Raw genomic sequence first — 144,179 nt, 5'->3', positions numbered from 1 at the left:
ATATAATTTCCATGTTTAATAGGAGTACCTGATGAAGTCAGAAACCCCCTTTGCATCCAGAGTTTGCCTAAATCATGCACAATTCCATAGCCATACTGGCTATCAGTATAAATGGTCACTTTTAAATTCTTTCTAATTTTACAAGCCTTTGCCAACGCAATTAATTCAGCTACTTGTGCAGACTTGATTCCAGGTAAATATGATGCTTTAACTGGACCCCATAGAGTACATTCAGCGTAAGCAGCACTCAAACCTCCTTCCTCATGTCGCAAGCATGAACCATCTACACATAGTTCATGTTCTGACTTTATTAATGGCTCTTCTCTTATATCTGGACGAGGTTTAGTACAGTAATCTGTAAGATCAATACAATTATGTTCAACTTCATTTTTGACTTCTGCAAATTGTGAATCAGGCAATAACGTTGCTGGATTCAGAATATTACACCTAGCAATAGTCAAATTTTCTGCACTTACAAGAATTTGTTCATACTTAGACAGCCAACTAGGAGTTAGGTACTGAGTTTTAGTTCTGGTCAACAAATTCACAACTGCATGTGGGACATACGGTTACTGGATGTCCCATAATAACGGACTCACTTTGGTCAAGACTCATGCAAGTTGCTGCTACTGCTGTCAGGCATCCTGGCAATGCAGCTGCCACTGGATCCAGTGTAGAAGAAAAATATGCAACGGGACGTCTCATCAGACCATGGGTCTGAGTCAGAACTTAAAGTGCACAATTGTCTTGTGTATCCCAAAACAATGCAAAATCTTTTGAATAGTCAGGCATCCCTAATGCTGGAGCTGTACACAGACAATCTTGTAATTTTAGGAAAGATGACATGCTTTCATCATCCCATTCTACTGGATCTTTTGCTCTTTTATTTGTCATTTGTATCAATGGTTTTGCTAGGACTGCAAATCCCACAATCCATTGCCTGCAGTAGCCTACAACTCCAAGAAACATTCTGATTTCTTTCTGTGCTTGAGGTAGATCCATGTTTTGAATTATTCTGATTCTTTCAGAAGTAACCCTTCTGACACCTCTATCTATCTGGTGCCCCAGATATTTCACTGATGTAGAACAAAATTGCAGTTTCTCAGGTGATACTTTGTGTTCTCCTTTACCTAAATAATTCAGTAGAGCAATGGATTCAACAACATTGTCATTTAGATTTTTAGACGCCACCAGTAGGTCGTCTATATGCTGCACCAGGACTGATTGTCCGGGCAATATTAGTGATTCAAGGCACTTTTTCAAAATTTGATCAAAAATTGACGGGCTTTCTGTGTATCCCTGAGGGACACGATTCCAAGCATAGATATTGTTGTAAAATTTGAATGAGAAAAGATATTTACTATCTGGATGTAATGGTATGGAGAAAAATGCATGGAACAGATCTATTACAGTAAACCAGCCTGCTGCCCACGGCATTTGATACAAAATTACAGCAGGGTTTGGCACAACTGGACAACATGGGACAACAATTTTATTAATTTTGCGGAGGTCTTGTACCACCCTGTACTTTCTGCTCGGTTTCTTTATGCCAATTATGGGTGAACTACATGGACTGCTCATTATCTCATTGCAAAATATGGGATTGCTCACCTGTTGCTCATTTTATTTTTCTTGCTGAAGGCGTCCTGGACTGCGAGCGTGAAGGACTCGCTCTTCCTGGTGCTGTTGTGCTTTTGACTTGCTTTTAGCTTTCAGCCTTTACGCCTCGCGGAACCCGCTCCGCGGGTCCCGCATCGTCAGCGGTCTTTTGAACGGCGCTTCACAGCTTTGGCGCTTGAGCTTCTGAGGCGGTGGTAAAAGCAGGGCTGCGAGCAAGGGGAGGCGCAGGACTACCTGTCCCAGGAGCGCCTTACCCTCGGCATCTACACCAGCTGACCCGCTCTCCCTGCTGGCTCCTCCCCCACCTCAGCGCAGCTAAAGGCCAGCGAGTCAGTTCCTTTGGCGGATTGCTCACCTGTTGCTCATTTTATTTTTCTTGCTGAAGGCGTCCTGGACTGCGAGCGTGAAGGACTCGCTCTTCCTGGTGCTGTTGTGCTTTTGACTTGCTTTTAGCTTTCAGCCTTTACGCCTCGCGGAACCCGCTCCGCGGGTCCCGCATCGTCAGCGGTCTTTTGAACGGCGCTTCACAGCTTTGGCGCTTGAGCTTCTGAGGCGGTGGTAAAAGCAGGGCTGCGAGCGAGGGGAGGCGCAGGACTACCTGTCCCAGGAGCGCCTTACCCTCGGCATCTACACCAGCTGACCCGCTCTCCCTGCTGGCTCCTCCCCCACCTCAGCACAGCTATATATCTCCCACTCGGTACCGCAACGCGGGAGCGTGCGGGAGCGTGCCGGGAGAAGCCCGGGACAAGGGCGGGACCGTCTGAGGCCGTCAGAGGCTGAAGTAGGCTGGGCTGGGCCCCCTCCCTTAGTTTTTGTTAAATTTTTGTTTTGTTGTTCTATACACTGGTTTGTTGTATATTTTAGAGAACTTGATTAAATTTATCTTATTTTGTTCCCATGACGGCTAAAAAACTCCGTTCTGGCCGTGTTTTAGTAGGGAAATCCGGTTCTAAAACGAAATCTAACCCTTTACGCAACAAAATTACGTCTTCAATGCAACTTAAAGGCCAGTGTCAGCTTTTTAATTTATGGGATAAAGGGAAAGACAATTTGTTAGAGTCACAGACCCTAAGCGAAGCTCCAGATTTGAACGCTCCGGAGTCCGTTAATATGGTTATTAATGTGTCTTCTACCTTGAGTGTGGCTCCTAGTCCATCTTTCTTGATACCTTCTAGCCCCACTTTAATAAGGGGTTTGTCTTTGATGTCACATGAGTTGCAATTAAGTCCGAACGCTACTTCAGAATCATTGGGTAATAAGGCTTTGAAAACTGATAGTTCTGTTTTTTTTCAAGCGCCTATTTTGGAAATTCCTAAAGTTATAGTGAACCCTAGTCCTTCGTTAGTTTTACCAGTTAATCCGCCCATTTTAGAAAGGGATTTTACTCTACCTGATATCGATTTAACAGCACACAAGGACAGGATGTTAGCCTGTCAGGGGAAATCTAGGAGTATCCCAAATTCAAATGAAATTATATCCATTTCAAGTGCGGGCCCATTAAGTAGTACACCGTCTAATAAATTAGATTTTTCCCTTGCTCAACTAAACTTTACCTCTTGCTCTGGTCCTATTTTGAATAATTTAGCTGAGGGGTCCCCAAGTAATGATGGGAAGTTAATCTCTAACTCATTATTTTCTTTGGAAACCATTTTATCCTCGATTTTGAGCCTACTTGAAAAATTTGTGGGAGGCTCTGAGTGTATGTTTGACACGGTAACTCAAATATTGCAAGTTCTTTTGCAAAATAAGAATGGAGCAGTGTCTGATTGCCAGCCAACGCTTGTTCCTTCGTTGGAGATCCCTAAAATAATTGCTCCAGGTATTCAAATTGCACGGGAGTCTGTCCAAACTCCTCTCTTTGTGGATAGTCAAAAAATAATGAACCCAGCAGTACTTCCAGCTGATCTTAAAACTGAGCTTAAAATTGTTAAAGCAGTTTCATCTGGGGCTAATTGTGTAGCTTCCAATTGTGATAAAATAGAGGAAGTTTCTTTGTCCCCAGTCAATCATAAGACGGAAACTCCCTCTCTCTTCCCTATATTTTCCGTACAATCAAAAAATGAGGAGATTTGTATAGTAAATACGGGAATAGCTGACAATTTGCTCCCTCCAAAACAAAAAAAGAACAGATTAAAAAAGAGAAAACTTATTCGAAGAATCTCTAAAAAAAGACAGAGGAAACTGCTATTTGAAAAAAGTTTGGAACCGATTTCGGAAGTTCCCCCTCAGGCTGAGCATTCTTTTGTTTCTCAGGAAAATATGATTGTTCCCCCTAGGGTGGAACCTGCGTGTACAGGACCAGGTCTTACTTCTTCCACTAATCCCTTTCTTTTTAAGGCTATTTCTCCATCCTGTAATCCTTTCTCTTCCCATTTGAACCCTTCAGCAAGGTCTCTCCAAGATGTTTCTAAGGCACTTTCTCCTTCTGTTAATCCTTCTTCCTTCCCCCTTAATCCCTTAGCAAGGCCCTTCCAAGAAGTGCCTTTAATTGTATCCATACCTCCTAAAGAAAAAATACATGTGGATACTTTGTTTCTTGATTTTTTTCCCTTATTTGAAACAGACTTGATCTTAAATAGATCTGCCTTACTTACTTGTTTCAAAGAGATTGAGAGTTTAAAATTAGTTCAAACATCTGATTTGGATGTAGTATATCTTTTAAACTCTTTGATAGGGAGATCTACAAGGGTGAAATTTCAATCAAAAATAGTGTCTAATCTTATTTTACAGTGGGCGGAGGAATTGCAAATCAGAGGTATAGATGTTGTGCCTTTCTTTGGGGAAAAAAGAAATCAAAATGCTGTGGCCAATCTGTCATCTTCCCCCAGTATAGGTTTGCTTTCATCTGATTGTTCTAGTACTAGATCGGAGGATTTAAAAATATGCATATCTAGGAATGAAAGGCGAGTGTTATATAAAAACCCTCCTCTTAAACAAACTGTGAATGATGATCAGTCTAAGTGGAGTTGGTTACCTGGAGTTTTAGCAAGTACATCTGGTTCCTGTAACAAACTGCATTCAAATTTTTAACAAAGAGTTGAAGCTTATGTCGTGGAATACTTCAGGCTTTAAAGACCATAAGGAGAAATTAGGCTTTTTAGATTCCAATGAGGCAGATATAATCTGTTTACAAGAAACATGGGTGGAAGGTAGATTAGCGCTTGAAAAGGATTATTTTGTGTTGGAAAACGGTGCAATTGCTTCTAGAAGAGGCCATGCAAAGGGAGGAATAGCATGTTTATTAACAAATAGAATAAAATGGAACTATTCACACTATCTCGATCCAGGGAAGTTGTTCCAGGCAGTAACCTTAAAAGATGTATTTGAGGATTCCCCGAATTCATCGTTGGTAGTAATAAACATCTATATTCCCCCAAATTGTTGCTATAATGATAGTTTAAAAACACTGTTCTCCTTTTTAACTAAAATTATGGATGCTTCTCCACCTCCTCATGTACTAATGTTTGGGGATTTGAATTGTAACATATCCAACTGTGGATTGGATGTATTCAGAAACATTCTCAGGGAGGAGTCTTTGAATATACCTCCGGCCCAGTTTCCAGTCAAAATTAAAACCAACAAAAGAGGTAAACTTGTCCTAGAAGGTCTACATAAAGTTGACTGTTTAATAGTAAATGGGAGGCTCCCTTCTGACATCCCAGCTGCTTTCACGCATAAGTCAAACATGGGAAAATCTATTATAGATTATGTTATGGCAGATTACGCCTTATTTTCCCGGTTGAAAAATATGAAGGTCATAGAGTCTAATCTTAGTGACCATAATGCGTTGATGCTTTTAGTCTCTGTCAGTCTTCCAAAAGTAGATTCTTGGAGTATGGATACGGACCTGGTGAATTTTGACTCCAATTCTGGGAAATGTTTCTGGAATTTCCGCACTTTTGAAAGTTTGGAGGCTCTGTTGAACCAAACAGTCAAGAGTTTATCTCTTTGGGAAGGGAGAGAGCTGTTAGGTTTTGCTAATTTTTTAGAATCGATAATTTCCATAGCGGAAAAGAAACCCTCTGTGAAAAAACTTTCTACAGTCCCTTGTCCTTTGCGGGCTTTAAACAGAGAAATAAATAAAGTAATAAGGGGGCAATATTTATCATTTTCCCAAGTAGCCAAGCAAAGGTTGTTAATTTTAAAAAGAAGAAGAGTTAGGCTTAAAGCCCGTTTAAAGCGTAATAAGGAAGACTCTCTCTGGATACAACTGAGAGAAGCTTCGTATAATGGCCGAGCTAAGACTTTCTGGTCTTTAATTGGCAAGGGATGTGGGACCAGAGCTAGCGCCACCCCTATTGCCATTGAGGAACGGATTTGGGTCCAATATATTGAGAATTTGTACAGTAATAATAATTCTCAATCTTCTACTGTGGAATTTAATTACGTCTCCCATATATTTGATTGCCCATCGATAAAGGATATTGAATTTGCTATTAAGAACATGCGTTCCTCTGGTGCCATGGGTCCTGATAAAATCCCCATCTCTGTTTTAAAACACCAGAGTGAACTTTGGAGCAAAATTCTCTTTCCTGTATTTAAATTTTGCTTTTTGAATGGAATAGTCCCCCCCTCCTGGAAAGGAAGTATCATTGTTCCATTATATAAAAAAGGGGCAAGAAATCTTCCTCAAAATTATCGCCAAATCGCTTTGCTTGACGCCATTGGTAAAGTTTTCGCAAAATGTGTTCTTATTTTAATGAACCAATGGGTAACTGAGTTTAAAATCTTGCCTGTTGAACAAACAGGCTTTAGACAAAGTCACGGAACCTTAGACAACCTGACCGCTCTTCATGTTATTACGGAAAAATATGTGAAAGTCCGTGGTGGTCAGGTTTACGGCGCCTTTATCGACTTCTCCACCGCTTTTGACAAAGTGGATAGAATATTGCTTTGGAGAAAGTTATTTGATTTAGGTATGCCCCCTTTTCTTATTAAATTAATTCGTGCACTTTACTCCGATACCTGGTGTAGAGTTTATCTAAAATAATTTTCACTTCTAACGGGTTAAAGCAAGGTTGCCTGCTGGCTCCTTTGCTGTTTTCCCTTTATACAGTTAATTTACCTGCGGCCCTCTCAGCATGCGCTGGTATTGCCCCGTCTTTGGGTGGAGTTCCGATCGCATGCCTTATGTATGCAGATGATATCTTGATTTTGGATCTTACCCCGAAGGGCTTGAATAATCGTTTGCAAGCGCTGTCTGAATACGCCAAAAACCATTACCTATTGATAAATACGGCAAAAAGTAAAGTGATGTGTTTCTCCGGTAAAAAGAAACCTAAATTTCTTAATTTTCCTTGGAGGGTGGGGGAGCAAAAATTAGAAATTGTGAAAGTTTATACCTTTTTGGGCAAAATTGTCACAAGTAATCTAAGTGACAAAGCACATTTGGATAATAATTCCCGGAAGGCTATTTCACAGGGAAAGAGCTTAGTATCATTATACAAAGCAACAGGGAGAAGGCATTTTTCTATTCTTCTTGATGTTTTTAGAGCAAAAGTCCCTGCTTCCCTATTATATGCCATAGAGTTAACAGATTTAAAGAAATGGAGTTTTTTAAACTGCGCAGAAGGGAAAATTCTGCGTAGTTTGCTATCTGTTAGCACAGCAAATTCTACTGTTTCCTTAAGACAGGAATTGGGATTACGCAGCAGTTGGGTACAAGGTTTGGCCAGTGTTATACGTTGGGTAGTAGGTATAGCAAAAAGTGAGTCCAATACCTTAAGAGAGCTTTTAAAAAATGAATTGCTGGGAAACTTTAATGACTACTCTTTACTTGTAAAAAACTTCAGATTCGCAGTGGTGCAATTGAAATTGGATGAAGAGACATTGTTTTCTTTATCATCTTATCAATTAAAAATTATTTTGAAAGCTTCCACATGGGAACTGGGGTTTCGTCAGGATAGAGATTCCCGGTTGTTAAAAAAAGGTAGTACTCCTGTTATAGAGTCCTGTATTTTGCGGAAAGCTCAACCTTATATGTACTGGAACATCTCTCATGGCGTTCGTCGCTTAGTGTACTTATTAAGACAAAATCTGCTTCCGTTGAAAGATCTGTGTGCTAGATGGTATGGTCATTCAGCACTTTGTGATCTTTGTCAGATGTATGACCAGGACTTAAATCATGTTATTTTTGTTTGTCCTGCCCTGATGCCTTTTAGGCGTAGATGGTTACGACCAATTTGCCTTCAACTCAACATTCTTTCAGCTTCATCATTGCAGGCGGCCTTGATTAACCCACCGAATGAAATGTTTTGTTTTAAATTATATGGTTTTTTTAAATGTTTTTTGGATCTGTATTAAGTTGTTCATATTGTTTTTCTTTGATGGAGTGTTGGTAAGATAATTTTTATGTGCTTTGCTTGGTATGTATACTTTGATTTTTATGTGGACCTCCAAGGAGTTCCTTTATCATAATAAAAAAATAAACTGAAACATTGCAAAATACCTGCTTCAACTAGACGTTTTATTTCTAATGCAACTTCTGCTTTTATTTCATTTCCTTCAACCTTTCCCTCAATGTATGGACCTGACTGATGTACCTGCAAGGATGCGCCAAGTACGCACTCCTCGTCCTTCCCTCTCAGGCACCGTCAGAAACTGTATTCATCAAAATATATGTCAGAAATTGTGGTGTCACTGTGTCCCTTTTACCATTTCTCACCCAATTTGTCGTATCCACACTATGGGGCCGATTATGATCGCGGATTTCCCGCATCCACCGGGCCGGCGGAAGCCACCGCCGGCCCGGAGGATGCGGGAAATCCACTGGGGAGCCTTGCAAGACCCACCGCCATATTAGGATGGCTGGTGGGTCTTACTATCTGTCCGCCGCTTTTCCGCAGCGGGCGGATTCCGCCCGCGGCGGAAAAGCATTAACATGGCTGGCGGTGTCTATCAGACACTGCCAGCCATATTAGGATGACTGCGGAAAGATGCCTTTACACTGCGGCATTTCCGCCGTGTAAAGGCATACGAATTTGTGTTTGGGGGCCCGTTGCAGGCCCCCAGGGGTGAAGGGGGGGTGGGGGGTGCACATGGGGGGTACCTATGGTACCCCCCTGCATTTGCCTGCACAAAGCGGCAGGCACCGCGAGGTGCCTGCCGCTTTGTGCATGCAAATGCACAACTTACTTTTTTATCATTGCGGCGGGTGCTGCTTCAAGCAGCACCCGCCGCAATGATAAAAATACAGGATGTGACCGCCAGGGTGGCGGTCACATCCTAATTTGCACGGAGGGACCGCCGCTGCCCCTGCGGACGGTCCCTCCTTCTCTATGGTGGCGGACGGACTCAGGTCCGTCCGCCATCATAATCGGCCCCTATATGTGGTTTGACTCCCAGGATTTGGCATAGGCGCCAATGGTAACTGGTTTTGTATTACCTGTTGTTGCTGTTTTTTTGATACCTCATTCTGCATCTGTGAATTCAAATTGTTAGTGTGCATGTTATTATTTAATACAGCCTTACACTCGCTTTTCCAATGCCCCAATTTGCTGCACCATGACAAGGAAATTTCTTTTTAGCTTCATCTCGGTTAAACTTTCCCCTAGGTGCACCCCCGTTTTCATCTCCTTGGGTCTGAATATTTTTCATTTGGAGTTCTTGTTGCTCCGCTAGTTTTACTTGTGCCCACATTATTTTTTCGTCTAATTTCGTTCGTTTATTTTTTAACTCATCTCCACAGTATTTTGCATATTTTAACATTTCATCTATCGGTTTAGCCTGCCAACAGATCTTATGATCTTTAATCATTTGCAAAATTTCTGGTTTTAATCCTGACACAAACTGATCAATAAAATGTGTCATGTCTTTTGTATCAATGCTTTCCAAGCCACTGTACTGCTTAAATACCTTTAGAAGGCACTCGTAGTATGCATGTACTGATTCATCCTTATTTTGGGTAGTTCTGTCTATTCTTGTCCAATCTGTTTCTTTTGGGGGTACCTTTCCTTTTAAGTACAGTATTACTTTATTATACTTCTTCATCACTTCATCTGATGGGGCACCTGTTTTTGGATCTCTAGGGTAATTAGGCCAATCAACTGCTATTTTGCACTCAGTCCATAAATCTACAGGAACAACAATGTCAAATAACTCATCCAAATCCTTTAGCAACACTTTCGAGACCTTTACAAATCTGTCGACCTGCCTGTACCACTCTACAGGTTTCTCTCTGAGTTTTGGGAAATCATTCGTAAATGATAGAATATCCTGTCGGGACCATGGAACATGTACATAACCTCCTCCTGGCACTTCTCTCATCGGGCACAATTTCTCTACTTTCTCTGATTCTTTCAATACATATTCAGATACAGTGCTCTTCGCTTGAGCTTCTTCCTTTTTCTTTATCCATCTAGCTTTCCATCTGTCTAAATCACCCCACTTTTGCAATAGTGATGACAATTCTTTTATCTGTAATTTATGTCCTGACACATTCATATTTTCTAAATCTTTGTCAGAAAATTCAGCTTGATATGGTTTCTGTAACAATTTAGATTTACCAATATCAATTCCCATTTCATTTGCCAAACTCGTTAACTTTTCATGAAATGTTTTTGTATTTCGAGTGATACTTCGACATATAAACAACAATTCATCTTCATTTAATGCATTTAATCGGTCTAACCCTACATTTCCAGCAAGCAGTTCTTCCAATTCAACTCTTAATTTAAAAATATCCAATGTCTTTGGCTGTGATTTTGGTTTTTCTATTTCTCGAGACCATCTTTCAATTTCCTCTGGGGTAACTACTGTAGCACTTCTCGTACCTGAGGAGGTTTCTATTTGTACCTCTCTAGAATGTACAGGTGCAGTTTTCCTAGGTGAACTATTTACTTGTTCTCTTACAGGTAAATCCATCAGAGAAATTTCTGACTTCACTTGCTTGATCATCCACTGTTAATGTTTCTTTTCTTGGCTGCACTACAGGTCTAGTTCGAAAAAGAGGTCTAGGACTGGTTTACATATCTCCATATAAAGGAACAATAGGACCTATAGTCACTGGAATCGTTAAGGTTGCAGGGCTTGTATTTAACTGTGTAATTTTCTGTATTAACTAATTTCTTTGTTTATTTATTGCTTCTCGTTCCTTTTCCTGTAACACTTTTTCTAATGATGTCTCATGTATTACTTGCAGAACTAAAGGTGGCTTTAAGAACGGAGCACTAAGATTAATTTGATTTGGCTCCTCATTATAAGGTGGGGGGGTTTCATTAGCAAATCCTCTAGGTAATCATCTTATGGATCAACACTTGTCATAACATTTTTAGTTTTCTCTGTACTTTTACTTTGTTTGTTCTTCTAAAGCTCGGACAGGGTATAACCCTTCCACTAACATGGACTGCTTCCATTGTTTCATCTGTTTATCTCTTGTCTCTTTAGGAAATCTGGGATAGAATTTACTCCAAGTTCTGTCGCTTCTAGGTCTATCTTGCTCAAAAGCCTTTGTTTGCCTTTCTTCTAATGCCTCGTATTGGGTTAATCTAGGTCTAGGATCTAATTCATTCATGCATGTAGTTTTCTAACCATACGCAAGTGTGATAGCCCCTTTCAACCATCATGTATGAGGCGGGCGTATTCGGTGGTGGAATAATAATCCCTTCTCTGGTTTTTTATCGGTTTATCCTTTATAAAGAATTGTTTGACTTTCTTGACAAATGACATTTTTCTTTTATCTCCGCACATGATATAAGGTCTCCCTCTAATCATCTGTTCTTTAGCAAAACCTAGATATTTTCTATCTGGTCTATTTCCTATGAATCCTTGATCTAAATGCCACATATATTTTATGCCGTTTTTACTTTTGTGATGACACTCGGTTGTTTACGAAAAACCCCAATAGCAATGCGTTTCTTATTTTCAATGACCAATCAACAATTAGAACTCAAATAAATCCAACCAATTATTGCGCGGCTTTCCTCGTGAGACTAGTTCTCACGCTCCTGTACTCACCCCTCCTTTACAATATTACCTCAGCTACACACTCGCTGTCTCAACCAATACCAGCGCGGCTCTAAGTGATGTCAGCGCAGCTCCTCAACCGACTCCCTCCTTTGCAAGGTAATATGAGAACGTATTTCTATTCACTTTAAATGTTCATGTCATTAACTAACAATGTAAAAATATTCGCCACTGTCCCTGAGTGACTACTTTAAAGAAAATAATGATTTATATTCACTGCGAGTAACTCCCTTCCGTTTACTCTTCATACACTACACTACAAGTAGATCCCTTCCGTCTACCTTTCACGCAAGCATCGGAGAACCTGTTACTCCCTTGGGCTTACCCTTTCTAGGTGATATAAGGCCAAAGTTTCACTAGCGAACTCTTTGCTATCAATTATTCACACATTTATACAGAAAGTCCCTAAAATAGTGCTTCCGGTTTTACCTAACCATGCACTTACTTCCACAGGCAAGTGACCTAACTACAGAGTGGCTTCCATTTACCACCTGTTATTCTGCCCCCGGGGATTCCAAAGACAAACATATAACAGGTACAAACAAGTTTTAGCTAATACATAAAAACAATGTAATTTAAATACACAATGCAATTCAATTTAACCAGCTAACTACAACTAAATACCTAGCTTAACTAAACCCTAACCACTACTCTGCTACCAAATAAACTGATAGAGCGCAGGCTCACCTGCTCAGTTTACCATACTCACCTGGGCCCATAAAACTATATACACATCGAACAGGTAAACCTACACTCAATTAATTTTAATTTAATTATTCAGGACCTATACCATTTGACTTACCAATCCAGGATCAAGGGAGTTAGCAAGAAAATAGGAAGTAGGATAACATTAGCGTTTCATAAATAACTGCAAACTCTGAGAGGTTTAAGTTCTTTTCTCTAAGGAAAATAATTAAATGTTTGAAACCATGTTAAAATCAATAGTTTCTTGTTTCTATTAGAACGATAACATTGAAACGTAATGTGCAATAATTTGGAAATATCATTCAAGCATTAAACCCGGGGTGGGAAGAAAAGGGGAAACAGTACAATGACAAAACCCACACTTTATAGTTATCTAGAATGGTGTGAAGACCAACCCTGGCCACGGGCTGGGATAAAGGGTATGAACTCCAAAGTGAAGGTGCAGACCAGAATGAGGACAGGTTACGGACCAAAGTGGATCAGCACTGGACCACCGCAGGCTAAAATTGGCACCACAGCTAAAGTTCAGAACGCCAGCGTTGTAAACCCTCTCTGCAGCTAACAGTCGAACCCCGATTAGTTTATCGAACTCCTTTCCAGTACTCCGATTGGGTTATCAAATCTTCTGACAGAGTGCTCCGCCACCACCTCCGCTCCCTATCACCTATTGAGTGCGTTGGGTCAGTGACAGGTCAGCTATTCGGATAAGTCAGACAATCTAACTAGCTAAGCCGACCCTAGTTATACTTTTTTCCAGGTCAGTGTACCACCCTCCAATGTTGCAAAAATGTATATATATATCCCACAATTTTATTGGTCAAAAGAAGAGGAGAGGTCTTCACACCATATTTATATGAGGTAACTGTCATTCAGTATTCAAATTACGTTCCCTTCCATAACTTTATCTTCCCATGCAACAAATTGTACAATTCAGCTTCCTCTGGCAGGGTTAGGAGGTCATGTTCTCATAGTTTTCACAGTTCATGTCTGATGCTGGCAATGGTTCAATGCCATGGCTTCAATAGCTTGAGTTTCTTTGCGCAGGCGCAGTTCCTCCAAAGATGGAGTTCAGAAGTACATTTCAGTCCCAAATGTGATACATGTAAAAATAGAAGATAAACTGTTTTAGAAACACAGAATAAATGAATGCACTGAATACCACTTATCTCTATTCTATTCCCATTATTTTATTTAAACTATTGCATTAAGGATTAGGCAGAACGAACAGCTTAGCAAAAGCAGCAATGCAAGCTTCTTGCACGTTACGACACAGAACAGCCATCTTAGTTCTAGTGCGCAGAAGCAAAAATTTCCCACCAAGCGAAGTAATACGTCATGTCACGTGAGTGTGACAGACACATGCGCAGTAGAAAATCCTGCATAGAAGCAGTCATTTTAATGCAAGCGAATTACAGTTAGTAAAAGCACATTAACGAGCTTCCCCTGGATACTAGAAATGTCGTGAAATGCAATATTATTATGACAAAACATGTTAGTACATTAATATTATTTTGAGAGGTCTTAATCCAAGCAAGTCGCTTTAAGTGTGCAACCTTGCTCCATCACCACCATGGGGAAATATAAAGAAAAAGGTATCCCAATGTTTGTTTTTTCGGCAGTCCTGTGTTACTCATATGGGATTGTGACACAGATTTTGTTTTCTTCATTTTGGTCCCATGGACATCCCACCACAAGAGCTATGTGGTCAAGGTATCCCTACTCTGCCCCTCTATATATTTGTGCTTATTTATTCTTCAGGACACATGGGCTGAGTCTCCAAGTCCTCAAAATTTCCTTAATGTTGAGATTAGAGGAGGTGTAATTTGTGTAATTCTGTGTAGCATAATCAAGGGGAATTACATTAGTATTCCGCAAGATTACACAGAGTTGCATGAGAAGAAGAATTTTGTGTTTAGCTCTATTTCTTAACACCTACATGCCACCTCATGCCCAAATGGATTTGAGGATGCATTATGCACTAAGAAATAGCACTTAATGCTACAGAAAATGAATTGCAAATGCGAGTAGCTGCTCACATTTGTTAAATGTGGTCTTGAGGTAGGATTTGGCCCCAACATACTCACGACATTTAGCACTATTTCCTTGGTGTAAATGCACCCTCAGATCCAAAATGGATGTGAAGGTGAATTGATGTTCTAAGAAATAGCACTAAATGCAAAATAATAAGAAAGTTTGTCTAGCCGCAGGAGACTTTCCTCCAAAGTTCGCAAGCAGGAATAATTGCATAACTATAGGTAATTCCGGGTGTAAGAGTAATGCAGAATTACTGTAATTACTCTAATTAGTCCTGCATAATTGAAATTCCACCCAGGCCTAGTTGACACCAAGTAATAGGATCATTATCTTTTAAGCTTGTGGTCCCATGGGAGTCTCATGGGAGTCCCACAGAACTAGATATTGCTATTTTTTAAACTTAATTTGTCAAAAATAGCTGAAAAGAATTACACCAAATTACAAAAAGCACACTGCTAGTATTGAGGGTCTCTAGTTGTTAGAGGTATTTACTTTGTCCAGGTACGGACCCTTCCTTCGAGTCAGGATAAGGGGATTACACACTTAAATCACCCCTGCTCACCTCCTTGGTAGCTTGGCACGGGCAGACACGCTCATCTCGGAGGCAATGTGTGAAGTATTTGTACCCAGACACACACAGTAACACAGTGAAAACACTACCAAATGGGCACCTCACCACGTTAGAAAAATTAAATAAAGTATCTTTATCTAAACCAAATAAGACCAAAACAACAAAGATCCAACATAAACATATCAAAATATCACTTTTAAAAGGTTTCAGGCAATTCTGTCCATAGAAATCTATGGATGCGTGATGTACCTTCAGATCTGTCAAAGTTCATATGGCGAAACATCCACAGTGAAGGAAAGCATTGAAATATATAACACTGTGTCGCTTCTTGAGCCCCCGGGAAGGTGATGCGTCAATACTTCTGCATGCAGAAGAAGTGTTGCATTGAATTCAGAGTGTAAGGGAAAGTGAGGCAAGGATTCCAAGATGTTTCTGAACTACTGGTAATGCAGCAGAAAAATTTCCGCAAAGAAGCGATACATGGAAATCTGGATGATCTGAAGGGCAATGCGGCAGGGGCAAAACAGGCTCTGCATCAATTTCTTTTGCCAAAGTCCCACAATGCATCAATTCTTTCAGCCTCACGGCTGGGCCTGCATCGGAGTCTGTGCAATGAACTCTGACTTCGGAGGTCGGTGCACTTGACTCGGCATACAATGGGTTTTTCAGCGGGTGACAGCTACTTCACTGATTCTTTAGCCGCATGGCTGCGGTGTGTGGAGATTCTTCCCGGACAGCGGGGCATCTCTTTTCTGGTTTCTTTGGTTCTTTGCCGCTAGAACAACCTTCAAGAGCCCAGGACTTGAAGTGGCACCACATGGCAGGTCAGAACTCCCAGCAATGGAGCTCGAGGATGCTGCAGGTGAAGTCTTTGTGTCCCCGAGACTTCAAAACAGGAGGCAAGCTCTACATCAAGTCCTTGGAGATCTTTAATGAGGATACCACAGAAGGGCAAAGTTTTCAGGCCTTTCCTCTGCCCACAGACAGAAGCAGCAACTGCTGACCAACCCAACAAAGCACACACAGCAGAGAGGCAGTACTCCTCCTGGCAGCTCTTCTTCTTGGCATGGTTCCAGAAGTGATCTAAAGTTCTGTGGTTTTAGGTCTAATACTTATACCCCATTTTCTCTCTGTAGTCTTTGTTTCCAGAGTCTCTGAGCTCAGAAAAACCGGATCCTGTCCTCCCTTGGCCAGCTTCACTACAGGTGTTGGAGACAGCATTGTGCAGAGCAGACACAGCCTATTCAGGTGATAGTAAAAACTCTGCCCACCACTCAAAATGAAGAAAGGTCCATTCAGCCTGGCTATGAGCCATCCAGGAAAGGCAGGACACATCTGAATCCCCCTTTGACTGTCTAGAGTAAATGCACACCCAAGCTCCTGTCACTTCAAAACCAGACAGTGAATACACAGACAACAGAGGTACACAGGATGATTAAACAAGAAAATGCCAGGTTTCTAAAAGTGCCATTTTCAAACACACAATTTAAAAACCACCTTTACTTGCCTAATCTCCAAAGCTCTAGCTATTCTCAAATGAAACTTACACTAGTAAAATGTTAAAAGGCAGCTCCAATGTTAGCCTCTGGGAGAGATGTTGTATTCTGAGTTCAGAGAGCCTAAACTCTAAATATCTAGTTAATCCCAACTGAAAATGACACTTGTAAAATGTTACAAGGCAGCTCTAATGTTAGCCTAGGGGAGAGCTTGCCCTTGCAAAAGAGAAAAACGAAATACTCAGTATTTCACTATCAGGGCATGCCAAACACACCAGCACATGTCCTACCTTTCACATACACTGCACCCTGCCCAGGGGGGTACCTGGGGCCTTCCTTAGGATTAGGTCTGAGTAACATTTGAAAAAGGCTACTTGAGTGGATGGCACAACCAGTGCTGCAGGCCCACTAGTAGCTTTTGAGTTACAGGGCCTGGCACCCTCAACTTTACTAGGACTTACCAGTAAATCAGATATGCTAATCATGGATACCAGTGATAATTACATTTTACACAGGTAGCACTTGCACTTTGACACTGATCAGTAGTGGCAAAGTACCCAAAGCATCTAAGCTGGCAAAAACGAAATCCAGCACCCAGTCAAAAATGCAGGAGGTAGAGCCAAAAAGTCAGCAGAAACCACGCCAAGGATGTCAAGTCTAATACACATTTTCTGAGTAGAATTCTAGCTTTCTGCCATATTTTGTGTACTTCTGTTCAGATATTGTTTCTGTATCTTTGTCTAATTTTCCCTATGGAAATTGCCTGGGGAAAAATTATCTTGGAAGCCCTCTTTTTCTCATCTCCCACTTGACGGATGACTCCGAAACTTTCCAGGAAGGAGGTGAGGTGGATTAACCTTTTTTAGGAAAGTTTCATGAAGACTTGTCAAATTACACCAAAGTTATAAGAGAAACAAAAATGCTCTCTCTATAGAAACTGAGAACTAACCATTACTACTTAGGCTGCCCAACCCCCACATGCCCCCACGTGTGCCCAACCTAAGCTGCACACAACATTTAGCCATGTGCATCAGGGTTTTCTGCAGGGCCTAGCTTTTGGCCAAGCCCTGAGCCCCACTCCTCTTGTGCAGCCAACCTATGCTTTTTACAGCCTCCGGCCGACCTTCCCTTCGGTGACATTTTTTTGGGGAGTACTGTGATACTCTTGTGTTAACCATGCCACAAATTTCCACCTCAGTGCTGAAGTTCCCACGCAAAGCTTGCATGGTACTACTGTACCATGGGGTGGCAGCTTGTGACATGGGTACTACAAGAGTACTACAGTACGTCACAAGTGACCTGCACTGGCTCCTGTGGGAGTATTGTGGTACCCCACCCTAAATTTCTTTTTTAATTTGATGTGCTATTGTGGTCCAGGGCTCTCTACCCTGCCCACCATACCCTTTTCTGAGCACCTTTTTCAGAACACAGGGGCTGAGGCCTGTAATAGGAACCACAACGTTTTTTTTTGCTGTTGATGCTGGCTAATTAGATTGTGAGATACTGTGATATTGTGCGAGGTACCCCAGTACCAAATTGGCTGATGGAAGAAAGGCCTTCTTAGTCAATGGGATTCGAGCATTTATTGATTGTTTGGGCCCACATGAGTCCCATGGAGTCCCACAGGAGTCCCACAGTAGTGATAGTGCAAAGGTGCACCTGCCCAGAATTTTACCATACTCACCTGGGCCCATAAACACATACACAGTTTGAACTGTAACCTACGCTATACCAGTGATTTTAATGAACCTTTTAGGACCTATACCATTTGTCTTACCAAACCTTGTCACCGGTACCTAGAGTCCTAAGGTTTCAAGGGAGTTATAATAATAGGCAGTATATACGCATTCACATGCATAAATAACCACAGACTCGGGAAAGATTTAAACATTTTATCTAAGTCATTTCTTAAATGTTAGAGTCCATACTAAATTAATCAGAGCTTGATCAATTAGGGATAACATTAAAGTAAAATGATGCAGAAATATTTTGAGACTTTCTTTAAGCATTGAAACATAGGAAGGGTAAGAAGAGGGAAACAGCACAATGACATATCTCACTCAGCTTTATATTTACCTAGAATGGTGTGAAGACCAACCCTGGCCACGGGCTGGGTAAAAGACAGGAACCCAAAAGTGCAGGTGCCAACAAGATAGAACAGGTGCAGACCAGAATCAGGATTAGTACGGACCAAATTGGATCAGGACAGGACCACCGCAGGTCAAGACCGGCACCCACAGCTAAAGTGCAAAGCCAGCGTCACACCCCTCTCTGCAGCTAACAGTCGGAACCCGATTGGGTTATCGAACTCCTTCCCAGAACCCAGATTGGGTATCGATTCTTCTGACAGAGTGTTCCGCCAGCCCCTCTGCTCCCGAATCTTCTAACAGAGTCCTTCGCCAGCACCTCTGTTATCAATCACCTATGTAGTGCGTTGGGTCAGTGACAGGTCAGCTATTCGGACAAGTCAGACAATCTCACTAGCTAAGCCTACCTTAGTTATACCATTTTCCAGGGCAGTGTACCACCCCCCAATGTTGCAAATGTGTCCATTCCCGCAATTTGATGGGTCAAAAGACGAGGAGAGGTCAGCACACCACACCAGTTATGAAGTCATGCTCTTCAATATTCAGAATTAGGTTTTCGACCAATAATTTTGTTTTCCCATGCTCTTTTACTCCACCCGGCAGTGAATGTATCAATAAGAACTACAATGTAATATAACCATTCGGTTGAGCTTCCTCTCCAAGGGTCAAGAGGTAAGGTACCCAAGAACATCTTCTAGCAATTCAGCACTTGGCCGGGTTTCAATGTCATGGCTTCTGGACTCTTGAGCTCTTCTGCGCAGTCGCAGGATTTGCAAGATGGAGTGCAGCAAAATTACATCAGGCCCAAAGTACCATACATGCAAAGTAGAAGAGAAACAGTTTTAGAACAAGAAATAAATGAATGCACTGTATACCACTTATCTCTACTCTATTCCCATTACTTTATTTTTACTGCAGCGTTAAGGATTAAGCAGAACAAACAACTTAGTAAAAGCAACAATGCAAGCTTTAGCACATGAGAACATAGAGCAGCCATCTTTAGTTCTAGTGCGCAGAAGCAAAGTTTTCCAACCAAAGCAGTAAGTACGTCATGTCACGTGAGTATGACAGACGCATGCGCAGTAAAGTTCCCACGTTGCGGCGACCATTTTAATGCATTCGAGTTACTGTTGGTAAAAGCACATAGAAAAGCTTCCCCTAGATACTAGAAATGTTGTGTTTTGCATTGTTAATAAGACGAAATGTGTTTATTAGTATATTACAGATTATTTCGAGAGGGCTGAGTCCAAGCAAGGAGCTTTACAAGCGAAACCTTGCTCCATCAGTAGTAGTGGTCCAAATATCACTGGAATATATCTTTTTCACAAGACTAACCTCTTCATGACCATGCGGAGCACCTCCTTAAATATAACTTTCTCCAAAACTACTGAACACATTTAAAACAAATAAGAAATATCACATCCTCTGAGTAAAGTTCTATCTTTCTAGCAAATGTAGTGCATTTTAATTCTGTCGGTTCTCCTGTATCCTTGAGCCTAGTTCCATAAGGCAAATAACATGGAAACTCAATGGTTTGGGACTCCCCTTTTTACTTATCTCCCTCTTGATGAAGGAGCCTCACTGAGTGAACTTTTTTGTTAGAAATTCTACTGCAGATTTGTCAAATGGTGCAAAATTGATTCAAAGAACAGAAGTGCTTTTCCTATTAAAAGTCAAACCTAACTTTACCTACACCGGTGCTCGTGCTACCAGTGTAATATATATACGTATGCATGTACATATGCATGTACACAGCAGATACGTTTTAAGGCATGGGCAAAGTAGGCTCTGGCCAAGGGCCCCAGCCTTTCAGGGGTCCCCTGACATCCTTCTCAAATGTCTGCCTTAGGCAACTGTGTTGTCATGACAAACCTGTCCTGATGCCCTTGAATGGTTCTTAAAGGTTGATTGTTTATATACCATGATTTTTCATTTATTTTTAGTAAGGGTGATGTGTGGGAGTTCCTTACAGAAGTTGTGTAGTGAAATGTTGTGCTTTAAAAAAAATAAAAAACATGGAACAACCATGAACAAGTTTTGTTTAGATCGAAACAGTGCCTCCCTTATGAGAAATGGAAGGGGGTCACAAAGATTATTTTTAAGAACATTAGTGAGTTACAGCTGCATCACAGTATTGACAAAATACCGCACTGTGCTGCCTTCTGATGCACGCATTCTGAATGTTAGATGTGAAAGCTTGCAGAACATGCAATTAAACCTAATGAGTGGCACATATTGATTTGGTTTAATTGCATATTACATCTCACCTACTTTATTTTTCAGCACATTTTAACAATAATAAAGCAAGCATATTGTCTCTACTACCACAAAAGCCGCCTAAAAAGAATATTTTCCAAGAGCACCTTTCTCTACAAGGTTAAATTGTTCAGTAATATATTCCTACAAGGAAAGACAAAGACATTCAATCCTGTTGACACCCATATTCTACTTACAAGCACAGTGCGCACCTGTTCTGCTCTGTTTCCTGAGACTCTGACGTGTGAGAGAAGCTTGCTTGGTGTCTGCCAATGTGGGGAGCCAGCTGTATGTGTGTGTGTGAAGACAGTTGCCGTGCTGCTACCCTTTCTGTACTTGTGAAAGTTAGGCCTGCTTCTACCTGTTCTGTGTTGGTAATGTGGGAACTCTTTGTCCATCTTCATTGTTTTATTGACATGTGCTCACGCTGCTCACCATATTGGTCTGTTTGTTTGTTTGTTTGTAGATTTATATAGCACTTCTTATCACTCATGAGGGTATCTAGGTGGTATTTATGGGCACTGGGAGATTTTGTGATCTTTTGAGAGTCACAGGATATTGTGCCGATGCCGAGACTCCAACCCGTATCCCCAGCTTCTGAGTTGGCAGCTCTGGCTGCTACGCCACATCCTCTCCCTGGTCTATTGCTCATGTGGAGGGACTCCACAAACGCAATCCTTTATTTGCTTGCTCAGTTCAGTCTCTGAGATAAGCTTTCACTGGTGATGCCTGTTTGGTGCCTGAAGGAAGCTTACATTGTTGTTGCTGTTCTTTTTGTGAGTGTCTTTTGCACTAATGCTGTCTGGGCTGTCCAAGGGATGTTAGCTCTGATGTTTTGTTTCCACTGTGACTGCTCTGTTTCTCAGGCAGGCTTGCACTGTTGCTGTGTAAGTGTGTCCCTTGTGTAAAGGTTTTGTGTTCAGCATTCTACCAATGCTTGAACGTGCCAGATGTGTATATCCCTTAAAGCTATTTGAAACATGCTAGCCACTTATTTTGAGGTTCTTTTTACTTATTTTGCGGTTATTGAAATGGATTTATTGCAATGCGAAAATTTGTTACTGGCTTTCAATTTTGACATCTATAATAGTCTGTTATAATATAGTCTTCAGAGCGCTGTATACAAGTGAAAGCATTCATCTACGCACTTGCTAGACATTTTACCACATTAGTACTTAAAAGATAGCTTTATAAATGCTTACATTTCCTGTATGATACGTAAGCATGCAATCACTCTGCAGGATAGTTCGTCTCTCTCATTTTGAGACTGTTATCTGTAAGAAATCTGTACCTTGCCGAATACTTTATCTGTAAGAAGCCTGAGCTTGGTAGAACTGGCTAAGCGGTACTCCTGTTTGATGGCTTAAGTGGTACGTTTTATGTAAACTAACTTACAGGTTGTGTGTCTGATATCTCAGCCAGAAAGATTTCTTTAACATAGGGGTTACCTTTGCTCGTAGATAACTGAGCCTGTACATTATGGCCCATCATTTATGGGTAACCTGAAGGATAGATTTGCATTCAGATGCTTCAGCATGTAAAGTTGATGTAGCCTAAGTGTAGCCAAGTCTTTAGAGGACTGCATCTGTAAGATCTGTGTTGTTAGAGGGATCCATTGCTGTGAGATGTCTAAGTGATAGAACTGCTGTATAAAACTGGGGTATATGAAATTTGTTTAAAAAGTGTAGGAGACCTATCTGAGGTCTGAACTTGTACAAACTGTGTAACAAGAGGGATAGCTCAAAAACTTTGGAAGACCTCTACAACTCATGGTGTTGATATCTGAGCATGTAAAGCATATACACCCTTGGGTGTGACAGCTTTCCTGTGTGATGCCTGAGCCTATGATAAGATATATGAAACCTGAGACAATGCTTTCCTATTGAAAACATGTCAGATTTGTGTTATAGGAATGTATAAAAAACTGCTTACAGTTAGCATTAAATGACCCTGAAAAGGCTGCAATGCAGCCCACAATTTTCTTAATCTAGGTATTTAAAAAAAAATCTTTTAAAATGTACTGATGTTCAAATCTGTCTCCTATGTTTTTTTTTAATTATTTGTATTTATGCTTTTGGCATAGAATAGAAGCAAAAACATTTTGTGACACACATCATGACATGTCATATAGCATAGGCCTTCATGACTCATATACAGTTGCTATGTATGTGTCCTCGGTTGCCTTCCCAGTCCCCCCTCCACTCCCGCATCAAATGTCTGGTCAGTGATGACCAGTCCTCCAAGTTATCGGCTAAATACTCATCTGTGTGCACCATTTCATCCATATTTCCTCTGCAAATCCCGTGAATGCAAACAATTCACTGAAGTTCCCTGTGTGTTCTGATCGTGCCGCACGAAGCCCGCTCCTGCTGCCGTATCCGCAGCCGCATTCCTTCCGTTTCCGTTTCCGCTCACCCCAGAGTCAGCCACGCCTGACCTAGAGCCTGAGAGCGGGCAGAGAGGACGCTGAGAGGACGCCGAAAAGAGATTGGGATATCGAGAGCCGAGAGCTAAACGGCGTAACGGCCAGGGGGAGTAATCAGCCTGCAACATGAAGTAAGAAGGAACAGGAAAACCCATATTTAGAAACACGGCAAAACTGATTTAAAACTGATTTAAAAAGTGGTGCAAACTAAATCTTGAAAGAGGAGGACAGCAAACGCTGTGGGGCAAGGTGCTCCCTGCATTAAGCAGACAGAGGGTCCGGGCACGGGGCACGAGGTGCACTTGGAAGGCCAGACACACAAAGGTAAGTGGGGAGGCTGTAAGGAGTGGAGGAGTGCGTTTCTTTACTTACAGCTGCTGCTCTTTGAGCCTGCGAGTTCGGGGGCGCAGGCGATAAATATTACATTACTGAACTAAACCATACCCCCATTGAAGCTATCCTGAGAGCGTATAGCCCAGCCGGGGAGATAAAAATCAATATCAAGGGCTAGGTATTAGGACAACTGGAAATACCCTATAACACTACCCCCTTCTAATAACCGGGAGAGATATCAGATAAAGCGGCTCCGGCAAATATTAACAAGGGGAGCACCAGGGGAAGCACCAGGATGGTCTCAAAAAAGGGGGAAAAGCTGACAGAATATAACCTGAGGCCACAATTGAATGCAGCGAACGCTGAGAGCATGGGCTCCCTGGAAGGCGCCAGTGGGAGCGTAGAGCTATCACCTGTGAAAAGAAAAGGGAAAGGAAAAGGTGCAAAAAAAACAAAAGCACCGGCTAAACCCCCTGGTAGAGCCATAGCAAACCCAATAAAGGAATTTATGGAGAGACATTTCAAAAAAGGAGTTACGTCAGCACAAGTGCACAACCAAGAATAGAACTAGAATTAGAACTAGAGCAAGAGCAAGAGCAAGCAAAGTCCATAACCAAACCAGCATCTCTGAATGGGAGCCTAGAAAGGGGAGAGATTGTATGTGCCTCTTTAACAGTGGAGGCACATAGGTCTGATTCCCTAATCATGATCAATCACTCTTTACAGTTATTACTGGATCAGAGGGGCCTGCCATCACCCCGGCTGTCGTCATCACCGCACAACCGCTTTTCCTATGACCTGGAGAGAGGCTGCCTAAATAGCCAGATTCCACTGGACAGTCCTGTGCTTGTGGTAGGGATGGAGAGAGGAACTGAAACACCCTCAAGCAGTAGGACAAGCCGGAAAAGAGATGGAAATAAAAGCTCGCTGGAAACTCTAGATACCAGCTTGAACTAGGAAGATGAATTAAACAAGACTCCGGAGTTAAAAACAGAATTAAATGGCGACCTCTCTCCGCTGTCTACCGCGTCTATGTTGGACTTAATGCTGATACTACAAAAAACTTTGAAAGGACTGCTTGAAGAAACTCTGTCTAATAATGCCGTACTAAAAAATCAGAAAATGTATTTAGCAAAAATAGAGGGGGAACTGCAGGGGATAAGATCCCATATGCCAGATATGGTAAGGCAAGTGCCGGACTGTGAGTCCCAACTACAGGCACAGGGGGAGGACATTGAAGCTCTAACAGAAAGAGATCTCATGGTAAAGATGGTAGAGAAAACCCCAAACCTAGACCCGGATATTCGGGGAAAAGGGCAGTCCCTAATAGATCCAAAGAGAGCTATCAGGTATACATATCAAAGTGGCATATGAGGGTAATAAGGAGAGTAGAGCAAACTAGACATAGTCAAACAAGTAGAGCAAGAGACGTAGGGAAAAAAGCAGTAAGGAAAGAGAGGCAAGTCACCGTGGAGGAACCGGGGGTGGAAAAGGAAAAAAGTACGAAAGATAAGGAAATAAAAGAACCCAACCCCACAAGGAGCATATTAAGGGAAAAAACTCTAAAACGCCAGGTAAAATCTGCACCCCCACCCAAGATCTTGACAACCCAGAGGAACTTAGATAGTAATAAACCTACAGTACAGCCCAATGGGGGGGAGACTACTGGGAGGAAATCTGCAGTCCTGGGTTACAAGGGAAGCACAACCTACTAGCCTAAACAAACAAGCAGAGAAGGCCAAAATAAATGAACCCCCGTTAGTAAGTAGGACAAGGAAAGAGAAGAACGAGAACATGGGGCTGTACTTTGAACAAATCCCAATAAAAATAGGGGGGAAGAAGTTAGGAAAAAGGCCTCCCTTAAATAGATCACAATTGCTGCAAGGATTTGCTAAATGCCATAACCTGAAAGCAATAGGAACAAACGACCTAAGGGTAGTGGGCTTCAGACAAGCAAGAGAAGGGAAGGAGGTCACAAGAATCACACTATACTCCAATTTGGTAAAAGATATGATCGAGAAAGCAGTGAAGGAACTCCAGAAGGAGGGATTTAGACTTCTAGATGAGAATGAGGTACTTGCAGAGGTAGATGAGAAAGGCGGGCAGGGAAGAAATTTCCTAAAATATCACGCAGGGTTAGGAAAGAGACAGGTCAGGCTCTGCGATCTCGAGGAAGAGGATGGAGTACCATTAGGAAACATCCAAATAGTAGCAAACAACTCAAATATTGACCATTGGTGGGGAAATTGGAGTATTGAGTCTGGACAGGCAGACCCCTCAGTGAAAGTCATGGAAGAACAGGGGGAGGAAGGCTGGCTAGATGACATCGAATAGGAAAAAGGTAAACCACATAGCATAAGATTAGTCTCCTGAAACGTAAATGGGATAGGAAATGAGGAGAAACAAAACAGCATAAGGGAGCTGGGGGAAAATACAGAAATCATATGTATCCAGGAGACCTGGCTACGTGGTAAGACCCCACCTTTCGATGGATTCTGCCAACAAAAGCGATTAGCCAAGAAGTGTAGATTTGGGCGACCTGCGGGTGGAATAATAACCCTTGTCTCAACAAAAATAATGAAAAAAGTAATTGAACTACCCGTGAAATGTAAATGGTTGCTGGTCTGCAGAATATTGCTATCAGGATGCATAAATATTAATACAATTTCGACTATAAATGTGTATATGCAATGGGCCACCACGGAGCAATATGTGGAGGAAATGGCTCTGTTTAAAGAGGATATGGACTTCTTGTGCGAGACATATGGTGAGGACATAATTATACCACTTGGTCATAAATTGCACCCTAAGAATGTAGATTGTTGTTTCCAAGATATACTAGAGGCCTATGAAATACCACATGCTATGTTCGCATCATGCATATTAGGAGCAAAGGACAAGCAGTTGATGAATTACTTGGGTGCTAAAAATCTCTTCTGCTTAAACGGAAGAAGTGAGTTTGACTGCCCCACGAAAAGAACCTTTAAACTGGGTGCTCAAACTTGCCCCATTGACTATGTCTATTTGACTCCTTGGAACTTCTATCGATCTACTGGGTTTAGGATTATAAATAGAGAAGGAAGTGATCACAAAATGTTGGCTTTAGAGGTTCCTGGTGTTAAATTTGCACCCCGCTCACAAGTTATGGAACAACAGATGGATTACCCCAGACGTTGTACAACCAGGCTAACGGCAGAATATGTCTCAAGATTAATAAATTTACAACAAAATCTAGACCTTGGGACTGTGAGTGGACAAACTCTTGAGTGGTACATAAGTAAAATCAAGGCGGTAGTCCAAATACTCCGTAAGGGATTAAAAGATAGAAACTGTGGAAATAATAAAACTAAACAGAGTAATAGAAAGATAGGGAAAGTAACTGGTTGGTTTACAAGGGAATGCCAGGAGAAGAAAAGAGAAATCAGGAGGATAGCACAACGTAACCCCCGAAGCAGGGACAAGGATAGTCGAAAAGCGCTAGAGGTCCTAAAAAGAGAGTATAATATGCTAACCAGGAGGGTTAAAAGAGAATTTAAAGAAGGGTGCTGGTTAAAGCTACTCGAGGCGGTAGAAACAAAGAATCTACGCCAGTTTTGGAAACCAGTGCATTCAGCAGCAGACTGCCAGCCAGGGGTAATGAATTGCATAGTGGAGGAAGCCGCTTGGGAGGAACATCTACATGACTTGTATAGCCCGGGGACAGAGCGGGAAGAGAATCTGTACACAGATTGGAGCGGTATGGTATTAGATATGAAACCCGACTTCTCAGTCACTGAGGTAAAAAAAACGATAATGGGCTTGAACCTTACAAGAGCAGCAGACCCTGATAACCTCCCAGCACAGATAATAAAAACACAACCAGACTGGTGGGCTACATTCTTCACAAACATGTTCCAAATTATTCTAGATGCTGGGAAATTCCCTGACACCTGGAAAGGGGCAATAATCTGGCCCATTCACAAGAAAGGGGACATGTATAGTCCAAAAAACTATAGATTAATTAATCTACTGGACATTGGGGAGAAGATCTTTGCTAAAATAGTGCTTGGAAAACTAAAAAACTAGGTAGAAGCCAACCAATTCATCACGGTGGAACAAGGGGGTTTTAAGGAAGGACACTCCACGGTGGACCATTGCCATGCATGCATGTAAGTTGATAGAACAAAGGGGGAATATGTGGTGCTGCTTTGTCGACTTCCGTGCAGCCTTCGACTCTGTTGACCGGGGGAAACTCTGGGAGTGCCTGATTAAATACGATATCCCACGGAATTTACTAGAAATATTAAAAGAACTACATAGAGGGAACTGGGCCCAAGTAATAAAAGACACCCAGGGGGGACTCACAAAGAAAATAGACATAGGAAACGGGCTAAGACAGGGCTGCGTCCTGGCCCCACTTCTCTTTTCTATCTTCTTAGCAGATTTACCAACAGTATTGGAGGTGGAAAAAAGTGCCAGCCCCAGAATGAGTGGCAGAAAGATCTCATGCCTGCTGTATGCAGATGATTTGATTATTACTTACCAGACCGAGTTATCGTTACAGAGGAAACTGATTGCTTTTAATGAATACTGCAAGAATAAACTGCTCACTGTAAACATGGGAAAAACAAAGGTTATGTGCTTCGGGAAAGGGTCAAAGAGCTTCTGTTGGTATCTTGATAAAACTAAACTAAAAATAGTAAAAGAATATAAATACCTGAGCCTACTGTTCGAGTCTTGCTTAAAATGGAATAAACATATGGAAAATCAGAATGCAAAAGCTTTAGCCTCCATCTGTGGTTTGAAAAAATGTAATAAAAACTTTGGTGATATGTCACCAAATTCATGCTGGAAGCCTTTACAGCCATGGTCCCCCCACAAGTATTATACGGAGCAGAGGTGCTCCTTTTTAGTGGTAAAGGTGACTGGGATTGGGAAGAAAGTAAGGCTTTAAAAATGCTTCTGTCCCTACCAAAGTCGGCAATGGTGCAGGCAATAAGACTTGAAACAGGAATGATAGGGTGGAATACCCAGGCCAAAGGGGAAGACCAAAAGGTCTCATATTGGTGTAGCGAGGAGATCCGACAAAGCAGCCTAAGATGGGCAACCGAGGCAAAAAAGAAAATAAAGGAGATAATGTGCGGCCTAAAGGTGTGGGTAACCCAAAATTCCTTAGAGGTTAGTTTACAAAAAGCTCACTAAGAGCACAAGGAAGGGAATTTTCCAGAACACAAGACCTAGAATATGTAAGAAATAAAAAATCTGTCCAAAACATGATAGAGGTATGGGAAGCCAACGTGGGGTATCCTTACCTGGAAACCCTGCTGAACCACGGATTCAGGTGGGACATCTTAAAAATGAGAATTGGCATTCTCCCCTGGCAATTGGAGGGGAGAGTGATGACTGAAATGATGCACCCCGATGGTATATGTAAATGTGGGCTAGGGATTAAGTGCGGAATAGTGCACATATTACTGGATTGTTTTACAAGTATAGAAATGAGGAAACGGTTTCTATGACCCTCATTTATAAAGTATGGTATTAGAGTAAGAGCACAAGCGGTTGATTTATTGTTAAGAATGGAACATCTAGAAATAGCAATTGCTCTTGGGTATTATTTGAAAGGGGTGAATGCACTGGCTAGGGAAAAGCTCAAGTAAGCATAGTAAACTTCCCTGTAGACTATATCTAGCAATACCTGAAGGATAAATCAGGGGTGACGCAAATCCAAAAGGACCTAATATTGTACAGCAAATGGATAATGTATAATGAAAAGAACCTTCCTCTACTATAAATTTTTATAAAGACTTGATTTTCTGTTTTAGAATGTACATAAGTTTTTACACTTTTAAAGATTTTAATGACTTTCACACTGATGAAACTAAATGCCAAATAGAAGTAACAAGGCGGAGTGCATAGAATGAATGGATAGATTTGAATAAGTTTTGTATTTCTCTCTTATTAGCTGATTTTGTACAGGGCTTTGAATTTTATCCGATTGTTTAAAGACTAAGGTCTAAATAAACAGAGTTCTTCTCTCTCTCTCCTCTGCAATGGCCCATTCCATCATGTTTCTCCCACAGGATTTGATATCTGAGGTGTCACCATCAGCAGTCTGATTGCTATTCGCCTTTTAGCCAGAGCCACCAATGTGAACCTGTACTGTATTCTCTTCCCCTGTCTCCTATGTTTGACACACTGTAATTGTAGTCCTTCTGCCTTAGCCAGGAATTCATAAGGAGAATTGGATCTTGGAGGCATGTAATTTGTACCACTTAATAAGTCTAAATCTTCCAAACATAGGTCCACAATGTTTGCCTAGTCCCAGTGCCCCTGTCAGTGTACTGCCAGTGAACTGGCCTAAGTGGGTATGAAAGAGCTGAAATTGTACAGTAGCGGCTGGCGTTAGGGAAGAGTGGCGGGGTGGGAGAAGGGGTAAAGTGGTGGGGGGGAAAGAAAGAAAGAAGAAAAGGAAGAAGAAAAAATAACTTACCTGCTGCCTGAAGCCTGACGCCTTGCTGGTCTTCTACTCCACACTTGGCTCAATTACTGGCAGAGGTTCCCAGCCTGCCCTGTGGGCAATCCTAGGGACTCAGGCTAATCCTGAAGCAGCTCTCATGAATGAGAGCAGCTTCAGGATTTGCCTGGGTCCCTCGATTGCACTCCCAGGTATATTAGGATCCTCTGCCTGCTGTCTCCAACCCAGCAACGCAACTCGGGCCGGAGACATCCAGTATGCATGTGCGTTTGGCCGGCCTAAGATGGCTGCCTAAACCCACATGCACACTGACAGCAGTGCCTTCTACTCCCCTTTGTGACTGCCCCTGCAATGACCCTGCCCCGGGACGCGGCACTTAGTAGTTGAAAAATAAAACAATAATAAACCTGTTTGAACCTGCTGGGGAGGGGAGGGGGTCGGAAATTGCATATTAAATAAAAAAATATTCTGAACAGGGGTCCTCAAAATATGTTTGGCCCGGGGCCCCCAAAATCCTCTGACACCTTCGGGTAATGTCCGCGCTTTATAAAAATGCACTAAATAAAATAAAAAAAATGATGGTATGTTGGTTTACATTTCGCTGTGGTAGGCATTCCCTGGTTTAGTAATGAATGTGGGATTGAGTTGAAATGGTGCACCTACCACAGACAGACATAACGAGGAGAAATATGTTTATTTTTCCTTGTTACTGCCTCCTTCTATGCGTGATGCATCACGCATAGAAAGAGGAAATTGCATCTTATGCTTGATGCATCACCCATTGAATGAGGAAATTGCACTTTATGATTGTTTTTGTGTTGAAGGTAAGTTTTTGTGCAGGAAGGCATCATTTACTGCAAAAAAAACAATACGTTTACAGCATGGAGAAAAGCCTGAGGTGATGCAAGCCACCTCAAGAGCGCCAGCACAGGATGAGAGCTGCAGAGAACCACATCTTAGACATGGCGCTCTTCAGCTCTCTCCAATTCACACAACGCAGTGCAGCAACTTAGCTTGCTGCCCTCCATACCGTGAACATTTAGTAAATATGACCGGGACTGATTGTCTCCACAATCACGTGTTTATTGAAGCTCCAAAGTATGGGTTGCCTTTTCGTCTATATTCCATTCTTCCAGCCTCCTTTTCACACAATTGACGATATGAAATTGAAAATGTCAAATTAGTGGACACAAATCACACTTCCATTTCGATGCATCTTTTACAACCTGGAGGTTGTATTTCTATCGACAACTAATCTCGCATGAAAGCACTGAAGGTGATTGGATATATCTGTTCTCAACACATACAAAACGAAACTATAGATTTTTGCCCCCAAGGCCCTTATCAAACTGTCACTTTTTCCTTTCTGCTGGACACGTTGCGCGCTCATCTGGATCCTGAAAACAGTTAAGACTCTTCTAACAGTGGTGCTATGGAAAAGATTGAACATCAGTCACTTTATTACCACAGCAAAAAAAAACATAGCTTAGCAGAATATGAACACGATTTGTCAAAGGATTTTTCTTTCTTATTTTCAAAACCTTTGATAAATAGAGGGCAGTGCTTATGTTGCGCGAAAAAAAGTAAGTTCATGCTACAATTTTGTGCGTTGATTTACTCATTTCTTAGGCAGTGATTTTACGCTAACTCATGACTAGAGAAAGTTTTTTGGTTTGGAATGGCATAATATTTCTACCCTGTCCAACTGGTCAATTTAAAAGCAACACCTTAGATAAACTGCTTTTTAGAAAAATGTACATTTGCAATAAAAATGAGTAGTATAGTTTAAATATGAAAGCAAACAATCTGACAAAAACCCCAATGACTGGATAAAAGCAAATTAGTTTAGGTGTGAGGTACATGTTGTGGTCAGTGATAAGGTCATGATTTTAGAACGTTTGGCATTTTCGGACAGTATTTCCAACTTACTTTTACGCAGTAAATTTACACAGAAGCAAGAGGCCATTCTGAACAATCACACTCCAAGTGAATGGACTCAATTCAACAAAATAATGCTGATAAGTGTAGTCATTTTTATAGCAATACCCTTTGATATCTCGTTTTGTGTCAAAACGTGATTGCATTCTTGGAGGAATGTCAAAGCGCATTGACCTAACAGTACATCTCTTTTCAGGCCTTTCATTCACACCTGTCTCATGTTATTTGAAGCGTTTTATATTGCTTTGGAATGGTCTAGCTTTTGTATGTCTAACATAAATCACGCGTTGTCTTCTATTGGTTGAGGTATTGACTCTCAGCGTGCATATAGCCGTATCATCACATTAAATTGTTTCTTGAAGCTGTATAATTTATACTTGTGGATAAATTCTTTGAAAGTATAACAGGTATGATTTGGCCTGACGGCTACAGCGGATTACCAAAGGTGGATAACCGGGTTCAAGTCTCGGCAGCGTTGTAAATCACCCTGTTCTTTTAGGCAAATCACTGAATCTCCCTGTGCCTAACGAAAATAAACGTGTATGTCTGTATTGCAACTGGTGCTCATGTAGAACACTCTGATACCTTCGGATCCAGTCCCCACTATTTAAAACTCAAAGAATAACAAGCATTGGTAATACATCGGTTTCGCCTATGTAATTAATAAAGAGTTGTTTTTATCAATCATCGCCCAGGAGAAGGAAAGAGCTCACTGACAGATAACATAGGAGTGGAGAGGATGTGGTGCAGTGTCCAGAGCTGCTGACTGGAGAGCTGGGGATCCCAGTTGGAGGCATTGCACAACATCCTGTAATTCTAGGCAAATTACCTACGGCCCGATTATGATGCGGCCCGGAAAGGTTCCAACTGACGGTCAGAGCCTTCCGGGCCACTTCATAATCAGCCCCTCGATTTACTTTCCGACAGCCGCATAACATTGCTGCCTGTTGGTCTATAATTCTGGCTGGCTTCTGACGGGCTCAAGGAGCCCGTCAGCCAGTCAGAACTGGCTCATAATCCCAAAGGGCAGGCCTTTCTGCCCTTGGGATTACGATGCGTGGTTTACAATATGGTTTCCATGCCCGTCTGCCCGACTTGGAAACCATGTTAGAAAGCGTGTTTAGGGGCCCTCAGCCGGACCCCCTTGTGTGTGCCTCTCATTTAGGGCCGAGAGGGCACCTATGGTGCCCCCTGTTGATCCCTGCACCCCGATCAAAGGCACCTTGAGGTGCCTGCCACGGGTGCAGGGGTGAACAGCACCTCCGATTTCCCTATGGGAGCATGTATTACGACTGTAACGCATGCTCCCATAGTGAAATGTAGGAATGTGACTGAACAGTGTTTGGTCGCATTAGGCGGTCGGGACAACCAGAGTCAGTCCGAGATCGTAATTTGGCCCCTAATCTGTCCAGGTGATAAATTGTTATATTGATATGATGCAAGTTTAAAAGGCAAAACTTTATGTATATATAGTTCCACTAAAGCCAATGTTAACAGTATTTGGGCTGGGGGATACTGATAAGAGAAGCAGATGAGGAAAAGCATTGGTAAATGCAGGAAAATATGCTACAGGCAATAGAAATGGAGGAGAGTTAAGAGGCACGCTCAGGAACCAATGAGAAGCCAGGAATGAGAGGAGGTGGGATGCAAGTCCCTTTTAAGTTTATATTAAACACAATAGATTTCTCAAGCACAGTGCAAGCGCTATGCAAGCAAAACCTAAAAATTACTGCATGTAATAAGTATTTTACTGAGCATTTTAGCATTGATTTACAGGGGAAACATCCTTTACAACGCAACTTTTACCACGCAGTGCCTTTACGATGCAACTTTTACAACGCAAACCATTACAACGCATTGCACTGGGGGGCGCTCTAGGATAGGGAATAGATTTAATTTACTATCCAACACCTTCCCTAGTGTCCACGGGTACTGGAGTTGGAATAGTAAATAAAAATATTCACTATCCAGCACCCCAAAGCGCTATGCGTTGTAAAGGCATGCGTTGTAAAAACCGCGTTGTAAAGGCATGCATGGTAAAAGCATGCGTTGTAATGTCATACATCCGATTTGCAGTAATACGTAAATACAGTACTACTACTGCTGTAGAAATTGAACTAAGAACTCTCTGATGTTTTTTACTTTGATTTTCCTAACGTGCCTTTTGTTATTGGAATTAGGATGCACAAAGTTTTGTTTATTTTTTCATAATTTTTGGGATTGGGAAAGAATGGCTACAGGGTTTGGCCCACATTTACTGCATAGCTGTTTGTACATTGTTCTCCCACTTTAACAGCAGTTTGTAATCACTCAAACTGGCAGACTACAGCCCTCCATATTTAGAGTTCTCTCTGCGGTCAAAAAGTATTGAAACTTTGTAGTGCAGGTACCAGGTTCAATGTGCCAAAGTTTTTTTGTTTTTAAGAACCAGACCCCACAGAGGCAGTTTGGTTTTGAAAAACAAAAATGAAATGCCCATGACAAGCTAGGAGTTTTATCTTAGCGTTTGGGATAATTTATTTGTTTCTCTGTTTGGGTCCATTAGGATTTTCCTGGCAAGAAAAAATACATTGCAAAGGATGCCCTAAATGGGGGAAATGGTCTGAGATCAGACACACATTTGTGGTGCTGTCAGGGAAGCCCCGCCATCCAGACCATCACACAAGATTACAGCCGGTCTCATCACCAGAATCAGTGGGGACCAATATATGGCGTCCCCTCTACCTGCCTGAGGCCCATTACGAGCCAGCTTGCCAGGTTCTGGGAAGAATTGTGGAGGAGACACCCCGGTGCACCACGAGGATGAGCTCCAAGAGGCACAGAGAGGCTGTCAGAGAGAAGACTGCTGAGATCTGGCTCCATAGGACCCGATCCATATGTTGGGGCATCCCTCAAGAGACACAATCTGAAGCAGTGAGCACTGAGGGACCCCTTGGCTCCATTAGTGGGGGCCTGGATTTGGAGGGCAGTGTGCAGCTGAGGGGGCCTAGGACCCTGACGGCATGATGCTGTGGGGGATGTTGCATTGGCTCCCTTCCCTAGACGCTGGAGCAGACTATTACCAGGTGCTTCCCATGTGGCTGCAGAGAACTGAACAGAGAATCCAGAACCAACCCTCTCCCGGCCAGAGCTTGCTGCGGTCATTGTCAGTGGGGGCGGGGTCTTCAGAGATCGTTTACCTGAGGACCCTGCTTAACTAGAGATGAGTGGAGGCTATGTGGGCACCCCCCAGAGAGGACATTAGAGGAGGCACAGCAGAACCCTGGTGAGTATAGCTGGGGCAAGCGTGCTGCCCCCTGGCAGAGTTGGGCCACAGTCCTGAGGGCTCCTGTGATGGAGCCTGGGACCCGCCTACAATCCACCAGCACTGGCCTTGCCTGCTGAAAGGGAGCCTGTGGTTGCCACCCTGGTGGGTCCCACTGGGTGCTACCGAGGGCTGACAAGCACAGAAGAGAGCAGGCTTTTTGCGCTGGCAGCAGGGGACTCCTACATCCCTCTCTTCCTATTAATTGGTTGTTTCACCGCTGCACACGGCTGGAGCCGTAGTGGCACCCCAAGAACTCCATATTCTACACCTGGCTGATTCTTAAACTTGGCACATCACCTGGCTGCATCTCTGGGGGACCATCCCCTAATTGGGGTGTGTGAATTGACTTGGCCTAGGGCCCTGGAGCGTGTTTCTTGATCCTGGCAGTGAGCATGGTTGCAGCTGTATGGGAGGACTAGGAATAAAAGTACTGCACTACCTGCAAGCTGCATTCCATCATTCGAATGAGGGGTGCCCCCCTCGCGTAAACCTGTGCTAGCCTTTGACACTATAGGACAGATGGGGTGGCATGCCCAGGGACTGGGGCCAATGACCCTGAGACTCACCGGTGCAGGGTCTTAGACAGGCGGCATCCACTAAAGGCTACCGTCAAATGGATTCAAGTGACACAGAACCCTTATCAAACAAGTGTCTGAGGGCCACGCAGAGATGTGCAAAATTACCAGGAAGAGAGACACGGCCGGGTCCTAGATGCTGCGTTGGGGTCATCGGTGGGTGTTGAGGGACTATCGCTGAACAGCTGTGGTAGCAAAGCAGTGGACACTATGCTAGAGGTAATAAAAGAATAAAAAAATAACATGTTGGTCACAGAACAGGGCCCGCTCAGGGATGATCCTAGGTGACTGTTCGAGAGGGTCACCACCACAGAGCGGACCCTGGAGGATATATACCCCATTGGTGGTGTGAAATGGCAGTAATGTGGAACAGAGTAAAGGTGCTTGAATTATGGCCAGAAGAGTCCAAGAATAGGGCAAGAAGAAATCATTTACAGATTTTTGGCTTACCAGGGTGCATTGAGGGCCAGGGCATAGACATGATTACTTTTCTTGAAAAATGGCTCTGCACCGAGATAGCACCAGAGGGGTTGTCCTCATTCTTTGCAATAAAAAGAGCCCATCGATTGCCCTTATGGCCCCTGCTGCCTGGGACGGATCCTCAGCTGATGGTCATCAGGTGCTACATTTCAAGGATAGAGATCACATACTGACCCAAGCTCATACTTAAGGAGAGATAGCTGTAGAGAACAAGAGAGTCATGATCTTTCCTGATTTCACCACAGCAGTGAAATAGCAGCAGGTTTCATGTACAGAGGATTAACAACACCTATGACAAATGGGCATTGCACATGTCATGTTATTCTCAGTCATGAAGATTCCACGCCGTTTTGCACCTTCCCACGCCAGCTCTGGGACTGGATTGAGCAGCTCACTCGACAGCGGAATGGGCCTTCCCTGAACAGATGGAGAAGAAGACAGCAGCACCAGTGATTAAAGGAGAACCTAGTGCAGGAACAATGCTGACGTGTTTTCAGGCTATGGGGAATGCCAGAGAGTTGTGGAGGTCTATAAGCGGAACAGGATTCACCCACGTTATAGCTGGGGGATGAGGGAGTTGGAGAACTCTGACCTAATTTTTATCCTGTATTATGGAAGCTTCCCTCCAGAGTACCCCCACGAACAGCGGATGAACTCATTTAACAGTGTGGACTAGAAATAAGACAGACTGCACTGGGGGAAGGACAGAGAAATGATCACAAGGAGTACTTTAAAAAAATGATATTGAAAGTGGATTACTGAAGTGAGATTGGCTTATTAACACCATGCCTATAACCTTTTTTCTTTCTCTGGATGGAGTGAGGCAAAACCAGGATGCACCTGCCTTAAAACACACCATCAAACTTTACGTTATGTGTAAGATGCTGGAGCAGAAGTTGACATATTGCCTGATAGCTTGGATGGGTGTGAGTTCACTTCTCATCCTTGGGTCGGGGAGTTGGGGAGTTTTTGTTGATTATCCACTAAGGGTATTATGGTAAACTAACCCTACCTCTCTTACCCTGCCTACTACAGTTGGAGCTGAGAGCACTGATTACCTCCAGGCCCCCCCTGGCAGGTTGATAACTCTCCACTAATTTATGTTCCTAACATAAATCCCTTAACCTATACATTTATTAGTTGAAACTTTAGGGGGCTAAATAGCATGATAAAAAGGTATACGATTGCCTACCTGAAAAGAAGAGGGGCCCATATCGCCATACTAGAGGAGACCCACTTGATAGGTCTGGAGTGGGATGCGCTTCGCATGCTTTGGAGAGGACAGATTTATGCTATGACATACTCCGCCTTCGCTCGGGCAGCCTTGATATAGGTTCAACCTGGAGTCCCATTTCCAAAAACAAGGGAAATCATTGATACACATGGTAATGGCCGTCAGAAAACACAATGTTCATCGCCTGTTCTCTGAAGATTTAAAACAAAAAAAACTTGCCTTTCGTCATGCCGAAGGCAACTGGAGACAAAACTATTCTTTAGAAAAAAGAGATTGATACCTAACCCTACTCAAACAGTAAATAAAAAAATGCCAATTTACAAACAAAGGAAACTTATTTTTCCAATAAAATACTGAGCTCCACCAATAAATCAAAGAACATCTTCTCTATTGTTGACGAGCTATACAATCCAGATAGAGTCAGGGCGAATCTCGTCCCCACTCAAGCACTATGTGACTTAATCAACATTATTTCATTGATAAAATTATCACCATCAAGACCAGTATTCCTGCTACCTCTCCCCTTAAATCTCAGCCACCCCTACTCAGGAACTCTCACTCCTAGGAGCAGTTTCCTCCCATCACCAGATATGCCTTCTCGAGCCTACAATTGAAAATCAGATCAGGCTGGACTGTTACCCCCGCACATCTTAAGGGAAGTTTTCCTCTCATGTCCTGACACTTCCGTCGCACTATTGAATAACTCCCTTACTCAGGGGACAGTCCCCAAGGCATTTAAAGAAGCAGAAATTGTGCCCATCCTGAAGAAGGTAGGGGCAGATGCTCTAGCCGTCACAAACTATTGTCCCATCTCCTTACTTCCCTTCTTAGCCAAGATCCTGGAAGAATACATTGCAAACTGCCTCTGCTCTTTTATTGAACAATCCCACTTTCTTCAGCCCCATCAGGTGGGTTTCTGACCTTCTCACTCCTCTGAGGCTGTTATCTTGATGTTCCTAGATGAATTAAGGAATGGAGCAGACAAGGGCATCACACAGGCCCTGGCGCTTCTTGATCTCCCTGACGCTTTTGACATGGTTGACCATGAACTCCTGGTAGACCGCGCCAGCGACGCAGGGATACAGGGCCTGGCCCTCAAGTGTCTCATGTCCTTTCTTGAGGATCGCTTGCAAGTGGTTCGCATCACTCAATACCATTCCTCTAAAGTGAAATTGACATGTGGGGTGCCGCAGGGCTCCTCCATTTCGCCGCACCTTTTCAATCCCTGAATGAAAAGAAGGCATGCACCTTCAACTACACTGATGATCTTCAACTGATCTTTGATATTGACAACTCTCCCGCCTCTGTCTCTAACTTTCAAACAATGAGATATATTAGTAACTGGATGAATGGTATAAAACTGTATTAATCCTAATTGGAGGGCCCTCAAACCCCTGGAACTCCAACTTCTGGCAGCCAGAGTTGTGAAACCCCCCTGTTGTATAGCATTTTAGGACCCTAGTGTAATTTTCCCGATTCATGCGCTTATATAGGTATATTTCACCTTGTCCTTATATAGGCATAGAAACCATAACCATATTTAGACATAGCTCATGCAGTCCAAATACGGCAGGGCTACTTCCACTAGTTCCAATAATTCACAGCGATTTCTTGGAAAACTCAGCTTCAGCAGTTAGGGACTTCCCCTTGCTTGAATATTGATTTGTCCAAGAACTCATTGAGTTTTCAAAGAACTAAGACTCTTTGATGTTGGATGTTATTCTGTCCACCTTTACGTCAAACTCGGCACCTTCAATGTATAAATATGCCCACACTTGCCCAAGCAAACACACGGTGGTTTCTTGCAGTTCGACTATCTACTTGCCCGACGCATCTCGCTACAGCAAGTGCTGAAGGAAGCCTACCCTCCAGCAGACGCACTGAGAGAGACGCTGTCTTTTCTCTTGCCGAGAAATCCAGCTCCAGTGTTTCCAAGCTCCCCTTGTGGGTTGTTGGGAAATCGAGTCCTGAGACTGACCTCCTTCATTCTAAACCATGGTACGGAGATGATTAGACCCTAAGAGAAATCTTGGATAGATTCTTGGCAAAAAAGAATACTAAACTTATGCTACACCACACTTACTTCTTCCCTCGTACTAGACTTAGGTTAGGTACATCGGAGTAGGCGTATTTTAGAAGCACCAGTTGAGTACTTTTAGTCTTTATTAGTTATGTATGTATTTTATGGCTTAGAAACCATACCGAGCTTTTACAGTATTATTTTATAATACTCTTCTTGCTGAATACATTATACTTTACAGCCTGTATTACTGATTAGTTCATTTCTTCTGCATGAGAAAGAAGACTGTTCAATAAATAATTTTATTGAAAACGCCTGTCTCTCTATTTCTCTTCACCTCTGATGAAACAAAGCATGCACGAATGACTGAGTAAAATATCTATCTATTGTTTCCACGACTCTGAAGATTAGTTTTATCTTGGGGAAACAAAGTTGTCATGTTTATGCGGTTGTCAGAAACTAATCCCTTCTTGTGAATTCCAGAAAGTTTCTAATGACCTCTGAGCTAGCTGGCACTCACAATTAAGTTTAATATATTCGATAGAGACCTAGTAGATATAAGTCCTACGTCACATCTGTAGGATATGTTATTCCAATGCGCAGAGCCTATTGGGAATATAGGAACTACACTACACCCCCTTCTGTCTAGATCTATTAAAAGCCTCGGCATCAATATTGACAGCGGACTGTTGATGTAATCCGAGATTGGGACAGTGGTCTCTACCTGCTTCTTTCAACTCCAGAGGATCAGGAAGATTAGCAGATTTCTTACCACCAAAGCCCTGACCCAAGTAGTAATGACCTTAGTCATTTCTCATATTGGCTATGCCAATTCTCTCTACTTTGGTATACCAGCAAGTCAATCCAAAAGACTGCAACTGCTGCAAAATCAGAAAGCTAGATTATTTTATCACCAGTCGAGAATGCACCATTTCACCCCGATTATGAAAAAGTTACACAGGCTCTCAGTTGCTGAACGCAGTGCATTCAAGTTGGGATGCCTCATATTTGTGGAGAGGTGTGGCTCACTGGTTAGAGGCGGCAGACTCGTAAGCAGAGAACGGCCCGGGACCAGGGTTCAATTCCCGATGCGGCAGTGTCTTGGACCAGGGTCAACGGACTCGATAATTCTCACCTCACCAGGGAACACACTCGGTAACTCTGGGCATTAAGCTTGCCTCATCTCTACAACGGCCCCCCACAAACGCCGGGGATGCCTGGTTTCACCCTGGAGATACCCAGAAAGGGACCATCTCACAGGGAAAACCAGGACGGGTTCCCCAGTGGTCTACAGCGCCAGGACACTCGGGTAGAGTAACAGTGCGCTTTACAAGTATCCCACATTTACATTTTTATTTACATTTTAAAGCTCCCTATGGCAAATATCTAGTGTTTATTTTTTCTCGGGTACAGAGATCCCCCCTACTTGGAATCTTAGGTCTTCCCACCTCAACCTCTGAGTTATTCCATCTTTCAAATGTAAGAAACTGGAGGGTCTAAGATTCGCGGTCCTGTCCCCCCAAATCTGGAATTCTCTTCCTTCAGAAATTAAATAAAACACTTCATATCCTCAACTCAGGAAGCTCTTAAAGACCTGGCTTTTTTGCCAAAAATACGAATGAACCACTTAGCGACAGCACTCCCTGGACCTTAGTGCCATGAAACCGTATGGTGTACATATGCTTAATAAATACCTTTAACATAACATAACATAACATAACTAGACTAACACAGGAAATATCCTTGCATCTTGACTAGCACCTGTGGGTGGAAACTTTAGACGACCCTGTATTCCAGCACAGCATAAGGGAGGCCATCAGGGATTACTTCATTTGCAAAGTCAACATCATCCCCGCTTATTGGATGTAATGCCTTTAAGTCAGTACTGAGGGACAGATGTATCACTGAGGTACGGAGATCATACAAACACTGATACAGGAGGTAGAGACTCAGGAGCCAGTGCTGAGGGTGTTAGAAAAGACCAACCTAGGAAACCCATACTTTTAACAACCATTCCTTGAAGCGAAGGAGCAGCTAGCGGTACACATAACAAAGGTCAGGTGCTTTGATTATTGAGAATATATGAACAGTGCCCATGAAGAGTGGGATAAAGTGGGAACACTCCTAGACTGGCTCACCAATCTCACCCCCTGAGGTTCCTTGATATTGGAAGTGGAGAAAACTGCAGGAGAGATTCTTAACAGACAGGTGGACATAAATAGTAGATTTGATTATTATATAGGATTGATCTTCCCCCTTTGGCCCCTACCAGAGACCGTGACCGACTTTATGAGTCCGGTGCCCTTACCATTCCATAGCGTGGAAGACTCAGAAGTCCAGGGGGGGCCCATAACAGTACCAGAGGTGCGTGCTTCCATTAAGGCCATGGCTCGAGGAAAAGTGAGGGGACCAACGGCTTCTCAGTGGAGTGCTATACCAAGTATGTGGAGGACCTGGCTCCCAAATTGTTCTTCACTGCAGCCTGGGAAGATAGTCAGCTGCCTATGACCACAAGTGAGGCATTGGGGTTCCCACTACTGAAACCGTGGCAGCAACCGCAAATGTTTGGGCATATTGTACACTGTCCGTGCCTAATGTGGACTATAAAATATTGAGTAGGGTGTTAGCTTCCTGCCTTCTCCTTCACATGTCCACGGTCATTCACCCTGATCAGACTGAGTTCATTCTGGGGAGGAACACAGTGATGAATATACGTAGATTGTTCTCCATCATGGATACCATGCTACCCGAAGAGGCTGCGGTGATAATAGTCTCAATCCATATAGAGAAGGCATTTGATACCCTACGATGGGACTATCTTTACAAGATGATGAAAGAACTGGGCTTGGATGCAAGCTTTGTCAAGTTCACTAGGTTCTTTTACACAGGACCCTCCACACGAGTGTGAACTGTTATACCTAACATCTATATACTTGGGAGAAGAACCTGGTATGGATGAACACTCTCTCCCTTGCTCTTCAAAGTCACAGTCGAACCTCTTGCCAGTAAAGCACGGGAGGGGGTGGCTTATCAGGGGCTGCTCTGTCCGTCTTCATTCCAATAAATTGCATTATATGCGTGTGATATGCTCGTCTTCTTGGCCAGTGTGAAGAGGGACCTCTCAGGGGCAGTCTCATTGTTTTTCCGATTAGGTAGCATATCAGGACTTCACATAAATTGGAAAAAATCACTTCTGTTCCCACTGAGCCCATCTATGCTGCAACCCGGGGACTTGCGCAGACAAAAGTGGGAGGGTCACTGTATGAAATACGTGGGCATAAAAATTTTTCACACCACCAGAGACATAGTGGACAGTAAAGGTGAGGTGGCAATTTAAGCTTTTTGCGCTAGCGTAGGATTCTGGAAGACATTCCCCCTATTAGTGGCAGAAACGATTGCAGTTGCAAAAATGGTGGCACTCCCCCGCCTGCTATATTTTTTTGCCATCTTGCCAATCATAAATCCCCGGGGTCTGTTTACAGAACTGAACTCATTGCTTGTGGAACTGGTCTGGGTGGATGGATGACAATGAGTGGCAATGCCCAAACTGTGTAGGCCTATTGATAACCGGGTATTAATGGCACCTAATTTGGAAATTTACTACCTGGAGGCTCAAGTTCAATGGCCTAATCAATGGCTGTACATCTGGTTGTACCTGGGGGGGGTAGGACCTTGTTGGGACACCGAATATCAAAACGTTGCTTCAGATACTATTAACACCTTAAAAGCCCCTTACATGAAGCATTAGAGAATCGGCGACAACTCGTCACTGTTGTCAGCGGTGTCGACAGCTTACCCACAGACTTCTGCCATACCAGCCTGACTTGCTGTTGCAGGCCCTAGTGAATATGGAAAAACAACAATAGGGGGGAGAGAGAGAAAAGTGGATTCAGTCTCCCTGAGCGTCATGAATAAACAAAATAGAATCCACAAAGTGGTTGTTCAGTGTTCCCTGAAGGATGGGGAGCACACCGTGTTTTTTAAATGCCCCTCACACACCAACAGGCCCCTTGGTGTCATGCTTCATCATCGGGGCCTTCGCACCCCTCTACGGGATGCGGCGTGCTACGACAGAACGACTACGCAGGAGCACTTGGCAGTGAACTATGTGAGGGTGTGTATTGACGTGATGTGAGTGAGGTGAGGTGAAAAAGTGAATAAAAAATACCTGGCACTAAGGAAAAAGGAAATATTTATTCAGTCCCTGGCTGGTATTAGTAAAAAGTGCAAAGACTGGTTGAAAAAATACGTGCTAGGGTATATCAACCAACAACAGTGTCAACATGTTTCGGAGTACAAGACTCCTTCTTCAGGACGAGGATATGCACTATGATCCTCACCTTACTCACATGAGATGTAAAAGTGTTCATAAAAATATTTTTATAAAAACAATGTGTAATATACCTATCAATGTTTTAAGTGATGGTATGCTCGTTGCGCCCAATTGGCGTATGAAATATCTGAAAAGGAAAGACACAGTAAATAAACTAGTCGGATGTCCAGGAACATAATAGACTTGCTAGTCGGATGTCCAGGAAGCAGGAAAAAGTAAAAAAAGGGGAATTCCTTTTATAACAAAAGGTAAGTATGCAGAACACCACTGTGGATCTGGTACCTTGCGAGAGAAAGACATTTAAGGGGGACATACAATTTTAGACACAATCATACATACATACAAGCAATCTCCCTGGTATAAATGGGAATATAAAAGATGGTATCTTGTAGTGGTACAAGCTTACTTAAGTTCAAAATGCGGATGGCCCCATGAGCCTTAGCGTAGTATTGGGGGTATCACTCCTCATTGCCCAGTCAGCAACCTAAAAGATAGTAAATAGCGGTATTCAGGGAGGTGAAATAGTGATTAAAAAGCCAGGTTACTTGCGAGTGAAAATACACCCTCAGTCTCAACTGGCTTCTACTCACGATGACTGCAAGGACCGAATGCCTGCCTTCCCCTCAACGCTGCTCCGCTGGAAGTGAGCCGTGAATGGGGAGGTTCGCATTATATACCCTCTCGTCCAGTTAATTGGTTAGGGAAAATTGGATAATTATGAGCGGAAAGGGCCCAAATAAGGGTATAAGCATGGTCTTTGTAAGAAGGAAATCCGGCGCTGCGCAATGCTTGAACGCGCCGGCTCCCAGGTAAACCAGTGCCAGACGCGCATGCGCGGAGTCGCGCCGGTGTTGCGGTAGTGGTGCACTACCCGCGCATGCGCAGACCGCGTTGTTATGCCTTCCATATGGGCAGTTCCTCCGCTTACGTCGGAATTGTAGCGACCTGGCAAAATATAAGTGTCAAGCAAAAGACCTCTGTACCAAGCTAAAAGAAAGGAAGTACCCAAACCCTGTGATTCAGAAGGCTATGAAAAGAGCCAGAAATAACAATCGTGAGGCCCTCCTTGAAGACAAACCGACACATGTATGTATGTATGATTGTGTCTAAAATTGTATGTCCCCCTTAAATGTCTTTCTCTCGCAAGGTACCAGATCCACAGTGGTGTTCTGCATACTTACCTTTTGTTATAAAAGGAATTCCCCTTTTTTTACTTTTTCCTGCTTCCTGGACATCCGACTAGCAAGTCTATTATGTTCCTGGACATCCGACTAGTTTATTTACTGTGTCTTTCCTTTTCAGATATTTCATACGCCAATTGGGCGCAACGAGCATACCATCACTTAAAACATTGATAGGTATATTACACATTGTTTTTATAAAAATATTTTTATGAACACTTTTACATCTCATGTGAGTAAGGTGAGGATCATAGTGCATATCCTCGTCCTGAAGAAGGAGTCTTGTACTCCGAAACATGTTGACACTGTTGTTGGTTGATATACCCTAGCACGTATTTTTTCAACCAGTCTTTGCACTTTTTACTAATACCAGCCAGGGACTGAATAAATATTTCCTTTTTCCTTAGTGCCAGGTATTTTTTATTCACTTTTTCACCTCACCTCACTCACATCACGTCAATACACACCCTCACATAGTTCACTGCCAAGTGCTCCTGCGTAGTCGTTCTGTCGTAGCACGCCGCATCCCGTAGAGGGGTGCGAAGGCCCCGATGATGAAGCATGACACCAAGGGGCCTGTTGGTGTGTGAGGGGCATTTAAAAAACACGGTGTGCTCCCCATCCTTCAGGGACCACTGAACAACCACTTTGTGGATTCTATTTTGTTTATTCATGACGCCTAGTGAATATGAACAAGGCAGAGGCTCCACAGGGAGTTTTAAAATGGGCAACACCCGGCCTAACCCGGGTAGGCAACTGTTAGGGTTTGTACAAAGAATATAGTGCAGCCTCATACTGCGCTATCAAAAGGTATGAAAATCACCCTTCTACTGTGTACTGCATGTTAGAAGTCTTGTGAATTGTTCCTGGTTTGCACATTGCTATGGGGGATTTCTATTGTGGTCTGAAACCTTGATATACCATTGTATTTGCACTTTCCTTGTGTTTGAGCCCAGGAGCTAATTTCCATAGGCAGCATGTTGCCTTTCCCAGCATCTGACGCATGTTTACCATGTTTTCCTCCCCACCCCAACTGAAGAACCCCACCCATCATGAGCACTATAAAAGTCCTTGAAATCCAACAGAAAGCGCTTGCACTCGTTGTCTCCTCTTCCTCACCTGATTTCCAGTGCCGTGTGTTTCTCAGCATTCTCCACGGCAACTCCCCAGCACGAAGTCTTCCAGTGACGTTCCGGTCCCGGCAGGCAGGGGCGGTCGGTGACATTTTAAAGTGGTGGGGCGCAAAGTGATTTGCATACAGCACCGTAGCGAGCGAGCGTAGCGAGCGAGCCCGAACCCCAAAAGGGGGGTTCGGGGGGATTCCACCCCCCAAGAAAATTTTGAAAAAAAAGAAGAAAAATCGTGCATTTTCAAGCACATTTGAGAAAGCAGGAAGGTTAATAAAGCAATTGTGAAAGTGCAGTTATTACATTAATAGATGGCATAACATAGGTAGCTGCTTATTCAGTATAACCACAGAGCTTCATACATTCCGTCCTATTACAGACTCCGATATTGGCATTAAAAGTACCCTTCAGCTTATCAGCTTCAGCAAGGTTTCCAACAGCATAGCACCCCTTTGCTACACACAGATTACAGGTTCAGCCACATGATGAAAATAGCAACTCATTCAGTGTGATAATTAAGGGAGCAGAGCGCATGGAAAACATATTTAGTGATGGGCCGAGCAAAACACAACGAACAAATTGACTTCTTTCATCTCCTTTATTTCAAACCATTTACAGGGCTCAGGTGTTTTAAACCTTGTGAAAACAACAAGCTAATTTGGTGAAAGCATACTTAGAAATCTGTATTTATGTATTGTAATTGTAGAGTGGACCAAAAAACGAGTGAAGGGGCTCCACCAAAGCACCTCTCCCTTAATTATTTACACATAAATTGCATGCGGTCTGACGAGTCTGCCAAAAATGCAGCAGATGAGCTGGGGCGTTTACTCCTGGCTTGGTTGCTGGGGCGTTTACTCCTGGTCTGGGTAATGCTGCAGAGCTGCAAACTAAGGCGCTACCAGGTAACCAAGACTCAAGTACCACCACAGCATCAATCTGTGCAACCATTCAACAACAACTGGTTCAAATATGTTCTCTCAATGTTTCAAGCTATATTACAAATGTCACCAAAAGATGTTAATATTTCACTTCTGTTCTTGGATTTTCGTCACAATAAAATACACTGAACATAATCTTCACAAAAGTTATTTACAAAAGTTTAAGCTATTGCCAATATAAATTACAATAACTTTTATTAACGCATTAATTATAAAAAAAATAAAAGCCATTGCTCTTACCTGCACAGGCCGCAGCTGTCTAGACCTCGGAAGAAAAGTGCTGATGAGGATTGATAATGAGAGCAAGTTGGGCAAATGCATTTTGATGCTGTCACGACTGAACAATCAGGTACTAGGTAGGACAAGACAAAAAAACTGTTGCAAAAATCTAAACAATGGGCTAGTAACAATACCATCAAAATACAACGCTCCGAATAAGTTAGCAATGGGAGCATTTTCTTGAGAGTAATTGATACACAAAAGACTTTTGAAATGACCTGGACTTGTGCTGACATTAAAAACCTATTAATCAGTTGAATACCCAGAGGACGTCAACCTAATATATTGGACCAGGTGGTTGTCCAAACTTGTGATTGAGCCTTACAGATTCGGATTGCCGCTTAACAGTCATTGATCTAGAGATAGTTTGCCTGCATCCAGGAATGGATGGCTGGCAGGGAACTTTACTGGGGCAGGGGACTGTAAAACCACCCCATCAATACGAAAGAAAATCTGGGTGTCAACCACAGATGTAATGAAGCAGAGACAAAAGTGATTTATCAGTTAATAGTAAATCAGGAAAAACAGCTGACACTAGCCTTGAATATAGCAGTGCTTAAGGAGGCGATATGAGGACCTCAGAAATAAAAAATAAATTGAGTGTGAAAAGAAAGGGAGAAGCACTACCTCATTGCGTAATTAGTCAAAAAACAACTAAACCAATGGAAAAATGTTCTCCCTACCACCAATGTTGCCAAAACGTTGACCAAGACGGCGTGTTCAATTCTGTCCAATGCTGCCAAGAGATCCAATGACGTGAGAGCCCTGACACTACTGCCATCAAAACACTGATATTACTCATCCACGAGAGCAAGGAAAATCCACTTGATAGATTGAGTGAGTATCAAAGAATGAATGGCAGTAGAAGAAAGAAATAAAGGGAACAGGGTAGGCATGGTGAAACATTATAGGCGGCCATGTCAGACTGCTCACCACAAATATGTGAATCGCCTGTACACTCTACAACTTTTTTCCCGTTTGCCTCCAATATTTACAGAATGTAATTCCTTCCAGGTAAGAGGTGCTAGGTCACTCAGCAAGTCTTAAATAACTGTTCCAGCCACCTAAGGAGACGAGGGGCAGATGCCCTGAACACAGCTTGCACCATTGTTGGTAAAGACAGTTTACCCCTATTTTAGGATTGTATTTTCATCCCACATTCTCATACCTGCCAACTGGTTTAATGCCATCTAGTGCACACCGAACATAACTTTGTATTATGCTAATTGCAGGTATTATTTCTCCAGACATTAATGTCCTAGCAGAGAAATTGTATTGACCCCAAAAAATCAAAAGTGACTAAAAATGTTGTGTGTGACTTTGGACCACCTTCCAGCTATGACTAAACTCAGCAAGGAGGCATGCCTTAGTCACATCCAAATACCAGCCCCTAATCTGAAAAAAAACACCAAAAAAACCCGGAATGCAGGGCAAGTGCTGCCCCGATAAGGGGGGAGGGGGGTAGAGAAGGGTCTGGTCATTGCAGCCATATTAATGCAGGTGTCAGTACACATGCCATTCCTGCAGGAGGCCGCCATAGATAGTGGGATGACCTTTACAACCGCTGCAGTACAGCTTGCTGCATTAAAGGGCTGACGAAGTGTAGTGTGGCCCGTCAGCCGCTGCAGTACACGTGCCAGCATCTGAGGGGGTGTCAGGGTGTAGTGTGGCCCTTCAGCCGCTGCAGTACATGTGACAGTAGCAGTCGGGGTGTAGTGTGGCCCTCCAGCCGCCACTTGCCAGCACCAGACGGGGTGTCATTCCGCATATATATTGCAGCAGTGCAACACAAGAAGCTCTTGTGATAAATCACCTTCCCAAATGTAATGCCACTTACGCAGTTATACTAAAATAGCTTGAACGGCAAAGCTTTTAAGGTCACAATTACAAAGGGGTCAGGATGGGACAGGGGCCTCTGTGCAGCAAATCAGGAGGGTTGTAAAAAGTACTACATCACCACTCAGAGTATTTAAGTCCTTCACACACCTTGCTATGCTGTATCAAGGGTAAAAAAGCAAATGCTGAAGCATGTTTTAGCACAGGAGCACCTGGGCCTGCAAACCCTACAGTGCAGAGAGTTCAGTTTTAACCGAGCAAAAAAGTCTTATTTAAAAGTCCATATGATAAACCCACCTACTTAAAATGTCGTGGAGCATGGAAATAAGGCAGAGATTAACATCACCTCAACACTGGTATAAACTCCTCTGCACATCAATACAGACAACTAATGATAAACATGATCGCCAACGTCTTATTCCACATAGTCCTGAGAAAAGTCCTGAATCGGGCAAAACTGCATTTTCTGATCGTGGAAACATAGCTACTGTATTAGGAATATTGCCTCCGATTTAGGATAAAAATGTAAAGGAGTGTCTAAGGAGCAACTCTGGCTTGTCCTAATTTTGCCCCAAAACAAACAGTTGCACATCGGAGTGGTGTAATCTTCACCTAAGAAATAGAAGCAACAACTGGAAGCAGGTGCCCAGATGTCAATTCAATCAAACCCTCATATGCCCTCACATGGCACAGGATCAGTGCCTGCGCAAAGCCCACCAGATATTTTCGATAGCTCCTCAAAACATACTAGACAACACTGGATATCATCTCGATCCGGACATTGATCATTGAAGTAAAAATTGTCCTTCACATGAGCAGGCACAACACAGGACCATAAGTAAGAAGGAGGGGGAACTGGTGGCTAATGGCCAGTCGTTAAAGAATGCCTGGGTGTATGAAATTCAGGTTATCCCACTTAACACATGCGAAGTTCATTTAGTCCCAGATTTATGTTTTCAGTTTCGTCCTCAGCATAAAGCAACACAACGAGAGAAAACTATACTACAACTTGTTGACGTCAGACACGTGGAGATGTAATCAAACGTTCCCTCCATGCACAGAACACAACTAAAGTGGCTTACCTGTTATCCATCGGAGTCACTTCCCACCTGCCTCTGCCACCTGCCTGAGTTATCTGTTGCTCACATGTCACCCATTTGTTGCGCCAGGTGCCCCCTTCTTCCTGCCTTAGGCAACTGTCACCTGCCAGTACCTTCCAAGTGCCTGTGGCCCCTAGGGCCTGCCTGTCTGAGCCACCTGTCACCCCGTTGACTCTCCAATGGCCTTGTTGACTGCGCAGACGTCTCACTCTGACGCTGCTAGCATGGACACGCACCTAACACAAGAAATATGTTCTGGCGAGATGCCCTCAGCAGGCAATGCCAGCCACTGCCCCAAGAAGGAAACCTTTGTTGAGAGTATGCCCCCTGAACAGATAGGGGCTAATAGATATACGGAGACTGCTACGTTCCAGAGCAAGAAGTAGACCTTTCTTTCAATCCCCACACCACACAAAATCTACAATAGATTTCTTTATCTCACTTAAATCTAAAATTACCAACAGTGAAATTAGTCAAAGATGACTATCAGACCATGCACTACTACATTTCAAAATTAAAACATAAGACCCCCAAGGACAACAAGAAACTTCATCTCACATAACCGTATACAATTCTAAAAATACCACCCCAAACAAATCTGCCCTAATTCTGGGCTGTTAGCAATGCCACATCAAGGGGAACACTGTAAATGCAAAAAGACCTTAGTGGAGCATCAATGCTTGAAGAGCTCAATTAGTACTCTCCAGACAAGATAGTTGACAAGTCCATCTCCAGAACTGAGGTAACAACTAGAAGCGGAGAAAGTCATTACATACCTTTTTAACATCCAAAACAGAAAAACATTGGAAAATGAAAATGATGTCATTATGATCTGGAGAGCTAGTGTGACGAACAATAGTAGGTTAGGCTGCCTTTACTCTCAAATATTTCTTATAATAGAGATATATATGCAAAATGTTAATTCATGAGATCTTGTTTGAATTGTTTCCATGAAACCATACTTGATCAGTATATTGTAGGGTGATTAAATACCAATAAAGAATGTTGCACAAAAATAAGTTACATTTTTAAACACCGTTTGGCACCATTAACAGAAAGCGGCATTTGTAGCGTCCCAAGACATACTGACAGAAACTGGTACCTGTAGCATCTTCAGACACCCAATGTCAGGAAGTGGCAATAATATCATCCCAAGATCACCACTGTCAGGAATTGGTAAACATAACATCCAGTATAAGTAAGTAGTGCAGATAATATATCCAGACACTCATTGTCAGCAGGTGGAATATTGAACACCCCTAAGCATTCACGGTTGAATAGTACAACTTGTAATATAACCAGATACTCATTGACTAAGTTGAACGCATAACACCCCACATCTTCCACTGACAGAAACAGAAAAGGGTACTTGTAATAGCGCACGGCATTCGTCAGCTAAAACAGGCACTTGTAAGCATATCCCAGGTTGCCCACCTATCAGAAAATAGCATTTGTAATATCGCGATACTAAAATCGAGAGGTTGGCGCTAGAACATTCCAAGAAACAACGCCAGTCAGCGCAAAATATCACATAAGAAACCCATTTTTAGAATTTGCCACGTAACAACACGCTAAGGCAGGGGAACAGCTAACAACTGGAGTTATCAAATGCCAGAAGTGGGCATTGGTAAAATCCTCAATATCTAATTACGGAAAATGGCACATAAGCATCCCAAGGCATTGAACATGAAAAGGCTGCACTTTGTTTCCTAAACAGACATTAAAATTACAGAAAGTTACTTATCACCCGACAGCACTCACTGTCGTAAAAGCAAAATGTGCAACATCGCTTAAAATCATCTCAGAAAAGAGCACTTGCAGTCTACCACTGCATTTAATGCCGGAAGTTGGCAACTGAAAAACCCTATAACATACACTAAATACAAGTCCCTGAAGTGGAAGGTCGCGAAATACACTGGCAGACTAAACAGTGCACATATGATATTATAAAAACTATGTTAAAAAACAATTATTCGGATGTTACAAAATGAAAACGTTTAGTGTGACAGCTGGGGAGCCCTCAAATCTGCATAACAATGCCCCCATCTCACAATCAAGTACACAAAAGGACAGCAGCAGGAAACCTTCCTCTGGTCACTGGTTGGGGGCAGGTGTTAGGACGTAGGATAGCTTAATAATGAGAAGGCAGAGAGAATCCCTTCTGATAAGGGGAGGCACTTGAAGGTTATTAGCACAAAGAGGGCACATGCTGCTGGACCAGGCACAAGAGAGTAGATTGGGGGGGGAGGCTGGCAGAGAGAGAGGTCACAACCAATGATTAGAAATAGCAAAATTTGGCACACGCAGAGAGGGACGGGCAAATGTTGCTAGAGGCAAATGATACTCGTATTCGTTAATGGCGATAAATATAGAGAAATATAGAGAATACACTCACCTCTCCTCTCCCTCCCCAAGCTCCGTTATACACCCCATGGTTTTCCTTCCTCGGCCAGTCCCAATTCCTTCAGCCAGGATACTCGCATTCGTTAATGGCGGGTAGAGACTAGAGAGGCTGGATCAGGATCTGACGTCACGCGCGGCATCCAATAATGGATTGCCCTGCGGTGACCGGCCAATCCTGGCGCCTAGGGGGGCTCATGAATGCTCGCCCTGTGTCGCCTTTGTGAAGCCGGGGGCTGCGGCCAGCTTAAACAAGCACCCTCTTATGGGGGAACACTGATGCGCATGCGCAGGCAAGTTTCTGCCCTAAACATCACTTGCGCGCTATATACCTTTACAAGAATATTCAGACCATAATTGCAGGTTACATTTTTACAAAGGTTACAGAGTTTTAAGAGCCTGGCAACATAGTGACAAGTAAGGTCGAGACAAACAAAAATGACATATACGTGAGGGTAAAAGCAGGCAAGGGGAGAGATTCAGGGGAGGAGGGTGTAAGAGCAGGGAAAGAAGACAGAGAAAGGAGGAGGGGAGAGGAGTATGAAAGTTAGTAATTAGTATGTCAGTGACAAAGGTTACATTATAATGTGTACTTGAATTAGTGCATCGCATTGAATATTGTTATTTCATTTCCACAGACAAATGTAAGAGATATAAGTTAGACAGCATTCTGTTATGAAAACTCTTTACGGTGAATCAGAACCACATTTACAGAAAGGTATCTTCTTGAATTATATTGTTCAATAGATAAATAGACGTGGTTTTATAAGTGAAGTATGTTAATGTGTTTCACTTATGTTTTAAATGTAGATGTCAGCTCCCAGAAATAAGGCTTGCTGAAGGCAAGAGTGTGAGCTGTAACCAGTGGAGTGTTTCTTTTTGTTTATTATTTTGTCCCATTTTCCCCCTTCCCATGGAGATCTATTCTCGCCAAACTGAGTAGTATATCCAGTTGGGCTGGTATAGGTTTTTAGCGGCAGAAGAGAACTAACATCTCATCTCTCAAGTTGAACAACCTGGACTATAGGTGAGGGAAGGTTAACAGCAAACTCTATAGTGATGGTGAACTGTTATCTTTTGAGGAACTTCAGAGGGCTTACGAGATACCCGCCGGACACTTTTTGCTGCACTGAGTAGTGAGGATAACTGTACACCACCACTGGAGGACAGGAACAGTGTAATCCCTGGTCATCCTAAGTAGTCATACCCTCTGCACCACGTCTGGTAAGGTACATGCAATCATGCTCTTATATAAAATATTAAGAGCAGACATCAATACACTGTTGCAGCTATACCAACCGTTAGAGGGATATATAGCATGTCCAATTCCTGAATCACACTGGACCACAATACTTACCAACATATACACAGTCTTCAGTAACACCAAATCTAAGCTTGTTAATTATTATTCCCTGAATAGGGCGTATCTTACACCAGAGAAAATAATGTGGATTTATGGGGCACAAGGGGTGTGCCCTAGTATAAAGATCCAAATACAGGAATAATTTTATAGGAAAACTCAATTTATTAGTAGAGCACAGTACATCCATCCAGGCCAAGGAGTTGAGCTGAATGTCTTCTTAACAGATTCCAAATGATGTCATACAAACAGAATGGCATGTGCCACCAATTAAATAGATACAACATCTAATATAAAAGGGCAATGTAAATAAAAGGGAAATGCAGAATGTAACACATCTTTCCTCTTTTGAAATAAAGAAATACATTTACATTTTGAAAATTACATTTTTACATTTTGAAACACGTCTAACATTCCAAACATGTCCGTCTTGTGTAACAATACTATTACGATTGACTTTGATAACTCTCACAGGTTTACCAAATTTATTGTCACCTTTACGCAGAATTCCTGGCTTTTTAACTGTAACAAACTCCCCAATTTTAAATTCAGGAATTTTGACTTTCATACGGGTGTCATATAAATCCTTGCTCTTCTGTTGTTTTTTGTCAATATTTTCAGACAAAACTACTTTATCAACAAAAGAATGATGATGCTTCACACTCTTTTTCAACCACCAAGGACACAATTTAGAAATTGGATCACGCCCCTTGAGTAAACGAAAAGGAGAGACCTCTGTTGTAGAATGAGGAGTTATTCTGTACATCCATAATTTTTCCCTCAACTTATCCTTCCAATCAACTCCAAAACCACGAGCCCACAATATATCCTGTTTGAGCACCCTGTTAAACCTCTCTACTTGGCCATTACTTTGTGGTTCATAAAGAGACGTAGTGACGTATGGCACTTAAGAAATTCTTCCATTTCATAAGACTTCAGTTGTACGCCATTGTCAGAGATTAAAACTTCTGGTGTTCCCTCCCGAGCAAAAACTTCTTTCAAAAATAGAATAACACTTTTTGTATCAACCCGTGGAACCAGCTTGACTTCCGGCCATTTTGAGTGGTAATCTACCATGACAATGGCAAATCTACAATCTTGTGGCAAGAAATTAAAAGGACCAGCAATGTCTAAGCCAACTTTTTGCCAAGGAAAACTAGGCCATCTGACAGGAACCATAGGAGCAGGAGAACATTTAAGAGACTTTACACTATTTACACACTCAGTACATTCTCTCACTACTCTGTCCACATATCTATCCATTCCCGGCCACCAAAATGTGGATCTAATAAGCCTTTTCATTGATGACATTCCCAAATGTGTTACATCACTGAGAGACAGAATAATTTCGCGTAAAGAACTAGGAGGAATACATTTACCATTCCTGTATACTATATCACCTTCCACCACAATTTCTTCAGATATTTTCCAAAATGGATGTAACTCCTCAGATATTTCATTCTTTTGTGGCCACTTTTCCAATGTACATTTAATGACTTCTTGTAACAACTTATCATCCTTCATCCCATTAATCCACAAATCCTCAGAAATAGATCCAAATCTCCCTGACAACAACTCTGTGATGTTGGAGATAATCTCCTTAGGACACAATTCCTCAGGAACCTCACACGGTAACCTCGACAGGCAGTCTGCAACAACATTACATTTTCCAGGAACAAACTCAATGCTAAAGGAATACTCTTGTAATCTTGACATCAATCTCTCTATTCTAGCTGTGGCACATAAACCTCCACCCGGTGATAATATACTAATTAAAGGTTTATGATCACTCTTGATCACAAATCTTGCACCCCAAATGTAATTCCTGAAATGTTCCACACTCCATACACACGCCAACAATTCTTTTTCAATAACAGCATAACGTCTCTCTGTCATATTCAAAGTACGTGAGGCAAACGCCACATTCCATGTCTCATTCCCAGATACTTGCGACAAAACGCAACCTAGTCCATACTGACTGGCATCAACAGTGAGCACACACGTTTTCCCAATACAAAACGGTTTAAGAGAAGGAGCACCCACCATTTCTTTTTAATATTTTCAAAAGCTTCTTGCTGTCTTGTACCCCATAAAAATTCTACATTCTTTCTTGACAATTCCCTTAAAGGCTCCATTTTTTCAGCAAAATTTTCTATGAGTTTACTATAGTATTCACATAGTCCTGAGAATGAAAGAAGTTTCTCCTTGGAATCCAGTGATGGTGCTTTAATTATGGCATCCACCAACGATTTCTTTGGAACCACACCTTCTTTTGACAATGTATGTCCCAAGTATTCAATAGAGTTTTGATACAGTTTACATTTTTTTTTAAAGTCAGACCATGACCTTTCAGAATTTCACACACTTTTTTAAGATGTTCTGAATGCAACCTTTTATCTGGAGAAAAAATTAATATGTTGTCTTGGAAGCATTTTACAAAAGAACTAACATCATCAAACAAATGGCACATAGACCTTTGAAAAACTGAGGCTGCAGATGCCAACCCAAATGGCATTCTTTTGAATTGAAACAATCCAAATGGGTGATAAAAGCTGTCATGTGACGAGATTCTTCAGCTAACTCCACCTGATGATAGGCGGACCTAAGGTCCAAAGTGGAGAAAATCGTTGCACCACTCAACATGCTAACAACTTCATTTATGTTGGGTAGGGGATGACAATCCACTAAAATGTTTGCATTTAAAGCACGAAGGTCCACACACAACCTTAAAGAATTATCATGTTTCCGTGCTAAAACAATCGGAGAAACCCACTCTGATGACTCCACTTCCTCTATCACCCCTTCTTGCAGCATCTCTTTCAAAAGTTTTCCTAACTCTTCTCTTACATTTAAAGGAACATTTCTTAGTTTTGTCTAACTGGAACAGCATTTTCTTTTAATTTATTCATGTGGCGGAAACCTTTGAGCCTACCTAATGAATCAGAAAATACTTCAGGAAATTCTTTTCCTAAATCAACACACTCACCCCCTTGTGACTCATGCTCTTCAATCATCATGACAGGCTCTTTATTACGAGGATTGAGCATAATCCCTAATTTCCACTGATCTCGCCAACCCAGAACATTCACACCTTCTTTCACAACATATAATTTAATAAAAGCGGTTCTTCCCTTGAAAACAATATCAGATGCAACATATCCTATAAAATCTATACCAGAACCATTAAAGCATTTTGCTGCAACATCAGGAGGATCCAGATCATTCACAGACATAACATTCCCATATTTTTCAATGAAATATACTTCTGTTATAATGGTCCAGGGAGAACCAGAATCTGCCATAAGTTCAAGTGTTTCATTGAGAAACGTCACCAGACATTTAGGAGACCCCAAATTGTCTTCCACAGCACAGATGTCAATTATGGAAACTATCAAACCTTTCTCTTCAGATCCAGACAAGTCTCTTACACAGGAAACTCCTCCATCTTTACTTGTCAGATTTTTCTGGGAGTCATAGAATTTTTTTCTATCATCCTTGCATGCTTTGGCAAAATGTCCAATACGTCCACACTTGATACATTCTTTGCCTATGGCTGGACAAAATTTAAAGGACGCTACATAGTTGGTGCTACCACATCTAAAGCAAACCACATTTTTGTTAATTTGATGCGTGAACCTAGGAGGAACACATTTTTTAACAGCACACACTTCATCAATGCATTTACTACTATCCCCCTTTGAAGCCACATCATCAATAGTTTTTCTCCATTTGTCACTCTGTTCAAAGGCTTTAGCTGTAGTAACAGTGTCATCTAAATTAGGATTTCCTAAAATCCAGAGATGTTCTTGCGTTTTCTTATTCTTTACATTAACAATAATTTGATCTCTAATCATTTCATCAGCCAAATTACCAAAGTTGAAAGATATTACTAAACTTCTAAGAGCAGTCAAAAAATCATCTAAATTTTCTGATTCCCTTTGTGCTCTAGTGTAAAATTTATACCTATTAAGCGCTATACTAGTGGTTGGTTTAAAACGAGTTTCCATTCGCATTAAAGCTTCATCAAAAGTGCCCAAATCACCACTGGCTATAGGTAAAGTTCTAAATACTGCTTGTCCTTCCGAACCCAAACAGTGCAATAATATGTTTTTCTTTATTTCATTTCCCATCCTTTCCCCATCAATAGCTTTTAAATAAGTTATAAACTCTTCTTTCCATCTTTACCATGGAATAGGGGGTTCACCTTTTGATTGTAAAAACTTAGATGGTGGATCAAATTGCATTTTCTTAACAGTACACTATATAGCAATAAAAGTAGTATAAATGAGGAATAATTATGAAAAGATTATCCAAGATAGTCTCAATGTGATATCTGTAAATATTAAATCAATACCACAATGTTGCAATTCGAATAATATCCTTTTCAATTAACCAAAATGAAAATATCGTGAAAAACATGAAGTTCCAAAAGATATCTGTTATAATTTTGCTTCCGGAGTGTTGATTCTGAGTAAAACGATGTAAAAAACGATGTTTTACCGAAGATCTCGCAAATGTTCCAAGTCAAAATGGCCGCTACGTCTGATGACTTTAAAACGTCATCGCGCACGCTCTTCCAGAGTTAGCGCGATGACAACTCAGCTTGTGAAGAAGGCTCAGCACTGTGTCCTCGTGGGAAGGCGCTCGTTCAAAGAACAGTAAGTTCTAGTGACATAGTGCGTCTTTTAAAATTGCTGTTAGAGTAAGGTAACGTTGCGGGCATACCGAAATAGAGTGTAATTGGAAAATGGTATTATTTTCGTTTTGAAAATCGCAGAAATGCAAAGAAAACGAAGTAAAGTCAATATAGTATTATGGCAGATCGGCAATTATACGTTTTTTTGACACTCTAATATTTATGAAGAAAGTTTTTTGCCCGATAGTTGTCAAATAATGTAGAAAAGTAGAATGACCTTACTGTTGTATAGGTGTTGAATCCAGGCAGCAGTTCTTTTTAGGTGAAAAAATCAATTCCATGCAGTCCAATGGTGAAATTGTTTTAAAATTAAATCGAAAAATGTTCAATACAATTTCTGGTACTACTCCTGTGCTCTTGTATGTAATAGGTACCTGTTTCCCTCGTCGCTAATATAAAGATCCAAATACAGGAATAATTTTATAGGAAAACTCAATTTATTAGTAGAGCACAGTACATCCATCCAGGCCAAGGAGTTGAGCTGAATGTCTTCTTAACAGATTCCAAATGATGTCATACAAACAGAATGGCATGTGCCACCAATTAAATAGATACAACATCTAATATAAAAGGGCAATGTAAATAAAAGGGAAATGCAGAATGTAACACCTAGGTGTGAGGAGCAAGGAGCTAAAATGGTCCACATGGTGCGGGCCTACCCAGATTTACCAGTATATTAGGAAGGTGACATAGCATGCATTAACTAGGCAATGGACATGACCCTGCCATGCACACCACTGGTTTGCCTCCTGGGGGGCTTCCCTCACCCTGATAAGTGTATGGGAACAAATACATTTGCAGATTTAGCACTAGTACTGGCGAAGCAGGCAATCACTATGAAGTGAAAGGCTACTGCCAGCTCCCAGGTACTCAAATGGAAAGAGACCCTGTTTCTGTGGACGCGTTATGAGGGAGCAGTGCTGTTTCAGGAGGTGAGGAGGGGCAGTAGCGCCATAGATAAGGCTAGGGCCTGGGATTCACTAGTGAAATACTTAAAAGAACCTAATGACGACTCCTCTGACAGTACCCAACAACCTGAGCCCTACTTGGATGACATTTGAGACAATTAAGAGTGGTTGGCGGGGGATCCATGCTTGCACCCTGTGGCACTCAAAATAGAGGCAGACCACTGGGGAGATGGGAAAATAGGGCTCCTTGAAAATAGTTCTTGTCTTATATAGAGAGACGGGGATAGGGGCAAGAGGGGTCAGAAGCAGGGAGCGGGAGGCCTATTCAAGTTCCAAGAAACAAGCTGTTCATTACATATGGTCTGCCATAATTCAATATTATAGATCACTTCTAATTGGACTCAACTGAATAGGAAAACCATAAATTTAATTGCAATGGGATACATTATAGCAGTACCTGGTACTGTACTGTTTGTTACATGTTAAAAGCGATGACATTTGTTCAACACAAAAATGCACTCTATGTTGCTTTTTTGCAAATGGTCACATTATTTTGGAGGAAGCTGAGCTCACAAACTAGCAGGTACTTCTTCATGCACTAATGTCCCAAAGATCATTCTAACAATCATCACTTCCTGTCCCGCTTCCCTAAAAGTTACCAACTCCAGGCAGCTGTAAAGGTCCCATCTATCTTTCAGTGTGTAACTCTACAATCGTGTCTACCAGTTAGTTTATTGTATATTATTTCATCCTCATTAATGCACTCCAACTTATTGTCCATTCTATCCACAATAGCCCCAAACTTTCTCATATTTCTCTCATTGTTTATCTCAACACTTCTCTGTTACTAACGTCTCCTATTTCTGCAAAAAAAGACTCCTCCTGAGTTGCACTTTCTTCCCCCTTCCCTTTCTGTACCCAACCAATCCTCTAAAACATCCATTACTTTCACCAAATTCATTCTCCCTCCCATGAGAAAAATGTGTACCCCATTCTGGCTGAACATTTGTCACTTTTAACAATATTAATGTCAATGCCACCCCCATATTTCAACCTCTGCAAAACCCCTCACTAATCATGCTGATGGCTGCCAAATTAATGCTTCCGGGTCCCTCTTTATCTGAACTATATTGAAACCCATTTTATCAGCTCCAACCCCATAAGCAGCATCAGGTCATTTCCACCCAAGTGTAGAATGATCATCTATGGCTCAACCCAACTCTCACCCAGCTGCCCAATGAGGGTAGCACATCTTCCATCTCTTTCTTTCAGGTCTGTGCCAGCAAACCACCACCTCTTCTCCATCAAGGCCCACTTGTGGACCATAACTTGGCACCTTCTCATGCTCCACAGCCCATTTTTACTATGAACTGCCAAAAAATCTAAAGTTATTTCCTTTGAACACCTAACATTCCCCATCCTGCAACAAGAAAGCTACCATTCCATGGACCAAAATGAATCATGGGATCTAAAGTAACCCATACATGTTCAGATCTCCAGCTCCACAATTCCCTCACAGTGGCCCTTGTTCAGCCTACGTCGTATTTCACAGTTGCTAACTCTCTCTTGTATGAATGTGTATCAAAATGCAAGCTGCGAGCTTCATGCGAGCTTCATGCCTTTAGACATGTCCTCAGATTCCAACAACCTTCCTGCCAGTCACGATGTTGTCATATTCATGCCTAAAAGAAACTGTGTTCCTAAATATAAACTACAATAATATCGACCTACAACAATGCTGATCTTAGAATATAGACTATCATTACAAAAACAGCTCTATAGTTATAATTAAAATACCAAAAATACTGATTCCAAAATTTCACTGTTAGAAATTACCATCTTTTACGTGGTGTTCTATCAGATTATTGCCTCTGTAGTTGAACCAATTTTTGTTGGCATTTTACCCCTGATAACTTGTGTTAAAGTGATTGTGATCTCACTTCCATACATGGTAAAATAAGGGTACTCCTGATGGATACATCTAATTTACTTTAGAGTCACTAGGGCATGGTAAATATGTACATATGGCCTATAAATTAAATACTACAAGTAGGCTGCAGCACTGTGCCAACAACTAAAGTAGCAGTGAACAATGCCTCAGGCCTGTCACTGCAGCCTAAGTTCAGTTTTAAAATGCCATTTAGACCATTTGTTAAGCCTAGACCTTCCTTTTTAATACATTTAAGTCACCCCTAGAATGGCCCTGAATGCTCATTGAGCAGTGTGTATGGTATGTAAAATGTAGGACATGTATATTGAAAGTTTTACATGTTGTAGCAAACATTCAAAATCCTTTAACTCGTTATAGGAATTCAAAATCCTACCCCTTGGTCAGATTTTAAATTACTATTTTCAAAATGCCAATAATCATTGTTTTGATTACTTATATTTCAGGTAATACTGCCAGAGACAGTTCCTTCTTATTCACCACATATACCAGAAGGTATGGACTATTTGGATTTCACTGGTCTTTGATGTTTGGAATTTACCGATAGTAGATAGTTGACATATTTGTATTCTTTCATTGCGTAATTGTGACAGTTCAGATTCTACTCGTTGAATGTACCTAGGAGATTTTTACCGAGTGAGTAGTCTTTTTTTAATCAGTTCTTTTTCACTTTTGTTGTTTTTCTTATTATTATTATTATTTTAATTATCTTTTGTGTTTTAAGCTGGTTCCACATTTTATATATTTTTCCACATGAAAGTTATTTTTCTTTTGTCTTCAGCATGTCATTGATGTTATGCATTTTTTCAACCCAGATCGCACTCTTTACACTGGGATTGTTGATGACTGTTTTACATATGTGTACATGGTATAATTATGCTTTATTAATTTTATGCTTTACAGTAATTCCCCTGAAGAAGGGACGTACTAGTCCCGAAATGCATTGGGCTTAAGTCATCTGTGATATGTAAAACATTGTGATGATAAGAGATTATTGTGGAATTGTTTATTTCATGTGTTATTTATTTGTATATATTGTACAGTTTACAAATTGAATACAATAAGAAAAAACAGTGTTTGCCTGAATATTGTTGAACTGTCTCTGTCAATACTTTGAGAGGTTGTATATCATATAGAGTTGTGTGCGCCTGAGTCCAGCAGGCAGGTTAGCTGCTGGCCCTTCTTACTCCTATTACATGGTGCGAATAGGTACACACCGTTGGGCATGGCACACTGATCAATTGAGCAGTTAATATTAGAATTATCAGTAAAAACAGGTGTGCATAGCCCACACTTTCCATAACAGTTAGAAAGCTAACATTTTCTTGCCTAAGCCACATGTACCTCTCTGCCAGTGTTCAGAGTCACCTGATTTGTAAATGGCTCTCCAGTGGTGTGATTGTTATTGTTCCTGGACAGTGGACAAAGGGCCTGAGTGTTGAGAGGTGAAAAGCTTCCTGTGTGGAGATATGGCTAGGGAGGTGCTGTGCCACTACCCAGTTTGCATTTCAAAGGGTAGACTGAGGGCTGTACCTACGTTTCCTGACTTTCAGAGAAGCATACCTTGTTACTGGCAGATGCAACTCATACCTGGGCTTGTCTGCCCTTTATTTCACTTGCCAGGCTGCAGTCAAAGGGTTGTCCCTCTCACACCGACTGTCATTGTGAATAAAAATGGCATCCTCAGAATCTGAAATCAGAACACACAGAAAAGAAGACTACATCTGCTTGCCTTGAACCCAAGACCTCAGATGTGACTCCAAGGGTATATTGGCTAATCTCCTGTATGACCTACAGTTATACAACAGGTTCCAGAGGCCTATTGTGCTTTCCAGCTTGCCACCTCAACTGGATCTGATCAGGTTCCCTCTGTTGGCCTCTGTGGCAGTGAGTCTTGACCCCCAAGTGCTGTCCTTAAGTCCCTGACTCCTTGGCTAGGGACACAGTGCACTTATCCCTGCTTACCTGGAGGTGCAGATTGATTTCGAGCTGCACAGATCCTAACCTATGGCTACACCAGATCCAAGGGGGCAGACTCCCGCGACCAGTGCAGCTCCTGAATGGAAGCCTCACCAGATCCAATGCAGTGTTATGCAGAGCAACACAAAGCCCTGTAGAGCCATGACACTCTGTTCCGACATAGAAGTCAAATTCTAATCCTGTATTCAGCCCATGGTTCATCGCGGTTAGTCTGTACTTGTGACTGTCAAGGCCCAGCACGACCAGATAACAGAAATTTGTACCTACACTTTAAAAAATCATAACTCTGGTTGCACTCATTGGATTTTGTTGTTCTGGTGTCATTTTATGTATTAAGATGTGCTCTATTCTTCTAAATAGGTTTTCATTTTATTACGGGGTTGAGTCCTGTATATATACTTTACACATTGCCCTAAGTTTTGCCTGTCTGCTCTTATGTCAAACTACCAGACAGTTAAACAAGGTTTATTTAGTGTTTTTTGTAGTTCACCCTATCTAGGATTATGATCATCATTTGAAGTGATTTCTCACACCGTTTAACCAATTATCCAATTTCTTATGTTGATGTTCAGCAATGGAATTCAGTGCTGTGTATATGCAGTGTCAGTCAGTGATTTGTATAAAACTAAAAACCACGTTATAATCTGACATCAAACTCCACTGGACCGACCATTGCTGCATCCACTTCACCTTCCGGAAACGCACCACGCAAAACAGCACTCTACAGATCACCGCAGCTGCTGGAGTAAAGTCACCAAAGACCAGATAACCACCATCCTCGCCTGGATCCCACTCGCGACCCCGCCGTCCGCAACCTCAGACAGTGGATGGACAACTGCGCCAGCACCGTCGCCCCGATCAAGAAACCATCCAACAGTCACACCAGCAAGAAAGCCAGCTGGTTCACTGAAGACCTACAGGCCTCCAACCAATCCTGCCAAATGCTAAAGAAGAAATGGCACAGTGAACGGACACCGGACAGTTACGCAGCCCACAAGAGTACCACCCACAGACACCATCACCTCATCAGATCCATCAAAAGGGCCTCCTTCAAAGACTGCCTAGACAACAGTGCACATAACAGCAAAGAGCTCTTAAGCATCGTAAAGGAACTCTCCAACCCCAGCTCCAATACCAACAACATCAAACCCTCGCAAGACCTGTGCAACTCCCTTGCCACCTTCTTCCATCGCAAGATCGCAGACATCCACGACAGCTTCAACACTACGACCACCCCAACAACCACTGAGACCTCTACCACGACAACCACCACATGCACCAACCGCCTGATCTCTTGCACCAACATAAACGACGACAACACCATCAAAATCATGAACAGCATCCACACCAGATCTCCGTCAGACCCAGGCCTAACCACATCTTCAACAAAGCCAGCACCACCTTCGCCCACCAACTCCGGAAAGCCATCAACATCTCCTTTGAGATAGTGACCTTCCTGGAGAGCTGAAAGCACGTCGAGATCAACGCCTTACTCAAAAAACCCAATGCAGACCCCAGAAACTTCTGGCCCATCTCCCTGCTCCCGTTCCCGGCGAAGGTCATCGAGAAGACCGTCAACAAACAACTGACCGACTACCTCGAGGAGAACAGCATCCTGGATCCGTCCCAGTCCGGATTCCGCAGCAACCACAGCACCGAAACTGCCCTCACGCCGCCACTGATGACATCAGGGCCCTGCTAGACAGCGGAGAAACCGCTACCCTCATCCTCCTGGACCTGTCAGCCGCATTCGACACGGTATGCCACTGCACCCTACGTACATGCCTCCATGATGCTGGGATCCAAGACAAGGCCCTGGACTGGACCACCTCCTTCCTCTCCGGCAGAACCCAGAGCATCCACCTCCCCCCCTTTCTGCTCCAAAGCCACCGAGATCATCTGTGGCGTACCCCAGGGCTCATCCCTCAGCCCAACACTGTTTAACATCTACATGGCACCGCTCGCCCACATCGCCCGACTGCATGACCTCAACATCATATCCTACTCCGACGACACCCAGCTGATTCTCTCCCTCACCAAGGACCCCCACACCGCCAAAACCAACCTCCACGAAGGAATGAAAGCTGTCGCTGAGTGGATGATAAACAGCCGACTGAAGCTAAAGTTGGACAAGACGGAAGTCCTCATCCTTGGATCCACCCCCTCGGCCTGGGATGACTCCTGGTGGCCGACCGCACTGGGATCAGCTCCAACACCCTTTGACCACGCATGCAACCTAGGGTTCATCCTCGACTCCACCCTCTCCATGACTAAGCAGGTCAACACCATCTCATCCTCCTGCTTCAACACCCTCCGCATTCTCCGCAAGATATACACGTGGATCCCCACCAAAACGAGAAGAAGGGACACCTAGGCCCTCGACAGCAGCAGGCTGGACTACGGAAACACCCTCTATGCAGGAGCCTTGGCCAAACTCCTGAAACCACTTCAACACATTCAGAAGACCTCTGCATGTCTGATCCTCGACATCCCTTGCCGCAGCCACATCACACCCCACCTGAGAGACCTGCACTGGCCCCGTCAACAAGAGGATAATCTTCAAGCTCCTCACCCATGCACAAAAGGCACTCCACAACACCGGGCCAGCGTACCTCAACAGATGACTCAGCTTCTACATCCCCACCTGCCAGCTTCACTCTGCTGACCTTGCCCTCGCCACAGTCCCCCGTATCTGTAGAGTGACCTCCTACAGCAGATCTTTCTCCCACCTTGCCACCAAGACCTGGAACACCCTCCCCATAACCCTACGGCAGACCCAAGACCTGCTGACCATCAGAAGACTCCTCAAGACCTGGCTTTTTTGAGTAGTAGCAGCATTCCCGCCCCCCCCCCCGCGCCTTGAGACCCTCACGGGTATTTATTTATTTTATTTTATTTATTTTAAAGGTTTTATATAGCGCTGGCTAGATCCGGAGGTACCAGAGCGCTTTACATGAGCATCAGATCAAAGTTACAGGTTACATCATTACAAAGGTTACACAGTTATTTGAGCATGGCAACACAGTTACTTGTAAGGTCAATATAAACAATAAGCACAAATACTTAAGGGGAAAGAATCAGGGGAGGGGGGAAGGAGCTGGGGAAGTAGACAGGTAATGAAGGCGGGAAAGAGGAGGGGAGGATGAAGGACATCGCATGGAAAGAGGAGGGGAAGGGCGACAGGCACACAAACCGGTAGACGAGTCAAAGCAACGTCCAAAGTCCAGTAAGCTGTGATCCCAGGGGAAGTGGTATCACTCCCCTATCTCTGTTTCGGAAGGCTCACTTTACGCAGTGGACTCTCTCAGAGGGGTCTCTGAGACTCCAAGGCCTACATACTGCATCCTTCCCCAAAAAGGGGAGAGGGAGTGCTTTGGCACGGGGTGCCATCCATACCTCAGCTGTGAGTGGCACCCTTGGCGCAGTGGACTCTCTCAGCGGGTACCCTGAGACTCCAGAGTATAAATATTGGATCTTTTCCCAACAAGGGGAGAAGGAGTTCTTAGTCAAAGGGCACATAAGACAGGGGGATAGGCAGAGTAGCAGGCAAGGTGAGAGATTCCTCAGGAGAGTGGATAGGAGCTAGGGAGGTAGACAAAGGGAGAAAGAGAACTAAATGGGAACAAATTTAATTAATGAGTTAATATATAGCTCTGGCTAGACCCGATGGAATCAGAGCGATTTACATGAGGGACAATAATGTTGCAAATCACATCAGTTAAAAGTTACATAAGTATCAAGAAAAGCATTTAAAGTACATACGGGACAAGGTGAATGGAGCAGGAAGGGTAAGGGGATAGGGTAAAGGGGCAGGTGGAAGACAGGACGTAGAGACAAGGGGAAAATCTGCCCAAGGTCCGGCTGGGTAGGTGATGGCAGGGAGGAGGAGTCCACAATCCATCTTTCTCTTTAGCTATATGGTAGCTCCACCGGGCATCAGCCAAATAGCTAGGTCTCCACAGTCTGGGGTAAGTTCCACAGGTTCCAAGTCCTGATGTGTAGGCAGGTTAGGGGATAGGTTCAAGGTCTGGTCAATATCCAATTGTTGTCCCAGGGAAGTCAACGTGTAGGGGACCACTGTGGAAGCCATCTTGGGGTCAGGCAGGGGACTGTACTGTATACTGGTACACTGGTGGCCATCCTAAGGTTAGGCATCAGGCAGCTAATTCAATATCCAGGACAGCGGCCGCCAGAAAATAACAAATGCAGCGTGCACACACCATCACACACACAGACATGCACAAGCACACACCAATGTGAGCACACACTCTCATATGCGCACTGAGGCACACAGACAAGCACATAGCCAGAAACCTCCAAGAACACAAGCACACATAAAATCCCATGCGTTAATACAAAAACACCCAAATACATGCACACGCAAACACCATCACATGCACAGACATGCACAAGCACACAAATGTGCTCACTCTCATATACATGCAGACACGCACATACAGAAACTATCAAAAAATACAAGCACACATACAATCACATGCTCCAGAACAAAAAAAACAAGGATGTACACACAAGTACATGCACACACACACACCATCACACGCACAGACATGCACAAGCACACAAAAAATGTGCACACACTCATACGCGAACAGAGGGCGCACATACAGATAGCTCCACACACACAAGCACACATACAATTCCATGCTCTAATACAAAAACACTCAAATACATACACACATCATCACACGCACAGACATAAGGACACATACAGAAACATCTGCGCGCACAAACACAAGCACACAGAATACATGTCAACACCATCACACGCACAGACATGCACAAGCACACACAAATGTGAACATAGTCTTTCATACACGCACAGGCGCACACACACACGTGCGTCCGTATGGAGGCCTTGATCAGCTCCTGCTGGCAGTCGAATGAGGGGCCTGGTGTAATCGTAGACTGAAGAGCATTGCTGTTTACGTGGTCTTTCGCAAGGCACACTAGAGACTCGTGGCCCCCATCTCCAGCATCAGCTCAGCTCTCCCTCCTGCACTGATAGTGGGCCCTCAGACTTTGTCCCTCATCAGCAGCAGCGGGCGCTTGGGGAGGAAATCTCGTTGGTCAGCTGGGTATTCCCTCAAAGAAAATGCCAGGCCAGCGTAGCAGCCGTTGCTAAGCCGGATCCCGACATGCACCATGTCCTCGTGTTCAACAGCTGTCATTTTTTGCAAGAATAGAAGGAGATCTCAGCATCATTGAAGACAGCACAGTGGCAGAGCTGAAATGCTGTTCAAGGGAGCTGAAACCAGAAAAAGGTTCCAAGACACAGGATTACCTGTTAGCCCTCAGAGCATTGGATGAGGTCTGCATGTTGCAGTCTATATCACTGGAGCAAGAAGCAAGAGGATGATTACGATACAGAAGGGCAAGGATGGTTGAGGGGGAGAGAATGTCCTGCCCCTGGTCCCAAATGCAGAAGAGAGAGGAGGGCCCAGATGAGTGAGGTACCTGGCCACGAGCAGTTTGTCATCCCACATCATGACACCTGACAAGCGGAAGGACGAGAATGTGGAGAGAGAGCTGAAGCTACAATTGGGCATGATGGTCATGGCGGAGGGGAAGGCTGAGACAGCTGCAAAAGGGGCCCTGGAGGAGAAAATGGCATGAGTTGAGAGAGCCAAAAAAGGAGATAAAGCTGTCTGCTGAGGAAAGAGAGGCAGCAGCAAAGTTGACCATGGAGGAGAAAAGGTTGGCCTTGAAGGAGAAAAAGGACATTTTGGTTTATGAAGTGAGTCAGAAAAAACTGGACCTAAAGGCAAACTGGCCACAGATTCCACCGATAATGGTGGCAGCAACAGTGTAGTGCTTAAGGAAGATTCTACTTTTCCAAAGACCTGGTACCTAGCTTTGCATTGGGGGATGACATTGATAAATGGTTTGAGGCCTATGAGGTGGCTTTGGCAATACACTTAGTTCCCTAGAAGGAATTAGGAGCTTGTCTCTGGAAAAATACGCCGGCGCGCCAAAGGCATGCAAAAGCAAGCCCGTCTGCGCCCGTCCGCGCCTGGACTGGGCCTAGGGCCCGAAGCTCTGTCTCTCCACCACCAAAATAGCCCCTTACTAGGGAATTTATATTATCCCTAAAAAATTAGTCACCGACCTGTCACCAGTATTTAGATGCTGCAAAATGGGAGTGACCTATCAGTTGCAAGAATTGCAAAAAAGCCTTTAATCTTAAACAGACACCTGCAGCTAAAGAGAAGGCCAGAAGTAGTGACCTACACAGTGGCCTTATAAATGCAAGGTCGATATGTAAACATGCTCTGCATATCTATGATTTAATAGTCAATGATAATCTGGATTGCCTATTTGTGACTCAAACTTGGCTAAATGCTTGGAGTAACCCGGACATTGTGAATCCCCTCCCCCAGGATATCTCATTCAGAGGGTAGATAGGGCACTACAACAAGGGGGTGGCCTCGGCATCATCTACTGTGATACTCTCAGGTGCACCATAGACCAACTACATGATTTGAAAGGAGCAGAGGGCATTAGTTTCTGTATTCAGTTACATGACTCCTTCTTCTTCGCTGGAGCACTACTTTATCGCCCCCCAGGTCCGCATAAAGAATTCCTAGAGAATATTGGAGAGTTGAATAGTACGCTGGTGGATGGACTTGGCTTAGAATAACGCTCCATATCTCCTACTCACAGGGCTGGCCATACACTGGACTGTACATGTTCAATCTTGGAAACCCTTGAAGTCAAGCCCCCCCCGTTTATCAAACATGGACAGATCATAAATTAATTCTCTTTGATATCTTGAGTAAGAATAGGTCTCTTAGTAGGAATTATAACAAGGCCTCACCAGAGAACAAGGCTAGTTGGAAGGAATTAATAGGACATCCAGATCTCCTTTCAAAAGCCTTCATGGACAGACCCACCATGCTAGGATACCCTACAACAGATAGCCAGCTTTTCGGGCAGTGGATACATGCTTTGAAAGATCAGCTGGTATCCCCGGTCATATGTCACAGTTCTTCAAAAAACAGAAACCATCGGCCCCATGGTACTCAGTATCCCTAAAAGAACTACAAGGACACATTAGGTCATTAGAACGCATATGGCACACATCTAAGATGCAAATGAGCTTAAAAATGTCAAAACAGCCCTCAGAAAATATCCCACCCTGATTAAAACCTCCCAAAAAGCATATTATATGGATGCTATTAAAACTACCAATAACAATCAATAAGAGATTTTTTTAAATAGTCAATCTATTTACAAATCCTAAAAGTCTACAATAAGACATTCCCACCTCTCAGAGACTCTGCAATAAGAAAGCTGATTTCTTCGAAGAGAAGGTTCAGAAACTACTTAAAGACTTCCCCTCTCCCACTCGCCCCTCCGCGTACAAGGAAATTTCTGGAGACACAGGCAGAGCAAGTATGCTGACCTATAAGCCTATTACAATGGAAGAATCGCATCTGTCGATCATGTGCATTAAATAATTTGGATCTCCCTTCAATCCTAGCCCCCCTACTCTATTACATGCTCTCATACACATTGTGAATCCCAATATAAATAACATAATCAACTCTTCCCTTTCCACAGGAAAGATCCCAGTAGAGTGGAAACTGGCTGCAGTAAACCACTCCAAATAAACAACTGGCAGATCCGACTATTCTCTCTAACCTACGCCCCATCTCGCTCCTCCCTAGTCTGTGTAAGCTGACTGAAAAATGCGTCAATAGATAACTTACAACATTTCTTAAGAAAACCAATGCCCTGCACACTTATCAAATAGGTTTCAGAGCACAACACTCACAGGATCCACACAATTGTATACTACTGAAACCCTGAGCGCAGCTCTTGACCAGGGAAAGAGAGCAGTCTTAGTGTTATTAGACCTGTCGGCTGCTTTCGATACGGTCTCACATGTCATTCTTTTAGACCGTCTCGCATCATATGGTATATCTGGCACTGTACTAGAATGGATTAAGAACTGCCTGCAAGACCACAGTCAAGTGATCACATTAGGCCAATATAACTCTCAGGAGAAGGCAATTTTGTCAGGGGTCCCCCAGGGCTCGAGTCTTAGCTCGACCCTCTTTAATGCCTATATGTCCCCGCTGATAAAATTAATATCGTCCTTCAATATAAACACCATCTCATATGCGGACGATACACAGCTAATCCTGGTCCTAAATAATGATACTACCCAGGCAGTAGAAAACCTCCGCAACTGTCTCACAGGGAATTTCAGTTGGATGAACAATAACCATCTGAGGTGTAACTCAGAAATAAATGAAATTTTACCATTAGGTCAACAAAATATTTTTTCGCCCAAACTCTGGTGGCCAGAAAATACTACTCCTCCTCCAAACACAGTACACGTGATAAGAAACCTTGGAATAAAATTTGACATTACCCGATCTTTAAACAGCAATCCCTGACAGTTACCAGGATCTGTTATCACAACATAAAAAGCCTCAAGAAATTCTTTGATCTAATTCCCATCTCGGCAAGGCAAACTGTTGCCGTTGCCCTCATCACCTCCAGGCTAGATTATTGCAACAGTCTATCAGCTAGATGCATCAAACAAAAATCCGCTCGCAAAGGGGCAGATTCTTAGAATCTGCCCCTTTGCGACCGTTTTTTTTTGCATTTGGGATGTATCATCCCAAATGCAAAAATCGCAAATTGAGAAATCGCTAAATTGCGATTATTTGCATTTCAGGAATCTCAAATTGAGATTCCTTAAATGCAATCCATGAAAGTTTTAAAAATAGCGAATTCGCTAATAGGGCACGCAAATTACCATGAAGTACAACTTCATGGTAATTTGCAAAAACTTTGAAAAATGCACTAAAGTGCATTTTTCAAAGTTTCATGTTGCGCACACACATGCCCTAAGGGCATGTGCGAGCGCAACATATGTTCACAGATCAGGCAACAGGACACCCCTGCACCCTTGAAATCGCAATCTCAATTTGCGATTCGCTAATTGCGATTCATTCGCAAATTGAGATTGTGTTCCTATTCATTCCTATGGGCCTCTAGGCACATAGGAATGAATGGGGAGGTATTCCTTAATTGCGACTCCCAATTTGCGAGTCGCAATTAAGGAATTCTAAGAAATCGCTATTTTTTTGTGATTTCATGATGCATTCCATTTTGCTATTCCTTAATAGCGAATCGGTATTGTTCGCTATTAAGGAATCGCAAAATGGGTTGTTGATGCATCTGGGGGTTAATGCAGGAACTAATAGAGCAGTACTGCATAAGCTCCAGATGGTCCAGCATGCGGCTGCACGGCTGGTACTGAAATGGCCCAGGCGATCGTCTGCAACAGCGGCACTAGATATCCTACACTGGTCACCAATTCACAAGCGCATCCTGTTTAAGGTCCTCATTATCACTTTTATGGCCTTCCACTCCCGGGCCCCCAATACCTCTGAACTGGTTTCAAGCACTATGTTCCCTCCCAAAGCCTTAGATCAGCAAATGCCAATCTGCTAAAAATACCTGCCTTCAGATTGGTGTCAAAGGGAGAAAAATTGCTCACGGTCTTAGGTTCAATGGCCTGGAATAAACTCCCCCCGAAACTCCGCCAAATTACATCAGAGTCCCTGTTTAGGAAGGCACTAAAAACCTTAATCTTCAGTGCTCCGGACACTCTATGCAACTCGCTGATCTGATTTCCCATCCCTACCTTCTTGAAGTAAACCGCCTTTGCTTTCCATCGCGGTTTCCGTGCGTAGCGCCAAGATGCTCCTCCGAGTGATAGCCGCGCTATATAAATATACCATTACATTACATTACAAGTATGCCCTGATGAAAGAAGCCCTGGTTGTGAAATATGATCCTACTCTAGAAAAAGGTTACATTTTAGAGCCAGTGAGAAGCTGTCTAACCAGACTTGCATGTATTTCATTTAGTATTCCAGAAAGTCATTGGATGGTTTGGTGAAAGGCAGTAAAATGGGAAATTATGATGAGCTGTCCAATCTTTTCATGAAAGAGCACATGTTAATTTTTATTGATATCCATGGCTGTAAACAGGTACAAGAAGGTTAATCCTGCGCTCAGTCTTAGTCTGCTCAAAGTTTAATTTTGCTGCTTTAATATTGTTTTGCCTTATTGTCATGTTGCTTGTTTTGCACTCTGCACTTTAAATAGAACTGTTTCATATTTGCAACTATAGCTTTTAAAATAAGGGGAACATTACTAGTATAACTGCCACTTCTCCGTGATCCTCCCTGGTCCATCGCAGCATTCACAGCTGATTGTGTGGAAAGAGGACTGCACTTGTGTATTTTCTACTTCTGGGTGGCCACTGGTCGGTCGTCATCTCGTGAAGGAGACGTTCTAGTCTCTCCCCTCAGCACCTCCCTGGTCGGTATTTAAGACAGAGATGGCGCAGACGCGCAGCGGACGCCTGGAGCGGGCGCGCTGCTGGTGCACGGAAGGCAAGCCCGACTGCGCCCGTCCGTGACCAACCGGGACCAGGGGCCACAAACCCTGCCCAATTGGGCCCGGTCCCTGCTAACATGGTTAAATACTCCAAATAGGAACTTGAGTCACTTAAGCAAGTGATGCCCCCCTCCTGCCTGCACTCACTTGATGCCAACAATCCTTTGAGCTGCCATAATTATGGCTTCTCATTAAGCACTTTCCCACAGTATGGCAATCGCAAAGAGGCAAGGAATGACTACTTAAAACACTGGAATCCCTAGATCCCTACCAAGACATTCTATCGAGATTGGGATGCTTATTAAGGGAGAAGACCTTGACGTTTTGTTCCTCACGGCTTCGAGAAAGCTCCTTGCCAGACATCATAGGCACCCTCCCCCAAGGATTTGAGATACACCGACTTGACAGGGTGGGTAAAACTGGTGGCGGCATTGCCATCATTTGTAAATCACATTTTGGCTGCTTCATCACCACCCTTGATATAGTTAATTGCGCAACTATTGCTTTCAGACTGTCCCTTACCCCACATTCTCCTTTTCGGGCAGCCTTATTTACAGGCCACCAGGGACATGTAGTTTTTTTTAGAGGGCATCCCTGAAATTCTGGCCAGCCTGATCATAGGAAAAAGCGCCTTCACCTCATTAGGTGACTTTAACATCCATATGGATGACCTAAATAATCCATCGGCCAAGAGACTTATAGCCGACCTTGAAGCCTTAGATTTTACGCAATGGGTGAGCCTGGTGACACATGAAAGAGGCCACATTCTGGACCCTATTTTTTCCAATGACTCTACATTGCAGGCTCTCACTCCAATTCGGATTCCTTGGTCAGACCATTTTTTCATTCCCATTTTGTACCAAAAGTCTCCCTCACTCAAGCCCTCAGGGGGTTGCTCAGTCCTAGGATGTAAGTGGTAAAGACTGGCCCCTGAGTCCTGGACCAAAGACTTGGAGGCTTTTACCCCACCAGATACAGGAGATCTTGAGGAGGCTCATAAAAGGTGGTCAGACTGGATTATTGGATCTGTGGGTAAAAGCTTTAAGAAGCCTGGACCAATAAAGTAAAGAAACCTTTAACAGATCTACTTGGTTCAGCCTACACCAAGCAGCCCAAAAGAAACAGTGTAAAAAACTTGAGAGGCGCTGGAGGAAAATGTACGCTCCTGACCGTAAATCAGCATATAAAGCAGCTATCCAACAATATCATGAGGATATTAGGAAAGCACAAGGAATCTTTTATGAAGAAAGGATAGAGAAGTCCTCCAATTCTTCGAAAGAGCTGTTCAAGATAGTAAAATCTCTTCTAATAATTGAAATAGGCACTCACTTCTCCCAACCTTCAAAGAGAAGATGCAATAACCTAGGCCACCTTTTTCAAGAGTAAAGTGGAAAACATTTATAACTCACTTCACTCAAGTATCGGCCAGACCTTTGAAGCAACAAAGGACTCTACAGACATGCCTGAATTCCCTTCAGGCTCAGAGCAGCTCAAGCCTGCCCTTTCCCCAGCTTTGCGTACCTTTCCTAAGCTGAGCAAAGAACAGGCCAGTTTACTTGTAAGCAACATCAAATCAGGATCTCCAATAGATCCCACACCCTCCCCTGATATCCTTATTCAAGGGGATGATTCTATCCGGGCCAAATTCACCAATCTCATCTCCCTTTCTCTTGAGAATGTCCTAGTACCCAAAGAATGGAAGCATGCTATTATAAAGCCTCTGCTAAAAAATAAACAACTAGACTCCGCATCCATGGGAAATTATAGTCCCATTTCACTGTTGCCCGTTCTGGGAACGACTGCAGAGGAACATGTGAACTGTTCCATCTCACAATTCCTGGAAGACCATGGTATTCTGCACCAGTCCCAGCTGGGTTTCCGCCAGGAACACAGCACTGAGCCAGCCCTACTCGTGGTCACCAGAAAATTAAAATCCATACTTGATCAAGGAAGAGCCGCCGCTATTCTGCTTTTGGAGCTAAGTGCGGCCTTAGATACGGTAGACAACAAGATTCTCATTCACCGGCTCAAAGAGATTGGGATTAGAGACACGGCCAACCAATAGCTGGCCTTCTTCCTTAGTAATAGATCCTTTCAATGCATGGAATCAGGTATCTTGTCAGATACCTTCTCGGCCTGTGTGGTATACCTCATGGATTGTCCCTGAGTCCGACCCTTTTGACATTCACATGAGCATAGTGCAGGAGTTCGGACTATCCCTCGTATCATATGCGGATGATACCCAATTGGTGGCGTCGGTGGCAGAAACTCCGAACTCCAACCACCAGCAACTAATCCCCTGCCTGGAAAAAATAGGAGCCTGGATGGCCAACTGCAGCCTCAAACTTAATGGGTTAAAAACTGAGATCATGCTTTTTGGTAAGGGTCCAGACCCACGCCCTGAGATCAATTGGCCAGGAAACTGGGGACCTCCACCCACCTTGAAAACCTCTATAAAAAACCTGGGGATATGGTTAGACCAAAACGTAACCGTGGAAACGCAAGCCAAAAAACTTGTGGGGACCAGCTTTGACATCCTTCAGATGATTTGAAAAATCCTGAGCCTACTCCTAGAAAACTTCGAGAAGGACGGTGGTACAGGCCTTGGTACCTCGGCTCCCCCAAATATGTCGCAGACAGGTTGCAGGTGGTGCAGAATGCTGCAGGTAGACTGCTACCCAAGATCCCCAGGCACCAGTCAGTTAGATCATCATGGGGAAGCTACACTGGCTGCCAATTCAGGCCAAGTTAATTTCAATGCCCTCTGCCTGGCCCACAAGGCCAAGCATGGGAGAAGCCCTACTATGTTACGAACCATGGTCTCTCAGTATTCCCCCCTTAGGTCAGGAGCTAGATTCCTGATGAATAAACCAAAAGTCAAATGAGCAAGATGGGGTGGAAGATCCTTTTCACACCTGGTCCCTAAACTTTGGAACAGCTTGGATCTAGAACTACAGAGTTTTAGAAAAAAAAACTCAAAACGTGGCTGTTCTCCTAAAGACCTCGCATGATCTTTGCCCCTTCCTGTTCAGTGCTGATATGCCTGTGGGTAGCATGCACTTTATAAACCTCTAAACATAAAAGTTATTGATTCCAAGCTCACTGTCCCCAGAGAGCTAACCAAAGGATTGGATCCCTCGCTCAGCTCTAATGTCCACAATAATACACCTGGGGGGATCTTCCAGTAGAAGGAGGGAGAACAGAAAGGAAAATCAAAGGAGTACTCAAAAGGGTCCCAAAAGAGTTTTCATGGGAAGGACTTGTAGTCCACTCCTGAGCAGAAGAAGTGTTGTTTTAATTGGAAGTAATTCCCTTGGCTACTTCCAGCCCAAGTGGCCTGAGTGCTACCACTATGGACAATTTAGAGGGATCCCATCTGTCAGCACTGGAAGCAACCCCCTCTGGTGGGTCTACCCTAGGTGTGGCAGTGTAGTACAGGGGTAAGAGGTTGCTCAAGTTAATTTTGAAGGGAGTGCAGAGGTTATCCTAGTGTACCTGGGTGATAAGGAGATGTTGTCAATGTTAAATATGACTGACAATACCAGTAAGTAGTTGAATCACCATCAAGGGGCAGAGGGTGGATGCTTTAAGAGATACAGGAGCAAGTATGACTACTGTTTGGTGTCATCTGGTGTCACAAGAGCAGGTAATTTCTGATGCAGTCCACCAGGTTGTGACAGCAGACAACTAGGGAAGCCGCAATCCAGTGGCTCTACTTACCTTTGAATGGTGAGGAGGTCTCAGGTTCCTTGAAGATAACTGTGAGTTTTGCCTTGGCTTTCAGCTGTGTGTTGAGTAATGAACTATAGAACACCATCTGGAAAAAGGTAGAGCTCATGTCTCACCGGCAGATGTTCGGATTGCCTGGGTGAGTGATCCTGACCACATGGTCAATTGCAGCCCACAGAAGAGACAGAAGTACATGGAACCTGAAAAAGGGCCCAAGTGCCCCAGAGGTCCCACGGTCAGAGTTCTGAAAAATGCAGCAGGAATTTCCTTCTCCAATTTTGTTTTCATGCCTTTATTGTGCTTTTATAATCACAAACTATCCTTCATCCACCAATCCTTGGCAAAATGATTACAACCACAGTACATATCAATAGTGACTTACTGTTCAAGTAAACCCCTGGATCACTTCATTTTCATAACCAGTGAACATAAAACCATTGAAGGTCACCACCAACATCATTGAGGCATGAGTTAACAACATAATAATCAGTTAACTTGCATGTTAGGTAGTTCTCATACAATATAACTGTTTATTCTATTGATCAGAACCAGAATGCAGAGTTATTCTTGGTCCTGTGGGCATAAATGTTCGATGAATAAGCCCAACATCCACATTAACAGCATTATAAGCCGCCCAAGCATATACCTCCCATGAAAGGGGATAGCTTGCAAACCTCCTGTACTACTTGCATGGAGGTGGCATGAATGTGGTACTAATTCAACTCTGCCATCCTCACGGTAGCCTCACATCAGACATAGGCTCCAATTATTCAATATAGCCATTACACTTAATGTATAGCCCCAAACCACCACCTTTTCCTTTATGCTATCTCCAATACCTCTGCTTCGGTCCTCCTCAGCAGACTCCTATGGCAGTCTGTCAGCCATGCAGTCGTATATTTCCATGCAAAGGCAATATGTCCAGCCTTATCCCTGAGCACACACTTTCTCTACTGAAACACCATTAATTGGGTTATTTCAATTCGAATGCAATCAATATTTGTTGTTTTCTTTATTTTCAATTTTCATTAAGCCTTTAGCCAACACGTGTTTCATCGATTAGTGTGTTTCTCTCGACTTCATCAGGGCTGTATACCTGGCAAATCGCTTGGCAATATCTCTGTGTCGGTTCTAATTATGCCGTCTTGGCAGGAGACCAGAATACATTGGACGATTGTTGGCGTTCTTTTAGATTAGAAGATACAAGGGCCATATATATTGATGTTACCACAATAGTTAACGGGACATATTGGAAGACTTAACCAGGACGGAATTAGAACTCGGTTGCCATCCCAACACTCTGTTTCCTACCAACTGCTGCACCACACTCTTCACTTCTGGTCCAATCTCCTCACTCAGCCATCCCAATGGCAAGTGTAGCCTCACAGCTGCACAGCTGCATAATATATGTGATAGTTGGGACCCCCAGCCCTACTTCTGTTGCTAATACACCCCATTGACTGCCATATCACAGTTGTAAGTATGGTTCAGATCTCTGTAAATACCAACAATTTCAGTTTTCCTGGGATTGGTGTGGAAAAATACAGCACTCTGAGTAGAAACAGCCTTTTGGAGATTTTCACTCTGCCTATTGGGGATATTAGCAAGTGACATCAGAATTGAAGAGATTGTTGTATTGATGCAATTGCCCTCCCCAGGTTGCTTCCTACCTTCTCATCTTCTGTGTGATAAATGGGTACCCCTAAGCATTTTATAGTATCATACTTCCCCTGCAGTTGTGTAACAGACAGCAGCAGTCTCTGCTCATTTGATGACCAAGTCAAAGTGTACAAATACGAAGTATCCCAGTTAACTCTCAAGCCTGAGATCCAAACAAAGTCATCCAGCAATCATATTAAGGGCACTGCCAAACTGCTACTGTGCCAGGTATTTTCAGAGCATCATCGGTGTATAAGGAGATGACATGTGTCTGGTGTTCAGCTATTATTATACATTGTGGATCTTTCGACTGCAAACGGGCACCAGCAGCTAGATTGCCAATTGTGGAGGAAAGGGGACATCCCTGTCTAGTACCCCTTCATATGTGAATCATGTCCGAAATCACTGCACTGGTGCAGGCCCTGACATTGATTTCAAATACAATGAGGATATCCAGCTGCAGCATTCTGGTCTTATTGCCATCTCTTGTAACAATGCCTTAAACAGGACCAGCCCGACGTGTCAAAAGCTTTTTTAATATCTAGTGAAGTCACACACTTATTTGCCTGCTCCCACAGGGTCCAGTCCATAATATGGAACAGACATCTCAAACTGGGAAATGTGTTCCTGCCGGGAAAAAACCACAATGTTTATCCGGGTCCACTATGGTGTGTATTATTGGTATTAGCAAATTTGCCAATATCTTACCTATCGCCTTATTGGCTAGATTTCCAGGATGGTGCAAGGTAAAATGCCCCTGTTCGTAGCTGTCTTGTATTTCTGTAATATTCGTGGTGTTATTTGTGCTGTGCTAGAGTGTAGAATTCGACCAGGAATCTGTCTGTTCTTGGAGTCGTGCCCCTGCTGTTTGTGTTATTGTCAGCCAAATCTCTTCCAGGTGTAATAGTGTTTCAAACTTTTGTTGTTGTGTTACGTTAATAGTCTAGACTGCTAGCTGGTCAAAGTATTCCCAAACAAAGTGCTGCCAATTTCTGGTGGTGCCTTGTACAGTTCTCCGCAGTAGGATTTATATAATCCTGATTGATCTCTAGTTGAGAGTTCATCAACCTCCCTCTGGAGTATGATGGCTCTGTATTCTGTAGTTTGTCAATTCCAGCAACTATACAAGCAGAATCCCCACTGTTTTACCAGTTGTATGCTGTCAAGCCATGTACTCCCTATCATTCATGATTCATAATCTGTCTAGTGTCACCCTGTGGTTGCGCTCCCACTCCCTAAGTACTTGAAAAAGCTTCTGTTCTACCTCACTTTATATCACAAAATATCGTTATTGCTTCTCCTTACACAACAACTCATTCTGTGACATTTTCTTTATCCCATGTACCAACTATATTCACTACCCCATTACCACTACCATAAAAATCATTCCACTCTCCCGCAGCATCTGATGTAGTGCCTGCATTGTCTGTAAAGGGTATAGAGTCAAAATATTGAGTTTTTAATATCGACTAGACATAATATCGAGGAAAAAATATAGAATGGACATAATATCGACTAGACATAATATAGACTACCAAAATATCGAATTGAACATTTTAATATCGAATAGAATGGACATAATATCGAACCAAAAATATAGAATGGACATAATATCGACTAGACATCATATAGACAGCAAAAATATCGAATTTAGGGTAAGTTAATATTAATTTTTATTTTTTGTGTAATATAATTCTGTAGCGGGTTGTGGGTTTATAGGGGAATAGGGTGGGAAGTAATTTAATTATAATTAATTAAATATGTTATTTTATTTATTGGTATTTATTTAGAATTAATTGTTAATTATTAATTGGTAATTAATTAAAATATAATTGGTAATTAATTTTAATTGATTAATTGATCAATATGTTAAATATAGTAATTTATTTTCTGTAGCGGGTTGTGGGTTTATAGGGGAATAGGGTGGGAAGTAATTTAATTATAATTAATGAAATATGTTATATTATTTATTGGTATTAATTTAGAATTAATAGTTAAATAATTATTAATTGGTAATTAATTAAAATATAGTTGGTAAATAATTGTAATTGAATAATTGATAAATATGTTAATTTTAGTAATTTATTTTCTGTTGGGGGTTGTGGGTTTATAGGGGAATAGGGTGGAAAGTAATTTAATTATAATTAATTAAATATGATATTTTATGTATTGTTATTTATTTAGAATTAATTGTCAATTAAATATTAATTGGTAATTAATTAAAATATAATTTGTAATTTATTGTAATTGATTAATTGATAAATATGTTACATTTATTACATTATTTTTTGTAGTGGGTTGTGTGTTTATAGGGGAATAGCTTGGGAAGTAATTTAATTGTAAGTAAATATATTTTTTTATTTTTTTTGTGTCTAATTTTCATTTATTTTATATTGTAAATTAATTTATTGGTAATTGGTATATAATTAGTATAAGTAGGTAATTTGTATTATTAGTTAATATTTAATTGTAATCTTATTTGATTAATTATTATATTTTATACAATTTTTAAATATTTTAATTATTTTGTCATTGGTATTAATATTTATGTTATTTATATTTATATATGAAGTATTTACTTTCCCTACTATTGTACTCAATGGAGTGTGAATAGTAATTTATACTCCTACGCCATCCAACGCTTTCCCTACTGTTGCACTCTCAGGAGTGGGAATAGTTATTTTTACCCCTATGCTATCCAATGCTTTCGCTACTGTTGCACTCTCTGAAGGGGGGAATAGTAATTTTTACCCCTACGCTATCCAATGCTTTCCCTACTGTTGCTCTCTCTGGAGTGGTAATAGTAATTTTTACCCTCTCACTATCCAACGCTTGCCCTACTGTTGCACTCTCTGGAGTTGGAATAGTAATTTTTACCCCTACGCTATCCAACACTTTCCCTACTGTTGCACTCACTGGAGTGGGAATAGTAATTTTTACCCCTACGCTATCCAACGTTTTCCCCACTGTTGCACTCTCTGGAGTTGGAATAGTAATTTTTACCCCTTCCCTATCCAACGCTTTCCCTACTGTTGCGCTCTCTGGAGTAGGATAGTAATTTTTACCCCTACGCTATCCAACGCTTTCCCTACTGTTGCACTCACTGGAGTGGGAATAGTAATTTTAACCCCTACGCTATCCAACGCTTTCCCTACTGTTGCACTCTCTGGAGTTGGAATAGTAATTTTTACCCCTACGCTCTCCAACGCTTTCCCTACTGTTACACTCGTGGAGAAGTGTGGCTCACTGGTTAGAGGAGGCAGACCTGGAAGCAGAGGTCAGCCCGGGACCAGGGTTCAATTCCCGGCTCGGCAGGGTCTTGAGTCCTAAAATGTCCATGGACTCGACAATTCTCGCTCCGGTGCCTACTCGATTCACGGGTTCACACTCTGGGACTCTGGGCAATAGCTTGCTTAATCTCCACAACGGCCCCTCGCGGCGGGATGCCTGGCTTTCACCTTGCGGATACCCTGCCGGGGTTATCTCACAGGGGAATACCAGGACGGGATCCCTAAGCAAGCGCTTAGAAACCGCTTGGTGATTTGCGCTATATAAATTCCTGTACATTTACATTTACATTTACACTCACTGGAGTGTGAATAGTAATTTTGACCCCTACGCCAGCCAACGTTTTCCCTACTGTTGCACTCTGTGGAGTTGGAATAGTAATTTTTACCCCTACGCTATCCAAAGCTTTCCCTACTGTTGCGCTCTCTGGAGTAGGAATAGTAATTTTGACCCCCTACGCTATCCAACGCTTTCCCTACTGTTGCCCTCACTGGAGTGGGAATAGTAATGTTTAACCCTACGCTATCCAACGCTTTCCCTACTGTTGCACTCACTGGAGTCGGAATAGTAATTTTTATCTCTACACTATCCAACGCTTTCCCTACTGTTGCACTCTTTGGAGTAGGAATAGTAATTTTTATCCCTACGCTATCCAACGCTTTCCCTACTCTTGCACTCACTGGAGTGGGAATAGTAATTTTCACTCCTACGCTATCCAACACTTTCCCTACTGTTGCACTCACTGGAGTGGGAATAGTAATTTTTACCCCTACGCTATCCAACGCTTTCCCTACTGATGCACTCTCTGGAGTTGGAATAGTAATTTTTACCCCTATGCTATCCAACCCTTTCCCTACTATTGCACTCATTGGAGTGGGAATAGTAATTGTTATCCTTACGCTATCCAACGCTTTCCCTACTGTTGCACTCACTGGAGTGGGAATAGTAATTTTTACTCCTACGCTATCCAACGCTTTCCCTACTGTTGCCCTCTCTGGAGTGGGAATAGTTATTTTTACCCCTACGCTATCCAATGCTTTCCCTACTGTTGCGCTCTCTGGAGTGGGAATAGTAATTTTTACCCCTACGCTATCCAATGCTTTCCCTACTGTTGCTCTCTCTGGAGTGGTAATAGTAATTTTTACCCTCTCCCTATTCAATGCTTGCCCTACTGTTGCACTCACTGGAGTGGGAATAGTAATTTTTACTCCTACGCTATCCAACGCTTTCCATACTGTTGCACTCACTGGAGTGGGAATAGTAATTTTTACCCCTACGCTATCCAACGCTTTCCCTACTGTTGCGCTCTCTGGAGTGGGAATAGTAATTTTTACCCCTACGCTATCCAACGCTTTCCCTACTGTTGCGCTCACTGGAGAGGAAATAGTAATTTTTAACCTTACACTATCCAATGCTTTCCCTACTGTTGCGCTCTCTGGAGTGGGAATAGTTATTTTGATTCCTACGCTATCCAACGCTTTCCCTACTGTTGCACTCTCTGGAGTGTGAATAGTAAATTTAACCCTCTCGCTATCCTACGGAAAAGATATTGTATATGTTTTGTCAATAAAATGTATATATATATATATTCACAGAAAAAACCATAGGTTATAGACCATATATAGTTAGGAATTAGCATTTACAAAACCTTGAAAATTCACTGAAAAAACCATAGGTTATAGACCATATATAGTTAGGAATTAGCATTTAAAAAACCTTATTTTACTCACACAAAACCATTGAAATTCCATATATAGTTAGTTGCACTAACTATATATCGCGCACCCGCAATCCACTGCTGATCATGTCATATATTACATCATTCATGACATGGTCAGTGACATCACTGATGACATCACTGATGACATCTCAAATGACATCACTGATGACATCACTGATGACAACATCCAGTGACTGTATTTTTCTGTAAAGTTAAAATATGTCTTGAGTGGATGTATAAGTGTCTGGATGAAGGATTTAGTAGGTGCATGACTGACTGTATGAGTGAGTGATTAAATGTGTCTCACTGAATGCATGGGTTAGTGACTAAACTGTCTTAATTTGTGCATCATTATGTCTGTTGTTCTGTAAACTGCTGCATGTGTTGATCATTAGCTATACGAGAGGCTATATGTGTTATTAATTGGTTGCCCAAGTATTTCTATGGGAGATTGAGTTTGTGTGGGGGTGGCTGGAAGGTGTGAGACTCTATGCATAGATGTGTGAGCAGTTTATTCACTAGGTGTATGAGTTCAAGAGTGCATGTGGAAACAGCTACATGGGCAGTTGACTGTGTGCATGAGTGTATTGATGAGTGAATGGATATCTCAATGCTACATGTCATAGTAAGTACATATGTAAAACACAGTACATGTGAGAGTTGGCATATATAAATAACTGTGCATGAGAGCCACTGAATGAGTGAGTGGTTGTATCGATCATTGTGAACTTGTATCAGGGATTGTATAAGAGAGTAAATATGTGTTAGTATATGTTTCAATAAGTAAGGTGTGTTTAACTGTATAGTTGAAGAAATGGAGGTGAGATTGTTTCTTTGCATGACTGACTGGGTGTGTGAGTAACTCCATGGATGAGTGGCAGTGTGTGAGTGTCTGTATACACTGAGTGTATCTAAGGTTATATTAGAGTCTGAAGAGGTTTATCGTATTAGCACAAGAATGATGTCAAATGAGATGTCATCAGTGATGTCATCAGTGATGTCATTTGAGATGTCATCAGTGATGTCATCAGTGATGTCACTGACCATGTCATGAATGATGTAATATATGACATGATCAGCAGTGGATTGCGGGTGCGCGATATATAGTTAGTGCAACTAACTATATATGGAATTTCAATGGTTTTGTGTGAGTAAAATAAGGTTTTTTAAATGCTAATTCCTAACTATATATGGTCTATAACCTATGGTTTTTTCAGTGAATTTTCAAGGTTTTGTAAATGCTAATTCCTAACTATATATGGTCTATAACCTATGGTTTTTTCTGTGAATTTCATTGGTTTTTTAACAGCTAATATCTGTAGCTGTAAAATGTATTCTTCTTTAAATCCAAAAATATATTTTCTATGTTTATGAATAAATTTTTTTTTAAAATATTTTTTTTTCTTCGTTCCCGCTTCGCGAATCGGGAAGCTTCCCGTTAGCTGACCTTGATGCCGCGAAATAGACCGCGAGCCGGTAAACGTTTCTTTACCGCAACTGCCGCGTTAGAAAACAACATCGTGACGCCTCCCGTCCGCATGACGTTTCGCGTTGTCGCGTGATACGTCATATGACGTGCTACGTTAGCGAACTCGTACGCTTACCGAGTCGCAAAGCACAGGTTTCTGGAAGCAAACCGGGAGGCCCTGCAAAGCGCGTAACGTAAACACAGCAGGTCATGTGACTTGGTAATAACACTTTTCATTGGTTCATTTCACTTTCGGTTTCCTAATGATGTAAGACTAGGTCATATGATCTAAAATGAACACTTTTCATTGGTTGAGAACTATTTTTTTTCCCAAATGGTGAAAATCCCTCCTTCTTTCCTCACTCTGACTTTCATCATTGTGAGAGAAAGACCCTTTGTTACCAGTGAGCAATGGCTTCTTTACTAGCTTCAGCTGGTGCTTCCCCACCACCTCCACCACATCCAAGGAAGAGTGGACCACCTGCTAAAGTTATAATTCAGCAAGAAGAGGAAGAAGAGGAACAGGACGACCTAGATAATCTCCCTATTATGGCCAGAAGATCTGTTGTACCGGAAGTAACGGGACCAGAGGGCAGGGAGATGGTGCCAAATATACAAACGAGATTTCGTGAAGTAAAACAAGTCTGCGTACATTGCAGTGGAATCATTTGCTACGCAGAAAGTAGCATCACTCTGATCAACAGAGCTATTAACAATCATGCTCATGTTTGTCCGAAACTCCCCAAACAATAAATTCTTTTTTTTGTTTTCTTCCTCCTGTTGAGCCCTTTACAATGAATCGTTTTCGTTGCCCCCTCCGAAAAAAAAACGAAAAAATATAAAACTGTTCAGAAAAATTCAAAAAAAGTAAAAAAATGTTCAGAAAAATAATAAAAAAAATATAAAACAACAAAAACAATTTAAAAAAAAGTTCTTTTCAGAACTACCTCCCCGTTATAAAAAAATTGGTACAATATTTGCAACTGTGCCAACCTCTATTTCTCTTAGTTCGCTTCCCAGTTCGCTCCCCGGTACGCGAACCGGAAGCGAACCAAAATTTTTTTTTTTTTAAAAAGAACAGTAAGTATAAGGGAAGGAAACAGACAGTTATGTTAAAAGAAAGACAGCTATAGGGGAGTAAACTAGAGATACTATTACCCGTAATCCACTGCTGATGATGTCACATATTACATCATTCATGACATGCTCAGTGACATCATCAGCAGAGGATTGCGGGTAACAGTATCCCTAGTTTATTCCCTATAGCTGTGTTTCTTTTAACATAACTGTCTGTTTCCTTCCCTTATACTTACTGTTCTTTTAAAAAAAATTTTTTTAGATCTGTCAGAAACAGTGAAAGTAATGAAATATAAAAGACTACGTAGAATATGAGCACTGTATGCAACAACTTTGACACTGACAGAAGCCTCACCTTCTCCATGCCTACTACACAGTTCTACATGTACATCATAAATGCAAACAGAACAGAATTAATTATACATGTTAAATGGTTTATTTTTGCTGTTCTCAGAATGTATCAAATTTCACTAAAACAGTGACTTGAAGGTATTCATCATATAACAGCGGGGAAAAAAAAACACAATCAAAATGATTGTGTTTAAAAAACCCATACATTACAAATCAGAATTCAGAACTCCTTAAAGTTAACTTACTTTCCATGACGGCCAAGGATGTCCTATGAACAGCTTACACTCTGTTGTGCTGTTATTACTTTCAACCCGCCACTTTCTGAAAGAAAACCTCCATCGTTTTCAAAAACATGTTACATACAATAAATGACTTCTCGCTCTCTACCACACGATTCCACAAGGCCAAATCGTGTCAGAGCCATGTATAACTCTTGGATTTCTTGTAAGCCAATCCCGTCTTTTCGCATTTCCGCAACTTTCAGAATTAAAATGTTGAAGATCATTTACACAATCCTGGACTAGTAATATCTTCCCCTTCTTGCTCAATCATGTTCTACATTTCCTATCACACTGATACTGCTTACTATGAAGCAGACTTACACTACCTTTATGACTAGTACAATTATTTAATTCTCTACATCACTTTTAATCACAAAGCAATGTAAAACAGTAGACAGCATTGCAGACTTACATTCCCTCTACTCCATGTTTTGATTCGCTGCTTCAATTAGCTTATAAAAAGAAATTGTTTTTCTGAACTCATTCAAAGTGCACGTATTTCTCAATAACGTCCAGTGTTATGGTAAAAAGTTATGTCTCTGTACTACACTTATCCTCAAGGCCAAATAGTGTAGGAGCCATGAGAACTTCTTGAAATTCCTCAGAGCACATCCCGAGATTCTTTCCCTAAAATTTTGGTTTTAAAAACACCAGGTAAGAGTTTTTAAGGTCATATGGCAATTTTTTTTTGAAAATTAAAACAGAATCATTGCAGAATGACCAGCCATTTCTACACTTTAAATAAGCTGTATAATGTCCTGATGTTATTGAAGGACCATCATGATATATAATTGCTACAGTTACAAAAGTCCTTCCTGATATTGACAACTGTGAAGCCACAAAATTTTTAATTAAAGTTGTCAATTTTGTTCCATCAGGCCTACATCGTTGGAACATTAAAATGACATACTGGCCATATGTTCGTATAAATAATGTGGACATCATTTCAGATTTACATTGGCTACACTCCATGTTGTGATCAGCTGCTTTTACTAGCTTATTAAAAGAGACTGATTTACTGTCTGGCAAAGTTAAATATATAAATCTTTCTGAGTCTACACTAGTAGTAGCTGATACCCTACAGTTCTCGCAGTCATGCTGCCATTGATAAGAAAGCCCAAACAGGTGATCTACATCTACACCTTCATCATGCAATACATCAAGCATATACATTAAAAACTCCTGACAATCTTGCTGACTATTTTGAGAGAATTGTGTTTGGCCTGAACATCTGTCTAACAGATTTCGAATTTCAGACACACTTTCTATGTTTGTTCTATCAGTGCTACATTTCTCTAACACAGAATTTAACAAACTGCAAAATCTTTGATCCGAATTGACCACAATCTGTTCTTTTAAAGTTTCTAGAGAAAAGACAACATTAACCACTACATTAGCATAGCAGTTGACACCAGAACTGTTTTCAAATTGAAAACCAACAACATCTTCAACAGAATCCTTTTTGTTTCTGCTTATAATTTCAGGTTCATCAACTTTTCGTCTTTTTGCTACAACCTCCCCAGTATTGGTCACATTTCTTCGTTTCCGGCCTACCACACGTTTCTCAAACAAAGGATACTGAGGCAAATGTGGCGCATACTCTCTTCTCAACCTATTGTATTCCTTAACACAATCTAGATCCGCACAAATGTTTGTGACATCACACTCAATCAAGTACAATCCCGATAAAGTCCTAACTCGTGACAATGCCACATATGCCATACCCTCCTTGAACACAGAACTGCCAATATTCACCAATGCACAGTCTACACTTAAACCTTGCGATTTATGGATTGTCACCGCATATGCCAAGCAAACAGGAAACTGCTTACGACGAACATATAAGTCTTTTACAAGCAAAAATCTAGCAGAACAACGAGCAATTAGCTGTACTTCCTCAATGCCATCAAATTTAATTTTTAAAAATTCAATTCCATCTCTATTTCTGTATTTCACAAAATCAACAACATTACCCATTGATCCATTTACCAGACCTCTTTCAACATGTAAATTCCTTCTTAAAATTATACAGCAGTTCAAGCACACATTCAGAGTCTTTTCAAAACCCGCAGTTTTAGATATACACTTCTCTAATGAATCCAATTTTGTTTTCAGATTCTCAGACAAAATAATTGTTGATCCCATATGCTCTACTCTGTCAATAGCTTCCAATTTCACAATCTCTTGCTTTTCTAAATGCAACATTTTGTTGTTGAATTTGGCACATTCTGCAAGAGTTGGCATCAAACATATTCCAGATTTTTTCTCAGTAACTTTCTGAAAAATATTCTCAGGCACAACATCTTCGTCTGGATATAAATTTGTCAGTAATCGTGCATGTAAAGCTTCTTTCCCATGCTCGGTCACTTTTCCAATTCTAACATCTTGTAGAATAGTCTTGCAAACTTCATCCTTTGCCTGACGCATATTTTCATGCAGTTCAGCATAATTGAAGTTTAACCATATATTGACGTTGCCAATACTCCCTAAGCACTTCCTGGTATCTTCATGCGTGAGCATTTTGAACACAGGTTGCCCTTTCACTGGTGTCAGCTGCAGAAGATCTCCAAAAACAATGATGTGTTTGCCACCAAATAACACATCATACTCTGTTTTGAGAACTTCTTGCATTCTCAAATGCACAAAGGCAAGCATGACATTGGAAACCATGCTTACTTCGTCAATGATAAGAAGTTTCATTTTCCTCAAGACTCTTGAAACTTCAAAACAAGCATCTCCAGATAGCTTGTGATATTCTAATTTGTTGTCATGCTCCACTGGCAGCATCAGTAAACGATGTAAAGTAATCCCTTTAATGTTATGTGCTGCCAGTCCAGTTGGAGCGGTGACAACACAAGACAGCGATGACTCTGTCCTTTCCTGCAAATAACATGAAATTGCTTTAATAAGGAAACTTTTTCCTGTTCCCGCTTCTCCACTCACGTACAGTCGGACAGGCTTCAACGACGTACATGAGCACTCTTTCTTGTCATGACTTAATCCATGATCAATTTGCATGGTAAGTTCGTCATATATTTTCCTCTGCTCAACGTTGAGTTGTCTTTCCAACTCTTCTAAGTTAACCGCATCCTCCTGAGCATGTGCCATGGCTCTTTCCACTTCATTCATAGCAGTGGCAGCTTCATTTTCGATAAGAGGTCCTCCTAGTGGATCCTGACTCAATGAAGCAGAACTCTGACTGTCCTGAGAACTGTCTCTGGCAATCTCGGCTGCAATCGTTGCTTCCTGCTCAATTTCCACATTCAACATTTCTACATATTTGGGAAAAGCAGGACATTCTATGGTCTCCTTGGCAGCATTGAAAGAGTCTTCGTAACAGAGGAAATCTCCAAGCAGTTCCTCTTCTGCACGCCAAGGCTTAAAAAGTTGCAAAAGTGCTAAATAGAAAAACTCCTTTTTTTCAGGAGATTCGCCACTCAATTTTCGATGGTTTATCAAGTGGCATTTTCTTTGCTTGACCAGACATCCCTCACTTCCTATTACAGCATACACTCCTTTCTCAGTATCTTCTTTGATGTTCCTCTTGAATATGTAATTTTGCAGAACCTCATACAGACAAACATTCTCGAGGTGACTGCTTCGATTTGGATAATATGTATCCAACATGTTGCTCTTCAAAATGTCGGTACTGTTTGGCTCCTTTTCCGCCAAATACTCAATTTCCCGCACAGGTTTCAGAACTCGATTACGCGTTGCAGCAAGACCAACACTCGCCCAAACGATACTCCTGGACTTGGCATAGAGACTTGCTGAAGACAACCGGTCAGAACATTCGTAAGCTCCGATTTCTCGATGCGACAACATCTTCAGACTGAAACTGTACAACTTCTTGCTGAGGCTCTTTTCATGGCAAATGTCCTCCCACATATCCTTCAATTCTGTCTTCTCTTTTTTGGTGATGTAAGATGTCACATACCTAGCCACAGCCATACAGTTATCAGCCACAAACTGTATATCCATGTTAGCATTCCACATGGACAAAATCACCGGGTTGTAGTCGTTGATGTACTTAGACTCTTCGTTCCTCTTCAAATTGTATGTGTTTTTAGGTGATTTCTTCATCACATTATGTCGCAGCGAAGACATCAAACTGTTCACTCTTCCTTTAGAAATCACCGATCGTGGAAAGCCGAAACGACATTTGGTGTAGAACTTGTCTTTGTTCCGGAATTTACGACGACAGTACTTTCCACACCGATGGCTTTGGAAACGTAGAACTTTTTCTCTTAGGCTTTTTTTCTCCTTTGCGTTTGGAACAGCACACGTAGAATACTGTTCTATGAAACTCATCACTGAGTCGTCTGCATCCGTTCCAAATTTAGGTGCATCCTTGATCCACAGCAACATATGTATATGAGGAGCACCTCTTGCTTGGTACTCCTTCCTCCAGAAGAAATCCAACACCTCTCCAAGAGGTGGATTCTTCTTATTCATGATGAAAGACATCATACCTTCAAATCTATGATTGAAGTACCTACATACATTGACTGGATCCAAAGAGCACAGTTCTCCGGGTGTCTTGAATTCGATGTTTTCTACGTTAGCATTTGCCTCTCGTAGAAATTCAAGTAAGTCTTCCCAGCCATACTCAGCACAGCTCAAAGTGAGGAACCATGTGGGAGTTCCTAAGTTCCTCAGCATACATTTTAAATCACCATGACGACGGTACCAGTACTCATTAGTACCACGCTGACACGCCATGAGATTAATCAGGTGAGAATCCAAAATACTGTCTTGGACATTGACTTTATCCATAAAGTCACTTGCCGAGATGTTTTGCATGTGTATACCACTTTTCAAGATGTGGTTCACTGCATATGACAGTCCAGACAGATCGCTTTCAAACAGGAGATGAAACAAATAAGGAATGCATTGTCGAAACCTAGGATCTCCTGCATACAATCGCAAAGTCCGGTATTCAGAAGCAGGAATTTGATGAGGTCGCTCATCATATCTTCCTCCCTGACCTGTTGGAAAAAGCTGTGGGAAACACCGAGCTTCCAAACTTTCCTCCCAAACACTAATGGGACTCCCTTTCGCTTGTTTCATTTGAAACAACTCAATAGCATTCCCCATGACTTCCTTGGAATGCAAAGGATGAACACTATAATGTTCATATATTTCTTCACTAGTAGAGGGTTCTACTTTCTCAATTTGACCAGCACACAAATCGCTATCCTCTTCCTCACTTACTTCCTCTTCTGCAACATATACATTTTTATAGTATTTATTATATTTTTTCAAATACAATGTTGCCCTTTTGACTTTCCTAACATCTACTAAATCTTGCCATATTTTCTTATTCTTTGTCGGAACCCCATTAACTAAGATAACCAGAGGTTCCTCTTCCACTTTTTCTACTCCAATTGTGTTAATGTTTTTCTTCAAATCTAGAGGCAAATAAACAACTCTTCCCTTTAATCCTCTCTGTAAATCTGATGGAGGCAATTTCCCTGTCTTTGGCTCCATTCTTACAATAGCCTGAAAGGGATGGATACTTTGAATCAAAATAGATTCATAAGTATTTAAATCCTTCAATTCAGAAGGAATTTCAACCAATTCCAGATTATTATGAACTGCTCTAGCAGGCATCTGGTTTTGATTTAATTTGTTACAACAATAAGTACACACACGTTGATCCAATCCCAAATCAAAACAATTTTCTACCATCAAGTATGTTGTAAAATCCTTCCATTCACTATTATTTTCCCTTTCACTTTTTCCATATAAATCCACTAACTTAGTCTGATTCTTATAATAAGTGCGTCGACAACACACACAAGTGAAATTTGGCCTCTCACTTGATTTCACCTCAAACGTCGCAATTTCCCTCTGGAAATTATCTGTACTGGAAACCTGTACACTATCTTCCACATTACTCTCTTCTTCTTGGTCAATTTCAACATTCTCCTCTTTACTTCCAAAGTAACAAAACTCAATTTCTTCACATATATTCTTCACATCTATTTCAGAACCATGCAAAAGAGCAGCGCATAATTGTTTAAGCATAATTGCTGGACTCTTAGCATAATACAACATTCTAACTAATTTCCTCACTTTATTATGATGCACTGCTAGCATCCTGAAATGATGAAAAACACTCTGGCATACTCTCCTGGAAAGACAAGCCAGTGAATGACCATGCAAACCTATCACTTCTCTCACTCTGCAAGGATCTAATTCTTGCAACAACTTCATTTTCTGCTTCAAACTTTTCTTACTAAATGACCGTATAAAATCACAAAGCAAATTGATGGAATCCTGTCGTACACTGCAAATACTACTACACTTCCAGGTGTACACAGGACCCTTAGGACGTCTCCCTAAAACCTCATTACCTAACACCTCTTCTATCTCTGTTCTCACAAGTTTTTCTTTTTCAACTGGACAACCATCTTTCACTTCATAAGCTCGACCACTGGTGTCAACTGCATGCACCAAATCATTATCCTGGAAATAACTCTCCTCATTAAAAAATGCCTCAGAGCTTGAACTATGCATCCATTCTCCAGAAAAAACTTCACAAAAATGACTACGATTAACTATTCTCTTCCATCTACTATTTCTTTTGAAATCATAAATTACCTTGTTTAGCTTCCTAATTCTATTGATTGTCAAAATAAATAACTTACGTTTAATTTCAAATGCCTGATCAATAACTTTCTCAACTATTTTTTTTCTCTTATAAAAAACCACTTTCTGCTGACCTTTCTTAATATTTTTTAACAAATTCCCAATTATCCTGTTGCGGAACATTCGTTTACGAATATCCCTAAACTGTTGTTTCCTTCTACTTTCATGCATAGAGTTATCTCTTACTCTAGCAGTAACATTTCTCATTGGCCTTTCCTTACCATTTGAATTCATTCTCCTTTTCTGGAGTGAAACATTTTCTGTAGTAATATTTTTTTTACTACACATATTTCTTATGACTGTTTTTCGACTCTTACCCGGTGCTTTCTTGGTGACTTGACAAATCTTTTTGTTAGAGGACTGCTGCAATATTCCATGCTCCTGCTGTCTTTGACGTTTTCCAGCCTTTCTTACTCTTTCTTTGCTAGGCATCCTAAAATCTTGAAATAATCTGCAGTTGAATCTGTGGTAAAATATAATAAAAAATGTTATTAACCACTATTACCCAACAGTAAATTAATAACAGTCATCAAAAACTTAACACACTACTTAAGTATATAATATACTGAAGCCTATCTCCAATTTTTCACTGAACAGGACTCATCTCTTCTTAACCTTGGATAAACCTCACCTACTCTGTGTCCCCTGCACATAATTAAATGAAAAGGGGCAGATTTATATTAACTAGCACATCCCCAGGGATGCACCAGTTAACGTGCACCGCTGCTCTGCCACCCACGGTGTGCCGCATTTACAATCAGATAGGACAAAGCTACATCAAAACCCTGCGCCTGCTTGAAGCAGGCATAGATCTTGATGCAGGTAGGCTGAAAGCTAAAGCAACAACTAAGTGTCGTGTGCAGAAGTTACAAAAAAGGAAAAATGGCGTTTAAACCAGTAATGAGACCATGCTAACGTAATACAGAGTAAAAATATCCAGGATCTACATCAGTTTGGGGTTCACGAACCTGGCAGGTACAAGGCACTGAGGCTTTCCACCGTGCATGTCTCATCCCAAAACATATGTTGTTTGTGAATGAAACAATTTCCCAGACCAAATGCTTTGGATTGGCTACTTCTAAAAAATTAAACACCCCTACTATCCCGGAGTTAGAGGAATACGATGGTTGGAGTAATTTTACTCGTTGTCTATTAAAGATTTACAGGCCCTACTCCGTAATTCTTCCTTTAACATTTCCAGTATAAATCCAAAAGGTTGACTGCTTTGGCAACGTGCCTTATCCACGGTTTAATAACGCTGCCTTTTGCTTTATATAAGTTTTCAAATTGTATGAAATATATACCAATAGGTCGTTATTAACCTTTAGGTAGTGGTTTTCTTCATCAAGTCTGGTCGCTTCCATACACATACAGATTTTCAAAGATGATCAAGAACTTTATCTGAATGGAGAGGAATGCACTGAGACGCCAGATCATTCACTAATGTGTAGGCACAGACAGTTACACGGTTCATGCAACAAACACCGACCAAATATGGCTTGCGTGTTGCAAGGCACGCCAGTTCCTGCTATCATCCCCACGTTCAAGTTCTTGGAAAATGGTAGTTATTTGATGCTCAATAATGAAGATTGTTCTGGGTTAATTAAAAGTATTCATTTTATCGTAACAGTAAATGAACGGGTTATTTGCTGCAGAAATGTTCTATTTCCTCCCACACATGAACATAGGGAGTTTTCAATCTGGCCACAAATACCAACCTTGGGAGCACATTTCAACAGCATGGCAAGAATAAGAGCTCTTTTGTCTCAGAGAGAGGTGGCCTTGAGTTCGGCCCGTGAAACTTTCGTGCTTCACATAGCGAACACCCGTACAGAGGTGCAGACCCTTTTAAATACAGATTCGACTTTGCATTTCAGCAAGATTATCCATTCATTTCCATGCAGCAGGAGGCCCATAGGAATGAAGGTGCAATTTGCGATTAGCAATTACCTCATCGCAAATTACGAATTTTTCCGACGGTGCAGGGGTATCTCAAGAACACCCTGCTGCACCCCTGAAAAAAAAATTTGGGGTCATATGGCGCACATAAATTTTGAAAACATTCCTTTACCTCAAAAACGATTTTCAACTCATAATTTGAAAACACTGCACATGGGGAAATGACTTAAAATGTCCTTAAGACACATAAAAGCATTTTTTGATTGCCTTTGCAGCATGTTTCAGTCACCTTTAACATGCCTATGTAACGGAAACATTCAAAATCTAAATTTGCCATGCACAGGTGGGAGCATATTTACAAGCAATTTGCTCCACAGACAAACTTCTTACATTGAAATGGGAAAAATAACATCAGAGACTCTCAATTACCTTATAAAGAAGCAGACACCATTATGTCCTTCTCATCAATATTAAAACCATTGCTTTTTCTCAAAAACGATTTACAAGTCATAATTTGAAAACACTCCACAGCTCCTATGCACATAAAAGCCCTGTCAGTACTAATACTTCACATTTTCTCCAATTACAATTTCTCAAAGAAACAAAATCTATTTGTGAAACACTTGAGACAAAGCAACATTTGAAAAACACAACTTTCTTCATAATTTTCTCCTTAAAGCACACTATTTTCTATCTAAATTAAAGAAATTTTTTCTCACCTTAGCAAATACTTTGAGTTTCAAAACAGTCTCAGAAACACACCAATTTGTCTTCAGCAGAGCAAAAGGTATGCACTCCAGAGTCTGCAGCTATCAAAAGCACAGAAATGCTGTAATTCCTCACACAGATCTCTCATGTCACCCAATCAAAACTCTTCCCTCACTTTTTTTCAAAGCAAAACCCTTCCCCCCTCTGCCCCCTCTCTGCTTTTTCTGCATAGCAACCACCTCTTGCAAGACCTCTCACACAACAATGTTGCAATTGAACTCTGAACTCTCAGTGCACCTGCATATCCAAAGCATTCTTTCATTTAATGATTTTTTCTTCGCCACTCAAAATACATCTTTCAACGAACTCATCCATGCACACTAACTTTCTGTTTTCAGCAATCAAAATCCACCAATCACTCTTACTGCTTCATTAACACAGAAACTCCTCAGTTTTTTTCATTTTACACTCTCATTTTTTCAACTGCCATTTCATTGCCACACTTCATCTGACTGCAGGAGAACCTTCTCTCGCCATGTTTTCTGTCTGGATTGTTGGACATAGCTACATCTATTGGGCTCAAAGGTACGCTGAAAACAGGAATTTACCTAACCTCAATTTACAAGATGTGGAAATTAAGTGGTTTGGCCACAGAGGATTAAAATGTCACCAATTGATACCATTGGTGAAAACCTTTATGCATTTGCCAAAACCTGACCTGTTAATTGTGCACTGTGGAGGTAATGATTTGGGCACTTTGACTGGGGTAGGTCTGGAAATGCTTTTAAAGGACACCTTTGAGCAATTGATGGCACTTTTTCCTCAGACTGCCTTGGTATATTCAAATATATGCCAAAGACAGAAATGGAGGTGGTCGAACCAATTTTGTCCACAAATTGAGAAATCGAGGAAGCATGTAAACAAATCTGTTTCAGCTTACATGAGAGACCATGGAATGGGCTCCCTGTACAACAATAACTTGCGTTACTACATGCAAGATATCTACAGAGGAGATGGAGTTCACTTCTCAGATGAGGGCAACAGAGTTTTCACTCTGAATTTAAGAATGTGCATTGGTACCTACTTATAAGTACCTAAATGTACCATAAACCCAAAAGCTCTTCTCAGAGCTACCCTACATCTGATCACTCACAATTATTATTGTACTCTAACTTTTTTCACTAATTTTCAAGAAAGTACGCTCCCCAGAACGCTTCCCGGTTCGCGAACCGAGCGCACTCCACGCAAAAAAACTAAAAAAATGGTATATATTTTTTTGCCCTGCGAGAACCTTTCAAAGCCTCCACATCAAACCTAGGGGGTCAGGGACGATCTACTATGCCCCCTTATGGTCATTTGCCCCTTCGCTTTGGCCTCCTCTTGTCTCTCGATCCTACCGAGAGACAAGATGGCGGCCGCTACGGACTGTTTGGAATGTTTACAGACGCCGAAAAACCAATCAGCTTCGCAAACCTCCGTAACGCGAAAAGTACGCGAAGCGGAGCGCTGTTACAGATATATATCTTTTTTTGAACGTTAATTTCTCAAAATCCACTGGAGCACATATATTGAGACCTAGCAAAGGCACATCGGGCTACCAGTCCCTACAATTTTGCCAAGTTTCGTGCAAATCCATTCAGCCGTTCGATTATTATTATTATTTTTTTTTTTGCCCCGCGGGGCCCTTTTAAAACCTCCACATCAAACCTAGGGGGTCAGCGAGGATCTACTATTCCCCCTTATGGTCATTTGCCCCTTCGCTTTCGCCTCCTCTTGTCTCTCGATCCTACCGAGAGACAAGATGGCGGCCGCTACGGACTGTTTGGAATGTTGACAGACGCCGGAGAACCAATCAGCTTCGCTTCACAAAGCTCCGTTGCGCGAAAAGTACGCGTCCTGGGCCGCTGCCCGGTCCGCTGTTACAGATATATATCTTTTTTAAACGTTAATTTCTCAAAATCCACTGGAGCACATATATTGAGACCTACAAAAGGCACATCGGGCTACCAGTCCCTACAATTTTGCCAAGTTTCGTGCAAATCCATTCAGCCGTTCGGGCTAAAAGTGAGGCCAACCGCCCTATGGAAATTAACATGGGAAAAACGCGTTTTGGGACCCCCCTTTTTTCTGGGCCCCCCCTTGACGAACCCCCTTCAAATTTTCAAAGGCTGCTCAGAAACAAAATGTGCCATTTTCCTGAAAATTTCAGCCAATTCCGTCCACAAACGGCAAAGTTATTAGACATAGAATTTTCAAAAAACCCATAGAGAAAAAATCCTAACTATATATACCTACTGGCGACCTACTGATGTCATCAGTGATGTCATCAGTGATGTCACTGACCATGTTATGAATGATGTAATATGTGACATGATCAGCAGTGGATTGCGGGTGCGCGATATATAGTTAGTACAACTAACTATATATGCGAATTTCAATGGTTTTGTGTGAGTAAAATAAGGTTTTGTAAATGCTAATTCCTAACTATATATGGTCTATAACCTATGGTTTTTTCAGTGAATTTTCAAGGTTTTGTAAATGCTAATTCCTAACTATATATGGTCTATAACCTATGGTTTTTTCAGTGAATTTCAATGGTTTTTTAATAGCAAATATCAAAAGCTTTAAAATGTATTCTTCTTTAATTCGACAAATATATTTTATATGTTTTTAATACAATTTTTTTATGTATTATTTTTTTTTTTTTTGTTTCGCTCCCGGTCCGCGAACCGGGTAGCTTCCCGTTAGCTCAATTTGGTGCCGCGACCCGGTCCGCGAACCGGTAAACGTTCCGTTTGCGCAACTGCCGCGTTAGAAAACAACATCGTGACGCGTCGCGTAATCGCGACGTATGGCGTTCTCGCGTAATGCGTCTTATGACGCGCCGCGTTAGCGCACCCGGAAGTGCTCCGGAGCGCGAACCGAGGCGCGAAGCGCAGCTCCCCGGAAGCGATCCGGGGCGCGGCGCGCAGCACGTAACGTAAGCGTAACAGGTCATGTGACCTGTTATTAAAACTTTTCATTGCTTCATTTCGCTTTTGGTTTCCTAATGATGTAAGGCTAGGTCATGTGACCTAAAAATAACGCTTTTCATTGGTTTAGAACTATTTTTTTTCCAAAATGATGAAAGCCCACACCTTTTTTCTCACTCTGACTTTCAACTTTGTGAGAGGAAGACCTATTTAGCTTACTAAGAAATTGCTTCAGTAGTAGCTGCAGCTGGTGCACCACCACCACCACCTCCTAGGAAGAGAGGACCACCTACTCAGGTTATCCTTCAGCAAGAGGAGGAAGAAGAGGAAGAAGAGGAAGAGGAGAAAGGGGAGAGGCAGTTTTTGCCTGAAGAACCAAGGAGGTCCCATGTAAAAGAAGATTACATCTGGCAATTTTATTCATTTCCCCGGGGCCAAAAGAAAGTAAATGCCCGCTATGTTACTTGTCTCATCTGCAAAAAAGATTTGTCCAGAGGGACTGATAAGAAATACAGCTATGGCAATTTCACCATGCATCGCCACATGGAGAGGTGGCACCCTATTAATTATAGTGCTACGCAGGTACGTCACCTGCAGGATAACCCCCCTCCTGTGGCCAGAACATCAAATGAAGAGGCAGTGACGGGACCAGAGGCGAGGGAGACGGTCTCAAATATCCAGCTGAAGTTTGGGAATGTGAAACAAGTGTGCGTTTATTGCGGCCAATTGATTTGCTACAGGGAGAGTAGCATAAATTTTATCAATGTTGCTATTGACAATCATAATTGTCCAAAACGCCCCAGAAAAAAAATTATCTTTTTTTTTGTTGCTCCTGTTGAGCCCTTTATAATGAATCATTTTCGTTCCCCCCCCCCCCAAAAAAACAAAAAAAATATAAAACCGTTCAAAAAATACAAAAAAGTAAAAAAATGTTCAGAAAAATAATAAAAAAAAATAAAACAACAAAAAAAAAACAAAAAAAAGTTATTTTCAGAACTACCTCCCCTTTATAAAAAATTGCTAGAATGTTTAGCACTCTGGCAACCTCTATTTCTTTTGATTCGCTTTCCGGTTCGCGCGCCGGTACGCGAACCGAAAGCGAAACAATTTAAAAAAAAAAAAGGAAGAGTGAGTATAAGGGAAGGAAACAGAGAGTAATGTTAAAAGAAAGACAGCTAGAGGGAGTAACACAGAGATACTGTTTAATACATCTATTTACCAAAGAAAAGATGTAAGAGGGTATAATTGAGAAACACAAAATAGATAAGGAAGTGAAAGAAAAAAAGGAGAGTAGAAGAATAATAAACAAGAGTTTCTTGGAGAATATGAGTGAATGTTCAAATTAAGAAGAAAAACAGTAAAGGATGTGGAATGAGAGGTAGGGATAGAACCGTACTAAAAGAACAACCCTGAGGGAAAGTGTTAAGAAAAGAGTGAGTGAAAGTAAATAGGAATAAAACAAGATGTATGACAGTGACTAAGGTTAAAACATGTGGAATAACAGAGAGAAAAAACAGAAAGTAGAAAAGCAGAAGTGAGAGAAAAGGAATAATTGAAACAGCAAAGAAATGTAAATAACATAGTGTGCTTGAACTACAGGGAGAAAGCATAATGAACAAGTAGTGAAAGAGTGATCAGTCAGAGACAGTAAGAGTAATAGAGACGGAGTGAGTGAACAGGAGTGAGGAACTATGAGAACAGAGGGACTGAGAAAAGGAGTGGAAGGAGTAGAGTAAGTAAGTAATAGAGAAAGGAATGAGGGAAGTAGCAAAGACAGGAAACTGAGGGTTAAAGAAATGAAGCAGTGGAACTAATAGAAGTTAAATGTGATAGAAATGTAACGAAAAGAGTACAAAACACTTACCTTATAATTGTCGTTAACTTAGTCACTTGTTATTTTTATACTTTCAATCTGTGAAAGAAAGAACAAAAATTTGAAAAATATTAAAACATGTATTTAAAAATTAGAAAAGACAAGGGAAAAGATTGAAAATCATCCAATTTTACAAAGAAATAAAGTTAGAGATAAACATGCAGAAAAAAAGAGAAAGAAACAGTGATAGACAGTCAGAGACAAAAAGAAATTGTAATAGAGTAAATTAGTAAGAGAAAAAAAGGAAGATACTTTCAGTGACAGAAAAGAAGGATAAAAGAGAAAACTAAATTGAAGTTGTGTAAGCTACTAAAAGAAAGTGAGTAAGGTAAACTATATAAGGAAAGGGTGAATAGGGAAAAGAGAGTGAGGGAGAGAGGAGACAGAGGAAGTGAAGGCAAGAGTGTCAGATACAGACTGAGTGAGGCAACAAAGAAAGATAAATGAGTGAGGGTGAGTTATACTAACTGATTGCACCAAAAAAGGAGAACCCAAAAATATTTAATTTAGAAAACAAAGGGAGGAAAGATGGAAAAGACAAGCGAAGCACAAGGTCTAAAAGCTGAAAAATGGTGCAAGGGAGAAAAGAAAAAAGCAGAGTTGGATTAGGGAAACAAAGGTTGAAAGATAAGTGGAGTTAGATAGCAAGGGTGAAAGAGAATAAAACAAAAGGCAATGTGAGTATGTAAGGAGGATTGATAGAAGGTAGTAAAAGATGAGTGAGCATGAGATAAGACGAGTACAAATTAAAATTCACTCTACAAAGTACAGTATTAATTATACATGTTACATGGTTTATTTTTGCTGTTCTCAGAATATATCAAATTTCACTAAAAACAGTGAGTTGAAGGTATTCATCATATAACAGCGGGGAAAAAAACACAATCAAAATGATTGTGTTTAAAAAACCCATATAACATAACCAATCAGAAATCAGAACTCCTTAAAAGTAACTTACTTTCCATGACGTCGAAGGATGTCCTATGAACAGCTTATACTCTGTTGTGCTGTTATTATTTTCAGCCCACCACTTTCTGAAAGAAAAGCTCCATCGTTTTGACAAATATGTTACATACAATAAATGACTTATCGCTCTATACCACACTTCTCCTCAAGGCCAAATCGTGCAAGAGCAATTTATAACTCTTGGAATTCTTCTAAGCAAATCCCGTCATTTTCTTTTTCCGCAACTTTCAGAAAGAAAACGTTGAAGATCACTTTCACAATCCTGTACTAGTAATATCTCACCCTTCTTGCTCACTCATGTTCCACATTTCCTATGACACTGATACTGCTTACTATGAGGCACACTTACACTACCTCAATGACTACTACAATTATTTAATTCTCTACATCACTTTTAATCACAAAGCAATTTAAAACAGTACATAAAATTATATCAACTCCTAGAATCATTATAGGCCAGTTACCTACCCAAAATTCTCTCTTCTGAAAACAGAAAGTAAGAATATTTTTAAGTCAAAAGGCAACATTGTTTATAGTCAAATGTGAATCATTTCCGAAACATCAGCTTTTTTTACATTTTAAATAAGCTGTGTAATAAGCGGATGTTGTCAAAGGACCATTATGTCATATAATAGCTGCAGTTACAAATGTTCTTCCTAAAATCAACGACTGTGTAGCCACAACATTTGTAATTAAAGTTGAAAACTTACTTTCATCAGGTTTATATAGTTGGAATTTTAAAATGACATTATAACCAAAAGTTTGTACAAATAATGTGTACAGCATTGCAGACTTACATTACCTCTACTCCATGTTTTGATTGGCTGCTTGAATTAGCTTATTAAAAGAAACAGTTTTTCTGAACTCATTCAAAGTGCAGTTATTTTTCCATGACGTCAAGTGTTATGGTAAGAACACCGTTTGCTTTGGGAAATACTCTGTTGTCCTTTAACTAATCCGTGCCCACCACTTTCTGTAAGAAAACCTTCTTTTTTTTCAGGAACTACTTAAAACTCAAAAATAACTTTTTACTCTGTACTACACTTATCCTCAAGGCCAAATAGTGTAGGAGCTATTAGAACCTCTTGAAATTCCTCAGAGCAAATCCCGAGATTCTTCCCCTAAAATTTTGGTTGTAAAAACACCAGATAAGAATTTTTAAGGTCAAAAGGCAATTTTTTTTTAAAAGTTAAAACAGAATCATTGCAGAATGACCAGCCGTTTCTAGACTTAAAATAAGCTGTGTAATGTCCTGATGTTGTTGAAGGACCGTCATGATATATAATTGCTGTAGTTACAAAAGTCCTTCCTGATATTGACAACTGCGAAGCCACAACATTTTTAATTAAAGTTGTCCATTTTGTTCCATCAGGCCTACATCGTTGGAACATTAAAATGACATACTGGCCATATGTTCGTATAAATAATGTGGACAACATTGCAGACTTACATTGGCTACACTCCATGTTGTGATCGGCTGCTTTTACTAGCTTACTAAAGGACACTGATTTACTGTCGTGCAAAGTTAAATATATAAATCTTTCTGAGTCTACACTAGTAGTACTTGATACCCTACAGTTCTCACAGTCATGCTGCCTGTTGGACAGGCCACATGAAGGGCCGCTCTCCCCCGGCCCAACCAGGCCCGAACCAGCCACGCAAGTACCACACACCACCATTGCACGTCCACCGTCCCCGCAGGGACCCTTACACTCGAACCTGTTGACCGCGTAGGCCGACCCACTACCGGCCTGCGCGCCCATCCTGGGCGCCATCTTGGACACTCCACCACGAGGTCGCCGGGCCCCCGATCGACCTCAACCCTGGGCCTGGCCAGGCCTCAGACATTCCGGCACCAACATCCACCCAGGAGGTGAGCGGGCTACTTGGTCAGTCAATGGGAGCAAGAGGTGTCGATGGCTCTCCCCCGCCAAGTACCGCTCGCCCATCGCCTCCCCGGGCGCTGGCTCCACCCCCCTGCTGGGTGTCTGAACCCCCTCATCCCGGACCTCCCGACCTCCCAGTGCGAGGGTCCGGACATCAAAGCACACCAGCCCTATAACTGGGGCAGCTCCAGAGCAGGACGGCAGTTGTATCTTGGAGTCGAGAGACGCAAAGAAGAACTCATCCTTGACGGACTACTGGCGCTGCCGTAGCTCTGTCTTGTGCACCTTCGTCTTGCCTGCTGGCGCTGCCGCGGCTTTGGGAACCACCCTATCCTTCATCGTCGTCGGGACCTGCTGGCGTGGCCGCGGACCGTTTGTAACCACCACCTTCATCGGGACCTGCTGGCTCTGCCGCGGACCGTCGTCTTCCTTCATCCATCTCGGGCCCTGCTGGCTCCGCCGCGGCCCGTTCATCTACACCACCGAGCTCGAGGATTGAGAGCTATTTCCATCTCTTTGGTAACAAGACTGTCCCGCTACCCCTTTTCCCAAACAGAGACCAGAATAGAGGGGACCCCTGAGTCCAGACCTCCTTGTACCATTCTACCGTACTTGAAGAATTCCCTATAAAGTATCGTTGAACTTTATCCTTGTGTGGTGTCCGTCTGTGGGGGGGAAGTTACTTGTCTGTACGATTCGCTGGAGACGGCTCTCCCCGGAGACCTCTCCCCTTATCCTCGGCCGACCCTCCCGGTCAGTCTAACATTGGTGGCCAGCGACGGGATCCGAATCACCGCATAAACCGTACAGAGAGTAGCTCACCCCACGGCGAATCACGATGTCAACTAAAGACAGCGGATCGTCGGAGAAATTCCAGATGGAGAAATTGGACGAGTACAGCCATCGTGAACTTAAACAGTTCTGTATCGAATTAGGTATCGCTACCACCGGACTAAATACCAAAGATGACTTTAAGCAGGCCTTGGGATCTTGGGCAGAAACCGGGGCTGCCGGAACCCCCGATCAAGACATCGCAGCACAAACCCCCATGGCCCCGGAAGAACGAAGAACGGGTCTCTCGCCAGACGAGATCCAGGAACGAGAAAGAACCCGACTACACGAGCTGGAAATGGCCCGGCTCAAATTGGACGTTGAACTAAAGTTGGCCGAACAGAAAATCAACTTAGAGCACCTGCGTCTCCGAGAAGAAAGAGAGGAGAAACAGAGACAAAGGGAGCTCGAGGAAAAGAAACTGGCATATGAACATGAGCGGAAATTAGCTGAAATCGACCTACGCAAACAGAATAAAGAAGCAGGGGTGCCCGAGCAACCCCACACTCCAGGGGCAACAGAGAAGAAGGTACACATCCCCAAGGATGTCGTTCGAGAATACTTCCGAGAGGACGACATCCAGCAATGGTTTAAGGCCTATGAAATCGCTATGACTGCACACCGGATCGATAGGAGCGATTGGGGGGCCGGTCTGTGGGGGAGATTCCTCAATGAGGGCCGCGACGCCCTGCTGCAACTCCCGGACCAGCAGATGACCTCCTATGACCATATGAAAGCTGCACTCCTCACCCGCTATGGCCTCACACCCGAGATGTACCGTCAGAGGTTCCGAGACTGCACCCGCATCCCAGGTACAACTTGGGTGGACTATGTTAATTACTTTAGCCGAGCCTTCGAGGGCTGGATCAAAGGAAGCAAGGTCACAACCTACGAACAACTGTTCAATCTTATGATATGGGAGCATCTGTCGAACAATTGCTTCATTGAACTTCGCCAGCACCTCCTCGACAGCAAGTTGACGGATCCCCGGCAGCTCGCAGCCGAAGCAGACCGGTGGGAGATCACCAGAGTGAGTCGAAATGGGTCCTCCGAACAGAACCGGAACAACAATGGTCAGCACCGTCCCCGAGGAGGTGGAGGCCAAGGACGCGGAAGAAGCAACGCTCCGGTCACCCCCACTACCAGCCCCACCCCCCTGGCCAACCGGGGCAGCACCCCAGCGCGACCGGGACATCGAGCCAATGTTACCTGCCATCGATGCCAACGAGTCGGACACTATGCAAACGACCCAAACTGCCCCCAGTACCAGAGCCCAAGACCCCGCCAAGTAGCCGCTGCTGCTCTGGGGGAGGAACAGATCTCAGAGGAACAAGAAGATTATGAACAGGAACACCAAGAATGGGAGCCAGCCGCCATGGCTCTCGCCTGCCTAGGGGGGAGAGACATGGTCCCGCGGGTCCCCCTACCCGCTAATACCCGGAAGTACAGCCAATGGGTGGGCATCAATGGACGCCGGGCTGAAGCCCTTCGTGACACTGGGGCCAGTGTAACAGCCGTCCGCTGTCACCTGGTGACCCCCGAACAATACTTACCAAACATTCTCTGCCCTGTACGTTCAGCCGATAACTCAGAAAGTCTGTGTCGGATGGCCTGCGTCCCCTTCGAATGGGGAGGGGTCTCCGGCATGTTGAAGGTGACGGTCCGAGATGATGCCCCCGTAGACTGCCTCCTGGGTAATGACCTGGAAAGCTCTCCTTGGGCAGCAGTCGAACGAAAAGAACACCTGGGGATGCTGGGCGTCCCGGACTGGGCGTGCGTCACCACCCGGTCCATGACCGCCCGTGCCAACACCCGCCCAGAGGAACTCGAATGGCCGGCGCCACCGCCTCCGGTCGCCCCCGCCGAAACCACCGACCGTGACGTCCCCCCCGAACCAGCTCAACCTCCAGACCTCGCTAACCTCGACCAGTGGCCTCAAGAGGGGGGGCCCACGCAAGAACAATTTCGCCAAGAACAAAAGACCTGTCCCTCCCTCGAGGGACTCCGCCAGCAAGCACTGGCCCAAAGCGCAGGGGATACCTCCGGAACTCACTGGGTCTACTGGGACAATGATCTGCTGTACAGTGAGCAAAGAATCGCGGAGCTGGGGGCCAGCCGAGTCCTAGTGGTACCCCTCCGTTTTAGAGACTTTCTGCTAAACCTGGCCCACGATGTCCCCCTGGCAGGACACTTGGGTCAAGACAAAACCTATAGCCGCCTGGTGACCCACTTCTTCTGGCCCAAAATGAGGGACAATGTACACCAGCATTGCCGATCTTGCCCCACGTGCCAAGCCAGTGGGAAGAGCGGCCGCAAACTGAAAGCCCCCCTGCAACCTTTTCCCGTGGTCACCACCCCGTTCGAGAGGGTCGGAATCGATATCGTAGGGCCCCTGGACCCGCGCACAAAACAAGGCCATCGATTCATCCTGGTGCTAGTGGACCACGCCACCCGCTACCCGGAGGCTGTTCCCCTGCGGACTGTGACAGCCCCGGTAGTCGGCCGGGCTCTGATGGGGATCTTCTCCCGGGTAGGCTTCCCCCGGGAGGTCGTCAGTGACAGAGGCACGAACTTTATTTCGAAATATATGAAATCTCTCTGGCAACAGTGCGGGGTTACCTACCGGTTCACGACCCCCTATCACCCTCAAGGAAACGGCCTCGTTGAGCGGTTCAACCGCACGCTCAAAGGGATGATCGGGGGGTTGGAAGAGCCCCTCCGTCGCCAGTGGGATGTGCTGCTGCCGTGCCTCCTCTTCGCATATCGAGAGGTTCCCCAGAAGTCCCTGGGCTTCAGCCCATTTGAACTGCTATATGGACACCCCGTGCGCGGGCCGCTCAGCCTAGTTAAGGAAGGCTGGGAGATGCCCCCTCTAAAGAACCCACCAGATGTTTTCCGCTACCTCCTAACACTCCGCAACCAGACCCGGCGATTCCGAGAACTAGCAAAAGCCAACCTAGAGGCCAGTCAAGAGGACATGAAAAGGTGGTATGACCGGAATGCCTCCTCCATCGAATTTGAACCTGGGCAACAGGTATGGGTGATGTCCCCCACCGAACCTTGCGCCCTACAGGACAAGTGGACAGGGCCCTTCAAAGTGGTCGAGCGCAAGGGTCCGGCTACCTATCTCATCGACTTGGAATCTTCCCGGAACCCCCTCCGGGTCCTCCACGCTAACAGACTGAAACCGCACTTTGTACGGACAGAACTCAGCCTCCTGATGGCCACAGACAATGGGGCTGAAGAGGACTCCGAGCCCCTCCCGGACCTCCTACGAACGCGGGAGAAAGACGGTTCCGTAGAGGGGGTCCGACTCTCAGAGGCCCTCACCCGAGAGCAACACCAGGAGTGCCAAGTTCTCCTGTCACAATTCGCCAGCCTGTTCTCCCTCACCCCAGGTGTCACTTCCTGGTGTACACACGATGTGGACACGGGGGACAGCCCCCCTATCCGCCACCGGGCCTACCGCGTGCCAGATCGGGTACGGGCCTGCATCCAGGAGGAAGTAGCCAAAATGCTCACGCTCGGGGTCATCGAGCCCTCAGACAGCCCCTGGGCCAGCCCGGTGGTACTGGTCCCCAAAGCAGCCGCCCCCGGCACCACACCAGAACTCCGGTTCTGCGTCGACTACCGGGGCTTGAATGCGGTCACCAGGACAGACGCACATCCCATCCCCCGGGCAGATGAACTAATCGACCGCATGGGAGCTGCCCGCTACCTCAGTATCTTCGACCTGACGGCGGGCTACTGGCAAATCGGCCTCACACCCCGGGCACAAGAACGTTCTGCCTTTTCCACTCCCGATGGCCATTACCATTTCACAGTCATGCCCTTCGGCATGAAGAATGCCCCAGCAACCTTCCAACGGCTCGTCAATCAGGTCCTGGCGGGGCTCGAAGGATTCAGCGCCGCCTACCTAGACGACATCGCTGTATACAGCAACCAGTGGTCCGAGCACCTCCACCACCTCCGAGCAGTGCTGCACGCCCTTCAGCAAGCTGGCCTCACGATCAAGGCCAGCAAATGTCAAATTGGGCAAGGGTCTGTAACCTACCTCGGGCACCAGGTGGGAAGCGGCCTGGTGGCCCCTCTGCAGCTAAAAATTGCCGCCATCCAGTCCTGGCAGCCCCCCATTACCCAGACCGAGGTACGAGCCTTCCTGGGCCTCACGGGCTATTACCGAAGGTTCGTGAAAGACTATGGTACTATCGTGAGGCCCCTCACAGAGCTCACGTCAAAAAATCAGCCCCAGAAAGTCAACTGGACCCCAGAGTGTCAAGCTGCATTTGAACAATTGAAAGCCGCCATGTGCTCCGCCCCTGTGCTCCAGGCCCCCGACTACAGCCGGGAGTTCATCGTCCAGACGGATGCCTCCGACCATGGCATTGGGGCAGTCCTGTCTCAAGTGAACACCGAAGGCCGTGATCAGCCGGTGGCCTTCATCAGCCGGCGACTCCTACCACGGGAACAACGCTGGAGCACCATAGAGAGGGAGGCCTTCGCGGTGGTATGGGCCCTCAAGAAGCTCCGGCCCTACCTTTTTGGCACACCCTTTCGGGTACAGACCGACCACCGACCCCTGCAGTGGCTGATGCAGATGCGGGGGGAAAACCCGAAGTTACTACGCTGGTCCATCTCCCTACAAGGGATGGACTTCACAGTTGAACATCGGCCTGGGCCAGATCACGCCAACGCAGATGGCCTGTCCCGGTTCTTCCGCCTCGACGAGAAGAGTCCCCAAGAGAATGGGTAACTCTCCCCGCCTTCAGCTGGGGGGGACGCATGTTGGACAGGCCACATGAAGGGCCGCTCTCCCCCGGCCCAACCAGGCCCGAACCAGCCACGCAAGTACCACACACCACCATTGCACGTCCACCGTCCCCGCAGGGACCCTTACACTCGAACCTGTTGACCGCGTAGGCCGACCCACTACCGGCCTGCGCGCCCATCCTGGGCGCCATCTTGGACACTCCACCACGAGGCCGCCGGGCCCCCGATCGACCTCAACCCTGGGCCTGGCCAGGCCTCAGACATTCCGGCACCAACATCCACCCAGGAGGTGAGCGGGCTACTTGGTCAGTCAATGGGAGCAAGAGGTGTCGATGGCTCTCCCCCGCCAAGTACCGCTCGCCCATCGCCTCCCCGGGCGCTGGCTCCACCCCCCTGCTGGGTGTCTGAACCCCCTCATCCCGGACCTCCCGACCTCCCAGTGCGAGGGTCCGGACATCAAAGCACACCAGCCCTATAACTGGGGCAGCTCCAGAGCAGGACGGCAGTTGTATCTTGGAGTCGAGAGACGCAAAGAAGAACTCATCCTTGACGGACTACTGGCGCTGCCGTAGCTCTGTCTTGTGCACCTTCGTCTTGCCTGCTGGCGCTGCCGCGGCTTTGGGAACCACCCTATCCTTCATCGTCGTCGGGACCTGCTGGCGTGGCCGCGGACCGTTTGTAACCACCACCTTCATCGGGACCTGCTGGCTCTGCCGCGGACCGTCGTCTTCCTTCATCCATCTCGGGCCCTGCTGGCTCCGCCGCGGCCCGTTCATCTACACCACCGAGCTCGAGGATTGAGAGCTATTTCCATCTCTTTGGTAACAAGACTGTCCCGCTACCCCTTTTCCCAAACAGAGACCAGAATAGAGGGGACCCCTGAGTCCAGACCTCCTTGTACCATTCTACCGTACTTGAAGAATTCCCTATAAAGTATCATTGAACTTTATCCTTGTGTGGTGTCCGTCTGTGGGGGGGAAGTTACTTGTCTGTACGATTCGCTGGAGACGGCTCTCCCCGGAGACCTCTCCCCTTATCCTCGGCCGACCCTCCCGGTCAGTCTAACACTGCCATTGATAAGAAAGGCCAAACAGATGATCTACATCTACACCTTCATCTTGCAATACATCAAGAATATACATTAAAAACTCCTGACAATCTTGCTGAATATTTTGAGAGAATTGCGTTTCACCTGAACATTTGTCTAACAGATTTCGAATTTCAGACACACTTTCTATTTTTGTTCTATCAGTGCTACATTTCTCTAACACAGAGTTCAGTAAACAGCAAAAACTTTGATCTGAATTGATCACAATCTGTTCTTTTAAAGTTTCTAGAGAAAAGACAACATTAACCACTACATTAGCATAGCAGTTAACACCAGAACTATTTTCAAATTGAAAACCAACAACATCCTCAACAGAATCCATTTTCTTTCTGCTTATAATTTCGGGTTCATCGACTTTTCGTCTTTTTGCTACAACCTCCCTACTATTGGTCACATTTCTTCGTTTCCGGCCTACCACACGTTTCTCAAACAGAGGATATTGAGGCAAATGTGGCGCATACTCTCTTCTTAACCTATTGTATTCCTTAACACAATCTAGATCCGCACAAATGTTTGTGACATCACAGTCAATCAAGTATAATCCCGATAAAGTTCTGACTCGTGACAATGCCACATATGCCATTCCTTCCTTGAACACAGAACTGCCAATATTCACCAATGCACTGTCTACACTTAAACCTTGCGATTTATGGATTGTCACGCATATGCCAAGCAAACAGGAAACTGCTTACGGCGAACATATAAGTCTTTTACAAGCAAAAATCTAGCAGAGCAACAACCAATTAACTGTACTTCCTCAATGCCATCAAATTTAATTTTTAAAAATTCAATTCCATCTCTATTTCTGTATTTCTCAAAACCAACAACATTACCCATTGATCCATTTACCAGACCTCTTTCAACATGTAAATTCCTTCTCAAAATGATACGGCAATTTAAGCACACATTCAGAGTCTTTTCAAAACCAGCAGTTTTAGATATAGTCTTTTCTAATGAAACCAATTTTGATTTCAAATTCTCAGACAAAATAATTGTTGCTCCCATATGCTCTATTCTGTCAATAGCTTCCAGTTTCACAATCTCTTGGTTTTCTAAATTCAACATTTTGTTGTTGAAGATGGCACATTCTGCAAGAGTTGGCATCAAACATATTCCAGATTTCTTCTCAGTATTTTTCCGAAAAATATTCTCTGGCACAACGTCTTCTTCTGGATACAAATTTGACAGTAATCGTGCATGTAAAGCTTCTTTCCCATGCTCGGTCACTTTTCCGATTCTAACATCTTGTAGAATATTCTTATAATCTTCATCCTTCGCTTGACGCATATTTTCACGCAGTTCAGCATAATTGAAGTTTAACCATATATTAACGTTGCCAATGCTCCCTAGGCACTTCCTGGTATCTTCATGTGTAAGTAGTTTAAACACTGGTTGTCCTTTCACTGGTGTCAGTTGCAGAAGATCACCGAAAACAATGATGTGTTTGCCACCAAATAACACATCATACTCTGTTTTAAGAACTTCTTGCATTCTAAAATGCACAAAGGCAAGCATGACATTGGAAACCATGCTTACTTCGTCAATGATAAGAAGTTTCATTTTCCTCAATACTCTTGAAACTTCACAACAAGCATCTCCAGATAACTTGTGGCATTGTAATTTGTTATCATGCTCCACTGGCAGCATCAGTAGACGATGCAAAGTAATACCTTTAATGTTATGTGCTGCCAGTCCAGTTGGAGCGGTGACAACACAAGACAGCGATGACTTAGTCCTTTTCTGCAAATAACATGAAATTGCTTTAATGAGGAAACTTTTTCCAGTTCCTGCTTCTCCACTCACGTACAGTCGGACAGGCTTCAATGACATACATGAGCACTCTTTCTTCTCATGACTTAATCCATGATCAATTTGGTTGGTAACTTCGTCATATATTTTCCTCTGCTCAACGTTGAGTTGTCTTTCCAAATCTTCTAAGTTAACCGCATCCTCCTGAGCACGTGCCATGGCTCTTTCCACTTCAATCATGGCAGTGGCAGCTTCATTTTCGATAACTGGTCCTCCTAGTGGATCCTGACTCAATGAAACAGTACTCTGACTGTCCTGAGAACTGTCTCTAGCAATCTCGGCTGCAATTGTTGCTTCCTGCTCGATTTCCGCATTCAACATTTCTAGATATTTTGGAAAAACAGGACATTCTATGGTCTCCTTGGCGGCATTGAAAGAGTCTTCGCAACAGAGGAAATCTCCAAGCAGTTCCTCTTCTGCACGCCAAGGCTTGAAAAGTTGCAAAAGAACTAAATAGAAAAACTCTTTTCTTTCAGGAGATTCGCCACTCAATTTTTGATGATTTACCAATTGGCATTTTCTTTGCTTGACCAGACATCCCTCACTTCCAATTACAGCATACACTCCTTTATCAATATCTTCTTTGATGTTCCTCTTGAATATGTAATTTTGTAGAACCTCATACAGACAAACATTCTCGAGGAGACTGCTTCTATTTGGATAATATATATCCAACATGTTGGTCTTCAAAATATCTGTACTGTTTGGCTCCTTTTCGCCGAATACTCAATTTCCCGTACAGGTTTCAGAACTCGATTACGTGTTGCAGCAAGACCAAGACTCGCCCAAATGATACTCCTAGATTTGGCATAGAGACTTGCTGAAGATAACCGGTCAGAACATTCGTAAGCTCCGATTTCTCGTTGCGACAACATCTTTAGACTGAAACTGTACAACTTCTTACTGAGGCTCTTTTCATGGGAAATGTCCTCCCACATATCCTTCAATTCTGTCTTTTCTTTTTTTGTGATGTAAGATGTCACATACCGAGCCACAGCCATACAGTTATCAGCCACAAACTGTATATCCATGTTAGCATTCCACATCGACAAAATCACTGGGTTGTAGTCGTTGATGTACTTGGACTCTTCGTTTCTTTTCAAATTGTATGTATTTTTGGGTGATTTCCTCGTCACATTATGTCGCAGCGAAGACATCAAACTGTTCACTCTTCCTTTAGAAATCACCGGTCGTTGAAAGCTGAAACGACATTTTGTGTAGAACTTGTCCTTGTTTCGGAATTTACGACGACAGTACTTTCCACATCGATGGCTTTGGAAACGTAGAACTTTTTCTCTTAGTTTTTTTTTCTCCTTTGCGTTTGGAACAGCACACGTAGAATACTGTTCTATGAAACTCATCACTGAGTCTTCTGGATCCGTTCCAAATTTAGGTGCATCCTTGATCCACAGCAACATATGTATATGAGGAGCACCTCTTGCTTGGTACTCCTTTCTCCAGAAGAAATCCAACACCTCTCCAAGAGGTGGATTCTTCTTATTCATGATGAAAGACATCATACCTTCAAATCTATGATTAAAGTACCTACATACATTGACTGGATCCAAAGAGCACAGTTCTCCGGGTGTCTTGAATTCGATGTTTTCTACGTTAGCATTTGCCTCTCGTAGAAATTCAAGTAAGTCTTCCCAGCCATACTCAGCACAGCTCAGAGTGAGGAACCATGTGGGAGTTCCTAAGTTCCTCAGCATACATTTTAAATCACCATGACGACGGTACCAGTACTCATTAGTACCACGCTGACACGCCATGAGATTAATCAGGTGAGAATCCAAAATACTATCTTGGACATTGACTTTATCCATAAAGTCACTTGCCGAGATGTTTTGCATGTGTATACCACTTTTCAAGATGTGGTTCACTGCATATGACAGTCCAGACAGATCGCTTTCAAACAGGAGATGAAACAAATAGGGAATGCATTGTCGAAACCTAGCATCTCCTGCATACAATCGCAAAGTCCGGTATTCAGAAGCAGGAATTTGATGAGGTCGCTCATCATACCTTCCTCCCTGACCTGTTGGAAAAAGCTGTGGGAAACACCGAGCTTCCAAACTTTCCTCCCAAACACTAATGGGACTCCCTTTGGCTTGTTTCATTTGAAACAACTCAATAGCATTCCCCATGACTTCCTTGGAATGCAAAGGATGAACACTATAATGTTCATATATTTCTTCACTAGTACAGGGTTCTACTTTCTCAATTTGACCACCACACAAATCGCTATCCTCTTCCTCACTTACTTCCTCTTCTGCAACATATACATTTTTATAGTATTTATTATTTTTTTTCAAATACAATGTTGCCCTTTTGACTTTCCTAACATCTACTAAATCTTGCCATATTTTCTTATTCTTTGTCGGAACCCCATTAACTAAGATAACCAGAGGTTCCTCTTCCACTTTTTCTACTCCAATTGTGTTAATGTTTTTCTTGAAATCTAGAGGCAAATAAACAACTCTTCCCTTTAATCCTCTCTGTAAATCTGATGGAGGCAATTTCCCTGTCTTTGGCTCCATTCTTACAATAGCCTGAAAGGGATGGATACTTTGAATCAAAATAGATTCATAAGTATTTAAATCCTTCAATTCAGAAGGAATCTCAACCAATTCCAGATTATTATGAACTGCTCTAGCAGGCATCTGGTTTTGATTTAATTTGTTACAACAATAAGGGGTCGATTCCGATCCGGTAAAATAATCCGGCGTACGAATCGTATCCGGAGCCGTTTCCGTACGACTCGTACAGACGCCGTACGACCGGACGATTCCGATCGGCTGACCCGTACGCGATTCGTACGGTACACGTCGATTCGTACGGAAAAGCGCACGATGACCTACACACCGTACGGCGCGTACCCCCCATGATCGCAGGGGTACGCGGCGTACCCCTCTGGTCATGCGGGGTACGTGCCGTACACCCAGCGTACATGGGGTACGTGCCGTACACCCACTGTACATGGGGTATGGTGCGTACCCCATGTACGCTGGGTGTAAACCTCCGTAACGCGAAAAGTACGCGAAGCGGAGCGCTGTTACAGATATATATCTTTTTTTGAACGTTAATTTCTCAAAATCCACTGGAGCACATATATTGAGACCTAGCAAAGGCACATCGGGCTACCAGTCCCTACAATTTTGCCAAGTTTCGTGCAAATCCATTCAGCCGTTCGATTATTATTATTATTTTTTTTTTTGCCCCGCGGGGCCCTTTTAAAACCTCCACATCAAACCTAGGGGGTCAGCGAGGATCTACTATTCCCCCTTATGGTCATTTGCCCCTTCGCTTTCGCCTCCTCTTGTCTCTCGATCCTACCGAGAGACAAGATGGCGGCCGCTACGGACTGTTTGGAATGTTGACAGACGCCGGAGAACCAATCAGCTTCGCTTCACAAAGCTCCGTTGCGCGAAAAGTACGCGTCCTGGGCCGCTGCCCGGTCCGCTGTTACAGATATATATCTTTTTTTAAACGTTAATTTCTCAAAATCCACTGGAGCACATATATTGAGACCTACAAAAGGCACATCGGGCTACCAGTCCCTACAATTTTGCCAAGTTTCGTGCAAATCCATTCAGCCGTTCGGGCTAAAAGTGAGGCCAACCGCCCTATGGAAATTAACATGGGAAAAACGCGTTTTGGGACCCCCCTTTTTTCTGGGCCCCCCCTTGACGAACCCCCTTCAAATTTTCAAAGGCTGCTCAGAAACAAAATGTGCCATTTTCCTGAAAATTTCAGCCAATTCCGTCCACAAACGGCAAAGTTATTAGACATAGAATTTTCAAAAAACCCATAGAGAAAAAATCCTAACTATATATACCTACTGGCGACCTACTGATGTCATCAGTGATGTCATCAGTGATGTCACTGACCATGTTATGAATGATGTAATATGTGACATGATCAGCAGTGGATTGCGGGTGCGCGATATATAGTTAGTACAACTAACTATATATGCGAATTTCAATGGTTTTGTGTGAGTAAAATAAGGTTTTGTAAATGCTAATTCCTAACTATATATGGTCTATAACCTATGGTTTTTTCAGTGAATTTTCAAGGTTTTGTAAATGCTAATTCCTAACTATATATGGTCTATAACCTATGGTTTTTTCAGTGAATTTCAATGGTTTTTTAATAGCAAATATCAAAAGCTTTAAAATGTATTCTTCTTTAATTCGACAAATATATTTTATATGTTTTTAATACAATTTTTTTATGTATTATTTTTTTTTTTTTTGTTTCGCTCCCGGTCCGCGAACCGGGTAGCTTCCCGTTAGCTCAATTTGGTGCCGCGACCCGGTCCGCGAACCGGTAAACGTTCCGTTTGCGCAACTGCCGCGTTAGAAAACAACATCGTGACGCGTCGCGTAATCGCGACGTATGGCGTTCTCGCGTAATGCGTCTTATGACGCGCCGCGTTAGCGCACCCGGAAGTGCTCCGGAGCGCGAACCGAGGCGCGAAGCGCAGCTCCCCGGAAGCGATCCGGGGCGCGGCGCGCAGCACGTAACGTAAGCGTAACAGGTCATGTGACCTGTTATTAAAACTTTTCATTGCTTCATTTCGCTTTTGGTTTCCTAATGATGTAAGGCTAGGTCATGTGACCTAAAAATAACGCTTTTCATTGGTTTAGAACTATTTTTTTTCCAAAATGATGAAAGCCCACACCTTTTTTCTCACTCTGACTTTCAACTTTGTGAGAGGAAGACCTATTTAGCTTACTAAGAAATTGCTTCAGTAGTAGCTGCAGCTGGTGCACCACCACCACCACCTCCTAGGAAGAGAGGACCACCTACTCAGGTTATCCTTCAGCAAGAGGAGGAAGAAGAGGAAGAAGAGGAAGAGGAGAAAGGGGAGAGGCAGTTTTTGCCTGAAGAACCAAGGAGGTCCCATGTAAAAGAAGATTACATCTGGCAATTTTATTCATTTCCCCGGGGCCAAAAGAAAGTAAATGCCCGCTATGTTACTTGTCTCATCTGCAAAAAAGATTTGTCCAGAGGGACTGATAAGAAATACAGCTATGGCAATTTCACCATGCATCGCCACATGGAGAGGTGGCACCCTATTAATTATAGTGCTACGCAGGTACGTCACCTGCAGGATAACCCCCCTCCTGTGGCCAGAACATCAAATGAAGAGGCAGTGACGGGACCAGAGGCGAGGGAGACGGTCTCAAATATCCAGCTGAAGTTTGGGAATGTGAAACAAGTGTGCGTTTATTGCGGCCAATTGATTTGCTACAGGGAGAGTAGCATAAATTTTATCAATGTTGCTATTGACAATCATAATTGTCCAAAACGCCCCAGAAAAAAAATTATCTTTTTTTTTGTTGCTCCTGTTGAGCCCTTTATAATGAATCATTTTCGTTTCCCCCCCCCCCAAAAAAACAAAAAAAATATAAAACCGTTCAAAAAATACAAAAAAGTAAAAAAATGTTCAGAAAAATAATAAAAAAAATATAAAACAACAAAAAAAAAACAAAAAAAAGTTATTTTCAGAACTACCTCCCCTTTATAAAAAATTGCTAGAATGTTTAGCACTCTGGCAACCTCTATTTCTTTTGATTCGCTTTCCGGTTCGCGCGCCGGTACGCGAACCGAAAGCGAAACAATTTAAAAAAAAAAAAGGAAGAGTGAGTATAAGGGAAGGAAACAGAGAGTAATGTTAAAAGAAAGACAGCTAGAGGGAGTAACACAGAGATACTGTTTAATACATCTATTTACCAAAGAAAAGATGTAAGAGGGTATAATTGAGAAACACAAAATAGATAAGGAAGTGAAAGAAAAAAAGGAGAGTAGAAGAATAATAAACAAGAGTTTCTTGGAGAATATGAGTGAATGTTCAAATTAAGAAGAAAAACAGTAAAGGATGTGGAATGAGAGGTAGGGATAGAACCGTACTAAAAGAACAACCCTGAGGGAAAGTGTTAAGAAAAGAGTGAGTGAAAGTAAATAGGAATAAAACAAGATGTATGACAGTGACTAAGGTTAAAACATGTGGAATAACAGAGAGAAAAAACAGAAAGTAGAAAAGCAGAAGTGAGAGAAAAGGAATAATTGAAACAGCAAAGAAATGTAAATAACATAGTGTGCTTGAACTACAGGGAGAAAGCATAATGAACAAGTAGTGAAAGAGTGATCAGTCAGAGACAGTAAGAGTAATAGAGACGGAGTGAGTGAACAGGAGTGAGGAACTATGAGAACAGAGGGACTGAGAAAAGGAGTGGAAGGAGTAGAGTAAGTAAGTAATAGAGAAAGGAATGAGGGAAGTAGCAAAGACAGGAAACTGAGGGTTAAAGAAATGAAGCAGTGGAACTAATAGAAGTTAAATGTGATAGAAATGTAACGAAAAGAGTACAAAACACTTACCTTATAATTGTCGTTAACTTAGTCACTTGTTATTTTTATACTTTCAATCTGTGAAAGAAAGAACAAAAATTTGAAAAATATTAAAACATGTATTTAAAAATTAGAAAAGACAAGGGAAAAGATTGAAAATCATCCAATTTTACAAAGAAATAAAGTTAGAGATAAACATGCAGAAAAAAAGAGAAAGAAACAGTGATAGACAGTCAGAGACAAAAAGAAATTGTAATAGAGTAAATTAGTAAGAGAAAAAAAGGAAGATACTTTCAGTGACAGAAAAGAAGGATAAAAGAGAAAACTAAATTGAAGTTGTGTAAGCTACTAAAAGAAAGTGAGTAAGGTAAACTATATAAGGAAAGGGTGAATAAGGAAAAGAGAGTGAGGGAGAGAGGAGACAGAGGAAGTGAAGGCAAGAGTGTCAGATACAGACTGAGTGAGGCAACAAAGAAAGATAAATGAGTGAGGGTGAGTTATACTAACTGATTGCACCAAAAAAGGAGAACCCAAAAATATTTAATTTAGAAAACAAAGGGAGGAAAGATGGAAAAGACAAGCGAAGCACAAGGTCTAAAAGCTGAAAAATGGTGCAAGGGAGAAAAGAAAAAAGCAGAGTTGGATTAGGGAAACAAAGGTTGAAAGATAAGTGGAGTTAGATAGCAAGGGTGAAAGAGAATAAAACAAAAGGCAATGTGAGTATGTAAGGAGGATTGATAGAAGGTAGTAAAAGATGAGTGAGCATGAGATAAGACGAGTACAAATTAAAATTCACTCTACAAAGTACAGTATTAATTATACATGTTACATGGTTTATTTTTGCTGTTCTCAGAATATATCAAATTTCACTAAAAACAGTGAGTTGAAGGTATTCATCATATAACAGCGGGGAAAAAAACACAATCAAAATGATTGTGTTTAAAAAACCCATATAACATAACCAATCAGAAATCAGAACTCCTTAAAAGTAACTTACTTTCCATGACGTCGAAGGATGTCCTATGAACAGCTTATACTCTGTTGTGCTGTTATTATTTTCAGCCCACCACTTTCTGAAAGAAAAGCTCCATCGTTTTGACAAATATGTTACATACAATAAATGACTTATCGCTCTATACCACACTTCTCCTCAAGGCCAAATCGTGCAAGAGCAATTTATAACTCTTGGAATTCTTCTAAGCAAATCCCGTCATTTTCTTTTTCCGCAACTTTCAGAAAGAAAACGTTGAAGATCACTTTCACAATCCTGTACTAGTAATATCTCACCCTTCTTGCTCACTCATGTTCCACATTTCCTATGACACTGATACTGCTTACTATGAGGCACACTTACACTACCTCAATGACTACTACAATTATTTAATTCTCTACATCACTTTTAATCACAAAGCAATTTAAAACAGTACATAAAATTATATCAACTCCTAGAATCATTATAGGCCAGTTACCTACCCAAAATTCTCTCTTCTGAAAACAGAAAGTAAGAATATTTTTAAGTCAAAAGGCAACATTGTTTATAGTCAAATGTGAATCATTTCCGAAACATCAGCTTTTTTTACATTTTAAATAAGCTGTGTAATAAGCGGATGTTGTCAAAGGACCATTATGTCATATAATAGCTGCAGTTACAAATGTTCTTCCTAAAATCAACGACTGTGTAGCCACAACATTTGTAATTAAAGTTGAAAACTTACTTTCATCAGGTTTATATAGTTGGAATTTTAAAATGACATTATAACCAAAAGTTTGTACAAATAATGTGTACAGCATTGCAGACTTACATTACCTCTACTCCATGTTTTGATTGGCTGCTTGAATTAGCTTATTAAAAGAAACAGTTTTTCTGAACTCATTCAAAGTGCAGTTATTTTTCCATGACGTCAAGTGTTATGGTAAGAACACCGTTTGCTTTGGGAAATACTCTGTTGTCCTTTAACTAATCCGTGCCCACCACTTTCTGTAAGAAAACCTTCTTTTTTTTCAGGAACTACTTAAAACTCAAAAATAACTTTTTACTCTGTACTACACTTATCCTCAAGGCCAAATAGTGTAGGAGCTATTAGAACCTCTTGAAATTCCTCAGAGCAAATCCCGAGATTCTTCCCCTAAAATTTTGGTTGTAAAAACACCAGATAAGAATTTTTAAGGTCAAAAGGCAATTTTTTTTTAAAAGTTAAAACAGAATCATTGCAGAATGACCAGCCGTTTCTAGACTTAAAATAAGCTGTGTAATGTCCTGATGTTGTTGAAGGACCGTCATGATATATAATTGCTGTAGTTACAAAAGTCCTTCCTGATATTGACAACTGCGAAGCCACAACATTTTTAATTAAAGTTGTCCATTTTGTTCCATCAGGCCTACATCGTTGGAACATTAAAATGACATACTGGCCATATGTTCGTATAAATAATGTGGACAACATTGCAGACTTACATTGGCTACACTCCATGTTGTGATCGGCTGCTTTTACTAGCTTACTAAAGGACACTGATTTACTGTCGTGCAAAGTTAAATATATAAATCTTTCTGAGTCTACACTAGTAGTACTTGATACCCTACAGTTCTCACAGTCATGCTGCCATTGATAAGAAAGGCCAAACAGATGATCTACATCTACACCTTCATCTTGCAATACATCAAGAATATACATTAAAAACTCCTGACAATCTTGCTGAATATTTTGAGAGAATTGCGTTTCACCTGAACATTTGTCTAACAGATTTCGAATTTCAGACACACTTTCTATTTTTGTTCTATCAGTGCTACATTTCTCTAACACAGAGTTCAGTAAACAGCAAAAACTTTGATCTGAATTGATCACAATCTGTTCTTTTAAAGTTTCTAGAGAAAAGACAACATTAACCACTACATTAGCATAGCAGTTAACACCAGAACTATTTTCAAATTGAAAACCAACAACATCCTCAACAGAATCCATTTTCTTTCTGCTTATAATTTCGGGTTCATCGACTTTTCGTCTTTTTGCTACAACCTCCCTACTATTGGTCACATTTCTTCGTTTCCGGCCTACCACACGTTTCTCAAACAGAGGATATTGAGGCAAATGTGGCGCATACTCTCTTCTTAACCTATTGTATTCCTTAACACAATCTAGATCCGCACAAATGTTTGTGACATCACAGTCAATCAAGTATAATCCCGATAAAGTTCTGACTCGTGACAATGCCACATATGCCATTCCTTCCTTGAACACAGAACTGCCAATATTCACCAATGCACTGTCTACACTTAAACCTTGCGATTTATGGATTGTCACGCATATGCCAAGCAAACAGGAAACTGCTTACGGCGAACATATAAGTCTTTTACAAGCAAAAATCTAGCAGAGCAACAACCAATTAACTGTACTTCCTCAATGCCATCAAATTTAATTTTTAAAAATTCAATTCCATCTCTATTTCTGTATTTCTCAAAACCAACAACATTACCCATTGATCCATTTACCAGACCTCTTTCAACATGTAAATTCCTTCTCAAAATGATACGGCAATTTAAGCACACATTCAGAGTCTTTTCAAAACCAGCAGTTTTAGATATAGTCTTCTCTAATGAAACCAATTTTGATTTCAAATTCTCAGACAAAATAATTGTTGCTCCCATATGCTCTATTCTGTCAATAGCTTCCAGTTTCACAATCTCTTGGTTTTCTAAATTCAACATTTTGTTGTTGAAGATGGCACATTCTGCAAGAGTTGGCATCAAACATATTCCAGATTTCTTCTCAGTATTTTTCCGAAAAATATTCTCTGGCACAACGTCTTCTTCTGGATACAAATTTGACAGTAATCGTGCATGTAAAGCTTCTTTCCCATGCTCGGTCACTTTTCCGATTCTAACATCTTGTAGAATATTCTTATAATCTTCATCCTTCGCTTGACGCATATTTTCACGCAGTTCAGCATAATTGAAGTTTAACCATATATTAACGTTGCCAATGCTCCCTAGGCACTTCCTGGTATCTTCATGTGTAAGTAGTTTAAACACTGGTTGTCCTTTCACTGGTGTCAGTTGCAGAAGATCACCGAAAACAATGATGTGTTTGCCACCAAATAACACATCATACTCTGTTTTAAGAACTTCTTGCATTCTAAAATGCACAAAGGCAAGCATGACATTGGAAACCATGCTTACTTCGTCAATGATAAGAAGTTTCATTTTCCTCAATACTCTTGAAACTTCACAACAAGCATCTCCAGATAACTTGTGGCATTGTAATTTGTTATCATGCTCCACTGGCAGCATCAGTAGACGATGCAAAGTAATACCTTTAATGTTATGTGCTGCCAGTCCAGTTGGAGCGGTGACAACACAAGACAGCGATGACTTAGTCCTTTTCTGCAAATAACATGAAATTGCTTTAATGAGGAAACTTTTTCCAGTTCCTGCTTCTCCACTCACGTACAGTCGGACAGGCTTCAATGACATACATGAGCACTCTTTCTTCTCATGACTTAATCCATGATCAATTTGGTTGGTAACTTCGTCATATATTTTCCTCTGCTCAACGTTGAGTTGTCTTTCCAAATCTTCTAAGTTAACCGCATCCTCCTGAGCACGTGCCATGGCTCTTTCCACTTCAATCATGGCAGTGGCAGCTTCATTTTCGATAACTGGTCCTCCTAGTGGATCCTGACTCAATGAAACAGTACTCTGACTGTCCTGAGAACTGTCTCTAGCAATCTCGGCTGCAATTGTTGCTTCCTGCTCGATTTCCGCATTCAACATTTCTAGATATTTTGGAAAAACAGGACATTCTATGGTCTCCTTGGCGGCATTGAAAGAGTCTTCGCAACAGAGGAAATCTCCAAGCAGTTCCTCTTCTGCACGCCAAGGCTTGAAAAGTTGCAAAAGAACTAAATAGAAAAACTCTTTTCTTTCAGGAGATTCGCCACTCAATTTTTGATGATTTACCAATTGGCATTTTCTTTGCTTGACCAGACATCCCTCACTTCCAATTACAGCATACACTCCTTTATCAATATCTTCTTTGATGTTCCTCTTGAATATGTAATTTTGTAGAACCTCATCCAGACAAACATTCTCGAGGAGACTGCTTCTATTTGGATAATATATATCCAACATGTTGGTCTTCAAAATATCTGTACTGTTTGGCTCCTTTTCGCCGAATACTCAATTTCCCGTACAGGTTTCAGAACTCGATTACGTGTTGCAGCAAGACCAAGACTCGCCCAAATGATACTCCTAGATTTGGCATAGAGACTTGCTGAAGATAACCGGTCAGAACATTCGTAAGCTCCGATTTCTCGTTGCGACAACATCTTTAGACTGAAACTGTACAACTTCTTACTGAGGCTCTTTTCATGGGAAATGTCCTCCCACATATCCTTCAATTCTGTCTTTTCTTTTTTTGTGATGTAAGATGTCACATACCGAGCCACAGCCATACAGTTATCAGCCACAAACTGTATATCCATGTTAGCATTCCACATCGACAAAATCACTGGGTTGTAGTCGTTGATGTACTTGGACTCTTCGTTTCTTTTCAAATTGTATGTATTTTTGGGTGATTTCCTCGTCACATTATGTCGCAGCGAAGACATCAAACTGTTCACTCTTCCTTTAGAAATCACCGGTCGTTGAAAGCTGAAACGACATTTTGTGTAGAACTTGTCCTTGTTTCGGAATTTACGACGACAGTACTTTCCACATCGATGGCTTTGGAAACGTAGAACTTTTTCTCTTAGTTTTTTTTTCTCCTTTGCGTTTGGAACAGCACACGTAGAATACTGTTCTATGAAACTCATCACTGAGTCTTCTGGATCCGTTCCAAATTTAGGTGCATCCTTGATCCACAGCAACATATGTATATGAGGAGCACCTCTTGCTTGGTACTCCTTTCTCCAGAAGAAATCCAACACCTCTCCAAGAGGTGGATTCTTCTTATTCATGATGAAAGACATCATACCTTCAAATCTATGATTAAAGTACCTACATACATTGACTGGATCCAAAGAGCACAGTTCTCCGGGTGTCTTGAATTCGATGTTTTCTACGTTAGCATTTGCCTCTCGTAGAAATTCAAGTAAGTCTTCCCAGCCATACTCAGCACAGCTCAGAGTGAGGAACCATGTGGGAGTTCCTAAGTTCCTCAGCATACATTTTAAATCACCATGACGACGGTACCAGTACTCATTAGTACCACGCTGACACGCCATGAGATTAATCAGGTGAGAATCCAAAATACTATCTTGGACATTGACTTTATCCATAAAGTCACTTGCCGAGATGTTTTGCATGTGTATACCACTTTTCAAGATGTGGTTCACTGCATATGACAGTCCAGACAGATCGCTTTCAAACAGGAGATGAAACAAATAGGGAATGCATTGTCGAAACCTAGCATCTCCTGCATACAATCGCAAAGTCCGGTATTCAGAAGCAGGAATTTGATGAGGTCGCTCATCATACCTTCCTCCCTGACCTGTTGGAAAAAGCTGTGGGAAACACCGAGCTTCCAAACTTTCCTCCCAAACACTAATGGGACTCCCTTTGGCTCGTTTCATTTGAAACAACTCAATAGCATTCCCCATGACTTCCTTGGAATGCAAAGGATGAACACTATAATGTTCATATATTTCTTCACTAGTACAGGGTTCTACTTTCTCAATTTGACCACCACACAAATCGCTATCCTCTTCCTCACTTACTTCCTCTTCTGCAACATATACATTTTTATAGTATTTATTATTTTTTTTCAAATACAATGTTGCCCTTTTGACTTTCCTAACATCTACTAAATCTTGCCATATTTTCTTATTCTTTGTCGGAACCCCATTAACTAAGATAACCAGAGGTTCCTCTTCCACTTTTTCTACTCCAATTGTGTTAATGTTTTTCTTGAAATCTAGAGGCAAATAAACAACTCTTCCCTTTAATCCTCTCTGTAAATCTGATGGAGGCAATTTCCCTGTCTTTGGCTCCATTCTTACAATAGCCTGAAAGGGATGGATACTTTGAATCAAAATAGATTCATAAGTATTTAAATCCTTCAATTCAGAAGGAATCTCAACCAATTCCAGATTATTATGAACTGCTCTAGCAGGCATCTGGTTTTGATTTAATTTGTTACAACAATAAGGGGTCGATTCCGATCCGGTAAAATAATCCGGCGTACGAATCGTATCCGGAGCCGTTTCCGTACGACTCGTACAGACGCCGTACGACCGGACGATTCCGATCGGCTGACCCGTACGCGATTCGTACGGTACACGTCGATTCGTACGGAAAAGCGCACGATGACCTACACACCGTACGGCGCATACCCCCCATGATCGCAGGGGTACGCGGCGTACCCCTCTGGTCATGCGGGGTACGTGCCGTACACCCAGCGTACATGGGGTACGTGCCGTACACCCACTGTACATGGGGTATGGTGCGTACCCCATGTACGCTGGGTGTACGGCACGTACCCCGCATGACCAGAGGGGTACGCCGCGTACCCCTGCGATCATGGGGGGTACTTGCCGTACCCGGGGGGGCGTTCCGTACCTGTTTCGGCGCGAACTCTGCGTTTACGACTGTTTTCGGCTCCCGTAGGAAAAGGGTCGTACGGCGCGTACCCGACACGAATCGTACTTGCCGGGTCGTAAAAACGTGCCGCGATGTCGCGTACAGCGGGTTCCGAGTGAGATTCGTATGGAGATTTGAGTCGTACGGAGTCCTGTACGACTCGTACGGAGTTCGGCACCTAGTACGGATCGTACTTCATCGTACGTACGGGACGTCTACGGATACGATTCGTACGGGGAAAAAACTCTCCGTACAACCATTCGGAGCGCATTTTACCGGATCGGAATCGACACCTAAGTACACACACGTTGATCCAATCCCAAATCAAAACAATTTTCTACCATCAAGTATGTTGTAAAATCCTTTCATTCACTATTATTTTCCCTTTCACTTTTTGCATATAAATCCACTAACTTAGTCTGATTCTTAACTTAAGTGCGTCGACAACACACACAACTGAAATTTGGCCTCTCACTTGATTTCACCTCAAACGTCGCAATTTCCCTCTGGAAATTATCTGTACTGGAAACCTGTACACTATCTTCCACATTACTCTCTTCTTCTTGGTCAATTTCAACATTCTCCTCTTTACTTCCAAAGTAACAAAACTCAATTTCTTCACATATATTCTTCACATCTATTTCAGAACCATGCAAAAGAGCAGCGCATAATTGTTTAAGCATAATTGCTGGACTCTTAGCATAATACAACATTCTAACTAATTTCCTCACTTTATTATGATGCACTGCTAGCATCCTGAAATGATGAAAAACACTCTGGCATACTCTCCTGGAAAGACAAGCCAGTGAATGACCATGCAAACCTATCACTTCTCTCACTCTGCAAGGATCTAATTCTTGCAACAACTTCATTTTCTGCTTCAAACTTTTCTTATTAAATGACCGTATAAAATCACAAAGCAAATTGATGGAATCCTGTCGTACACTGCAAATACTACTACACTTCCAGGTGTACACAGGACCCTTAGGACGTCTCCCTAAAACCTCATTACCTAACACCTCTTCTATCTCTGTTGTCACAAGTTTTTCTTTTTCAACTGGACAACCATCTTTCACTTCATAAGCTCGACCACTGGTGTCAACTGCATGCACCAAATCATTATCCTGGAAATAACTCTCCTCATTAAAAAATGCCTCAGAGCTTGAACTATGCATCCATTCTCCAGAAAAAACTTCACAAAAATTACTACGATTCTCTTCCATCTACTATTTCTTTTGAAATCATAAATTGCCTTGTTTAGCTTCCTAATTCTATTGATTGTCAAAATAAATAACTTACGTTTAATTTCAAATGCCTGATCAATAACTTTCTCAACTATTTTTTTTCTCTTATAAAAAACCAGTTTCTGTTGACCTTTCTTAATATTTTTTAACAAATTGCCAATTATCCTGTTGCGGAACATTCGTTTACGAATGTCCCTAAACTGTTGTTTCCTTCTACTTTCATGCATAGAGTTATCTCTTACTCTAGCAGTAACATTTTTCATTGGCCTTTCCTTTCCGTTTGAATTGCTTCTCCTTTTCTGGACTGAAACATTTTCTGTAGTAATATTTTTTTTACCACAGATATTTCTTATGAATGTTTTTGTACTCTTACCCGGTGCTTTCTTGGTGACTTGACAAATCTTTTTGTTAGAGGACTGCTGCTTTTTTTCATTCAGCTGCTGTCTTTGACGTTTTGCAGCCTTTCTCACTCTTTCTTTGGTTGGCATGCTGAAATCTTGAAATGATCTGCAGTTGAATCTGTGGTAAAATATAATAAAAAATGTTATTAACCACTATTACCCAACAGTAAATCAATAACAGTCATCAAAAACTTAACACATTACTTAACATTTTTACATAGAAGATTTTTGTGCATGGCAAATTTAGAATACAGAAATAGCAGAATACGAATTTCGTAGCGCACACTGCATCGCAAAATGCGATGCTGTGCGCGCTACGAATTTCGTTTGAATAATTAAATTGTGTACTTACCTGCAATTATCCATATGCCAGTTTTTAGGTCCCTCCACCCTGCTCCTCCCCCTCCCCGCCTCCCTGCCCCACCGTAACTCCCTCCACGGCCCGCGGCTGTGAGGAGGTGAAGCCTATGTCCAATTTTTCAGTGAACAGGACTCATCTCTTCTTAACCTTGGATAAACCTCACTGACTCTGTGTCCCCTGCACATAATTAATAATAAAAGGGGCAGATTTATGTTAACTAGCACATCCCCAGGGATGCACCAGTTAACGTGCACCGCTGCTCTGCCACCCATGGTGTGCCGCATTTACAATCAGATAGGACAAAGCTGCGTCAAAACCCTGCGCCTGCTTGAAGCAGGCATAGATCTTGACGCAGGTAGACTGAAAGCTAAAGCAACAACTAAGTGTCGTGTGCAGAAGTTGCAAAAAAGGAAAAATGGCGTTTAAACCGGTAATGAGCCCATGCTAACTTAACACAGTGTAAAGATATCCAGGATCTACATCAGTTTGGGGTTCACGAACCTGGCAGGTACAAGGCACTGAGGCTTTGCACCGTGCATGTCTCATCCCAAATCATATGTTGTTTGTGAATGAAACAATTTCCCAGACCAAATGCTTTGGATTGGCTACTTCTAAAAAATTAAACACCCCTACTATCCCGGAGTTAGAGGAATATGATGGTTGGAGTCATTTTACTCGGTTGTCCATTAGTGATTTACAGGCCCTACTCCGTAATTCTTCCTTTAACATTTCCAGTATAAATCCAAAAGGTTGGCTGCTTTGGCAACGTGCCTTATCCACGGTTTAATAACGCTGCCTTTTGCTTTATATAAGTTTTCAAATTGTATGAAATATATACCAATAGGTCGTTATGAACCTTTAGGTAGTGGTTTTCTTCATGAGATCTGGTCGCTTCCATACACATACAGATGTTTCAAAGATGATCAAGAAGTTTATCTGAATGGAGAGCAATGCACTGAGACGCCAGATCATTCACTAATGTGTACGCACATACAGTTACACGGTTCATGCAACAAAGACCGACCAAATATGGCTTGCGTGTTGCAAGGCACGCCAGTTCCTGCTATCATCCCCACGTTCAAGTTGTTGGAAAATGGTAGTTATTTGATGCTCAATAATGAAGATTGTTCTGGGTTAATTAAAAGTATTCCTTTTATCGTAACAGTAAGTGAACGGGTTATTTGCTGCAGAAATGTTCTATTTCCTCCCACACATGAACATAGGGAGTTTTCAATCTGGCCACAAATACCAACCTTGGGAGCAGATTTCAACGGCATGGCAAGAATAAGGGCTCTTTTGTCTCAGAGAGAGGTGGCCTTGAGTTCGGCCCGTGAAACTTTCGTGCTTCACATAGCGAACACCCGTACAGAGGTGCAGGCCCTTTTAAATACTGATTCGCCTTTGCATTTCAGCGAGATGGTTCGGACTATCTTTAACGCGTCCTCCACAAAGGCCCTGGCGCATTTTTTTAAAGTTGTTAGCAGTGGTCTCGTGACTTCATTTGAGAAAATCTTTGGAGTCATCCCTGCTTTCTTTCATTCTATTTTTTCCACTTTGTTTGGTGGATTCCCAGTTTTACTTGCATTAGCACCGGACGCTCTTGTGCTTTTTTACATTTTTAAATATGGATGTCCCTCCTTTGCAAGGTCCCGCCCTGCAGCTGCTAACGCTGTTCCGCAATCGCATGCTTGAATATTATGGCACAATGCCGTTGGCGATATTAAGCACGGCATATGGATTATCTTTTCGATTCTCCTACTTCACCTGTGTCCAGCCTGTATTTCACTGCCTGACCTGTGATTTCGATTGGGCCATTAGTTTGTGTCTCTGCGGACCGGTTTCTCCTGACGTCGACTTTAATCAGCTGATGAGTCCTATCATTGCTCACGAGTTGGTTTGTCCTGGCGAAAGGATTATGGCTGTGGCATTGATGCATGGACTAATTGGTCCCTGGAATTTACTGGCGGCAACACAGTCTTTCTTGGAACAGAGCTTTCTTGAAAACCCACCGAGCTGTCCTCTGATGGTGATAGAGGATCCGGTGCTGGGAGAGCACGTATGTTCTTTTCCGCTTTTAAATTGGATGGCTGAACTCTTTTCGGATGAAGACGGTGACTTCCTATTGGAGGCTGTTGCAGCTTATTTTGCATACACAATTATGTCATAGACCTTTTTCATGTTTGATGTGCTGAGTACTAGCATTTCATTGACAATTCATTGACTTATTTGTCAAGTTTTTATTATTTAGCTTGCCTATTGGCTTAAGCCTCGATAAACTAGTTGACTGTTTTATTTTTTCTTAGCATTAAATTTTGCTAGTTTTTAATGTTTTACCTTGCGGACCGTGCACATATAAAGTTGCAATCTGCTCTCATGAGATAGCACTTCTATTACCTTATTTTGTTCGTTTCCGGATCATGGAGGGGTGTCATGTAGATCCTGGATATCTTTACACCGTGTTAAGTTAACATGGGCTCATTACCGGTTTAAACGCCATTTTTCCTTTTTTGCAACTTCTGCACACGACACTTAGTTGTTGCTTTAGCTTTCAACCTAGTAGTTCATCATGGTTTACATGACAATAATATGTTATTGCTCTACTATCTGCTTTGCTTCGTAAACTATATCTGTACAGCCAGTGCTGAAGTTTCAAGAACAACACGATACAGAATTGTTATGAGGTCTGATCTCCACGACTTCATAGTCATAACATAAGTGCAGCTTCTGCCAATTCTGGGCATGAGGCGGGTTTTATATTGCTCTACCGAACACACACATACACAACACTTGATGCGGTTCACATGAAGAGAGAGCTGGTGTATGCTGATGTGATTCCTTCAAATCTAGGACACTAAAGTATAGGCACGCCCTAAACTAACCCAAAGAGACCTTCTTAGCAAATAATATAATATGTGTATTAGGCAGGGTGAGATATAAGTGTTGCTAACTCTTATTCATTTACAGCATGTTAACATACTGTCACCATTCGCTTTTTATGTACTAGTAACTATGCTGGTAATTTTGCTACTGATAATTGTGGTAGCGTTCTAGTGTTCCTGCACAGAAACAGGATTTGGGGAAACAGAAAGCGGAAGGCGGCCATATTGTTTGCTTGGCGCCGACCGTTGAGCAACAGCTTAGCCCCGGCGCTCCGGAATAAAGATAACTAAAAAACATTTAAAGACGTACGTTCTCACATTATTACAATGGCGACGAAGATGTGTACTTGTATTATCTAAGATACTACGCCTGAGAAGACGGCATTAGTAAATAAACATTTCAAATACACATGTGTTCTTCTTAACTCCATGTTCTGGTTTGTAATGAATATATAACGACCGAGTGTTCATGAGTTCCACGTATCCTGAGGTACTGTAAGTTCATATTCTGGATTGTCTAAACATTGAGAGTTTGTTATATCCAATGTGATACTCTAGCTAGCTTGCTAAGGGGTTTTTCGGTACTAAGGTGAGTTTTGGGGCACCCTAATTCGCCGAGGTTCCAATCCTCTGTGCACAGTTCTGTGTGAGAACAGAAACCCTGCGACAGGGGCACCCCTGAGCCTTGCTGGAGCTTCATCACACTTGCGATACAACTCCAGCAATGCGCCAACTTTCCGGCACAGATGCGTCACGCATCTATGCTGTTTTTACCCCATGATGCGCCGCATTGTAAATGCAGCACACCATGGGTGGCGGAACAGGGGCACAGGATGACTGCAGCCGCGGGCCGTGGAGGAAGTTACGGTGGGGCAGGGAGGCGGGAAGGGGGAGGGGCAGGGTGGAGGGACCTAAAAACTGGCATATGGATAATTGCAGGTAAGTACACAATTTAATTATTCAAACGAATTTTGTAGCGCGCACTGCATCGCAAAATGGGATGCTGTGCGCGCTACGAATTTCGTTTGAATAATTAAATTGTGTACTTACCTGCAATTATCCATATGCCAGTTTTTAGGTCCCTCCACCCTGCCCTTCCCCCTCCCCGCCTCCCTGCCCCACCGTAACTGTAAAGGATACACGATGATTCCGCAGGAGCGTCAGGAATCCGAAGTATAATCCACAGCCTTCCCCTGTAGCCTTCCGACTCTATCGAACACTAGAGCACAAGAGGCGGAACAGGGGAAAACAGGGAGACAAAACAAGGAAAGGTTGGGGGTAACAATTGTGTGCTGAGGGTCTTCAGACTGGATGTCTCAACCTTCTTGAGGGCTTGGCAACAAGATAGACTGTAATGCAAAGGAGTAATATTCTTGAGTCTGAATAGGACAATCACATTCACAATTATACATAATAACCTTTCATACCTAGTTTGATGTATGTTAATGTCCCTGAATGGATATGGAAGAACCTCTGGTAAGGGATTTATCTGGAGCTGCAGTGAAGGAGGCAAAATATACATAAGTCTAGTGTCTCTATGTTTACTAGTGCTATGAGCGACTAAAAATATACTGCTCACTCTGGTTTCTGTCTTAACTGCCAAGAAGCACACCCCAAATGATGGATTGAATACAATAACTCGGTTGCCAATATCCTTGATAGCTGGAGAAACATCTACAATAAACAAAACAGGAATTCAAACACTACAATACAATCTTCCTTATACCAATACAATGTGCAGCGCAATAATGCGCTGTTACCGTGATTCTGGGACGTGTAGCTGTAGCCCAATCCACACTGGTCCACGCAAGATACCAAGTCCAAATATGTGATATTCCACAAGAGCTGAATAACCCCAAGGAAATGATGTGAGAAGGGACGGGCAGGGAAAATAGAAACAAGGTAAAGAAAGACCCTTACTGACTAATACTAATGCACCGGGAAAAAACCCGGCCGCCAGCGGAGAAGAACCCGGCTGACAGCGGAGCACCCCGGTGTAGGAGAAATGAAGGGGGAAGGTTAGCCCGGCCCGTCAGCGGAGAACAAGCCCGGCTGACAAGCGGAGCAACAAGGAGGGCCAACAGAAGGAAGAGGAATCCCACCGGATGGCGGAGTAAAACCCGGTCGCCGGGCGGGACACCAAAACAATGGGGAGGCAATGAGAAACGAAAAATAACACGGTCCGTGTCAAAAAGAACAAGCGCAGTGGCAAGGCGCTTGTTAACCAAGAGAGAAAGACTGCGGAGGCTCGGAAAAGAACCAACGGAGCCGCGGACTCTCTCGAGCAGGAAGAACGCCAGGTCGTAGGAACGGAAGTCAGGCACAGGAAGTCAGACAGCAAACGGACCCGACGGAGCTAGACGCAAGAACGTGAAGCGTCGCTCCATGGGTCAAGGAATCCTAAATAGTGCACAGTTAAAGGGACAGCGCACTGGGAGGGGGCTTGAGGCATGACAGTACACTCCCCCCACAACAACCCCCAACCGGTTTGGGCTTGTCAGGGTATCTTTGATGAAACGCCCTTAACAGTCGAGGTGCATGGATATTAGAAAAGGGTTCCCATGTACGCTCTTCCACACCGTATCCCTTCCAATGAACCAGATACTGGACCGTACCCCTCACTCTACGGGAATCAAGAATAGTCTCGACCTCATATTCCTCCGAGTCCTGCAGAGTTAACGGAGTAGGTTTCATCGGCAATTTAGTCCCTGGTTCAACCGGCTTTAGTAGGGAAACATGGAATACCGGATGAATCTTGAATGAAGGCGGAAGCTGCAATCTTATGGCAACAGGATTGATTATCTTTTCCACCTTATAGGGACCTATGTATTTGGGATTGAACTTGCGTGGACCCCCAAGAGCAATGTATTTAGTGGAGAGCCAAACATCGTCCCCTGGTGTGTATATGGGTTCTAATCTTCTGTGTAGATTTGCCCCTTCTGTGTATCTCACCTTGGCCATCTCAAGACTCTCTAATGCCTTCCTATGTATCTCGAGTAACATCTCTAATCTATCTGCAGCAGCAGGGGTTGGACAATCTGTGGAACAACCTGAGGGCAGCAATTTAGGGTGATAACCATACAAGCAAAAGAATGGAGAGACTTTGATAGAGGAGTGTGTGCTGTTGTTATATGAGATTTCTGCTACCCAAACCAACTCATCCCAGTCCACTTGAGACTGCAACACCTGATTCCTTATGTATTGCTCAAAACACTGATTAACTCTCTCCGTCTGCCCATCTGACTGTGGATGGTGACTTGAGGACAGACGAACGTCTATCTGGAGCAAAGAACACAAACTCTTCCAGAACCTTGACACAAATTGGGCTCCTCTGTCGGAGACCAAGGCAGAAGGGAAACCATGAAGTCGCACTATGTGTTGCATGTATATGGAGGCTAATTCAACTGCTGTGGGTAAATGCTGTAACGGTACAAAATGAGCCATTTTGGTGAACATATCCACCACCACCAGCAACGTATTGTTCTTTGCCTTAGTGAGCGGTAGTTCCACTATAAAATCAAGGGACACCGTATGCCAGGGACCGGGAGGGGAAGGTAATGGCATAAGAAGGCCTACAGGGTTGAGGCGAGAAACCTTGGTTTGTGCACACACATAGCATGTCTTAACAAAGCGTTCTATGTCTGCCAACATAGTAGGCCACCAGTAACGGTCACGCACAGTGCTAATGGTTTTCTTAATCCCTGGATGACCCGCTATTGGATGTGTATGATACCACTGCATGACTTGTTCCTGTAGTTTCCTTGTCGGTATAACCACTCCCCCTTGTACACACACAAGGTTTCCCTTCTTGGACGTGTCCTGTGAACCCACTATAGTCTGCATATCCGCTGACGCTTGACTACACCTAACCTGTGCCAGGAATTCATCCTCTGACTGTGTTCCTCCTACAATATTCATTCTGGGGATAATCAGTGTAGGCTCGATGGGATCTGTAGGGGTCTCGAATCCCAAACGTGAGAGAGCATCTGCCTTCCCATTACGTCTGCCTGGTCTGTACTGGACAGTGAAGTCGAACTCACTAAAGAACTGAGACCAACGCAGTTGTCTCATGGAAAGTGCCTTTGCCGACTTGAGATATTGGAGGTTGCGATGGTCGGTGTATACCACTGCGGGATGTCTGGCACCTAGGAGATACTGCCGCCACTCTTCGAATGCCTTCTTGATAGCTAGGAGTTCCTTATCCCCTACCGCATAATTGTATTCAGCTGGGGAGAGTTTGTGAGAATAATAGGCCACCGTATGACACTCACCGGACACGGCATCCGCCTGAGATAGAACACCTCCCACTGCCACTTGAGAAGCGTCTACCTCCACCACAAAGGGCAGAGCGGGGTCGGGATGATGTAGCACCGGTGCACTGGTGAAAGCCTCTTTTAGCAACTGGAACGATCGCTCTGCCTCACAGGACCAGACAAAAGGAACCTCCTTTTTCAACAACGATGTAATGGGTGACACCAAGTCTGAGAAATTGCGAATGAATCTCCTATAGAAATTGGCCAGCCCTACAAAACTTTGGATTTCCTTGATTGTACGCGGAGCCGGCCATGCCAGAACAGCCTCCACCTTGGAGGGATCCATGCGAAGGCCCCTAGGGGAAACAATATATCCTAAAAAAGGGACCTCTTGAGTATGAAAAGTACATTTTTCCAACTTACAATATAAGCGATTGTCTAGTAAACGTTCCAACACGTTGCGTACATGCTGTTGGTGTATCTCCAAAGTAGAGGAAAATATCAGCAGATCATCAATGTAGGCAATTACATAATCATCAAGAATGTCTTTCAGAACTTCATTTATGAAGAATTGAAATGCCGCCGGGGCATTACAGAGCCCAAAGGGCATTACAAGGTACTCGAAGAGACCATATTTGGTGCAGAACGCCGTTTTCCACTCGTCTCGCTCCTTGACTCGTACCAGATGATAAGCGCCCCGCAAGTCCAACTTAGTGAAGTACTGGGCATTGCGGATTCTGTCAAGGAGGGAGGCTATAAGAGGAAGAGGATAACGGTTCTTGATGGTCACTTCATTGAGCTTCCTGTAGTCGATACAACATCGCAGGCCCCCTTCCCGTTTAGGAATGAAGAACAATGAAGAAGAGGCTGGGGATCGCGATGGTCTGAGGAATCCCTTCTCGAGCATAGAGTCGAGATATTCACGTAAGTATACGTTCTCTTTTTCAGTGAGTGCATACACTCTGCTACAGGGTATTCTGGCTCCTGCCTCGAGATCTATACGGCAGTCGTAGACTCGGTGTGGTGGAAGAACATCTGCTTCCTGTACATCAAAGACCGCCTGCAATTCTTGGTAGCAGGGTGGGAGAACAGGACAGGCCTCAGGACTCTCCGTGGCTGCGTGTGTCTCTCCCTTAGTAGCCCCTACCACGGGCCCTGGAACTACAGGAGGAAAGGATATAGTGGATGTTTCCCAATTGATGTCAGGGTTTTGCGTTCTTAACCATGGAATACCCAGGAGCACCGGGAATTGTGGGGAACTGATTAAATCAAACATTAAGTCTTCATGGTGGTCAGGTGCTATAACCATGTGCATCGGGTTGGTGTGATGTGTAACTGGACCAGAAAGAAGGGGACTGCCATCGATGGTAGTGACATTACTGGCAATCTCCTTTTCGGTGCTGGTTATCATGTTCTCCCTAGCCCATTCCATGTCCATGTAGTTTCCAGAAGCCCCAGAGTCCACCATTATCAAAACGTGTAAACCAAGAGTGCCTTGTGTGAGATATGCTGATATGTATAAATGATTGGTAGGAGTGTAGGTATAATCGGAAGAAGAGACTGTTAGTCCAGACCTACCTGAGTTCCTCGTCTCACAAGAACCCACGCTGACTAGTTTCCCGACAACTTGGACTGAGCGGGTTTAACTGGGCATTCTCTTAGAAAATGTCCCGCTTTCCCACAATATAAACATAGCCGAAGCGTTCTTCTCCTCTGTCTTTCCTCGGAAGTCAGAGGTCCTCGGACTATGCCTATCTGCATGGGTTCACTGTCGTCAGCGGCTTTTTCTGGGGCACTCTTTTTCTCCTTCAGAGCAACATACCGATACTCATGCTTCCCTTTCTCCTTCTTTCTTTCATGCAACCGATGGTCTATCTTCACTACCAAGTCAATGAGAGCGGTACAGGAGGTAGGAAGATCAACTATCTGGGACAAGGCGTCTTTCAGTTCCTCCCGCAAACCCCGGTAGAACATGGTACTGCGTTTTTCCTCCGGCCAATTGGACTCAATCACCAACCGGCGAAACTTAGTAATATAGGCTACCAGATCCTGAGTACCCTGTTTCAGTTCTAATAATTCAGTATCGGCAGAATGTGTATACATGTGTCGATCGAAGAGTTTACGAAATTCCCGTCGAAAAGCTGCATAATTATGTAACAGGGGGTCATCTCTGTCTACTAAGGGTATAGCCCAATCAGCTGCAGAACCACTGAGGTAAGAAATTACAAAGGCTACCTTAGCCTGGTCAGAGGGAAAACATTGAGCCTTGCAGGAGAAGTGTAGTTGGCATTGACTGAGTAAAGCCGCGCATCGCGCTGCTTCTCCTGCAAAACGCTCAGGGGGTGCCAGAGGTATTGAAGGCGGAGTGGTCACCTGCACAACCGATGTCCCTCCTCCTGTAGCGCCAGAAGTGTGCTGTCTCAGTAGGGTGTCCATTCTGGCCATCAATGTCTGAGTCTCAACCTGTAGATTCCCCAACATACCTGCCACATCAGCCAGTGTGACCGCTTCGAGATCCATGACGCTCAGGCAGAACTAACCCCTTGGGCTTCACGTTCTGTAAAGGATACACGATGATTCCGCAGGAGCGTCAGGAATCCGAAGTATAATCCACAGCCTTCCCCTGCAGCCTTCCGACTCTATCGAACACTAGAGCACAAGAGGCAGAACAGGGGAAAACAGGGAGACAAAACAAGGAAAGGTTGGGGGTAACAATTGTGTGCTGAGGGTCTTCAGACTGGATGTCTCAACCTTCTTGAAAGCTTGGCAACAAGATAGACTGTAATGCAAAGGAGTAATATTCTTGAGTCTGAATAGGACAATCACATTCACAATTATACATAATAACCTTTCATACCTAGTTTGATGTATGTTAATGTCCCTGAATGGATATGGAAGAACCTCTGGTAAGGGATTTATCTGGAGCTGCAGTGAAGGAGGCAAAATATACATAAGTCTAGTGTCTCTATGTTTACTAGTGCTATGAGCGACTAAAAATATACTGCTCACTCTGGTTTCTGTCTTAACTGCCAAGAAGCACACCCCAAATGATGGATTGAATACAATAACTCGGTTGCCAATATCCTTGATAGCTGGAGAAACATCTACAATAAACAAAACAGGAATTCAAACACTACAGTAACTCCCTCCACAGCCCGCGATTGGATTACTGGCACATCCCTGATGATACGCCAGTCATCATAAATCTATCCCTAAGCTTCTTATCTTGTTAGAGATGAACCGCCATATGTATCATCAAAGTTTTTTACATTTCCTAAATAGCAAACTTCAAGGAATAAATAGCGATTCTTTACCATTCCTAGTTTGCGATGAGCTATTTGCTAATTACAAATTACCCATTCATTTCCATGGAGCAGGAGGCCCATAGGAATGAACGTGCAATTTGCGATTAGCAATTAGCTCATCGCAAATTACGAATTTTTTCGAGGGTGCAGGGGTGTCTCAAGAACACCCTGCTGCACCCCTGAAAAAGAAATTTGGGGGCATATGGCGCACATAAATTTTGAAAACATTCCTTTACCTCAAAAACGATTTTCAACTCATAATTTGAAAACACTGCCCACGGGGAAATGACTTAAAATGTCCTCAAGACACATGAAAATGTTTTTTTAAAGCCTTTGCAACTTTTTTGGGTCACTTTTAACATGGCTAAGTAACTCAAACAGTCAAAATCTAAATTTACCATGCACAGATGGGAGCATATTTACAAGGAATTTGCTCCACGGAGAAAGGTCTTTTAATTTAATATTGCAAAAATAACATCAGAGACACTGAAATGCCTTATAAAGAAGCATACACCATTATGTCCTTGTCATAAATTTTAAAAGCATTCATTTTCCCCAAAAACGATTTTCAAGTCATAATTTAAAAACACTCCACATGGGGAAATGACTTAAAATGTCCTTAAGACACATGAAAGCGTTTTTTGATTGCCTTTGCAGCATGTTTCGGTCACCTTTAACATGCCTATGTAACGCAAACATTCAAAATCTAAGTTTGCCATGCACAGATGGGAGCATATTTACAAGCAATTTGCTCCACAGGGAAACGTCTTACATTAAAATGGGAAAAATAACATCAGAGACACTCAATTGCCTTATAAAGAAGCATACACCATTATGTCCTTGTCATAAGTATTAAAACCATTCCTTTTCCTCAAAAACGATTTACAAATCATAATTTGAAAACACTCCACAGCTCCTATGCACATAAAAACCCTGTCAGTACTAATACTTCACATTTTCTCCAATTACAATTTCTCAAAGAAACAAAATCTATTTGTAAAACACTTGAGACAAAGCAACATTTGAAAAACACAACTTTCTTCATAATTTTCTCCTTAAAGCACACTATTTTCTATCTAAATAAAAGAAATCTTTTCTCACCTTAGCAAATACTTTGAGTTTCAAAACAGTCTCAGAAACACACCAATTTGTCTTCAGCAGAGCAAAAGGTATGCACTCCAGAGTCTGCAGCTATCAAAAGCACAGAAATGCTGTAATTCTTCACACATATCTCTCATGTCACCCAATCAAAACTCTTCCCTCACTTTTTTTCAAATCAAAACCCTTCCCCCCTCTGCCCTCTCTGCTTTTTTGCATAGCAACCACCTCTTGCAAGACCTCTGGTGTTTGCAAGTTCACACAACAATGTTGCAATTGAACTCTGAACTCTCAGTGCACCTGCATATCCAGTGCATTCTTCCATTTAATGATTTTTTCTTCGCCACTCAAAATACATCTTTCAACGAACTCATCCATGCACCCTAACTTTCTGTTTTCAGCAATCAAAATCCACCAATCACTGTTACTGCTTCATTAACACAGAAACTCCACAGTTTTTTTTCATTTTAAACTCTTATTTTTTCAACTGCCATTTCATTGCCACACTTCATCTGACTGCAGCAGAACCTTCTCTCGCCATGTTTTCTGTCTGGATTGTTGGACATAGTTACATCTATTGGCCTCAGAGGTACGCTGAAAACAGGAATTTACCTAACCTCAATTTACAAGATGTGGAAATTAAGTGGTTTGGCCACAGAGGATTAAAATGTCACCAATTGATACCATTGGTGAAAACCTTTATGCATTTGCCAAAACCTGACCTGTTAATTGTGCACTGTGGAGGTAATGACTTGGGCACTTTGACTGGGGTAGGTCTGGAAATGCTTTTAAAGGACACCTTTGAGCAATTGATGGCACTTTTTCCTCAGACTGCCTTGGTATATTCAAATATATGCCAAAGACAGAAATGGAGGTGGTCGAACCAATTTTGTCCACAAATTGAGAAGTCGAGGAAGTATGTAAACAAATCTGTTTCAGCTTACATGAGAGACCATGGAATGGGCTCCTTGTACAACAATAACTTGCGTTACTACATGCAAGATATCTACAGAGGAGATGGAGTTCACTTCTCAGATGAGGGCAACAGAATTTTCATTCTGAATTTAAAACTGTGCATTGGTACCTACTTATAAGTACCTAAATGTACCATAAACCCAAAAGCTCTTCTCAGAGCTACCCTACATCTGATCACTCACAATTATTATTTTACTTCAACTTTTTTCACTAATTTTCAAGAAAGTACGCTCCCCAGAACGCTTCCCGGTTCGCGAACCGGGCGCTCCCCACGCAAAAGAACTAAAAAAACGATATATATTTTTTTTGCCCTGCGAGGCCCTTTTAAAGCCTCCACATCAAACCTAGGGGGTCAGGGAGGATCTACTATGCCCCCTTATGGTCATTTGCCCCTTCGCTTTGGCCTCCTCTTGTCTCTCGATCCTACCGAGAGACAAGATGGCGGCCGCTACGGACTGTTTGGAATGTTTACAGACGCCGGAGAACCAATCAGCTTCGCTTCACAAAGCTCCGTAACGCGAAAAGTCCGCAAACCGGAGCGCTGTTACAGATATATATCTTTTTTTGAACGTTAATTTCTCAAAATCCACTGGAGCACATATATTGAGACCTAGCAAAGGCACATCGGGCTACCAGTACCTACAATTTCCCCAAGTTTCGTGCAAATCCATTCAGCCGTTCGATTATTATTATTATTTTTTTTTTTTGCCCCGCGGGGCCCTTTTAAAACCTCCACATCAAACCTAGGGGGTCAGGGAGGATCTACTATGCCCCCTTATGGTCATTTGCCCCTTCGCTTTGGCCTCCTCTTGTCTCTCGATCCTACCGAGAGACAAGATGGCGGCCGCTACGGACTGTTTGGAATGTTTACAGACGCCGGAGAACCAATCAGCTTCGCTTCACAAAGCTCCGTAACGCGAAAAGTCCGCAAACCGGAGCGCTGCCCGGTCCGCTGTTACAGATATATATCTTTTTTTGAACGTTAATTTCTCAAAATCCACTGGAGCACATATATTGAGACCTACAAAAGGCACATCGGGCTACCAGTCCCTACAATTTTGCCAAGTTTCGTGCAAATCCATTCAGCCGTTCGGGCTAAAAGTGAGGCCAACCGCCCTATGGAAAACTCAATGTTAAAAACACGTTTTGGGACCCCCCTTTTTTCTCGGCCCCCCCTTGACGAAACCCCCCCAAATTTTCAGGGGCTGCTCAGAAACAAAATGTTCCATTTTCCTGAAAATTGCAGCCAATTCCGTCCACAAACGCCAAAGTTATTAGACATAGAATTTTCAAAAATCCCATAGAGAAAAAATCCTAACTATATATACCTACTGGCGACCGCCAGTAGGTAATGTTTTAAAATTAGTTTTTTTTTTTTTTAAAGTTACATAAATTATTTAATAATTTTAAGTTTATTTAAGTATTTTAAGTATGTTAAGATTAATTAAATGTATTATTATACTACTTTAAAATGACTTTTAGGATATTTAAAAAAAATTATATTTTGACTGTCTATATTTTTTCCTATCGATATTTTGGAGTCGATATTTTTGTCCTTACCTGTTTGTAGATAGGAAGTCGATATTATGGCATTCTATATTTTTACCTCGATATTTTGGCAAGTCGATATTTTGACTGTCGATATTCTGTCAGTGATCCCTGTAAAGTGTTGCTCTATGGACTCCTCAATTAGTGTGTGGATCCTGAGTGCATTAATCACAGTGGCCGACTGCAAATGGCGAGTGGTCATGATAGACTGGGCTCACAGTACCAGAGAGACAGACTTATCCCATTTCAGATTGGCTCACAATTAGAATCACCACATCATATTGCAGGTGTCTGCTCATCATTCTGGAGAGAAGGTGTAAACGTTGTGAAGAATAGACCTTCATTTGTTTTGGGAGCATATGCTACTACCAGGGCTAGTGGCTTACCAACAAGATCCCCCTCAATTACCACACATTTGTCCTCTGAGTAAATAATTGACCTCTACAGTGTGAAAGGTATCATGTTCGCAATCCAAATTAATAATTCTCAGGCATGCCCAGAATATGTAGTCCAATACACTGAACCACACCATCTCTTACGTATTTTTGGAGTTCATGTGTTCTTTGTCGACAAGTAAAATATATATGGTTCTTTGGAGGAAAGTATGTATTTTATTTTTCTTGATTAGGGTTACCATCCCCCCTATATTCCAAGTTAAAATGCAAAAATGATCGATAGTCATTATAAAAACTTACTCTCCTTCACCTTCCACAGTTTCCCAGACCACTGTCATCACCGCATTCTTCCAGTTACAAAAACATGTGCCTTGTCTAACATGCGGAGACACCTCAGCTCCAATCCCCCGCTGAGATTACAAACTCACCCAAACTTTGTGCACAGTAATCTTGTGCTGTACAGATTATCCTACTGAAAAGATGGAAAGTCAAGTATCAACAGATATAACATTGGAACATGTGTCTCCACCGCCTGTGCCCTTCACCTGCCAAGCCCCACCCCTTCTCTATGGCCCCCAGAACGCTGAAATCTAATGCAGACCTCAGGGCTAGCCACAATAGTCATGTTATGCAGAAAAAGGATAGCTGATACATGGTCAATAGATAACCCATATCAAAGGAGAATAGGGCCCCACCCAATTTCTTCACCACGTCA

This window comes from Lissotriton helveticus, chromosome 2_2 (assembly GCF_964261635.1).
Source record: "Lissotriton helveticus chromosome 2_2, aLisHel1.1, whole genome shotgun sequence".
In the NCBI taxonomy this organism is placed as follows: Eukaryota; Metazoa; Chordata; class Amphibia; order Caudata; family Salamandridae; genus Lissotriton; species Lissotriton helveticus.
The sequence above is the reverse complement of the archived record's forward strand: the minus strand, read 5'-3'. Positions refer to the sequence as shown.